Source organism: Lynx canadensis, chromosome B3, assembly GCF_007474595.2.
Source record: "Lynx canadensis isolate LIC74 chromosome B3, mLynCan4.pri.v2, whole genome shotgun sequence".
Taxonomy (NCBI): domain Eukaryota; kingdom Metazoa; phylum Chordata; class Mammalia; order Carnivora; family Felidae; genus Lynx; species Lynx canadensis.
The window spans coordinates 73912030-74014099 of record NC_044308.2 but is presented as its reverse complement, the minus strand read 5'-3'; the positions used below and the strand labels follow the sequence as shown (position 1 = coordinate 74014099).

Here is a 102070-nt window from a genome sequence, read left to right as displayed (position 1 = left end):
TGCCTGAGATTCTGTCTCTGCCCCTGTCTCTGCTCCTCCCTCACTTGTGTGCTCTCTCTCCCTCTCTCAAAATAAATAAATAAACTTAAAAAAAATTTTTGTAAGCAAAACAAAATGAAAAAACAGTGACAAAGGAGGCAGAGGTCAGGATCTGAGGAGGTGTTCCCTACACAGAGAAATTTGGCTCTCATCCTGAGGCTGATGGAAAGCTATCTCCACCACAGGACTTATTCCATACCCCTCTGTGTAGCCCCTCATCATTGTAAAAGCTGTAGCTCCTGCATCAACGATGATATCCCCGACTATCTTAGAAGTGAAGGGAGAATGGAAAGCAACCAGCAAACCTCTCTGCCAATAAAGTTTGGGCCTCTGCTTAAAACATGGCCAGCCATGAGCCCTTTCTTCCTCTTCTTCTACTTACTGAAAAATCGTCCACTCAGTATCCTGAGTCACCTTTATAATTCCACAGAGAAAGTTCATAGCACTGCTGTGGAGTCCCAGGTGCAATAAATATTGGGTGGACAGGTGGATGAAAGGAAGGCCAAACAGTGGTAATAACGATAGATGAGATGAGCACTGAAACTGATAAATACACATATGGGCTTGTACGTGCCCAGACTGTCTTTGGGAACAGCGATGGCCTGCGGGGAAGGGAAGCAGATTCTAGAGTTCAAGTGTGGTAAGGGAGACTCACCTTCCACTTCTCACCCTTTTGAAGTACTTCAATTTGTTACCATGTTCATTTAAAATACTTCTTAAAGGTGTGCCTGGGTGGCTTAGTCGGTTAAATGTCCGACTTTGGCTCAGGTCATGATCTCACAGTTCGTGGGTTCAAGCCCCGCATCAGGCTCTGTGCTGACAGCTCAGACCCTGGAGCCTGTTTCGGATTCTGTGTCTCCCTCTCTCACGGCCCCTCCCCACTCGCACTCTGTCTCCCTCTGTCTCAAAAATAAACAAACATTAAAAAAAAATAATAATAATAAATAAATAAGTAAATAAGTAAATAAATAAATAAATAAAATACTTCTTAAAAATAAATGCATGTACTGTCAATACCCTCCAACCAAAGACCACCACCAATACAACCGTAGTCAAATAAAATTGGGTTTATTGACTCTTAGCAAATGAGGGAGAACATACCCTGTGGGGACGTGGAGTGTCTCACTAACAGAATGTTAGAAAGGACTTAATCAGGGGCGCCTGGGTGGCGCAGTCGGTTAAGCGTCCGACTTCAGCCAGGTCACGATCTCGCGGTCCGTGAGTTCGAGCCCCGCGTCAGGCTCTGGGCTGATGGCTCAGAGCCTGGAGCCTGTTTCTGATTCTGTGTTTCTGTCTCTCTCTGCCCCTCCCCCGTTCATGCTCTGTCTCTCTCTGTCCCAAAAAAATAAATAAACGTTTAAAAAAAAAAAAAAAAAAAAGAAAGGACTTAATCAGATCAGGCTTATTTCAGGTGATTTTGAGGATTCAAAGAAGCAAGTCTTTGCTCTGGATTGGATACTGGGATAACTCTATGACTAGAATCTTAATCATAAGTATCTTAATTTGTACATAGAAGGAGAGAAGAAAAGAGCAAAGTTATGGGAGCTGTTGACAAAGCAGCAGCTGTCACTCATTATTCAGGATGGAGGATGGATGTTCAGATTTTTGTAGTTTGGACAATAATTTGTCTGTGTTCAGGGGCTCCTGGGTAGCTCAAACGGTTGAGCATCTGACTTGATTTTGGCTCAGGTTGTGATCTCACAGTTTGTGAGTTTGAGCCCCACATCAGGCTCTGTGCTGACAGTATGGAGCCTGCTTGGGATTCTCTCTCCCTCTCTCTCTCTCTCTCTCTGTCCCTTCCCTGCTAACTCTCTCCCACACTCTCTCAAAATAAATAAGTAAACTAGGGGCGCCTGGGTAGCGCAGTCGGTTAAGCGTCCGACTTCAGCCAGGTCACGATCTCGCGGTCTGCGAGTTCGAGCCCCGCGTCAGGCTCTGGGCTGATGGCTCAGAGCCTGGAGCCTGCTTCCGATTCTGTGTCTCCCTCTCTCTCTGCCCCTCCCCCGTTCATGCTCTGTCTCTCTCTGTCCCAAAAATAAATAAACGTTGAAAAAAAAATTAAAAAAAAAATAAATAAGTAAACTATAAAAAAAATCTCCCTTAAAAAAATAATTTGTCTGTGTTCAGACATGATAACAGAGTGATCTTGTTTTTGTCTTCATTCATCAAGTGAACAGAGTGGGCTTGTCTGGTGGTGGTATCCCCCAGAATTGCTTATGTCTAACTGAACACCCTCACCTAGCTGGGAGGCCAGGCCATCGGCACCAAGGCCTGGCTAATTGTGTCAAGTCAGCTCCAGGCTAGCAGCGGCTGCTCCTCTCTTTCTAGGCACCCTTCAAACTAAAGAGTACAGATATTAATTCAATTAGTTGTTTTTACTATACTGCCTGAGTAGTATAGAAATCGAGCCAATTTTTTTTTTTTTTTTTAATATAGACTCAACACTAAGTAAGGATCACTTTAGCAACTTTTTATGAGATACCAGCAAGCTTTAATACAGTATGTTCTAAAGCCTGAGCTGGGGCAGGTCCCTGAAATTGGGACCACTGGTGGCTGGCACAGATGGCCAGGCTCTCTGACCCGTCAACACCATAGCGAAGTCACGTGGGCAGGGGTTAGTGTCAGCTCCACAGTCTTAGCTTGGGCTGCTATGACAAAATACCATAGATGGGCTGGCTTAACACAGACATTTATTTCTCACAGTTCCGGAGGCTCAGAATCTGAAATCAGGGTGCCTCCCTAGTCAGGATCTAGTGAGAGCACTTTTTAATTTGTTGTTAACATTTATTTTAGAGAGAGAGAAAGAAAGAGTGCAAGCACAAGTAGGAGACAGGCAGAGAGAAGGAGACAGGATCCGAAGCAGGCTCCATGCTGTCAGAACAGAGCCTGATGTGGGACCCAAACTCACGAACCATGAGATCATGACCTGACCCAAAATCAAGAGTGAGCCACTTAACCGACTGAGCCATCCAGGCGCCCCTCATGTCCCTTTTATAAGAGCACTCACTCCATCATGAAGGCTACACTCTCATGACCTCATCTAACCCAAATTACAAAGGCCCCATCTCCTGGGGCACCCAGGTGGCTCAGTCGATGAAGCCTCCAACTCTTGATTTCAGCTCAGGTCACGACCTCATGGTTCTTGAGTTGGAGCCCCGTATTAAGCTCTGTGCTGATCATGTGGTGCCTCCTTGAGATTCGGTCTCCCTCTCTATCTGCCCCTCCCCTGCTCACTCTCTATCTCTGTCTCAAAATAAATAAAAATAAACTTTAAAAAAAAAAGGCCCATCTTCAAATACCATCATATTAGGGATTAGGATTTCAATATATGAATTTTAGGGGTAGATAGACTTTCAGTCCACAGCACTCCCTGTTCAAATGCAGAAACTCCTGCCCTGGGAAAGAGAACTTCTTAGGGGATCATCAGTTGGACAGGTAATGGGCAAAGTGAACCAGGCACAGAACTTTCTCATGGCAAGCCCAGACTGAGGATCAGGGAATCTAGTCTCTGGGTCAGTTTTCCCACCAGCCCACCACTTGGCCAAGCTCCTTCCCCTCCATGGGCTTCAGTCTCTTCATCTGTAAAATGGCAGGGCGAGGGAAGGGGGAAGTAAACCAGATCATTTGTATGACCTTTTCTGTGATTCTGGGGCACAACTGTTCCAAAGGCAGGTGATGAGCCCATTTCAACTTCTTCTGGTAAAAGCAAGAGACCAGGTGCACTGGAGAGAAGCCAGTGTTTATCTGGCAGGAAAAACATAGCCTCCATGACAAGCGAGTGGGCTTAGATCTCATGGACTCAGAGAGCTACACCTCCCCACACCTGCGTCAGTTCTTTTTTTTTTATTTTTATTTAAAAAAAATTTTTTTTAACGTTTATTTATTTTTGAGACAGAGAGAGACAAAGCATGAACAGGGGAGGGTCAGAGAGAGGGAGACACAGAATCTGAAACAGGCTCCAGGCTCTGAGCTGTCAGCACAGAGCCCAACGCGGGGCTCCAACTCACGGACCGTGAGATCATGACCTGGGCCGAAGTCGGCCGCTTAACCGACTGAGCCACCCAGGCGCCCCAACCTGTGTCAGTTCTTAACCCCCAGCAAATGAAGCAAGACAGGAGGAGCACTGAGCGTCCCCTAAAGGATTGGCATGGAGTTAGTTAGCTGATAAACTTCAGGACAGGGAAGAGAAGAAAGGAGGTAGAAGAGAATTCTGGAAATGGCTGCATCTGAGGTGGGCTATTCTGAAGTTGGGGGTTGGGTAATAGCTTCTTTTGCTTGGCATTCCATACTCCATCCTTCTGCCAGTTGAAAGACACTCTCTAGATGTGAGCTAACAGTGCTGTCTGTAAGCTGTTTAATTGGCCAAGGGAGCCACTTGCTTTGGATGGAAGACCGTCATCTTCTTGGTAGAATCTGATGCAGGACATTCAAGACCCAAAATGCCTGGTGTTCGGGTTGGGCTGGCCACTGAGTTATCCATTCATTAAACTCCAAGGCCCCACATCTCATCCCCACACCTGTGGTGTTTCAGGTCACCAAGGACCCATCTTTACCACCAGCATCTTTTGTCAATTGCCTCCAGAAGCTGGGTTGCCAGAAATGGGACAAAGGTGACCCTGGATTCCTTCCCTCCCAGGACCTCACATTCTAAAACCATCCTGATTTTTTACTTAGGGAGAAGTAAAGAGAGTTTTTAAATTGGTATGTAAATTTAATGACATTGAGTGTTACATTTTAAATTTTCATTTTTTAACAAGTAGAACATCCAGTTGTTGAGAGACCGAAGCTCTTTGTGTGTGTGATTAGTTTATTAAGAGTTTCCTCTCTGATCTTCCTTTCCTGCCTTCCTCTCTCTTCAGTCTTCTGGGAACCCTGCGGAATAGTCACGTGCACCACTCAAACCAGTAACTGGAGATTTAAGATCTGGCAGCTTGAAAGCCTCAGTGAAAATTTCTGATGGACGTCCCTTGGGGGAAGTGGATTAATTGTTATTTTGGGAAGAGGAGAGACTGTTTCTCCCTGGGGCTTCACAAGAGCAAAAGGGTTGAGAGTTTTGTTTTGTTTTCAGTGTTTATTTTTTTGGGGGGGGGGGCAGGCAGAGAGAGAGAGACGGAAACACAGAATCCGAAGCAGGCTCCAGGCTCTGAGCTGTCAGCACAGAACCTGACACAGGGCTCAAACCCACAAACCTTGAGATCCTGACCTGAGCCAAAGTCAGACGCTTAGCCGAGTGAGCCACCTAGGCACCCTGAGAGTTTTGGTTCTTAAACAAATTTGAGACCTGGGGTGCTTACATCCTAAAGACCTTGTATCAGACACTTTCGGTGTCCTGACTCAGGCCCTCTTGCTGTCACCTGCATGACTTCTGACATGGCTGGGGTGAGCCATTTCTTGTAGGCCTGACTCACTGCACTTTGGACAGCACCTTCCTCTTTGACTGGAAGTGTGGCCCAGTTAATAGTCCCCAGAGGCAGCCCTCAGTCGATAGGAGGTGAGAGCACATGGATAAATGCTCCACCTGCCATCTTTAGGGTGGACATACTCTAAAGTATGTTTGTGAGGGAGTCTATGCTCTTCTTGGGAGATGGAGAGAACTTATGGCATGCAGTGGCATCCTCCCTAGCTGACCCCTTATTTCCCTGCTCACCCCCATGCTTCTGCTCCCGCAAATCTCCTGTCTGAAAGCTCTTGTCTTAGGCTCTACTTACAAGAGAAACCAAACTAAGACAGATATGCCAGAGAGAATTAGGCTGACAGAGCCTTGGCCATCATTTTGTCATGGAAAGTGGTTGAGAGACAGACTCGGATTCAAATCTCAGCAATGCCTTCCTACAAGATGCACATATCTACACAAACTAACCTCTCTGGAGCAGGTAGCGATTAGGAAATGTCAAAGGTCCCCGTTAAAATGATCAGCATATGGAGTCATTTTACCACTGGGATTCATGAGGACCCTTCCTACATGGAGGAACACATCTTTGGGCCTTCAAGGGCTAAAGGAACAGAAACTGTAAACTTGAGTCCAGCCACTGAGGGTACACACAGCAGCCCAGCCTTGCATAGCAACTTCAGTGCCCCCTCACCCCTGCTCCCAGGGTCCCAGCCCCACAGGTGAGGAAACCCAAGGGCACTTGTGTCATCTGATTGCTCTTTTCCTCCATTTCCATCCTACTCTCAATCTTTCGTTTATTCTGGTAATGTTTACCCCATTGTTTAATTGGCCAAGGGGACTTTTTGCTTTAGATGGAAAGAGTTCATCTCCTTGGTAAAATCTAATGCAAGACCTTCACTGATGGAGTCAGCGGTGAACAAGCATAGCCTTGGCCATTCACCCATTTTTTTGTCCTCACCTCACCCCACAAAACCCAGCCTCCACAAAACCTCCGCTTAGCTCCACTGCTTCGGGCCACTCTGGAACCACCCCTTCTTCTCCAATGCAGCACCAGGACCCTCTGCCCTGGCATTGCCCTTCAAACTGCCCTCCCACCTGTGAGCCCAGCCCACAGGTGAGGCCTGGACAGACACAGCCTGGATGTTCATTGCAGGAGTGAGTGATATACAGTGTGGTAGGACAAGAGACCCACTACAGTGTGGTCTGGAAAATAAATAAGAAAAAACCAGGCCAGGGACTGCAGCTTTTTATTCCCCTGGGGCCACAGCATCCAATCAAGGTTGGGTACCCTCGAGAGTCGTAAGACACAGAACCCTCAGACTGGATTGCCATCACTCTGTTTATCATAATCCTTACCTATGGCCATCCCTGGATACCCTAGAATTCCCCAGTACCCTGATACTTTTTTCCTCCAGATCTTTCCTGAAGAATCAGAGATGAAGGGGTTAACTTGAAATGTATAAATACAGACAAAATGCTCCCAGGTGGAGAGTCAGATATTACAAGTCCCCACTCACCCGGCTCCATTTCCTCCTCTCCCTCCTTCCCCGTCCCTCAAGCACACAAGTACTCCAAGCCAGCAGAAACCCTCTAATGAGCCAAGCTTGGCTGCTGTTGTTTTGTTTTTCATTTATTAGCCCAGGTGAAAGTATCTCAGTGCCACCCAAGGGCTGTTGGGAACCCAGTAAATACTGAGGTTATTTATCCCAAGGAAGAACTTATGTTCGGGTGTCTGTGACCTGCTGTCTCCTGGCTGGAAACAGCCTGAGGAGACAGGAGGGGGAGACTCAGTCTGGCCCTGGTCCTTACTCAACCTAGTCCGGAGCCCCCATCCACTTGTGTGGCTGTAAGGCAAGAACAGCATGGGAGCAGAGCAACGGGCCTGTCCTTCTCTCCATCCTTGCACCCTCCCATTCCTGGCATGCCTTGGGCAACGTGGGCCCAGAGTGGGCTTTTCCAGACACTTCTCAACAGAAGAAAGGGCAAGAGCCATAAACTGAGTGCCAACCATCCTTTCACTCCCCAATATGTTCACCTGCTCTCTCTCCCAGCCCCTTCTCCTTGCTGAGGTCAGTCTCACTCTACCAGGGACACACACTCGCTATAACAAACACACAGCATGTATCACTGGGACACCAAATCCCCTCTCTGAGCACTGCTCCATTGCAAGCAAAGTTCTCTTCTCCCTCAGCCTCAATGCCCTGCCTCCAGCACTGGGTCCAGAACTAGGGCCTTCCTTCCCAGTAACATACCCTCACCTTCTTCCACTGCTTTCATCCTGGGAGGGAGAGGGCTCAGCAGCCCCTGCCCCACCCTCAGGCTGCTCTCTCCCCTTGGGGGTCCCTGTCATCCTCTGCACCACTCTGAGTGTCCTCCCTGCCGGCCTAAAGAGCACTGTCCCTGCTTGCCTGGCCACTTCCCTGTCTTTCTCTAACTCTGCCCCCACAGAGTGTAGAGGGGGTCATGGGGCTGGAGAACCCATAACAAGCTTCTGCCCTCTGCCGTGGCTATTCTAGAGCTGTGGGAACCTCCAGAGTCTCCCCTCTGGGGCCTGGCTTTCTCACCTGTAGAATCCTGTCCTGCTCTGCCTGTCTGCATCTGCCCACTACACCTTGATGCCCAAGCCCCCCACCTTCCCAACCAAGGCCTTCAGCCTGAGCTTTATGCTCTTGCTTTACTGTTGTATTCTGATTCCCCACCTCAGACGCCTCATTCAAGACACTTCTGGTGGCACCTTAGCCCTGCACCTGTGGCCTGGACAAGTGCCAACCCTAGGGAGACCTCACTGTCCCCGTTTCTGCCACAGAATTCCTAAAACCCTTGGAATTTCATAAGTGATGAGAGTAATAAAGGTGTCTCAATATTCATAACAACCTCCTCGCAACTATACCTCAGTTTATGTTAATGAGGTAACTTTTGGAAAACACCTAAGGATGGGCTGGTTGCCAGGGAAACCAACCATATGATTGGAGGGTTGAAACTTTCAGTCCCACTCCCCTGACCTCTGTGGGGGGGAGAGGGGCTGGAGGTTGAATCAGTTGCCAAGTGTGCCTAATGAAGCCTCCATAAAACCCTAAAGGGCAGGGTTCAGAGAGCTTTTGGGTTGGGGACAGTGGCAACAGACATGGAAGCTCCATACCTTTCCCCATACCGTGCCGGATGGAACTTCCCCATCTGGCTGTTTCTGAGCGATAAGCTTTTATAATAAACTGGTAATCTAGCAAGAAAAATGTTCCTCCGAGTCCTGTGGGCCACTCCAGCAAACTAATCAAACTCAAGGAGGAGGCTGTTGGAATCTCCAAGCTATAGTCAGAGCACAGGTGACAACAGGGACTTGTGATTGGCTAGTGGGGTGAGGGCTGGTCTTGTAGAACTGAACCCTTGACCTATGGGATCTCATCCTATCTCCAGGTAGATAGTGTCAGAATTAAGTTGAATTGTGAGACATGCAGCTGGTGTTAGAGAACTGCTTGGTATGGGAGAAGAGCCCACACATTAGAATTAGGTACAAGGGGGGGTGCTTGGGTGGCTCAGTCAGTTAAGTGGCTGACTTAGGCTCAGGTCACAATCTCGCAGTTCATGAGTTCAAGCCCCATGTCGGGCTCCGTGCTGACAGCTCAGAGCCTGGAACGTGCTTCAGATTCTGTGTCTCCCTCTCTCTCTGCTCCTCTCCAACTCATGCTCTGTCTGTCTGTCTGTCTCTCTCTCTCTCTAAAAAAATAAATAAACATTAAAAAAAAAAAAGAATTAGGTACAAGGGCACCTGGGTGGCTCGATTGGTTAGGCGTCCGACTCTTGGTTTCAGCTCAGGTCACTATCTCACAGTTTCATGAATTTGAGCCCCAAGTTGGGCTCTGCACTGGCAGCTCAGAACCTGCTTGGGAGTCTCTCTCTTCCTCTCTCTCCCCCTCCCAAACTTACACTGTCTCTGTCTCTCTCAAAAAATAAATAAAATAAACAAACTAAAAAAACTAACGAAAAGCACAAAAATTTACAGATTAAAAAAGAAAAAAAGAATTGGCTACAGAATTGTACCCCTACCCTACTCTTAGTCTTTTTCTTCTGTACCTACTAAGACACTATATAATTTATTTTTTAACATGTTTGTTGCTTATTGTACCCCTCCGCCACGAGAGTGTAAGCTCTGTAGGGAAATGATCCTTGTTTTGTTCACAGTCACCCCCTGAGTTCCTAGAACGGTGCCTGGTAGGGAGTGGTGCTTTGGCACTAAATTCATTGAATGAATGAATGAATGAATACATTCTGCCTTATTTTAAACCCCTGTTTTCCTACCACAATGAAGGAACTTGAGGGAGGTTGGGTCTTTTTTATATTTATGTTCTCCAGGTTGTGTGGTCCAATGTACAAGGTAGGGATAAATAAAGCTTTTAATAGAATCAGTCTCAAGACAAAGACCCATGCCCAAGAGGTCCAGAGAGGGGGCGGTGGTGAGGGGCTTCGGTGAGGTGAAGGCTGGTGGGCAGGGTGGAAGCCTTGTCTCAGGCCCTCGCTTAGGCACCCCTTATGGATGGCAAGAGAGGAAGAGAGGCGTTCTCAGTGCCACTGTTCCTCCCCAACTCTGCTGAGCCTTGGACATGTACACAAAGTAGGATGGTGCCCATGAACATGACTCAGGACAATAAAAAGAACCTTTGCCAAGAGGAGACAACCTTAAGAAGAACTTCACACTGACTTCTCTCTTTTGTCTAAATTAGAAGTTCTCAACCTGGAATCGTACGCAAGATTTGGTGGGACTTTTTTCTTCGGGTCTCAAAGGCCTGTATGGCCCAGAAAACATTAAGAACCACTAGCCTGGAGAATCCAGACGGGAGTTCCAGAATTCTCCCACTCCCTCCCGCCACTCCCACTACTCCCACCAGCCTGCTCAGAGAACGGAGCAGAGCCTGCTGTGAACACTCACTGACCACCACCATGGGTCTGTGAACGCGCTCAGGCAGAAGTCAGGAGACAGGAGAGGCCTGTCCTCAGCCTCATTCCCCTTGGCTCTGCCCTTACCAGGAGTTTCCAGGCTCGAGGATAAATTTGAGTTTATTCTGGGGAAAAAAAATGTTTAAAGCACAAGAGGCAGAGAGAAGAAGCCAGCATACATCAGGGGCCTGCTGCCAGAGGAGTCTCTGTTCCTTTCCCTTACGGTTCCTCTGAAGTGCCAGCCCCATGAACTCAGTCAGCTCCACAGCCCCACACCAAGAACCCACATGTTGGTCGAATCACAGCAGCTAAATCAACAATAGTCACGCAGATGAGAATACTGGGGGTCCTTCCTTGAGCCTGGCACAAACAAGCCCCCAGCTTTATTGTCTGGCAGAGCTTCAGACCTTCATGAGCCCCAGGCTCCTAGGCCCAGACCCCCTTAGCTCCATCAGAGACGAGAGGAGAAGCCGGCCACCGCGATGTTCTCGCCGGTGATGTAGCTGGCGTCTGGAGAGCACAGGAAGGACACAAGTCCTGCGCAGTCCTCAGGCTGCCCAATCCTGGACAGAAGGAGGACAGAACACATGTCAATGATCTCAGACTCTGGTTTTGCTGCTCTGGTGGGAGTGGACTCCAAGAGGGGACAGGGTGGACCCGGCAGGCTACTTGCATCCTCCAGGGCTCTGCAGAAACCAGACTTCAGCTAAAGGAATGACCAGTGCCCAGGGAGGGGTCAGCTAGTGAGATAGTCCAGCCCCTCCTCCCCAACTGTACCCAGATTACTGAAGTTCCAAACCCAACTTGCCTCTGCACTTTGTGATCTTCCTTGAAGTTGTTCCAGAAAACCTCATTCTTGTACACCTGGGCAAAGAGAAAACATGAAAGAGTCAGTGCTAGCTAAAACAAGGAGATGAGCAAGGACCAAGGTGATCCCATAGCAGATTTGCCTTTCTCAGGGGAGAGGGACTGAGTCATGGCTGAATTCAGAGGACAGCAAGGACCTCAGCTGTTAAGGATGCTGATCTGAGGCTCCAGTCACTCCTTCATCACTTAGTCATTGGGGAGGTTTCGCCAAGCCAGGCTGAGAAATGGAGGACATGCCCCAGTCCTCACCACTTTGCTGAAGTCAGTCTTGATTACTCCTGGAACCAGGCAGTTCACCCGGATGCCCTTGGGGGCCAGCTCCAATGACAGTGTCCTGGTGAGGCCCAGCAGGGCCGTCTTACTGATGTTGTAGGGACCCAGCTCCTGGGAAGGGAATCAAGATAGTGATTAGGATATTGGGAAGCAGGGGCACCTGGGCAGCTCAGTCGGTTAAGTGTCCGACTCTTGGCTTCGGCCCAGGTCATGATCTCATGGTTCATGGGTTTGAGCCCCACATTGGGGCCTGTGCTGACAGTGCAGAACCTGCTTGGGATTCTCTCTCTCTTCCCCTCCCACACTGTCTCTCTCAAAATGAATAAGTAAACTTAAAAAAAATTTTTTTTAAAGGATATAGGGAAGCAGAGGAACACATCAGTTGGATTTCTCTCCTACAGATGATCCCACCCTGGCCCAAGCACAGAACTCAGACACACTCTCCCCAGCCTGGTCTGAGAACAGAAGCTGGATCTGAGGGACCCAGCAGCCACATGGGCATCAGCTCAGCCTAGGGCAGCAGGAGTAAAGTGTGGGTCTATCCCAAACGTTGTCCCTGTGGCGTTGTGGGGACCCCTTCCCCTAATCCTACCAGGAGCACATAAGCAACAACTCACCACATGTGGTACATATGCTGAAATGGAGGAGACCAGGATGACCGCCCCACTCCTGAGAGGAAACAGACACAGGGGAGACAGGAAACCAATAACTTACCACGGACTTAGGTGCCACTATTATTTTTAAAAGATAAAAATTTATAATTATAACATTTTAATGATTATAGTCATTGAATAATGCAGTCCTCACAACAGCCATACAGTTCCTATTATTATCCCCATTTTCCAGCTGAGCAAACAGAGGCTCAGCAGGGCTTAGCAACAGAGCCAATAAGTGGCAGAGCTGGGACTCCAACCCTATCTCTCTCTGACCCAATGTCTCTACTTCAAACCATTACACTCTTCTGCCTATCCCTGGGGTAGTGAAGAACAGACAGCCAGGTGCTTGGGAAAGGGGGCAGAGTGGCCTTGGTGACAGTGAATGCCTATCAATGGGCGGCCTCTGACAAGTAGATGGGGCCGGAAGAGACAAGAAATGAGAGTCAGGAATTTTTCCTTCTATCCAAGACAGTCCCCAGGCCAGTTCCTGAAGGGTATGTCTGCATGGAGGACATACTGGAGGAGTAGCTACATGCTGAGGGAGGTGGTGGCCCAAGTCCCGAACCTCAGACCCCTGAGACTATGTGTGGAGTGCAGTCAGATATGCAGGACCTAGAACAGGTCCTGCCTAGAACAGCAGGCTCCCTGGAGACTGAGAAGCAGGGAGTGAGGAGGGGCGTGGGATGGACCTCTCCCTGCTGGGAGCAAAGGGGCAGACCCTGTCCCAGACTGTAAGCTGGTGAAAAGGCATTGTCCAGCTGTGAGAGAATCAGAGTAGGTGAGGGTGAAAATGACCTGCCCAAGGCTAAGGAGCTAAAAGCACAGCCCTTTCCCAAACATGGTGATGTCAAGGCCAACGAGAGCATGCCTGAGCCCCTGGACATCACCCTCATCATACAGCCACTAGAATTAGAAACCATAGCTGTACAAAAGGTGAGGCAGAACAGAGGGAGGGGGATGTGGAGGCCTCAGGGACACCTCCTTTGTCCTCCCCTCCCGGCTATGGCCTCATGTTCTCTAGACTCAATTCATGCCCTGGCTCCCCACCAGTCCCCACCCCCACCCTGCAACCTACCCCCTCTTCTCCATGTGGGGCAGCAGCTGGCTCAGCATCAGGGCCGGGGCCTTCACATTCACTTCCAGGATCTGAAGTCAGAGCAGAGGCATGGTGGAGGGCAGAGACACATAGTCAGCCCTCAGCCCAGGACCTGTTCTCATAAGACACATGGGGTCCCAGAATTTGTGCGGTAAACCCAGATATGTGCAGATCTGAGATCAGTTCCCCTTCTGATCAGGACAAGAGGTGCTTCCCACTTGCTAATGGTTTAACAGGCAGGCAGGCTAAGTGACAGGCCTGTGAGCAGAGCCCTGAAAATGTGAATTGTTCAGGACTGGGGTGAAGGAAGGCAACGTTCAGGCCTTTTAAAGAAACTGGACTATGTTCTGGTTGTGCAGACAGAAGCTATAAGCAGAGGCCACTGGAAAAAGACTGAAAGTAGAACAGATGGAGGGAATGTAGGTGCTGGGAGCAAAGGAGATTTCTGGAAGAGTTGTCTTTGTCTGTGTTTTTACTTGTTTATGTCCTTGTCTTGTCCCAATAGAATTAAAGGCGTACTCACAATGCAACAGCATAAAACAAATCAAATAGGTATTATGTGTGAAGAAATGGAGAACAGTAAAAAATAAGTGTAGAAAAATAAGAAAAAGCAAGAGTAAGGTTGGTGCCCACAGTTCACAGCATGTGGTAAGGACTGAACATTAGTCTATTATTCGTTCACAAAAATGCAAGCTGTGAGGGCCTACATGCATGCCAGTTTATTGCAAACTTGGCTCCAAGCTTTCCTGCGGCCACCACAAAGAGGGAGACACAACAGAGAATTGCCATTCTGGGAGGTGGGTGCCCACGCTGGGCCTGCCTGCAGCTAAAACCTGGATCTGGGCTCAGACTTAAGGGTCCCTGACCCTCTGTCTGGGAACTCTGTCTGGTGGCACTGGGGACAGAGGAAAAGTATGAGAGGAGCCGACAGGGAAAGATGCAGAAACTGGGCTGGGGGCTAGGCCAGAGTACCAGTTGGGACTAACATGGGAGCAGGATCCCTCCTGTGGGGCACCACCTCGAGTGAGGTCAGTGCGTCTATGTCTCTAGGGAGTGAGGCTGCACATCTGCAATTCCTTCCCACGTTTTCATCCCACACCCAACCACCCCATTGGATGTGGGCAGGAGAAATGCTTCAATGGAGAGCTGCTGAGGCCAGTGTGATGACAAGTTGCCAGTGTTGGGGATGACCCCCAAGACTGTAAGAAGTGGCTCAGATGTCTAAAGGGGGGACCAGCATGAAATCCCCAATAAGAAGGAATTGAGGGTTAGACTAAGGGTATTCCTGGTCATTCTCTGTTCGAAACAGACCCCCGCCACTCCACCGATGTCTGCCCTAAGCTCCATGTATGTCAGGCTGGGTGATGGGCTCAGACAAGGCCACTCCTAGACTTGGCAACCAAACATGAGCCAAGGAAAAGTTACAGCCCCTCCCGGGCTGAAGAGGACTGCTGTCTTAGAAAATCGGGTAGAGTATCTCTGAGTGCCTCGAAGTCCTGAGTATAGACTGTGGGCCTGAGAAGGATGGGTGCTGGAGAGTCCTCAGGCAGGAGAAGGGTGGAGGAGAGGCGGTGGAATGGGAGATGAGAGATTTCCCAACCAGCTGGAGAAAACGGGGGTCTGCCTGGGGAGACGCTCAAACCGGCCCAGGGATAAGGTGAACAAGAAGGAACTCCCAGGACACCTGCTGAAAACCGCATGCAGATAGAGCAGCAGGTCAATGTCACACTCGTTTTGTAACCATTTCACCTCTGAGGTGGTGGCGGATGTGACTGGAGATGACTCCTGCCCAGTGGGGCAGACGGCTTGTGGACTAGCAAGACCTTGGAAAACAGGGTAGCGGCAGAGAAAGTAAGGCTGGGCGGTGGGCAAGTGCGCTCGGCTTCAGGAGAGAAGATTTGAAACGGGTTCTGAGAAAAAGAGAGTCATGATCCCATGACCTAAGACACTATAAGGGAGTATGACTCAGGAGGGTTAGGAGATGGTCAGCCATGCAGTCCCAGCCACCTAATCACAAATGGTCGTTCGGCAGCATCAGGAATCTGAGGAGCCTGGGGAGGCTGCTAGCAGCGGCTGCAGGGAGCTCAGATTTCAGGCCATCTCTGAGGATGGAGGAAAGGGCAAGCCACCAAGGGCAGATGCACAGGAGAGGTGGCTCGAGAACGATGTCTACAGAGCGCGGATTGCTGGGGAAGGCAGAAGGGAATGCTCTGGCCAGTGCTTGGTAGGGAGGGGGGTGCTAACAAGGTGATTTCATTGCAGTTCGTCTTGTCTGACAGACTCAGGAACCAAAGACAGGAGTGAATGGAACAGAAGTCATAGGATAACAAGGCCCAAAATGGACCTCAAGACATTTTGCAAGGCCTCTTCTGGACCCTGTGGCTCAGGTGGCAGGATCATTAGGTGGACGCGGTGGGTTGGAATGTCTGAGCTCATAGGAAGCCAGTGGCCAGGCCCAGGCCTGACAGGTGTAGCAGGTTCATCTGAGGGACAGTAAGGAAGCCTCATCTAGGAAGGGTGAAGAAAGAATCTCAGCGGCAGGTACAGGTCACCAAAAAGGAGCAAAATCACCAAAAAAAAAAAAGGAAAATATATCTGCTGTTGACAAAGAGCAGAGACCTTACTATTCTTGACTCTTACCAAAAGCAGAGACCTACCCCCACAGCTGTAAAGCTAGAGCCTGGAACCGTGCCTGGCACATAGCAAACCCTCAGTAAATATTTGCTAAATGAATAAATGCAAAAAGGATGGGAAGAGAAAAGATGGCAGAAAGAATGTAGGAAGCCACTTTAAAAACACACAGATTGGAAAGGAGCACCACAGCACACTCCAGGGGACAAGTGGTCAGTGTCTGTTTTTACAGTAACTTTGGGAGGGGGGGCTCAACCAGGGAGCACTTCAGACCCTCTGCCAGCTCCCCCCAGCGGCCTCTCACCTTGTCCCACACCTGCTCACTGGCCCCCAGGGTGCTTCCCACCAGCGGGTTGACACCTGCACTGCACACCAGGAAGTCGAGACCCCCACAGTGCTCCACGACCTGGGGGAAAGAGTGACATGAAGGGCATAAGTGTGGAGATGGCCCGAGGAAGCCTCACCCGCCCGGCACTGCTGCCAGGTGCACAGGGCATTGAGACAACACTTGCTAATTAGATACTGTCTCAACCAGGAATGGTCACAAAGCCAGTGTGAGAACCAAACACTGGTGAAGGCAATGCCCTAGGTAGGCCCAAGGACGGGCTCTGCAGAGCTGAGGGCCTCAGGAGAGGAAGGTCTGTCTTCTCCAGGAATCCGTCTATATACCCGGGATGGGGAATCCCTTTAGATTCCTCCTCAACCACAGTTCTCCAGGTGGGGGTGGGGGTGAGGGTCCTTTCACGAACGAGCCACTTTCCAGAAAGCCAGCGTGAACAATGAGGCCTACCCGCTTAGACCATGAACAATCCTGGTTTCAAGACTGTTGCAGGGCCTCCCAACCCCGATCCGGGTGTCTGCCCCACCCAGGGCTGAGCAAAGTGGGAAAGGCTCTGTGCACTCTCCTCCCTATGTCCTTCCACCCCTGTGGCCCCTCACCGTGGCCACCAGTCGCTCCCGGTCCTCGGCCTTCCCCACGCGGCACACGGTGCCCACCACGCTCAGCCCCTCCCCCTGCAGCGCCGCCACTGCCCGGTCTACGTTCTGCTGCTTCCGGCTGCTGACCACCACGTGGGCCCCGTCCCGGGCCAGGCGCCTGGCAATGGCAAAGCCGATCCTGTGGCAGAAATGGAGGGAACAAGACAGCCTCAGCCTCTTGCCACCGTGGTCCCTCGACCCACGGAAACCAATAAGGCTGTGTCCTAATCTACAACCCTGAGGTCTCTCTGTGGAAGCGAAAATCCTTGTGAGGGGTCAAGACCCATAGGGCAATCAGGGCACTTACCCATCAGTGGACCCCGTGACCACGGCCACCCGATTGGCCAGGATGCCCTTTTGGCCTATCCCCCTGCTGGTCATGCGCACAGAGAGTCCAGCACAGGAAGGGAACAAGCCTCTGTGGATGCAGGCCACTGTTGGGAGCATGGAGGCCAGTTCCTGTCTCTGCTTCCTGCTGAACTTGGCCCTGGAGGAGAGAATCAACTTCAACTATCACTGATGCCATTAGTGAGCGTGATGGCAATCTACCTCCAGCTCCTTCAGACAGACAAGGCCAGCAGCAGAGAGCCAGAGAGAGTCGAGCTAGTCAGGGTGAATTTCAAACACGTGAGCCTCAGGTCAGGCAAACTCTGTGAAAATTCTCTATTTATAAAACAGGCAAATTAGAGTGTGAGACCCACCATTCAGCAGACAGGGTTATCTTCCCATTCATTCCACGACCAAGCACTGAGCACTTGCAACATGCCAGAGAAAGTAGACCAAGGTTCTGAGCGCCTGCATAACGTCCTCACCAGGCTGTGCTGAAGTGAAGCTAATTGCATAGAGGCTGTGAGGAGCCTGAGACAGACAAGGCAGCCCCACACCAGGCTGCAGGGTGCAGACCCATGCCCTCATGACACCCTCAGGAAGGAAAGGGGTAGGCCTTTCGAAAGTGTGGGTAGGGGTAGGTCTGCACAAGTGTGAAGGCAGGGTGAGGACCTGGCGTGGGAGACTCACATATGCAGACACTGTCTATGAACTGGAAATACAGGAGAGATGCTTGTGTAGGGGATCCTCTTTCGCCAAGACCCCAAATTTCCCAGCTCCACATCAATGTGAGCCCAGAGGCCCCTGCCTCCCCCCAGTGTGAGATTCCCATTTGCCTGCCCAGGAGCCCTGTGGGGTCCCGAATCTAGGAGTGTGATCTGTTTCCTGCAGAGGCGGGAGGGAAGGAATGGTTGGAGAAAAGGGTCACTGAGGATACACAGCGACTCGGGATGTACTTTTCATGTAAGATAGTGCCAGGAAGCTGAAGAGATGCAGTCTCTGGCAGCTTGGACTGCAGGGGCCATCAGACACGCACTTTCAGGAGATTCTGGTGTGGGCTGACCGTCTGCAGACCCTCATCTGTTCCAGACCTGCCTTGGCCACTCTAACACCAAGGGACTCCTTGTTACTAAGCAACCCCTGCCATACCTACTGCATCTCCCTTGTTCCTTAGCAACCAACCTTTACATAACCCAGTTCCCTCCAGTTAGGGGTCCTTATCTACAATAACAAATGAATGGGTGCTGCTCAGGAATTAGGGAGAAATTTCAGATTAAATATCAGTCTGTATCAGTGCCATAATGAAGGTAACCAAATGCTCTGCTTTAAGAGAGACAGCCTTGGTTTCAAATTTATGTCTCTTCGGATACCGTATTTCCAAAGACACCCTTTGCAGGTCCTTGACCTCCTCTCCTTTTTGTCCTGGCTGCTGTCATTCTCTTCTCTCTCACATGCTCTCTCTTTTCTGCAAGGTCATACCTACAGCCTTTCCATTCCAGAGGATGAGGGGTTTCAGCTTCTGATTATTCTACTTTTCCTAAACAGGACACCAGATTCTGAACACTGTTATGACCCCTGGGGGACTTCTCTACCCCCAGCTGTGAGCACAGATTAACCCCACCAAGTGTCAAGGGAATTGGTCTCCTTGGCTGGGAGGGCAGCAGGAAAAAGAGGGACTAGAATTTTGTCAGGACGGGCCGCCCCCTGCTGGAAGACCAGAGTTATGGCACATCTGAGATGCTGTTCCCATACCAGCAAGTCCGTGGCTGTCCCCCCTGTTCTACAACAGTCCTTACCAAGCCCTGCTCCTTTCTAAACTTGCCACGAGACGGTTTGCAGGAAAGCTTCCCTACTTGTAGGGAAAAGCAGCTGTGGCCTATTGCAGGTAGAGCATGGAGAAACTGATCAGGCCCCATCTGTCTGTCTTGGTTCCCCTTCCCATTCCATGTCCTTCTTTCCCTGAGACTGAGCAGCTTCCAAGGGTCCAGGCTCCCACTCACTCTGCCCTCATCCCCACTTCTGCTTTCCTCTGGAGCAGTCAGCTGGGCCAGCTAGGCCAGAGTCAACCACAGGTCCCGGGAGCTTAGAGTGGTCTCTGAGCCTGGCACTGCCCACTCTGATGCCCCTTACCATGCTGATCAGTTCAGTTGCCCAGAAGTGGAGGTGGGGAAGCCAAGTGGACACACCCTCAACTCAGTCCCATCTTGGAGATGGATGGCCCTCACCAAAGAGAAAAGGAAAGGGAAAAGCAAAGAAAAGATTAGGGGAGAGCTAGTAGTTAGAAACATTGACAATCAGGAAAGAGAGAGATGAGGGAGATTTCAACAGAAGGTGCATGATTTGGGCAAGTCTGTTCCCCACTCTGGCTCCATCTGCACCTGGGTAAGATGAGGTGCTGAGTTGGGTGGCCCTAAGGGCTCTGATAGCCCCCAAGAGCTTTATTATGAGAATCAAAGAAGAAATAAAGACAGCTGCAGACAGAGCCAGGGAGAAGGAAGCATCAGCACAAAAAATAAAAAAAAGGGTGAAGCTGGGCAGTAGTGGTGACAGGGACCCCAGCCCAGCCAGCCTTACATTGGGCCACATTGTCCCTGCTCTGGTCTTACCTGGCGATGCTCTCGTCGTCGTTCCTGAGTGCAGGTCAGGAGCCCTTCTGCTGTGGAGCCTGCAGCTGACTGAGTGTGAAGATGTGAGGAAACAACAGGCTGAGTTTCAGGCACTGTTACTCCATCTGAAAAACTCAAGGATTCTTGGAATCTACCTTCCTAGAATTATGAAAAGCGGTGATGAGAAAAGTCCTCCCCCACAGCTGGCGAGGAAGCTCCTTGGGAGTGGCTTGAGGGAAAATGCAGGACTTGAATGCCCCTCACGCCATTCTCCAGGAAGCCAATCCTATCAGTCCACCTGTCCCCAGACACTCACACAATAGAAGCAGACAGACCCCAACCTGTGGGGCCTACAGGCTTAGCCGGCTGGGGAGGCAGCACTGGGTACAAAGCCACGAAGATATTTCTACAAGCACAGAGAAGAGACTGCAGGCCTCAGCCCCAAAGCCATGAAACAGGCCCTACTGGCCAGATCAGGGGATCAGGCCCCAGGCACTATACAGGACTGATGGCTGTAGAGTTCTAGATGTACTTTTGTATTCAGGTGTCCACCCACCACCCCAGGCTGTCACCTAGGCCCAAATATTTGAATGAGCACCTACTTCCTGCCAGGCACTGCATTAAGTACTGTGAACACCAAAATAATGAAGGAACAGTCCACCTTGAGAAGCTTACAGTCTAATGGAGAAATTAAACAAATGTAGCGCAGAGTGCTACATGCTAAAATAGAAGTAGGTTGGGAATGCAAACTGGTGTAGCCACTCTGGAAAACAGTATGGAGTTTCCTCAAAAAGTTAAAAATAGAACTACCCTATAACCCAGTAATTGCACTACTAGGTATTTATCCAAGGGATATAGGTGTGCTGTTTTGAAGGGGCACATGCACCCCCATGTTTATAGCAGCACTATCAACAATAGTCAAAGTTTGGAAAGAGCCCAACTGTCCATCGACAGATGAATGGATAAAGATGTGGTATATATATACAATGGAGTATTACCCAGCAATCAAAAAGAATGAAATCTTGCCATTTGCAACTACATGGCTGGAACTAGAGGGTATTATGCTAAGCAAAATTAGTCAGAAAAAGACAAATATCATACGACTTCACTCACGTGAGGAATTTAAGAAACAAAACAGATGAATATAAGGGAAGGGAAGCAAAAATAATATAAAAACAAGGAGGGGGACAAAACATAAGAGACTTTTTTTTAAAAATGTTTATTTATTTTTGAGAGACAGAGAGAGACAGCATGAGCAGGGGAGGGGTAGAGAGAGAGGGAGACATAGAACATGAAGCAGGCTCCAGGCTCTGAGCTGTCAGCATAGAGCCCAACACGGGGCTTAAACTCACAAGCCGTGAGATCATGACCTGAGCCGAAGACGGATGCTTAACCGACTGAGCCACCCAGGCACTCCAAGACACTCTTAAATACAGAGAACAAACTGAGGGTTGCTGGAGGGGTTGTGGGTAGGGGGGATGGGCTAAATGGGCAAGGGGCATTAAGGAGGGCACTTGCTGGGATGGGCACTGGGTGTTATACATAGGGAATGAATCACTGGAATCTACTCCTGAAATCATTATTGCACTGTATGCTAACTAACTTGGATGTAATTTAAAAAAATAAACACAGGGGCCTCTGGCTGGCTCAGTTGGTTAAGCATCCGACTTTAGCTCAGGTCATGATCTCATGGTTTGTGAGTTGGAGCCCCACGTTGGGCTCTGTGCTGACAGCTCAGAGCCTGGAGCCTGCTTCGGATTCTGTGTCTCCCTCTCTTTGCCCCTCCCCTGCTCACACTCTGTCTCTCTCTGTCTCTCAAAAAATAAAACATTAAAAATTTTTAAAATAGACACATGGTAACATTAAATGTAGAAGCAACTATGAGATTCCAGCTGTTTTCTATTAAACCAGACATCAAAGATATTTTTTTGAAGTACAACAATGCCACTTTTCTCATTAATTTTTCTTATTTTATTTTCATATTTTAGAAAATATGGCCATTTTTCATTTAAAATAATGTTTATGCAGGAATGTAAACTGATACAGCCACCATGGAAAACAGCATGGAAGTTCCTCAAGAAATTAAAAATAGAACTACCACATGATCCAGCACTCCCACATCTGGATAGATATCCAAAGGAAATAAAACCATTATCTTGAAGAGATGCCTATACTTCTGTGTTCATCGCAGTATATGATCACTCTAGTCAAGGGATGGAAACAACCTAAGTGTCTATCAGTGGGTGAATGGGGCAATACACATGATATTTCAGCCTTAAAAATGAAGGAAATATTGTCATTTGCAACAACATGAAGTGAAATAAGCCAGACAGAAAGACAAATGCTATACAGTAGCACTTATATGTGGAACCTAAAAAAAAAGCCAAACTCAAAGAAACAGAGAGTAAAAAAGTGGTTTCCAGAGGCTGGGGTGGGGGAAATAGAAGTTGCTAAAAAGGTATCGCTTTCAGTTATAAGATGAGTAAGTTTTGAGGATCTAAGATACAACATGATGACTATAGCTGATAACACTGTATTGTATAATTGAAGTCTACTAAAAGAGTAGAACCTAAATATTCTCACACACAAAAAAAGAAAACTATGTGAAGTGATAGGTGTGTTAATTAACTCGATGGGACAAGCCCTCTCATAATGTATACATAACTCTCATAGTGTATACATGTATCAAATCACCATACTGCACACCTTAAATATCTTACAATTTTATTTGTCAATTATACCTCAGTAAAGCTGGAAAATGTTATTTATGTGACCATACAATGGGTTTATTATTATTATTATTTTAATGTGTATTTATTTTTTTTAATTTTTTTTTTAACATTTATTTATTTTTGAGACAGAGAGAGACAGAGCATGAACGGGGGAGGGTCAGAGAGAGGGAGACACAGAATCTGAAACAGGCTCCAGGCTCTGAGCTGTCAGCACAGAGCCCGATGCGGGGCTCGAACCCACGGACCGCGAGATCATGACCTGAACTGAAGTCAGCCGCTTAATGGACTGAGCCACCCAGGCACCCCATAATGTGTATTTATTTTTGAGAGAGACAGAGACAGAGTGTGAGGAGGGGAGGGGCAGAGAGAAAGGGAGACAGAATCCGGAGCAGCCTCCAGGCTCTGAGCAAGCTGTCAGCACAGAGCCTGACACAGGGCTTGAACTCACAAACTGTGAGATCATGACCTGAGCCAAAGTCGGACGCTTAACCAACTGAGCCACACAGGTGCCCCTTGGTTTATTGTTTTTAATTAATAATACATATTTTTAAATTTCTTAGTTTTAATTTCTATTATAGTAAAGATTGACAGATATAACTCACATAAACAAAAGCTCTTCAGAGTCCTCAATAATTTTTAAGACCATAGGGGATCTGGGGTGCCTGGCTGACTCAGTCGGTTGAGCTTCTCACTTGATTTCAGCTCAGGTCATGACCTCCAGATCATGGGATCAAACCTCATGTTGGGCTCAATGCTGACCTTGGAGCTTGCTTAAGATTCTCTCTCTCTCTCTGTCTCTCTCTCCCTCTGCCCCCCTCCCCTGCTCTTACCCTTTCTCAAATAAATAAATAAATAAATAAATAAATAAATAAATAAAACTTAAAAAAAAAGAAAAAGAAAAAGAAAAGAACATGTAGGGACCCTGAGACAGAAAAGTTTGAGAATGCTGCTTACCCTAGTTTATATAACTATTCCCCTATTGATGGGCATTTTGTTTATTCCCTTATTTTCCTACAAGCAATGCTGTAATAAGCATCTTTGTACATATCTCTTTGTATACAATACAAGAAAATCTTTTTAATCAAGAAAAGCATTCTAAATCAAAGTAATTAGTGGTTATCATAGGTCTTTGTGATTCGTGGGTAAGAGTGAAAGGCCAGGGTAACAGTGCCCTTCGGATGGTGGATGTGGATAAATCAGGAACTTCCTGGGATTGTCACCATCAATAGAAAGCGTGGTCAGAAAGGCTATGCTGGACCCACTCTGACAAGGCTTGCAGAATCAGACACAGTGATGTTGGCACAGGCAAACAGAACACACTGCTGATAAAATGAACATATTCACTCTTAGCACATCGATTTCTTGCAAATGGAGGTGAAGATGTCATCTAGGACTACTGCAGTGAGTTAGATGTCATCTAGGACTACTGCAGTGAGTTCATCAGGTAATATCTGCGAAGTGCCAAGCAGCATGCTTGCAGGCATCCCAGGCATTGATCAGGTGCCAATTCCCTTTCCCCTGCTTTCCCCTTCATTGTGTGGCCTGCCTCAATACTTCGGGACACCTAATGCTGGAGCACAGAGAAGGCCCAGTCCCCAACTCCCTGCAGGGGAGTAGCAATGACAGGAAGATGCAGTCTCTTGCCTTACAAAAGATCTGAGAAGGGAATCTGGTGCCATTACCCCAAACTTCCTGAGGCCTATTTGGGGGGTCTCCATTTTCACTCAGGCTTTATCCTATTTGCCAGCCTGTACCCGCCTGAAACTTCCTGAAGCCATGCCCCCGCCAGCCTTCCCACCCTGTCTCTCAGATCTGAGAGGTCCACTCTGCCACCTGAGGGGCAGAGGAGTAAGGCCCCTTGACAAGAACTCTCCACAGATCCTGACCACCCAGGTCCTGTACAAGGGAAATTACTCAGAGAACAGGCTCCCCACACATCTACCCGTTCCTACCAACCCCCACAGGCAAGAAGGTCCAACTTCCTCCTCTAGGAGACTCTACCCTAACTGAAGGTCTATCAAAGCCTATTTACCCCAGGACCTTTCCCAGTTGAATACAGGCCAGGCTCCTGGAGATTACGGTCACTAGGGAAATGACTGAGGACATGCCCTAAATACCAATGACCTTTAGGAGATTTTATCTCCACCCTCCTTTTTCCTGAGGGTATAATCTCCCTGTTAATTCTAGGTATTGACTCAACAAATAGTTGCTGAGTCATAAATTATTCTCTAGGAATCAGTGAAGTGTTTAATTTACAATGTAATATATGGAATGTCCTGGGACTCTGCTCACCCTTGGTGCTCCCCACCCCTCCTGGGTTTCCAGCTCCAGGTACATCTAGTAAGTCAGCCTCCTCCAAAATCTCATATATACACAAAAGTTCACTGAAAATGGAGCGCAGATTTAAAGGTAAAACATAAAACTATAAAACTTTTAGAAGAAAACATAGAAGAATCTTCCTTAGCCTGTTAATACAGTAAATTACATGGGTTTTATTTTGAATATTGAAAGAACCCTTGCATCCCTGGTTGGTTATGATGTATAATAATTTTTATATATTGCTGAATTCTATTTGGTAATATTTGGTTAAGGGTTTTTGTGTGTATATTCAGGGATATTGGGCTGTAGTTTTCTTTTTCCTTTTTTTAATATTGTCTTTTTCTGATTTTAGTATCAAGATCATACTAGCTTCATAAAATAAGTTGGAGAACTTTCCCCTCCTTTTCTATTTCTACAAGAGATTATGTCGAACTGGTTGAATTTATATACCATGCTTCAGAGGAACAGGTCCATCTGTCCCTCTCCTTCCCTTCATTCCTTCCTTCTCTCCTTCCTTCCTTCCTTCCACATAGTTAATGATTATCTTGAGGAGGCAAACCACTTATCTAATACAAGGCTCGATTCTGCCCTATTTGTTTTTTTTTATTTCCATAATACTGGTATTGCTTTTACTATGTGTCAGAAACTATTCTAAGCACTTTGTAAACATTAATTCTTTTCATCCTTATACAACCATTATTTGAAGTAAGTGCTATCTATTGATTATCCCTATTTTACAAATGATAAAATAACTTACACAAGGCCACAGAGCTAATAAATGGCAGGCTCAGGATTTCACCCCAGGTATCTGTTCTTTTAACCACAATACCCTTCTTTATGGGGACATTAGTATTCTTTTCATACTCTAAATAACAGACAGCTTAAGTGATTTGCCCAACTGAATGCAGCCAAAGTAGAACTCTTGATTCCCATCCACCCTAAAATCTGTCTTTCCACATCTTCCTATCCCAGGAAGGTGTTCCAATCAAAACTTTGAGAATTGCCTTTGAGTTTTCTCTTCACCTTAAGTCCCACATTCAATACATCAGCAACTCCTGTTGATTTCGCCCCCAAAACATGTGTCAAATCCTCTCTGTTCTCTATCATCCATACTACCATTGCAGGAGCAGCTAAAATTATCTTTTTAAAAAGAACTCTCTTCTGTTTAAAACTCTCCAATGTCTTCCCACTGCACTTAGAACCAAAACTTAAATTTTTTACCATCTTGAAAAGCCCTGAAGAATCTGGTTCCCAAGTATCTCTGAGACCATCTCTTCTGCTCTCCCCTTGGCCCGCATGCTCTGGCCCACAGGCTTTTTTTCTACCCCAGGCCTGCCTTCATAGCTTCTGCGTTTGCTATTTCCTGAAAACTCTCACCACCTACATTTCATGGTCCCTAAATGTCACCTCCTTGTAGAGACTTTCCCTGATCGTCCGGCACAAGGTAGACCCTCAGAAGCACTTCTCCTACCATTCTCTTTTCTTTCTTTCTTTCTCTTTCTTTCTTTCTTTCTTTAGTTTTTCTAAATGTTTATTTATTTTTAAGAGAGAGAAAGACAGAGTGCGAGCAGGGGATGGGGCAGAGAGAGAATCCAAAGCAGGCTCCAGGCTCTGAGCTGTCATAACAAAGCCTGATGTTGGGTTCAACCTCACGAACCATGAGATCATGACCTGAAGTTGGATACTTAACTGACTGAGACACCCAGGCTCTCCACTTTTCTTTTCCTTTCTTTTCTTCTTTTCTTTTCTTTTCTTTTCTTTTCTTTTCTTTTCTTTTCTTTTTTCTTTTTTTAGGTATAATTAACATCCAGTGTTATATTAGTTTCAGGTGTACAATATAATACTCAATAATTCTATACATTACTCAATGTTCCTGGTGATAATTGATTGTTCTCTTAATCCCCTTCACCTATTCCACCCTCCACCCACCTTCCCTCTGGCACTCACCGGTTTGTCCTCTGTATTTAAGTCTGCTTTTTTGTTTGTCTCTTTTTTTCCTTTGGTTGTTCATTTGTTTGGTTTCTTCAATTCCACATAAGTGAAATCATATGGTATTTGTCTTTCTCTGACTGACTTGTTTCACTTCATATTAATACTCTCTAGCTCCAGCCACATCATTGCAAATGGCAAGATTTCATTCTTTTTATGGCTGAGTAATATCCTATTGTGTATATATACCACATCTTCTTTATCCATTCATCTGTTGGTGGACACTTGGGCTCCTTCCATATCTTGGCTACTGTAAATAATGCTGCCATAAAATAAGGGTGTATATATCTTTTTGAATTAGGGTTTTCATTTTCTTTGGGGAAATACCCAGTAGTGGAATTACTAGATCATATGGTATTTCTATTTTTAATTTTTTAAGAAACCTCACACGGTTTTCCACAGTGGCTGCACCAATTTTCTTTCCCACCAACAGCACATGAGGATTCCTTTTCTCCACGTCCTTGCAAATCTTTTATTTTCTTCATAGCACTTATCACTGCCTAATATTTCTTCTTCTTTATTACCTCCCCTACTAGGACACAAGCTCTGCAAAACTCATAATAATAAGTAATGCTTATGTAGCAATTATTTTTGCACCAGGCACTGTTGTAAGCTCTTTACACATGTACATTCACTTAATCCTCACCGTAACCCTGAATAGCTGCACTATGAACATTTTCATGTTTCAGAGGATGTATCTCAGGTACAGAGAGGCAAGGTAACTTGCCCAGGGGTTACACAGCTTGTAAGCAGTGAAGTTAGGATACAAGCCCAAGTAATCTGGCTGTGAAGTGTGTGCTTTTAACCCTCCTGCTTTATGACCGTCAAGAGAGTGGGGCCCTTATTTGTATTGTCCTCTGCCATGTCTATAGCAGCTTTAACAGAGCCTGGCAGAGAAAAAGCACCAATTAATCTCCCTAGGATACACAAATGAATGCTGCAAAACAAGCCTGTTTTTGAGCCAGAGTGGTCTGGACTCCAAACCCTCGTTTCCAGAGTATAGGAACTGGAGAATTACTAGGTTCAAACCAGAAATTCATTGAAATTTGCCGTCTCCCCTAAAGATGTTTACAATCTCCTGGGAAATGCATATGCAAAAAACAAAGAAGCAAAGTAGCAAAATATAAGCACCACAAGTGAGGGACACTCAAAGTGCCATGAGGTTCTGCTCAGGGGTTGATAACTTTTCACTGAAGTTCAGGGAACTGTTAGAAAGAAAACCTCAGGTCCCAAATGGCATCACTTGGGCCGAGTCCCCAAACCAGGGCTTAATACCTGACCTAACTGGAGTTTTAACCTCTTCCAGAAATGTAGTCTTAACAGATCAGTCAGGGATTTTCTGATCAGTATCAGTGAATCTGCCTCGTGGGCTCTCTCCTTCTCTGCCCCTTCCAAATTGAGGTAATCTGCATGATAAGACCCCCTGCTGGTCCCCCTATGGGGAGGCTATCAGGCCTGAAACAATTCTTTTATTTTGCTAGCAACATTCTTGCCCCACCCTGCTTCCTATAAAAACCTTCCATTTTGTACTTGTCCTCAGAGCCCCCTCTACGTGCTAGATGGGATGCTGTCCATTTGTGAATCATCTAACAAAGCTAATAAGGTCTTCAAATTCACTCAGCTGAATTTTATATTTTATTTTATTTATTTTTAATGTTTATTTTTGAGCAAGAGAGAGCGGGGGGGGGGGGGGGAAGAGAGAGAGAGAGACAGAATCCGAAGCAGGCTCTAGGCTCTGAGCTGCCAGCACAGAGCCTGATGAGGGGCTAGAACTCACAAGTCGTGAGATCATGACCTGAGCCGAAGTCGGACACTCAACCGACTGAGCCACCCAGGCACCCCTGAATTTTGTATTTTAACAGATTGGCGGCAGCATTGAGATCTAATGCAAACTTGTGACAGCGTTTGAGGACAATGAGAAACACAGGGGTGGTGCCCCAGGAAACATTTTGAGTTGAGTCTTTCTCCCCATGAGGCCGTTGGTAAGTCCTCTGGGTTTCAAATCCTCTTGTTGTGTTTGGGCTACCGATCTCATTGGCTTTCCAGCCCAGGATTAACGGGTCAGTGTAGACTGACAGGAGCCTCTAACAGAGTGTCATTCCTTAACCCTTGGTTCAGTCCATAATTCCACGTTGGAACCCTGTCCTAGTTCCAGCCCAGAGTTACACTTTACTGGGGTTTGCTGCATTAGCCCTTTCCCCATTTCCTGTCTGTAGTCTTCATAATGGAGTCAGCTGGGTTAGTCTACGTTCACAATTGCATGGTCTTCTCTTGGACAGTCTGACATGTTTTGGTGACTGAGGTGAGTTAAGATTTGTTTGCACATGTTTGCTTCTCTTGTGTAAATAAAAGCCACTGCTAGTGGGGATCTCAGAGGCCAAAAGCTGCAAAATTTGGTGGGCTCAGGTTGGGCATTTAAGAGCTATTAGAACACTTGTCACCTAACTCAGACTCCCATGTTAGGATAAGCTGATTAAACGGGTTAGATTGACACTAGGTCATCTGCCAATCTCAAGAAAGTTTCCATGTAATGAGGCACACTGTAAACACCCCACAAATCCCAACGCCCCTCCACGGCCAGCTCCTATCTGGCACACCTGCTTATTTTGTGTCTAAGGACCAGCATTTTAGAATCTGTGGATGTCTAGCAAGATGGAAATTTTTACTAAAAATAACATGGAATTATAATGGCCTTTATGGGGAATGTTTCAATTCCATCATTTAAGACATGCACTTGAAAGCAAGGGTTCCCAAATTAAACAGAATGGAATACCCATTTAAATTGGCAAGCACACTCCTCCAAAGACTTCAAAATTCCAAAGCAGTTTTATTGAAAGATTCATTGCAAAAGGCTAAAGAAAAAGTAAAGATATAAAAGGCACATAAGGGAAAAGACTGCTCCCCTCTTCCTTCCTTCAAGTATTCATTGTCTGATTTGTTTTTCCACTCTGAAAAGACTACACAACCATAAACAAAAATCTGCCAAGTTCATGGCTTTACAACAAAAATCCCCCATATCTACCTTCAAGGGAGGCCTCATTTGAACACCTTCTAGTGTTGTCCAAACTGAAGGATTTCCTGGTAAACTGCTATATTATTCCTTTAAACAGCCAAGGGGAAATGCTGGTAGATACCAGATCTTGCAGAGGGGATCTTGGAAAAACTGGCAAAGGCCAGCCAAAGGTAAAAATGCTTACCAGAATCAATTCTTCTAAATTTCTGTCTGGAGCACCCAGTCCAGAGAGGAAAATAAAATGTCACATCCCTCCCTTTGCAAATCCAAACCCATTATTTATTCTTTCTCTCCCAACAATAGTTATTGCCTTCTTGTTTGCATAACTGGACTTGGCTTTCTGCTGGCTTGGAATTTGCAGATTGTTGGTTCTTTCTTTTGGCTATCCTTGGAAATGACTCCGAGTTTTGAGAAGTTAATATCCTTTGCACCGTCTTTTTGGATCCAAGCAGGGTTATTCAATATTGCCTGAAATATTTAAAATTAAAATTAGGTACCCAGAGGGAAAGAAGCAAATTGAAGATAATGTCATTGGATATGATAGCATTTAAATTACAACCCGATTCTTTGAGTATGTGAGAGCAACAAATCTTTGAGAAAACAAAAATCAGCTCTAGGAGGCAATTCAAAATTCACCTACTTCTTTACAAATCCCAAAACTTACCTTGTTGAATGCAAAAGACTTGGAAATCATTGGCCTTAGCAAACCAAAGTCATTCTTGAAGAACTTCTATTCTTTCTCTATCCATTATCACGTCTTTGAAATGTAAACACAAGGGCGCCTGGGTGGCTCAGTCAGTTGAGCATCCGACTTTGGCTCAGGTCGTGATCGCACAGTTCTTGAGTTTTAGCCCCGTGTCAGGCTCTGTGCTGGCAGCTCGGAGCCTGGAGCCTACTTCAGATTCTGTGTCTCCCTCTCTCTCTGCCCCTAACCCACTCGCATTGTTAACCCACTCGTATTCTGTCTCTGTCTCTCTCAAAAATAAATAAACATTTTAAAAAAAGGTTTTAAAAAAAAAGGATATGTAAACACAGCCCACAATCACCTGAGACCGAAGGAGAAAAGAGGGAAAAGGCCTTTTTAAAACACAAACTTCTAAAAGGGCTGTGGTCTGCAAATGCTAGCACAGCCTCCTTAAGATTCATTGTCCAAAGACACATACAATCTTCAAAAATCTTATCCACAAATATTAGTAACTATAAGGTCTTTATATCCGTCTATGTGTTTGTGTGTTTGTCTATATACATATGTTGTACATGTGAGGTCTTGTTCTACCTCCGGATGGCATTACTAAAATTAATTTCTAAAGAGCTCTAGTTGGTTTGAAAGTAAGCGCTTGTAAGACTTGAAGGTTCTAAAATTCTCAAAAAGGGGCACCTGGGTGGTTCAGTTAGTTGAGCATCCGACTTCGATTCAGGTCATGATCTCGTGGTTCATGAGTTCAAGCCCCACGCCAGGCTCTGTGCTGATGGTTCAGAGCCTGGAGCCTGCTTCGGATTCTGTGTCTCCTTCCCTCTCTGCTCCTCCCCCACCTGTGCTCTGTCTCTCAAAATTAAATGAATGTTAAAAAAAATTTTTAAACATAAAATAAAATAAAATTCTCAAAAAGATAGAAACTAATCCAAATGTCTTTCAAGTTCACGTTGAAAGGACGGGCCTACGCCGGCGGACTCCATCTTGTTCTGTGTCCTTCACCTAGACCAAGCCTCCTCCCCTTGAGTAACCTCCCACTCACCCGTTCAAACTTCCTGATCAAAACAGCCAGCAACCTGCGTAACAGGACTCCGACCCTTCCCCAGCCAATCAGCTGAGGCCACAGCCTTTACCTCACCAACTGCCCCTAGACCCCTATAAAACCTTTGTGCTTTTGAAACTCGCTCTCTCTCTCCGGTATCTCACCACTGCGTCGGTGCAGGTAGGGGACTGAGCTGGAGCTAGCTCGAATAAAGACTCTTTTGCTTTTGCATCGGACTCGGCTCCCTAGTGGTCTTTGGGGATCACGAATTCTGGGCATAACAACGCGATCTAGGATAATCTTCAGTAAATTAAAGTTTAAACTCATTGGTTTAATTAAAACAGACTGTCTTTATTTTTATTTATTTATTTTTTTAACATTTTTTATTTATTTTTGAGACAGAGAGAGACAGAGCATGAACAGGGGAGGGTCAGTGAGAGGGAGACACAGAATCCGAAACAGGCTCCAGGCTCTGAGCTGTCAGCACAGAGCCCGACGCGGGGCTCGAACTCACGGACCGCGAGATCATGACCTGAGCCGAAGTGGGCCACCTAACCGACTGAGCCACCCAGGCGCCCCATAAACAGGCATGTCTTTAGAGTTAACATCAAATATAAAACTTCTTTTCCACTTGAGTTTACTAGCCAAATAAGTTCATGTTATCTCTTATAAGATCTGCCAAAAAAATAGCTTGGGATAATGACTGATTTTGTCTAATGTTTAATAAAGCTTTTGTGTGTAATCTAAACAATTCTCTCTTTTTCAATGTTTATTTATTTTTGAGAGCGAGAGAGTGCAAGCAGGGCAGGGGCAGAAAGAGGGGGACAGCAGCGAGCCCGATGTGTGGCTTGAACTCGTGAACTGCAAGATCATGACCTGAGCTGAAGTTGGATGTTCAACCAACTGAGACACCCAGGTGCCCTAAACAATTCTTTTTTTTTTATTTTTTTATGTTTATTTATTTTGGGAGAGAGAGAGGCATGTGTGTGCATGTAGGGGAGAGGCAGAAAAAGAGAGAGAGAGAGAATCCCAAGCAGGCTCCACAGTTGTCAGAGCAGACCCCGACTGGGAGTGTGGGGGGCCCAATACCACAACCATGAGATCATGACCTGAGCCAAAATCAAGCATCAGACGCTTAGCCGACTGAGCCACCCAGGCACCACAGTAACCTAAACAATTCTTAAAAACAAGTGAATTAAATAGATGTAAGCAATATAAAAGTTTATCAATGAACTTTTCAGCAATATTTATGTCTACTTAAATAGTTTCCCCAAATCTTTTTAGTAACCTAAAATCTTTGCTAACCTAAAACTTAAAAGTTAAGTGGTGAGTTCATTAACATCATTGAATATCCCCATCTCAGGACCATTTCCCAAGAAGATAAAATAATAAATCATTAATTGATGTAGGAGCATGAGGCAAGCTGAGGGCAAAATACAGGCTGGCACCCCATCCCCCCACCCCCAGGTGGAATCCGTGTGATATTCCTCTGACACTCCTAGCTACCCAAGAACAAAGGAAAGGGGTTTAAGTGCTTGCCATGGTGATGTGGGCAACTAAGGCAAATGAAAAATTAAATTCCCTTACTGCCTATAGTCCATTGACAAGTCCTTGAGACCAACAGAGTGACTGACCTCCCTCTAGGAGCTCTGCTGCCTCAAAGATGACACTTTGCTAGGGGCAAAAGAGAATCTTGGCTTAATATTGTTCCAACCTTGAGAATCCTGTAAATCTACTTCCTTTATCTCAACTGCCCCAGGATATATGCTGGCAATCAAGCTCCAAGTTTATGCCCCATGTCCCCTATGCATCTGAGGGGTCTCATGACTGGGGTTTTATTAAATGGTGATAAATGGTGTTTCCCTAGCAACAGCTAGCCCCTCAAGGTCCAGGAAACCTTGCTTCCAAAATACCTTAGAGATTTACTTAATCCCTGACCCCCTCCCAACCTGAGGGTATATAATGAGTTACCCTTCACGACCCCAGTGCAGCTCTTCCTGCCCATGGGTCCTGTCTCCATGGTTTAATAAATCACCATTTTTGCACCAAAGATGTCTTCAAGAATTCTTTCTTGACCATCAGCTCTGGACCCCATGAAAGCACCCCCCCCCCGCCCCGCCCCGCCATCACACCAAAACTTCATCATAATTACTGAACATAGGCTATCTACTTTTGACTTCTTATTACAGGGAAACTAAAAGATATTGGGATGTGTTAGTGCTATATTAGGAAATTTTTAAAAGACAAATGCTTCTAAAAATTATGAAAGGTATTTATACATTTGCAAATTTAAAGAATGCTGGTATTGGTGAGGGAGCATAAGGCGGGCTGAGGACAAAGTACAAGCTAGCACACCACTCTCTCTCCCCCCAGGTAGAATATGTATGATATTCCTCAGGCACTCCTGGCTGCCCAAAACAAAGGAAAAGAAAGAAAACAAATGGTTAAACTGACAGAGTCTCCATCAGTCTACAAATGTCTTGGTAAATTACAAGAAAAAGGCAATCTTATCAATAGCCTAATCTCCAGAAACCTATAGACTCAGTTTCCTGGAACCCCAACATCACCCTCCCCTCCATAGTGATGTGGGGAACAGAGGCAAGAAGGAAATGGCAGATAAAATTAAATTTCCTTATAACCTGCAGCCCATTGACAAATACTTGAGGCAGGCAGAGTAAAACATTTCTCCAGGAACTCCCTACTGTCTTAATGTTAATGCTTTGCTAGAGGGAAAAACAACCTTAGCTTGACAATAGTTAGGCCTCCAATAATCTGTGAGTCTTTAGCATATGAAAGTTTCTTTGGAAACTTCCTCTTGTCTTTGCCTCCCCCAGCCCCATAGTATATAATGAGCCACTCTCCACAACCCCAGGGCAACTCTTGTTCCCCTCCCACTCCCCCCATTCCCACTTCAATAAAATCTTTGCACCAAAGACATCAAGAATTTTTTCTTGGTCAATAGCTCCAAACCCCACCATCACCCCAAAACCTCATCAGTATAACAGGCAGTTCACAATTACTTCTTTAGTGGTTGTTGTTATTATTTATTTGTTTGTTTTAAGTAGGCTCCATGCCCAGCGTGCACAACCCTGAGATCAAGAGTCTCATGTTCTACCGACTGAGCCAGCCAGGTGTCCCACTTACTTATTAGTTTTCACTTAGAAAATCTTTTCATTAAGACAAGGTATGACAGATGCACTTTTTTTTTTTAAGTAGCTTCCATGCCCTACATGGGGCTTGAACTCACAATCCTGAGATTAAGAGTCACATGCTCTATCAACTGAGCCAGCTAGCCACCCCCCAGAGATGCACTTTTGTTGAGGGAAAAAAGAGTAATTTTATCCTCAAGTAGGGCTACGTTAAAAAGAAAACCACAGGGGCACCTGGGTGGTTCAGTTGGTTAAGCATCCAACTTCAACTCAGGTCATGATCTCATGGTTACTGAGTTCCAGCCCCACGTTGGGCAGTGTGAAGCCTGCTTGGGATTCTCTGTCTCCCTCTCTCTCTCTCTCTGCCCCTCCCCTGCTTGCACTCTCTCTTCCTCTCTCTCTCTCAAAAATAAATAAACATTAAAAAACAAAACAAAACACAGGACCCAAATGGCATCAATCAGGTTAAGGCCCCAAGTCAGTAAGCCAAGACTTAAAGCCTAACCTAACTGCACTTCTAACCCTCCAGGAATGTAATGTTTAACCAATCAACAAAGAATTTCCTGGCCAATACTAGAAAATTTCCTGATGGCTCCCTTCCCCTCCCTTTAGGAGGGCAACATTGCCTAAACAATGCACTCCTTGCTAATAAATTCCTTTCTTCTTTTTTTTCTTATGCCTTTGAAAACCCTTCTTTTGTTTAGCTCAGTGGAGCTCTCCTCTACTTGCTAGATGAGATGCTGCCTGATTCATGAATCCTTCAATAAGCCAATTCGATCTTCAAATTTACTCAGTTGAATTTTGTTTCTTAACAGAAGAATCCATGAAGAAAATGGCATTTGTACTGACTTTTGAACAATCTGGACAGGCAGAGATAAGAAGGAGGGGGTAACTGAGATGATTCGTTGTCCCCTAATATCTGTTCCATCAGTAATCATGCCCCCAAAATTTTAGCTGTGCAACTGGACACCCAGAATAAAGGTTACATTTCCCAGCCTCCCTTTCAGCCAGGCATGGCCACATGACCAAATTCTGGATAAAAGGATATAGCAGAAGTGAGGTATTCAATTTCTAGGAAGTATTCTTCAAAGCAGGGGGCATGCTCTTCCTTTCTTTCTCTCCCTCCTGCTGGCTAGAATGTGAACTTAATAATGAGCCGGAGCAGCTACCTTTGACCTAAGAGGAAGCTACACATTGAGAATGCTGCACTATAGGGTTGAATCAGTCCGGGTCCATGAAAATCATAAAGACCATATGAGACCTACCGTGGTCTTGTTTAAGCTGCTGTTGTGTTTATGTCTTAGGGTGGGCTGCCTGAAACAGATCCTGAGACCAGGCTTCACTTGCAAGTGAACTATTAAATGTTCCCAGGAGGAACAAGTAAGGGAGTGTGGGAAGCAAGACAGGAAAGGGGAAAGTAAGGGTGTGCTTTCAAGCAAAGTGCCAGCCTCAGGCTCATCCTGAAAGGGAGCTCCGGAGCACAAATTACACCTCAGAGTTTGTCTTAATTTGAGACAAGGGACTGGGCTTTTGTCCTTCCTCACTAGTTCAAGCTAAAGGTTGCTCCCAGGCTCTCTGCATATGCAGAAGCTGTGGGAAATGATAAACAGGTCCAAGGGGATCCAGTACAATCTCAACAGGCCCCTTACACTGGGTTTTCGGTCACTCATAGCTGAACTAATTTTCATGGGTACCAAATCCATTCCCACAGAGGGGAGAGTGTAAAGGGCACAGAACCTGGGGTGGGGGGGGGAATGGTGTATATCAAAGTATAGGAAAGGAAGAAATAAAAAACAAAGTTGGGAAACCAAATTGTAGTCATTTGGACTATATGGAAAGCTGTAAATGCCTGGCCAACCCATACGAAAGGAAGCTAGGAGGACCTTTGAACATGATGATTCAAAAGATGAACTTGGTGACTACGAGGGGGTGAACTAGACTGAAACTCACGTGGAGTAGTGTCCATAATTAGGCCATATTTTTAGCCTAGGCAAAAGGTAATGGTGGCTCAACCCCAGATGATGGTTCTGGGAAGGGAAAGCGGAGGAAAATGATCACAAATCTTATAAAGACTCAGTCTTGGGGCACCTGGCTGGCTCTGTCGGTAGAGCATGTGACTCTGGATCTTGGGGTCCTGAGTTCAAGCCCCATGTTGGGTATAGAGCTTACTTAAAAAAATTTTTTTTTAAATAAAAGTGTAAAAAAAAAAGATTCTCACGGGTCATAGAGAAATAGGTGGCAGCCAGACTTGGCCTAGGAGCTGTAGCTCGCCCTGCTCTGGCTCCCAATTTAGGCGTTAACAGCCACTGAAGGGCACCTCCTTAGAGACACCAGCACGGTCACCAAGTGCATGCCACCAAAGACCCACACAGGAGTCACAGCGCCTCCTTGTTCTGTGGTTTGGGAGGCTGCTCCTGCTCCCAGGGGTTCTGGTGACACCACCTCTTCTCTCTGTTCCTCCAGCCCGGGGTAATAGTGCTTCCTGTAGTCACCACATCTGGTCACCACAGTGCCTCCCTTTGCTCTTCCAGCCCTCCAATACTGGACTAGCCATTCCCTGCACACACAGCCTATATGGAGTGCCTTGTGTGGGCTCATTTTCCTGGATGGGTCCAGACTGACACAGAAATCCTTCTGTTTTAGGGGTGGGAAGAGGAAAAGAAAGCTGAAAAGGAGCCAGAGAGGCAAGAGGCAAAGTAAGTGTGTCTCGAAACTGAAGGGAGGAGGCGCCTGAGTGGCTCAGGTGGTGATCTCACGGTTGGTGTGTTCGGGGCTCTGAACTGACAGTGTGGAGCCCACTTCAGATTCTCTGTCTCCCTCTTTCTGATACTCCCCCTCTCATGTGCACTCTCTTTCTCTCAAAAATAAATACACATTAAAAAAAAGGAATGAAAGGGAAAAAAATGTTTGGGAATGGTGAGCAGGAGTCACTGACCCTGAGAGAGGAGGAAGCATGAGAAGAGGCTGATGATTAGAGGAGCAGGAAGAATGGCCAGACCTTCCAGAAGCAGCCTCTGGGGATGGCGGGGGTAGGAACAAGCTAGAGAAAGACTCGGCCTCCTCTTGGGAGACTGTGAAGGGCGCGCAGCTTGAGGGAAGTGTCTGATGTGGTGCCACAAAATCCGTGTGGGTGTTTGGCTTACTGGGCATTGGGCAATGGCCCCTTGTCCGGTAACACCCTTATGGATAGGCAAACACAAGCAGATTGCCAATGGCCACCTCTCAGCCCCTGCAGAGGACTAACCGTAGTATGGCAGCCAGGAACACCCTGCAAGAGGGGTGTTTTCAAAGTCTTCATGACTTATTAATTCAGCAAATGTTTATTCAGCACCTCTTATGTGCCAAGTGCTACTCTAGGTGCTAAGGATATAGTAGTGAGTTATTTCTTTTTAATGTTTATCTTATTTTTGAGAGAAAGACAGAGAGAGCGAGTGAGCGAGCGAGCAGGTGTGGGGGAGGGGCAGAGAGAGGGGGGGGTGGGGGGGCGGGGGGAGGGGAGAGAGAATCCCAAGCAGGCTCTGCACTGTCAGTGCAGAGCCAGATGCAGAGCTGGAACTGACAAACCACAAGATCATGACCTGACCAGAAACCAAGAGTCAGATGCTCGAACGACTAAGCCACCCAGGCACCCACAACAGTGAGTTTTTAAAAACTTATTCCTCTGGGCACCTGGCTGGCTCAGTCAGTAGAATGTACAACTCTTGATCTCTGGGTTGTAAGTTTGAGCACCACACTGGGTGCAAAGATTACTTAAAAATAAAATCTGTTTAAAAATTAAATTAGGGGTGGCTTAGTCGGTTAAGCGTCCGACTCTTGATTTCAGCTCAGGTCATGCTCTCATGGTTTGTGGGCCCAAGCCCTCTGTCAGGCTCCATGCTGACAGTGTGGAGCCTGCTTGAGATTCTTTCTCTTTTCCTCTCTCTCAAAATAAATAAATAAATAAATAAATAAATAAATAAATAAACTTTTAAAAAATAAAAAAAAATAAAAACTAAACTAAAAAGTCTATTCCTTCAAGGAGGAGCTTACATTCCTGTGGAGGGAGACAGGTAATCAAGAAAGAAACACAAAAGGGCAGATGCTGACAAGTGCTCTGGAAAACAAAACAAAACAAAACAAGGTGAGGAGGCTGGGGAATGTGGGATGGGGTGTTTCATATCAGGCCAGGTCAGGCAAAAGATGATAAAGCAGTAAGTGAGCAAAGGCCTGAAGGAAGTGGGAGAGCACAGAATGTTCTGGACAGCAGGAAACACTAAGGCAGAGTCAGGTGCGTGGTATCATTCACGAAACAGCAAGGAAGCCAGTGTAGCTAGAGTGGATGGACTGAAGGGGAGGATAAGAATAGGGTTTGAGCAGAGAAGTGATGTATCTGATATTCACTGTAAAAGGTTGACAGTGACTAGTGTGTGGAAAAGACACTATAGGGGGTTGAGATGATCCCTCCATTCTTAGAACAATATTACTATAGATAGGAATAAAAGTCAAACCCCACAAATACAGGCTGGTGCTCAACTGGCTGGGTACCAAGAATAATAGAAGAAAAGCTATAGGTCAGAGTTGTCTACACCCCAACCATGAGACAGTAGTGTGGTAAACCAGGCAATCCTGCAATATGTGACATCTGACCCATGAAGACTAGGACACTGACTCTGTGCCACGTTTGGCCTACACAGGGCCCCCTAGCACACAGTTGCCTTATGCTTGCAATGCTTCCCACCTGTCCCACGGCCCAGGCTGCACACAGGCCTGTTCTCTCCATAAGTGTTTTGTCCCACTGTTTTCCCTTCTCTTCTGGCTGTGCCTCTAATGCTGTCATTCATTCAGCAACTACCATGTGTAAAACTTAATGAAGAACGCCACAGGAGAGTCTCTGATAAGGACTTGGAGCTTGAATCTTTTGTTAATTGCGCCTAGAGAGCTCTGTCTGCTGTTGGCACAAATCTCTCTTGTTAGCCCCTTCTGGTTTGCCCTCTAACTGAGGGCTTTTTCTCCACCTCTCACAGATGCACTCTTGGAATGTCTGCCCTGCCAGACAAAGGACTTCTCTACAGCCCAAAATCACTGGCTTCAGTTTGGGTCAGGACTGGCAACCTAGTCTCAGTCTCAGGTGAAGAAAAACAGGGCCAGGGTTGGCAGAATGGTGCAAGGAGTCGAGGGCTCTTTAACTTCTCCCCGTCCCACCTCCAAACGGGGCCTTTTTTCCTGGCAAGCTCAGGTCCTACATGGTCAGAGCAGGACCAGGGTCACAGCCAATCACTATCTCCTTCCCTCTTAGGTAACAGAGAAGAGAGGCCCAGTCTAGCCTTGGGTCCAATGAGAATGAAACCTTGAAGTGGCTTATTTGGACCAGAGACTGGAGCTAGTTTCTACCCTGCCAAGAGGCAGGGAAAGGTTCCTTCTCCAGAGCTTGGAGATGCCAGCCTTGTGGATTCCCAAAGGTCTGTGGCTCTGTGTCCAGCCTCCTGCTCCAGAGCCCCAGGCAGAGTCCTGGAGACTAGACACAACCAGCCAAAGGCTCTGGGAGACCACAGGGGCTGGGGACGAAGCTCCTGGCCCAGAAGCTGTGGCAGACAGCTGTGTATTAGCTGCATGGCCTCTAAGTGGCAGGAGCGAGAGTCCAGGAAGGAAGGGGAGGTCCGGAGCAAGGACTGCTGGACCAGGCTTGTGGCAACCACTCTGCCACGCTCTTCCCCGGGCCGTGCAGCTTAACTCTCTTCATACTCGTGAGGCAGGACTATGTCCAACTTAATAGATAATAAATCTGAGTCTCAGAGAGGTCACACAACTTTGCCCAAAACACACGATCTACAGACTCCAGAGCCTGTTCAGACACCGAGGCTGCTGGGAAGAGGCCCCTGCAGCCTTGTCAAGGGCCCCAGCTACCTGTGTGGAGCCTGTGGTCAAGCTCACGCCTAACATCCAAGTCGTGTCTATCATGAGGAGTTACTGGACAGTTGAATGTCAAGTGACTTCACCCCTTACCCTCACTCCACCCCTGTCTCCTACAGGGACCCCCACCCTTCTGCCCTTCTCACCCTAAGCTGGCCACATCCCAAACCCATCGGATAATGGGTTTTACTAGTACGAATGCATTCCAAAGGGAGGGGGGTCCAGCCCAGTCGTAGCTACCACAGCTGCTAGAGGTTTGTCCCAACCTTTAGTGCTTTGGGCTTCTTTGTCTGCCTCCCACCAACATTCCCTCTCCTTTCTGCAGCATATTCCCACGCCATTGGAGCCTAGCATAAGGAACAGTCCCCAGCTCGTCACAGCTTTGCTGCGCCCCCACACCTCATCTCCCCTCTCCCTGACTGCCTCCTCCTCACCAGCGTGGGGATTTGGCTGGAGTAGCTTGAGCTTTGAATTTTAGAACAAATCCAGAGAACCCAGTAGCCCAGGGGGACCTGGGAAGGGGCTAACAACACCGGAAGTCATGTGACTGCCTTTGGCTTCTTATTGCTCCTCAGGCTTTGCTTAGCACTGAATTGGGGCCCCTGCCCTCCAGAGCCAAGGGGTAGGGGGTGGAGGGCAGCACAACCACAAATAATACCACATAAGAAACTCTAGAGCTGACCTAGGCATACAGCCCCATATTTTGCTTGGCGAGTGATCCACACCACGGAACAGGGACATGCTGGCTGCTTAGTCCGCACTGAAGGGTGAAATCGCCTTCAACTTCTCCGTGCCTCACATGATGATCAGCCTGCACCATCTCGACCTATTCCAGGGTGGTTGGAAAGCTATGAATCAAACAACAGATGGGACAGGTAAATGTGCTCGTGTAAACAGAGATTCATTAGGGAGGTATGTGGGGGGGGGGGGTGACCTCCTGGTGTGAAAGCCCTTGTTCTCTTCCACCTAACACTCAGTGCAGGGGCACTTCCTGGTCTCTATGGTTACCAAGAGCAGCCTTGCCACGGAGAACCTGGAGTGTAAACAGCAGGAACCGGGTCTGCGGCTGCCATGTCTGGAAGGAGGCCTCACACAAGGGCAAAGGAGGAAAGGGTGGGGCCCCTGCAGGCTCCCCAGGCCAGAAGGAGGAACTTCTGTACCTGAAAACAAATTTCCCAGGTGTGGAAATCTCCCCGCACTTATTCTTGGCACACAGCATTTTGAACAGTCGTTCCCAGTTTACTTCGAAGACGTCACTTTTAAAATATTTTTTCAATTTCTCTATTTTCATCATAGAGAAAGAGTCAACTAGATGTGAATGTGCCTTTCACATGTGGTCGTTCCCCATTTAATAAGGAAGTTCTGTGAGAAGAAGCAGTTGCAGCCTCGAGAGGTGAAATTCTGCCCTGGAAAATAAGACGGATGAACTGCTAAGTCCAGAATGAAGACCAGACACCAGGAAGCCTGAAGCCAAATGTCCTGTATGCACATAAGTATGATCATTGTAGTTTAAATGGTTGCCTCCTTCCCTTCCCATGGCTGCCAAACAGGGATGTGGGTAATAATCACAATTTGCTGTATCTTCAGCTTATCTTTACATACAAATTGAAACCATTATTATGAAATAAAATGGAGTACTAACGTGGGATTTAGGAATGCTCATGAATTTTCCTTCATATCTGATGTGCTGGATAACTCTGGCCTTGACTCTCAGCCTCTCCAAGACCCCAGCTGCACCCATGGGGCCAGCCAGCACCGGTCTGAGAATCCCAGGGGGCCCTAACCCCACCTTGCAGACGCACAGGTGCAGGGGCTGTGAGAGCCAGCAGTGCTGAGGTAAGACTCAGAGCAGTGCCCTGGCAGATAGTAACCTGACTGGTTTATCTCCCCCTTGGACATCTTGTCCCTGTTGCCACCCATGGCTCAGAGGTACAGATTCCAAGATCCACTGGCCACCACTGGCCACCACTGGCCTGGGATCAGCCTTCCTTCCCCTGATCCTCTGCTCACCATGCCAGTCATTTAACACACATAAACACAGTGTGAGGCAGGGTACGTCGGTGTGTACCCAAATCTAGTGCAGCCCCGTTGACTGCTCAGATGGTTAGAGTGTCCACCTCCCTTCTCCCACCCCACCCCACCCTAGGAAAAATTCAGCTCCCCCCTCCCCATTTTGAAAGAGAGGGGTGGGCAGATGGGGAGAGAGAAAGAGAGAGAGAGAGAGATCAAGAATCTCAAGCAGGCTTCATGCTCAATGTGGGTCCTGATGTGGGGCTCAATCCCACGACCCTGGGATCATGACCTGAGCCAAAATCAAGAGTCGAATGCTTGGGGCACCTCGGTGGCTCAGTTGGTTAAGCATTTGACTCTTGATTTCAGCTTGGGTCATGATCTTGCAGTTCATTAGTTTGAGCCCCACATTGCTCTCCGCACTGACAGTGCAAAGCCTACTTAGGATTCTCTCTCTCTCTCTGCCCCTCTCCGGCTCTCACTCTCTTGCTCTCTCTTTCAAAAAAAAAAAAAAAAAAGAGTTTGACGCTCAGTTGAGCCACCCAGGCTCCCCCAGACTCTTATCTCTCAGCTCCACTGCATAATACAGAAGGTTCAACCCCTTAGCATAACCTCCAAGACCACCCCTGTTTTCAACACTAACCTGCTCCCTTCACAGCACCCACAGGAAGCAAATGGGCTTAGGAGGCATGTGGGGGTACCAGAAAATGCTGGACTTAGAGCGGCATGGATCCCCCTTTCAGAATCTCACAAAACAAATATTGTCCTCTCCCCAAGGGAGGGGTGGGGAATGGATATTCATGCCCCACTTGCCCATTTTATTTGAGTCCCTTAGTCTATGGCCCTCCTGTTAAAAAGCCCTGCTCCTGGTGAACTTGGTCTCACAGTGTGTAGAGAGAGAAACAGAATAGAATTCTCAAACATCCTTTCTCTTTTTAGCAAGCCAAACCTTGGAGCAGCCAGAGGCAGGAGCGATCAGGCAGGGGACAGCCATCCAGAACATTCTGGAATCACCATCTGAGGAGCAGAGGGGATCTGTGTGTGCAGCCAGCCGTGGTCAGACAGAGGAAATGCAGGGTCTGGCTGCTGGCCATTCTTACCCTCGCTCCCACCATCAGGATCTCTGGCCCCATCCTGACCCCTGGTGGCTGCCCATGGGATGAGGTGAGCATTCTTCCCGAGCTCTTCCCTGCCCTGGTCCCAGCATAGCAGGAAAAATGAATCCCCCACCCCACAGGTCCTGGCTAGGGTCCCCAGGAAGTACAAGTGTGTTTCCTAGGGGTTTTTCAGGAGGGTTTACTCCACTGTGGTCACCAGGTGCCTTCTCAATGTAAGTCCAGAGACCAATTAAACAAATGTATATAAAGAAAGCCCCTTCATCTGCCAAGTTGGCAAAAGGTGTGTTAAAAAAGAGGTGTGTGTCTGTGTGAATGTGTGTGTGTGTGTGTGTTATAACTAAAAGTTAATGCAGGCCGGGGTGCAATTAGACCAGCACTCTCATGCACAATTCGTGAGAGTACAAATTTGTATAACCCTTCTGCAAGTGATCCGAGCAAAATAAATCCAAAATCTTACTAAGCATTCTATCCTCTGACCCAGTAATTCTGTTAGGAATCCAGCTTCAAAAAAATCAATACTCAAATAACATGAAACCCAAAATTTGAAATAAATGGGAGAGGAAAAAACAAGATAAGCCAAGCGTGATCATCACTGAGGCTGGATGATGATTACATGACAGTTCTTTATTCTGTTTTGTTTTGTTTTGTTTTTGTCTGCTTTGCTATATGCTGTGAATTTGCCATGATATTTTTAGAAGAAAGCATCAGAGATGCAAAGATTTGTATAAAAGATGTTAATTTTTAATAGCAAAAACTGTGCAAATGGCAAAAAAAAAAAAAAGTGCTATGCTGGGATGGTTAAACAAATTATGCTGCATCCAAATAGTGGGATATTATGCAGCCATTAAAAATGCAAGAGTGTTTTCATGATGTGGAAAAATGCTTATGTGATGCAAAGCAAATAAGTAGGAATCAAAATTGCATATGTAGTATTTAACTGAGTATGTTAAATGAAAAGTGCATAGGGGTGCCTGGGTGGCTCAGTTGGTTGAGTGTCTGACTCTTGGTTTTGGCTCAGGTCATGATCCCAAAATTGTGACATCAAGGCATGTGGCAGGGTGGAGAATGCTTAAGATTCTCTCTGCCTCTGCTTCTGCCCCTCCCCACTCACGCTGGCTCTCTCTCTAAAAAAATAAAAATAAAAAATAAAAAGTGCATAGAAGGAAACTATATGAAAATACACTAACATGTTTGTTATACAGTGAGACTAGGGATGATTTCTATTCTTGATATTGTCCCTTATTTTCTTAATTCTACAATAAGCATGTCTTTTATAAATAGGTCCCCAAATTGCCTTTGTGGAAGTATACCAACTTGGGGGTCTGAGATACATTCAGCTCCAAGGACTGCCATGTATTAGCCGTGCAACATTGAGAAATTCACATCTGGGTCCCAGATTTCTCACCTATAAAACTGGCATAACACCAACCTATTTTTCAAGCACCATTTACTGGGTCTTCACTATGTCCTAGGCAGTATGCTTGGGGGGGTTTCTGCATATACAATCACACACACCATTCATACATGGTCATTTCAATCCTTACAATAAGCTCTGGAGTAGATTAGGGCACTGCCATCTTAAGAACTACACGAACTGTGGCTCAGGAAAATTAGGGAATGTGCTCAGTTTTACCCATCTAATAAACAGTACAGGTGGGATTCAGACATAGATCTGACCATCTTTGAAAGCCCTGTTCTCAGACCCTTCAGCCTGGTCTGCTTATGGTTACAGTTCTTTTCGCTTTCTTTCTTTTTTATATATATTTATTTTTGACAGAGAAAGCATGAGCATGGGAGGGGCAGAGAAAGAGGGAGACATAGAATCTGAAGCAGGCTCCAGGCTTTGAGCCGTCAGCACAGAGCCCAACTCGGGGCTCAAATTCACGGACCACAAGATCATGACCTGAACCGAAGTCGGATGCCCAACCAACTGAGCCACCCAGGCGCCCCTACAGTTACATTTCCATTGGACTGAATGCAGGTAAAGTGCCACACACAGTGCCCGGCTCCAAGCACAGAGCTGCTCTACTGGTTGGTTCCCTTTTCTATGACCTCAGCATAATGGTACATTGTGGCAAAACAAACCAGTGCACCCTCCAAAAAAAAGCATCTCTGATTTAAAAGAAGGGATTATTGGATCTGCAGGGACAAACCAGACTGGGGCTGGAAGACTGCCTCACTCAGGGAGATATGGGGGCTGGGACAGTGTGCCAAGTTCCAGGGTAGTTCTGCCAGTGACTTCTTCAGGGCTTCATCAGCTCTACACATTACTTTGCAGCCTGGAATTCCGTCCAGAGTCACTTCACCGAGCAGGCATCAATTCCTACCTTCCACTTACCCCTCCCACCCTTTCTCCCTAAAGAACAGGGCACAGGTCTCACCAGTCCTGTAGATTTCTTATTCTTCCCTTTTCTTGGAGAACAGGAAAATCTTAGGGGCTGAGTAGGAAGAGGCCCTGTGTGGAGAAGGAAGTCCTGAATATCTGAGGGTGAGGAATGCGAGGGTGGTTGGCCTGCTCCAGAATCCTTTCTGGATTCATCCTTTAAGATACCTCTTTCCCTAGGGAGCCAGCCTAACTTAGTTTCCATCTCTACTCTACTTCTACCCCTCGAAACTGTTATAGCACTAACTACACTAGAGTTACTTGTTAGTTTACTAGTGAGTTGGTTAGTTTTTTGCTAGTAAGCTCCATGAGGATGATACTCGATCTCTAGCACCTAGCAATGTGCCTGGTACACAGTAAACTATGTAAATGTCTGCTAAATGGCAAAATGGAGGGAGGAAAGAAGGAAGGAAGGAAGGAAGAGAGGGAGGGACGGAGGGAGGGAGGGAGGGAGGGAGGGAGGGAGGAAGGAAGGAAGGAAGGAAGGGAGGAAGGGAGGAAGGAAAGAAGAGAGGGAGGCAGGAAGGGAGGGAGGGAGGAAGGGAGGAAGGAAGGGAGGGAGGGAGGAAGGGAGGGAGGAAGGAAAGAAGAGAGGGAGGCAGGGAGGGAGGGAGGAAAGTCCTCTCTACCAAGTAGACTTGGTAGTCTTGGCCCAAGTAGACTCACAGCTGCCCTGTTCTGTGCAAAGCACTTAGAAGATGCGATCCCTGCCCTGGAGACTTAAAATATACACATTTCTCCAACTTTGTATCCATCTTTGGGAAAATACATTGCAAGGGTAATTCCTGTTTATTCCAAACCTCATGTTCTTTATTTTACTAAAGTACTCAAAACGGAGCTCCTGAGTCTGAGGGAGGTTCCCAAGTACATGGAATCCTGGGAAGAATTATAGGGCTCAGAGGTCTGAAGTCTAGCGTTCTAATCCTAGCTCTGCCACCTCAGCTGTGTAACCTCCAGTGAATGACTTTCCCCTCTGGGCCTCAGTTCTCTTTGTAAAATGGATGGGCCTGACTTTGTATGAAAATAAAAGCAGTTGGGTATATCTGACTATTTACCCCATTGTGTGTAATTGGACAGTATCTTCCCTCCTAAATGCTTAGGTGCAGGATAGATGCATCAGTAAGCCGAGGGGCAGGAAGACAGCATGTGCCTATTTCAGTCTGTAAAAAGGAAGGCCCAGGATGTGCTGCCCCTCTAGTGAGTGGTTGGAGTGGTGGTCGACCAAAGGGGGGCTTACCACAATAAGGGCCCACCCAAACATGTCTATGTGTCTTAGCCCCTAGGTTTACAAAAGGCTCCAAAGCCCCAGAGTCTTCATGGCACTACCAAGGACGAACCCTTGTTCACCCTTCAAAAACAATACACCCCTCATACCACCCTTCCCCCTTCGGAGAGACAACCCAGGGAGAAATAGTCAGCAGAGATGGAAGATGGTGAGATCTGGAAAAGCACTGGTGAAGCCAGGCTTCCTGCAGGGCCCCATCTCAGGCTTCCCCAGAAAGTGCAAGCAGGGGAGCTTTCTGGCCCCCTGCAGCAGTTACTTCTGGAGGACAGTGGGTTTGGTGGACACAGGCATCCATGCCCAAAGGCTTCCTGGCTTCAGTCCAAGCGGCTGGCAGGTTCATCCTTCTCCCTAGAGCCCCACGAACACCACTTCCGGCCCTCCTGTCTCTGCTTGGGCTCTAGCTGCCTGGATTTCTATGCCCATGCCAGGCCTTCCCTGTGCAGAGCTTTCTCGCTCTCCCTTACAACCCTTATTCACTCGCACTCTCCCTATCTATTTCTTTCTCCCTCCTCCTCCTCCCCTGCTTCTCTCCTCCTTGCCAACCCTCAGCAGTCCCAGAATGGGTCCCCCCTCCCTCCCCCACAGCATCTCCCCCTCCTTAGCTCTCACCCCTGCACCTTTCTTTGTATTCCTCTCGCCCTCTCCCGGCCTCGCCTGTATCTCTCCTCCCCCGCCTGCCTTCAGCCTCCCCCAGCCTCCCCATCTTCAGCTCAGTCTCCTCCCTCTCGCTGTGCTCCCCTCCCCCTCTCCCCCAACCCTCGGTCTCACCCCACTCCCCGCCGGCATCCCTGGGTTTCTTTCCACCCTAGGGGGGGGGGTCTCTGTGCCCCTCATTCTCCTCTCTACCTGCCTCTACTTTCACCTCAGATTTAGCCGGCACCCATCCTTTCCTGCCTGGGTCCCCCACACACACTGCTAACATCGCCACTGTGTCTTCTTCCTCTCCTTCTCTCCCCACCCTCTCCTCTTCTCTCTTCTCCCTGCCCCTTTAAATCTGCCTGGCCCAGCCTCCCCCGTGATGCTGGGATGGAGCAAACATTGATTTGTGCTGGGATGGAATCGGAATTTTGATTTTTTTTTTCCTTTCCCAACCATAAGAAGGGAAAAAAATAATAAAAAACACCTCCTTTTGATAGCCCCCTCTCCTTTCCCATCTAGTTCCCAGCTCCTCTTCCCTATCTCCATCCAAGGCAAAATTTTTCCCCTCCACTATTCTCATTCCCCCCCCCCCACCCCTGCCACTACCTCGCCCCCCACCCCCATCGCCTGCTCCTCCAGCTGGGTAGAGAGGGGACTCTCTCTTGCGGCTCCCCCACCTTCGCTCTCTGGGTAGGAGCAGTCTCTCCGGAAGGGGAGGGGGCTTTGACTTGCCGGGACGAGGTGGGAGTGGAGGTATCCTGCCATGGATGCTGTGCCTGGGAGGCAGCCTGAGCCCCAGCCCACATGGTGAGTAACCTGCCCCCTCCCTTCCGCCTGTCTGCCCATCCCCACCCTCGTCTTTTCCCTGCGGAGCCTCCTCCATCCCCATCTTTCCCCCCACCAAACCCACTGCCCACCTTGGTCCGATCTTCCCCCCCCCCCCCTACATTTTCATCCTCCACCCCTTGCCTGGGAAGCCAGAGAATCGGGGCAGAAGGGTCCTGACAGCAGCCAGAGGAGCGGACGGCCTACGACTCTGCCCAACCCCCTCTCAGGACCACCCCCCCCCCCCCCCGCCCGCCCCAGCAACTGCCATCCACACCCGACACTTTGGGGTTCCAGGCTGGAGAAACGGGACTCCTGCTTGGGGTTGGGGGCCCCAAGTCCTGGGAGGGGCTCTCAATAGGAGGGAGGGGTGGGGGAGCCCCCATGCCCCCAAAGCTTAAGAGCTGCTGGAAGATGCTGCCGAAGGGTGGGGGGTTGGGGGGCGGTGCTGATGCCCCAGAGCCTCTGGGCCAGGGAGCGGCGGGCAAAGAGGAGGGGCCTCGCTCGCCACTTCCCCCCTCTTTCTCCGCAGCCACTCAGGATGAGGGTCCGGCCCTGCCAGCCCGCGCTGGGGCCCCCCCGCCCGGCCCCGGTCTAACTGCCCCCGCCCCCAGGCCTCGCCCCGCTCGCAGGCCCCCAGCCGGCTCTCCAGCCCCAGGATGCGCTGAGCCGCCGGGGGGCTGAGGCCGCGCCAACTACATGCATGTCCCCCGGGGGCAAGTTCGACTTTGACGACGGGGGCTGCTACGTGGGGGGCTGGGAGGCGGGGCGGGCACATGGCTACGGCGTGTGCACGGGGCCCGGCGCCCAGGGCGAGTACAGCGGCTGCTGGGCGCACGGCTTCGAGTCACTGGGCGTCTTCACGGGGCCCGGCGGACACAGCTACCAGGGCCACTGGCAGCAGGGCAAGCGCGAAGGGCTGGGCGTGGAGCGCAAGAGCCGCTGGACGTACCGCGGCGAGTGGCTGGGCGGGCTGAAGGGGCGCAGCGGCGTGTGGGAGAGCGTGTCGGGCCTGCGCTACGCCGGGCTCTGGAAGGACGGCTTCCAGGACGGCTACGGCACCGAGACCTACTCCGACGGAGGTGCGGGGCCCGGCCCACTACTGTCTGTCTGCTCGTCCGCGTGCGCCTTCCCGTCGGCCTGTCCCGCGTACGCCTTCCCCACCATCTGCACCCGTGCCCCGCTGTCCTCCTGTATGCCTTCCCCATTCATATGCGCCCCGTGCTCCCATCTTGTTGCCCTCTCCTCCCATCGCACACGTCTCTCTCATTTGTCTGGCCCCTGCCTGCTTCTCCCTCTACCCAGTCTGCAGTCTGCCTGCCCTCACCTCTTCCCTGTCTGCCTGTCCCTCACACCCCCCCCCATCTACCTGACTCTCACACCCTCCCATCTGCTTGCCCCTTCCACCCCTGCTGCCTGTCCCACACCTCCCCTCTCCACCTGCCTGTCCATAACACCTCTGCTCCGCCTGTCCCCTCACATTTCCTCAGTCAGCTTGCTCCTCATAGTCCTGTCTGCCTGTCACATGACTATCTTAAACACCCCGTCAGCCTGTCCCTCACACCCTCTGGACTATCTGTCCTTCATACACCCCAGCCTGCCCGTCCCTACCCCTTTCCCTTGTCTACCTGCACGCCCCAAATCCACAGATCTCCTACTACCTGTCGGTCTTCACCGTGTTCTCCCACACCTTCTGACCCAACCTGGCCTGTCCCAGCTCCTAGTGCTTTTCCCCGACCTCCACGCTAGCTGTCCCCACCACTCCCTCCCTACACTTGGGCCTTCGGGGGCGCTTGGGGCCTAAGGTGCAGGAAGCAGCGGGTCCTGACCCTTTCTCCCCGTCCTACCCCGCCCACAGGCACCTACCAGGGCCAGTGGCAGGCCGGGAAGCGCCACGGCTACGGGGTGCGCCAGAGTGTGCCCTACCATCAGGCGGCGCTGCTGCGCTCGCCCCGCCGCACCTCCCTGGACTCCGGCCACAGCGACCCCCCGACACCGCCCCCACCCCTGCCCCTGCCGGGCGACGAGGGAGGCAGCCCGGCCTCAGGCTCCCGGGGCGGCTTCGTGCTGGCCGGGCCAGGGGACGCTGAAGGCGCGTCCACCCGCAAGCGCACTCCCGCGGCCGGCGGGTTCTTCCGCCGCTCGCTGCTGCTCAGCGGGCTCCGGGCTGGCGGGCGCCGCAGCTCCTTGGGCAGCAAGCGGGGCTCCCTGCGCAGCGAGGTGAGCAGTGAGGTGGGCAGCACAGGACCCCCGGGCTCCGAAGCCAGCGGGCCCCCGGCCCCAGCTCCGCCCGCCCTCATCGAGGGCTCTGCCACTGAGGTGTATGCGGGCGAATGGCGCGCCGACCGGCGCAGCGGCTATGGTGTGAGCCAGCGCTCCAACGGGCTGCGCTACGAGGGCGAGTGGCTGGGCAACCGGCGGCACGGCTACGGACGAACCACCCGCCCGGACGGCTCCCGCGAGGAGGGCAAGTACAAGCGCAACCGGCTGGTGCACGGGGGGCGCGTGCGCAGCCTCCTGCCTCTGGCCCTTCGGCGGGGCAAAGTCAAGGAGAAGGTGGACAGGGCTGTCGAAGGCGCCCGTCGAGCCGTGAGCGCTGCCCGCCAGCGTCAGGAGATCGCTGCTGCCAGGTGGGCATCTGCTGCAGAGGCCAAAGCTGGGCTAAGTGGAGAAGGTACCCTGGGGACAGTTGGGTGGGGGATGGGTAGTTAGTGCCTAAAGGAGGGCCATGACCAAAGGCCTAGGGCTTGGTGGGGAAGAACAGGCCTAGGGCCAAGCAGTTGTAGCCCTGGGTACCGGGAGTGTTTATATCTGAGGCTACAGGTGGATGTGGGTGTAACTGTGGGTGGCTGGGTATTTGAGGGAAGCCGTGTTAGACTATAAGTGTGTCTTAGTGTCTTTTGTGGGGATGTGTGTCATTGTTGTGTGTGGGAGTAGCAATGAGCACTGGCTTATACAGGCTCAGAAACCTCTTGGAAGTCAGACATGTCCCTAGTCTTCCTCTTGCAGCTGGGGGCAGCAGCCTGGGGCAGGGAGACGGAGTGTGCATTCCTAGCCACCTCCTAGCGTGCCCACCAGACTGATAGAATTCCAGCCTTGGGCCTTGAGGAGATCTAGTTTGTACAGCTGATCTATCCACATGAAAAGATAGTTCCTGTCAGCTTTGCCTCCTCTGCCTTCCTTTACCCAACTGATAAAGGTTTGAGGGGAGGAGGCTTGCCTGTAAATGAAATTTTCTTTCTGTAATTCAGATTACATTTCCATGCATATAGAGGACCTTATTATCTAAAGTAGCACTGTGCAGTAGGAATATAATGTAAGCCAAATATATAACTTTAAATCTTCTAGTAGCCATGTGAAAAGATAAAAAGAAACAGGTAAATTGAATTTAAATAGTACTTTTTTTTTTTTAAGTAAGTCTTAGGCCCAACACGGGGCTTGAACCCAAATGACCCTGAGATCAAGAATCGCACATTCTGCGGAGTGAGCCAGCCAGGTGCCCCCTAAATAGTACATTTTTATTTAAACCAGTATAGCCAAATTTTGATGATTTAAACATATAATCAACATAAAATTACTAATGAGGGATTTTACATTACTTTTTTTACTAAGCCTTTGAAATCTAGTATATATATTTTATATGTATAGCACATAATTTCAAATCAGACTAGCTACATTTTAAATGCTGGATTCGATAGCACAGATCTAAAGAAAGCCAAAAACCCATTTGTAATGCGATTCACAGGCCCCTAATTTATATAACTCATACATGTAAATTTTCATATGTTGGATTTTCTTTAAAGGGGAGTGTACAGTTGAAGGATTTTGTTTAAATTTGAGACTGTTACAGAGGATCAGAGGCCAAGATATGTCCAAATATGCTTCAGTGAGTTTGTATAATGGGTGATCAAGTTATGTGTAGGAACGTGTCATTTCCAAAGTAGATGCCTGAGCCAGAGATGTCTATCTGTAGATACATCTCAGTGTCTGGGTGGTTAGAGTCCAGAGCCTTAAGCCAGGGAAGGGGGAGGGCAGGGCACCAGGGAGCACTTTAGCCTAGATGAGGAACAGGCATGGGCAGGAAAAACTGATCCCAGGAGCTGAGAGATCAGTCAGTGGGAGGAGGCTGGTTATTCTCCCCAGCAACAGGCCTGGCAAACCTGATTGGTTGCCAGCTACCATGGAAACAGCAGAGCCTCAGCAGCAGGTGCCTCTGCCAGGTAGCCTGATGACTGATTCTGCTGCCTAGGACTTGCTCATCGACACCCTCCAAACTCAGAAACAAGCTCGAGTTGTCAGTGTTGCAGTTTTTTGGCCGCCGATAGAATTCCATGCAACCCAAGACTGTGATCATCATCCCCTGCCCTAAACCCTGAGACCAGCTTACTTTCAGGAAGGGACTAGCCATATAGAGTCTAACAGTGCAAACACAGAAGAACATGGTTATCTGAGGTCCCTCCAAACAGGCTCTAAAAGTCCTTAACCCAGCAGATTTGAGGGGAGGAGGCTGACCATATCTCCTGAGGTACATCAAGAGGGGATAGACTTAAGACTATCACCACCACACTTCTCCCTACCCCCATACCCAGCCTTCCTAAGCCAGATGAAACAAGCCTGGGGCCAGAGGGGTCTTGATCCATTTAAGCCCAAGTATATCTGATTACCTTTATCTCTGTTCCTTTGTGCCCCACCTTCAGTCAGGATTACAGAACTAATTTAATGATCACAGGGCATCTGTGATTAACAGCAGAAGTTGAAAGGGAAGGTAAATTGAGGAAGCATCTGACATCAGAGGGAGAACTGGGAAACAACCATGGGGAAAGGACTGATAATGCTTCCATGGTGGCCTGTACCCACAGAGCAGGGCACAATGGGAGACACATGTGAAAGGGAAGGAAACTAAGAGCTTCCTCAGAAGATGTAAACACCATAGTGAGAAAGCATGCATGGTAGCTGGGAGAAGAAGTAGGAAAAACAGAAAGGGGAGACCCATGCTTATCCCAGTTCCAGAACTCAGAAAGGAGGTGATGGTGCAGGGAGACAGAGGCAATGACCAAGAGGCAAGAACAGTGTGATAACAGAAGAGGCTGAAGAAAAGCAACCTGTGAAATTCTCATGTCAGGAAGTCTGCAATGAAGAGGCAGGGTTAGTAGCAGTAAGGGGAAAGGAGGCAAAGGCTCCTAGCACAGGGAGCAGATGGCCCAGAACAAGGGGCAATGCAGGGAAAGCTGCTGGGAAGTACCAAGCAGGTGCAACTACAGAGAGATGTGCTAAGAGCATGAGGTCTCCTCTGTCCCTGGGAAGGGAGCAGGATGGGGCTGGGATAACAGAGTTGAGGGCAGCCAGGGAGGGCCTGGCCCCTGTTGCTGGAAGAAGGAAGGTGTTACTACAGGACATGATGGTGGCAGGTATGAAAGGAGCAAGAAAGTGTGATGAGAGCAGTCACAGCCCAGGTCTAGGAGAGGAAACCAGAAGCCAGGTGCCCTGCCAGGCCAGGGAAGGGAGCAGCCAGCAGTGTGTGAGCAAGAGTGAGGACTCCAGAGGTGAGCTCAAATCCAGAGCACATGATGTGGCAGGGACATGGGCCAGGGGGCTGGAGCATCGGAGCAGGTCTGCTAAGTCCCTGCCCCTGGAACCCGACAGGGCGGCAGATGCCCTTCTAAAGGCAGTGGCAGCCAGCAGCGTCGCTGAGAAGGCTGTGGAGGCAGCTCGAATGGCCAAACTGATAGCCCAGGACCTGCAACCCATGTTAGAGGCCCCAGGTGAGGCGTGGGCAGCCTGGGGAGCTGGAGGGGCTCAGGTGTGGGGAAAGGGAAGGAAGTCCCTACAGAGGACTGGGGATGAAAAAGCCAAGGTATGAGGGTCCAAGGGGATGAAGAGGGGGGCCAGACCCAGTTGTTTGGAGAGTGCAACCGGGAACTTATGAAATTTAGTAATAAGGACTAGGGGCTTGGGGTCTGGCTATGAGAGGCTGTAAGCCTGGGGATGCAAAGTCCTGGGAGGTGCCCAGAGAGAGGGATAAAGCTATAGCTCTTGCTTCCAAAGGCCAGTTAGGCCCCTCTGATTCTCAGCTATCCCTGCTGCAGGCCGCAGACCCCGGCAAGACTCAGAAGGTTCCGACACAGAACCCTTGGATGAGGACAGCCCTGGGGTATACGAGAATGGACTGACCCCCTCAGAGGGCTCCCCTGAACTGCCCAGCAGTCCTGCCTCCTCCCGCCAACCCTGGCGACCCCCTGCCCGCCGGAGCCCACTGCCTCCTGGAGGGGACCGGGGTCCCTTCTCCAGCCCCAAAGCTTGGCCTGAGGAGTGGGGGGGGCCAGGTGAGCAGGCAGAGGAACTAGCTGGCTATGAGGCCGAGGATGAGGCTGGGATGCAGGGGCCAGGGCCCAGAGACGGTTCCCCACTCCTCGGAGGCTGCAGTGACAGCTCTGGAAGTCTTCGAGAGGAGGAAGGGGAAGACGAAGAGCCCTTGCCCCAGCTGAGAACCCCTGGGCGCTTGGAGCCTGAGCCCATGGCCACGCCAGTCCTGAGGGGCCCATTCTCAAGGGGTCCTGAAGCCGGGTGCCTGATGGAAGAGTTTGAGGAGCCTGCTGCAACGGAGAGGCCCGTCCAGCCGGTGAGATGCCCTCCATTCCCGCTTTGTGGCCCCTTTTCTCCTCCAAGCCTTGCCTCTCATCCTTTCCAGACATCTCTCTGATCCCTTTAGGGGCTCCGATTTGGACTCCGATTCCTTTCTGCCTGCCCAGTCTTGGACCATATCCCACCTTAAAAAAAAAAAAAAAAAAAAAAAAAAAAGGGAACTTGTGAACTGCAAGCAACCTTAGAAACCTTCATCTCCAGCTCCCTCGTTTGACAGATGGGGAAACTGAGGCCCAGAGCACTTAAAGTAATTTGCCGAAGGTTACCAATAAGTAATGGTAGAGCCAAAACATCTTTCCCTGTTCTCCTTCCATATCATTTCCAGCTCCTCGTTTCCTACTCCACCCCCACCCCCACCTCCACAGTTTCTCTCTTTGGTGCCCAGAAATAAAAAAGGAAAAGCTTGTTCCCTCCCTACCCTGAGTCTCCCTCCCTCTCCTGGGAAGAAGGGAAATGGGAAAGGAGGCAGAAAACTGGGAGGGGTGGAGTTTCCCCAGAACCCTCTACTCTGATTGGATGCCAGGCCTCTCCTGTTTCCTAGCAACTACATCCTCACCCCTTCATCCCTCTCTGCTTTACTGCAGTACTGGCTGCTGCTGCCAGCGTCTGCTACTAAGGCCAGGCACCTTCTGCCTGGGCCACGTGACATGCTGCTAGTGGGAGGGGAGTGGAGGGAGGAGGGAGGAAGGGCTGTTCCCGACTTGAGGGAGCCTGAGAGAAGGCGGGGCCCTGCCTGGGAGAAGAGAGGTGTTTCTGCAATCTAAAACAAAGGTTGGACACGCCCCTGCTCTGACCTCTGAGGAGAGGTGCCTGGGACCCTTCAGCTTTGCCACTTGCCAGGGCAGGAATTTGGGACCTGTCGCTGGACACGGTCCTTAGGGACTGAGACTGAATTTCCTTCCCCTTATCTCTCTAGGGAGCTGCCAACCCCCTGGTGGTGGGAGCCGTGGCCCTCCTGGACCTCAGCCTGGCGTTCCTGTTCTCCCAGCTCCTCACCTGAGGCTCCTGCCCAGCCTAGTTCTGGCTTCGGTTGCTGCCTCTTCACTTCTTTGACCTGCCTTTTTCTCTTTTCCTCCTCCTGGTTGTTTTTTTCTCCTCTCTTTCTTTCTCTTCTCCCTTCCCATTCTTTTCTGTTCCCCCTTTGTTTTTGTCTTTTGCTTTTTCTTTCCAGCTGTCCTTTCAGATTCTCTCATTTATTCTGGACCTGTCTCTGTCTTCCTCACTCTCCTCCCCACCCTGCCCCACCTCTCTCTCTAGATTGTTTACATATGAAGGGCTTTTCTCACTCAGAGTTGCTCTCTTCTCTGAGACACACAAATCTAAGTCAGACCATTGCCCCATGTCCTCCCCGCCTTTTCTTTAGACCTGAACTTCGGTGAGGGTGGGGGTTTGGTATCCTGAGGGGTCTCCTGGAAGCTGAGTGGGAAGGAAGAAGAAAATGGAGAAGGGATGACTGTATACTGGGCAAGGCACTGGCTGAGCTGCTGTGGCTCCCTGACCCAAGGGGCCTGGTGTCCCTCTGAGGCCTAGTGGAAGAGCTGGAGGAGGTATGGCCTCCATCTCTGACCTTGGAGGATCCGATCTCACCTCCAAGCACTGAACTAGGTTCTTGCCTAACTCCATCCTTCCCTGAAGGAGATAGGGGAGATGAAAAGTAGAATGACTCCCTAGGATCTCCCTCTTCCTTTCCTCAACAGCCAGCCTCTCGTCCAACCCCCCTAGGGTGGCATGCCTTGTCAAGAGCAATGTGTAAAGGAAAGAAAATGTCTAACGCAGTCACGTCTACCCACTGACCTCTCCCACCCTCTTCTCCCCCCCTAAAATTTATTTGGTTGGTCTGGACTCACTTGTGGCCTTTGATTAGACTTCTAAGGGGCCTGAAGAAGACATTTCTATTGCCGAGGGTTAGAGGCACTTGAGCTAGGACCCCACTCCCCAACTCTGGCAGTTGTGGTGTGCGGGTTGCAGGGAGGCATTTTGGGGAACACAACCAGCCTAGATAAGAGGAACTCACAGAGCAGCAGAAGCTGTGACAAGTTTAGTAGTCTAAATGGGTTATATCCCTTCCCCCCATCACATCAGGATCTTGTGAAATGGGAAAACAACAGAAAGAGGGATCAAAGGAAGCCAATCTCTCACACACTTTCCAGGCAGGGCAGAGGTGGCAGTCAAACCAGGGTGAGAGGTGGGTGGAGAGCCCTGTTTGAGATTGTGGCTGATCCCTGTTAATAGCTTTCCCCTGGGGGCAGGAAGCCCTAGGAAGAGGGGGACCCCTCTGTAGGGTCCCCAGGGGATCTTTCCTCCCTCCCCTGCATGAGGCAGACGCAAGCTGCCTGCCAACCCCCTCCCTCAAGGAATGGCCTTGCCTGGGAATGCCCACCATACATACCCTCTTCTTTTTTTCTAGTCAAACTCTGTTTACTCCTTGGCCTGCCTCCCTCCCTCCCCTCTAAACCTTTACTTCTGATTTCTATTTCATGGAATTTGGGATTGAAGTTAAACTACAACAGTGCCGCCAACACCAAGTCTTGCAGGAAAAAAATACAAAGAAATTTAACAAAAAATATATTAATAAAAAAGTTCAAAAAAGGGGGGGGACTGTCATCTCCTTTGGGGTGCGATGGCTTCAAATCCAAGCTCTCTGAGGCTCTCTGGGTGATGAGAATGTACAAAGAGCCCTCTTGGGGAACCCCAGGCCTACCATGCAGTCTTGCTGCCAGAAGAGCTCCTTCCCCCCACTCCAAAGCCTGAGGCCTGAGGTCAGAGTACTCTATACTCTAGACGGCTCAGTGGGGCTGCCCGGGAGGGGCGGGGTCCCGTGAAGAGGGCGGGAAGACGGAAGGACCAGTCGAAGGACCAACCCCTGTCGGGCCCTGTACCCGGAAGCGCTGGGGGGAAAGGAGCGGAGTTGAGACCAGGCAGGTGAGGCTGTCTTTAGGGCTGGCGCCCTGGTGTGAAGCTGAGGCCGCCTGAGGTGTGACCCTGGGGAAGAATACCACGAAAGAGGTAGCTCGAGGCCCTGAAAGGAAATGAATGGCCGAGCTAGGGATGGGAAACCAGGTGGGGCTGGAGGCTGGGTTGGGGGGGTGGGGGCGGGAAATAGGCGGGGCTCTGGCGCATGCTCAGTACGAGCGGGAGCAGAGGTGGGGCGGGCACGCATGCGTGGTGTGGAATCTCCTCCCGCCGTGTGGAAGGGGTGGGATGTGGAGACCCACGTGGGCAAAGGTAAATATGGGCTCGGTTTTAGGGTAGCTTCGGGGCCCGGTCCCTCAGGATGGCACAGGGCAAGCCTGGACTAGAAGGCCAGGTATTCGGCCCGAGGGGTTTAAAGCCCTCTCCATTTCCGGGCTCTGCCCCTTCAGGATGGTGGTACCTTCACTGAAGCTTCAAGATCTAATCGAGGAGATACGTGGGGCCAAGACCCAGGCACAGGAGCGGGAGGTGATCCAAAAGGAGTGCGCCCACATCCGCGCCTCCTTCCGCGATGGGGACCCTCTGCACAGGCACCGCCAGCTGGCCAAACTGCTCTACGTCCACATGTTGGGCTACCCCGCCCACTTTGGACAGGTATTGGGCAGGCCCTCCTCCCTTCTGAGTTTGATGAGGAAGACTAATAGAGCAGGGTCTTGGACACCCTCACCTAGTTGTGCCCTGGTTGTTGTGGGTTTTTTTTGTTTTTTTAATTCTACAAAGATTCTGAGCCCTCCCTCACAGCATGCACTGCTGACCCCCGTCCTTATTACAACCCCTATGGGTCATAAGCTGGACTAAACACTTCATTCTCTGGTCAGCCCCATTCAAGTCACCTCCTTCTCCCATCCTCCTTGACTCCTGGTTCCTCGAAACTACCCACGAACTCTGAATTTCCTAAGCCTTTCCTCTTGTTGAAGGGAGGGTGATGGGAAATGGTGCTACCATAAATTAATCTGGTGGTAAAGAAGATAGAAAAGGGATGTTAGTGCCGCCCAGTTTCACCCCTGCCCCTTCCTGTTCTGCCTCCTTCCCTGTAGATGGAGTGCCTGAAACTGATTGCCTCCCCCAGATTCACAGACAAGAGGGTGGGCTACCTGGGGGCCATGCTTCTACTGGATGAGAGGCAGGATGCCCACCTGCTCATTACCAACAGCATCAAGAAGTGAGAGGGTTCTGGGAACCACTTGGAATCAGGGAGATGGGAAGAGTGGGGAACTGGGAAATCCCAGGGGGCTGCCTAATGTAGGTACTGGGCAGGGTAGATTTCTCAGAGCTTGACTGACCACCCTCCCCAACTCTGCAGTGACCTGAGCCAGGGGATTCAGGCAGTACAAGGCCTGGCCCTGTGCACTCTGAGCACTATGGGCTCTGCTGAAATGTGCCGGGACCTGGCCACTGAGGTGGAGAAACTGCTCCTGCAGCCTAGCTCCTATGTGCGCAAGAAGGTGAGATGGCAGGACTGCAGGCCCTTGCCCCACCAGAAACTGTCCTGTTGGCCATGTGTTAAAGGTGGGAGGTCCATCCTGGCAGACCCCTGCCCTCTTCTGAGCCCCCTGATCTCTGCAGGCTGTTCTGACTGCAGTGCACATGATCCGGAAGGTCCCTGAGCTCTCCAACATCTTCCTCCCACCCTGTGCCCAACTGCTTCATGAACGCCACCATGGTAAGGCCACAGGGCTCCCTGTCCCCTGCCTTACCTCTGGCTATGGACAGAAGTGAAAAATGGGACAGGAACACCAGCCCATAGGAGAAGGGGTAGCATGTGCACACAAACACACACGCGCAGTAGGCTCTCCTGTGCCCCTGGCCCACCATTCACTCCCTACCCCCACACCAGGCATCCTGCTGGGCACCATCACGCTGATCACGGAGCTCTGTGAACGAAGCCCTGCAGCCCTCAAGCATTTTCGAAAGGTGGGCTGGTGAAAGGGGCAGGCCCTGGTCCAGGAAAAGAGGGGCAATGGGGTTGGAATGGGGCTGAAGGTTGAAAGGCTGAGAAAGAATGCCCAGTAAGGCTGTGCCCTTCCTCCAGGTGGTGCCCCAGCTGGTGAAGATCCTCCGGACTCTGGTGACAACGGGATATTCCACAGAACACAGTATATCTGGAGTCAGCGACCCCTTCCTGCAGGTGGGCTGATCCTTTCCTGCTGTATCCCTGGAACAGAGAGCTTAGCAGTAAGCCCATGGCTATCGGTCACCTCCCAGAGAACCCTTTGGGTCAGTCAGTGTCTTGGGAAGATGGCAGACACAGGATTGCACAGGTCATCCCGAGACCAGTGCTGGAATGGGGATACCTAAAGGTCAGAAAATCCAGTTTGGTAACAATGACAACAAAAAAGCCTGTCTCCAAATCCCTGAGCCTCACACACGTCTGATCTCCTAGGACCCAAGGGACGCAGGGGCAGGGAAGCTCTAGGAAACCAGCCAGACCCCTCATGATACTTTCTTCAGTGTTGGATTTTTCTCAGCCCGACTTCTCACCCTCTGAACCCCTCCACCTTTCAACCTTTAACCCAACTTCAGGTCCGGATACTTCATCTCCTTCGGATTCTGGGCCGGAACCACGAAGAGAGCAGTGAGACCATGAATGACTTGCTGGCTCAGGTTGGGGCTGGAGTGGGGCACCGGCTAGGTGTGTTGCTCTGAGATCCCACCAGCCCCAGGCATCCCTCACGTGACCACCCATTCTGTGGTGGCCGTATAGTCACATCTCCATTTCCCTCTAGACTGGGATCTCCATGAGGACAGGGACACAGTCTGTCTCAGTGTGGTAGTCCCTGACACATCGTGGGGGCTCAGGGAACTTCGTTAGATGATGGAGGGATGACACGGTGGATACCCTCCAGAGACCTGAGGAGAGGACAGAGCCCCTTCTAGTTGCACCTTCTCTCCCACCCACTCAGGTGGCCACTAACACAGATACCAGCCGAAATGCAGGCAGTGCAGTCCTGTTTGAGACAGTGCTGACCATCATGGACATCCGCTCTGCACCTGGCCTTCGGGTATCCTCCCATATGCCTCTCCCACTGGGACCCCACTCACCAGCCCCAGCCAGGCAGATGGGTCCTATTCACCAGTTTCTCCTCCCCACCCATCATCCTGTGCCACGAAGTTCCCCACTCCTTAACAAGGACACTTGCTCCTTCCCTGACTGTCCTCAACCTTTGCCTCCCATAGGTTCTAGCCGTCAACATTCTTGGCCGCTTCCTGCTCAACAATGACAAGAACATTAGGTGATAGTCCCAGGGGTCTGGCTGGGCTGTGCCACTGAGCACCTGGCCCTCGCCCCTGCTTCTTCCAGGGCCTCCTGATTCACCTACCTCTTATTCCAATACTCAGGGCAGGATGGGGCAGGGAGGGGGCTGATGGCCATGGTGTGATAGGGCCTCTCCCACTCTGGCCAGGTATGTAGCCCTGACGTCATTGCTGCGTATGGTGCAGTCTGATCACAGCGCTGTGCAGCGGCACCGGCCCACTGTGGTCGAATGTCTGCGGGAGCCTGATGCCTCCCTCAGCCGGTGAGTGGGACAGACGAAAGAGAAGATGGGGCAGAGGGCCCAGCACCTGGTAGCCAAGACCTGGATGGGATCAGACAGCTGAAGTAGGGGGATTAAGGAGACAGGTGCCGCTCCAGTGCCTGGAGAAGGGAGGGCCTGAGATATGTCTTGGGGTGACCTGGCTACTCCGTATAGACAGACCTCTTTCTCTTGATAGGCGGGCCCTGGAACTGAGCCTGGCTCTGGTGAATAGCTCCAACGTGCGAGCTATGACACAAGAGCTGCAGAGCTTTCTGGAATCCTGCCCCCCAGATCTACGGGCCGACTGTGCCTCAGGCATCCTGCTGGCAGCAGAGAGGTGAGGTGACAGGTGCCCAGTAGGCAAAGACCAGGAGGCAAAGATGGTAAAATCTGGGGAGGGTCAGCACCAGGGCTAAAGAGCCATGTGTCCCCTAGGTTTGCCCCAACCAAGCGGTGGCACATAGATACCATCCTGCGCGTGCTGACAACGGTGAGGCAGGGACTGGACTAAGAGAGCTGGGAGGGAGTGGGCAGGGCTCACCACCCTGACTTGGCCCCATTCACCTCTTCCAGGCAGGCATCTATGTACGGGATGATGCAGTGGCCAACCTGACCCAGCTGATTGGGGGGGCCCAGGAGCTACATGCCTATTCTGTGCGCCGCCTGTACAGCGCCCTGGCAGAGGACATCTCCCAAGTACTGTTCCCGCCACCCAGACCCAGGGCCGCCCAACCCTCTTAGCCCTTCCTGGGCCACCTACTCCCTCCACCGGAGTCCTAACTGTTTCTCCCTGGAAGTCACAGCTACCTACTTCGCAGAGACACTCAAGGACACAGCCCTGTTTTTAGTTAGAGCACCTAGACTTTTGAACTGGCTCTGGTATCTACTGGCTGTGTAACTACAGATGACTTATTTAAGTCTCCTTATGCTCAGTGTACTCAGCTGTCTACCTCCCAGAGCAGTCTTGAGTGTCAAATGAGATAGAGTTCTTTCTTCATGTATCAGGCTTTATTATCTTGAATTCCGAGTGGATTAACAGAAGCCAGCCACTATCTGTAGTCATTTCTCCATATTATCCAAATAGAATGGGCAGAAACCATGGTACCCCTTCGAGGGAAGGACCCTCTTGCTTCCCTCTCGCTGAGCCCCTTTTGATGAAGCCATGTAGTTCTCATGCGTGGCCACCAGAGGGCAGAAGTTGTCCAAGAGCCAGGACAGAGCCAGCGGGGAAACAAACTTACATAACTGTTCCAGGGCAAGACTTTTCCCTTTCCCCACCCCTCCAAACCCCATTACCTCTGTGCTGCATAAAGGGAGGTCACAGGTGTTGGAAGCTGAGGAGGGGACCCAGAACCTGGCCTACCATGTTTCTTATCCCATGCAGCCACCACTGGTGCAAGTGGCAGCCTGGTGCATTGGAGAATACGGGGACCTCCTGCTGGAAGGGAGCTGTGAGGAAACAGAGCCCCTTCAGGTAAGACCTCCATTGGGAGTACACCAAGGAGGGACTCAGCAGGAGAGGCAAGATGCCCCAGGGCTACTACCTTTGTCCCTGCTGAAGGTGGAGGAAGAGGAGGTGTTGGCACTGCTGGAAAAGGTGCTGCAGTCCCACATGTCCCAGCCAGCCACCCGAGGATATGCCCTGACAGCCCTCATGAAGCTCAGCACCCGGCTCCGTGGAGACAGCAAGTAAGAAAGGGTCCCAGCCCGGGGCGCCTGGGTGGCTCAGTCGGTTAAGCGTCCGACTTCAGCTCAGGTCGCGATCTCGCGGTCCGTGAGTTCGAGCCCCGCGTCAGGCTCTGGGCTGATGGCTCGGAGCCTGGAGCCTGCTTCCGATTCTGTGTGTCTCCCTCTCTCTCTGCCCCTCCCCCATTCATGCTCTGTCTCTCTCTGTCCCAAAAATAAATAAACATTAAAAAAAAATTAAAAAAAAAAAAAAAAAAAAAAAAAAAAAAAGGGTCCCAGCCCCTCCAGAGACCTTCTTCTTGGTGTCTCCAGGGACAGATGTCCCTTCACTGTGCCCACCGGCTTCTGAGTTTCTCTCCATACACACATCCCAGTCCCCCCAATCCTTAGGTTCTTCTTTTTGAGCCAAGTATTGTGGGCATCCCCCTGCTCCGTGGGGCCTTTCCCTTCCCTGCCATATCCTGGAGTTGAAGGGCGGGGCAGGTTGCATCCCCACTCACACACCACCCTGTGGCCCAGCCGCATCCGCCAGGTGGTGTCCATCTACGGGAGCTGCCTGGACGTGGAGCTGCAGCAGCGGGCTGTGGAGTACAACACGCTCTTCCAGAAGTATGACCACATGAGGTGCGATTGGCGTAGGACCCACACCCCTGCCCCCTCCTCACCTGTCCTCTCCCCAGTGCCCCTCTCTGGGCACAAGGGTCTCATCCTCACCTGCGTCCTTACTCCTTCACAGTCAGAGCCTCCTGCCTGTGGTTCACTGAAGCTAAGTTGGCTTCCAACCCTCCTTGCTCATCTGAAAACTGGCAACCGTGTGCCCTCTTAGGAAATCAGAAAGGCACTCTGACCCACCATGTGCCCAGGGTTCTGCATGGTCTCACCCTTCCCTCCCCCATGCTTGTTATGAAAAGCCCAGGGTCCACTCAGAGGGACACACCTGTATTCCATTCTCTCAGGGCCGCCATCCTGGAAAAGATGCCTCTTGTGGAGAGAGGCGGGTCTCAGGTAGATGGGGAAGCAAAGGAAAGCAAAGAAGCCCAGCTTTCGGAAACAGCCCTTGTGTCCACAGAGCCCCAGGTGAGGAGGCCGGAAGCCGCAGGGGGATGAGGACTTGGTCGGGCTTCCACACCCAGCCCTGCTCCTTCTGCCCTTTCCCCTAGGCCTCCAAGCTTTTGGATCTGTTAGACCTCCTGGATGGCACTTCTGGGGATGCCCAGCCCCCACCCCCTCTGGATCCCTCCCCAGGAGGCGCTTTAGTACACCTCCTCGACCTTCCCGGTGCACCTCCACCCCCACGTAAGCCTCAGCAAAGGGGAGATGGGAGGGGCACCTGGGTGGCTCAGTCAGTTAAGCGTCCCACTCTTTTTTAAAAGTGTTTATGTATTTATTTTGAGAGAGAGAGAGAGAGACAGAATCCCCAAGCAGTCTCTGCACTGTCAGCACAGAGCCCGATGCGGGGCTCACGTAGGGTTCCATCCCATGAATCGTGAGATGACCCGAGTGGAAATCAAGAGTTGGTTGCTTAACTGATTGAGCCACCCAATGCCCCAAGTGTCCAACTCCTGATTTCGGCTCAGGTCATTCATGATCTCGAGGTTCACAGGATGGAGTCCCATGTCAGGCTCTGACAGTGGAGCCTGCTTGGGATTCTCTCTCTCTCTCTACCCCTCCTGCACATGCACGCACACACGCTCTCTCTCAAAATAAATACATAAACTTTAAAAAAAGAAAGCAGGGGGAGATGGGAGACGACTTAAGAAAAGGAGGGGTGGAAATGTGCTGGTTCTCCTTCTTTGCCAAAATCACATCTCCTCTTGATAGGTAAGTGTTCATTAGCTTGTGCCCGTTCCCTCTCACATACCCCTCAATGCCTTCCCTTTGTTCCAGACTTCTTACCCTCACCTGTGGGGCCCGGCTTCCTCCCAGCGCATCTCATCTTCTTTCCCCGCTACCCCCTCCACTGGCCCGTCAGCATCTCAGACCCTCTCATCTGAAGCCCTTGGCAGTTTGTGTTCCTTTTACATGAATGTTCTTGCCCAGCACACCAAACAACTGGCTCATTCTCATTTCTCAGGCCTCAGCTACAATGTCAGATGCCTTCCCCCACCACTCCTATTTAAGTTAGTTCTCCCCAGTTATTCTGACATCATTTATTTTCTTCACAGCACAAATTGGTCTGTGATTATCTTGGTTGTTTTCTTGTTTATTGTTTTTTTCTGCCCACTGGACTATGAGTTTCATCTTCTTGTCCACTTTGTCTCTAGCATCTCAAGCACTGCCCTGCACCCAGTGGGTGTTCACTTCATTTCTGTTGAATGAATGAATGAGCTTGTTATCTTCGCCCATACACTGAGCTGCTTCTCTCTCCATATTCCAGCTTCCATCCCAAATCTCAGAGTGTTTGAGCGGGAAGGACTACAGCTGAATCTGTCTTTTGTTCGACCCTCTGGAACTCCTGCTTTGCTCTTAATCATGGTCACTGCTACCAACACCTCAGGAGCTGATGTCACCCACTTCATCTGCCAGGCTGCTGTGCCCAAGGTTTGTGGAAGACCAGGATTTGAGGTGGCCTGGGCACTTGAGGAGAAAAGGCTAAGTAGAGGGGGTGGGTGGGAGGAAGAACGAGAAGGAAATGACAATGCAGGGACAAGCACTTGGGAAGTTATGGGAAGAGGGTTTGAGACTCTCGGGTTTGGAGGGGTTGCCTGAGCCCAGCTAGCTGCCTTACTGTGCTCTGCCCAATCTCCTGTGTTCAGAGTTTCCAGCTGCAGCTACAGGCCCCCAGTGGGGACACACTTCCAGCTCAGGGTGGCCTTCCAGTGACCCAGCTCCTCAGAGTCCTCAATCCTAACAAGGTGAGCTCAAGAGCACCCACCCACAACCCCTTCCTGTTGATAAGGCCCAGGGACAGGACAAATCACAGGTGCTAACCTTGGTCTCCACTCTCATACTCCTAGGCCCCCTTGAGGCTAAAGCTGCGCCTCACCTACAACCACTTTGGCCAGTCGGTGCAGGAGATCTTTGAGGTGAACAACTTGCCTGTGGAGACATGGCAGTAACTCAGCCTCCACTCACGGTCTGAAATCCTCCTGTGTCCTGAACCCCCCCAGGGTCCCAGCCGCTTGGAGCCTGGTAATTGGCTACCAGCAGGTGGTGCTCTGGGCCTGTGCTTGCCTCTGCAAAAACTGTGGGGGCCTGCCTTCCCAATAATGAAAGCCCAATAAAGCCTGAGGGGCAAAAGCCATATTTGGGTATATTTGAGATAGAAAGTGTTTATGAATCATAGAAGGGAAGAGTTTTCTTATCCAAAAACTAAAGTATGTATCTTTCTTTGAGCCTTAGGAACCTGTTTGAACAACTGAGGACTTTTCTTTCTACCCCTTCCAGGATGGGGAGCAAATTTGCCCCTAAACCTCCGTAGGAGACACTCTACCATCTGGGCCAGAGTAGGGCACAGGAGCGAAAAGTAAAACCAGAACTTCTAGATTTCTGACAGATTCTCACCCACTTCCCCAACCTGCTGCTATTTCCCACACCCCAAGGCAGGGAAATCCCTCCCCTCATCTCTAACTCAGCTGTAAGGAGGTTTAGGAGCCGCTGGCAGAATCAATGGCATCGACCAAGGGAGGGGGGTGGCAAGGGATTTTCCTGTGCTTAACTACTGATCACAGCTAAGTGGAAATCCTATAAACACGAGCGGAAATCAATGGAGGCTGCTTAGCGGCCAGGGGAGAGGGGCGGCCCACAGATTGCATCTGACGGATGAGGGAAAGGAGGCAGCCAGGGAGGGCTCAAGGAAGGATAGCTGAGGGTAAGGTGAAAGAACAGGAAGGTCTGGAGAGAGGGGAGTCAGTGTGAAAAGGAGGCCAGGGGAAGAGGCATAGTGAGCCCAGGAGGGAACCCTGTTAGACTCAGACTCTTCCCTGTTGAGGAAGTGACACCCTAGCCCAAGTTGCCTTCAGGATCTTTAGTCCCCTGTGGCTTCTCTCTGAGTCTGTGTACTTGTAGCAGGCGCTGATAGTCCTGAGGCTGGAAACGCTGTAGGTATACCATCAGCTTGGCAGGTGCTGTCTCCTGTACAGGCACACCTACAGGCAAAAGAGGAAGGAGGAGAGAACCAGACAGAGCTTCAAATGCATTGACTCTGCTCCCTGTCCAGATAGCCAGACCCCAGAGTTCTTACCAAGGCAGCACTGGGATTCTGAATGCCACCCAACCAGCTTCTATAACCCACCAGCCCTCACCCTGACTGGCCTGTGGAAGTGGGGCCTACAAGGACCACTTCAGGTAGGAGTGGGGCTGGGAAGCCAAGCGTGAGCCTCTCCTCCAGCAAGGAGAAATGGTGAGGAGGCGTTCAGGTGCCATGAAGACAAGAGGGTGCCTCAATATCCACTCATTTCAGTTATTGCTCCATCCCTCAATTGAGATTAAAGCCCGTCTAGGCAGGCCAAAGCTCATTGCGTTGGTAATGAAGCACATGCAGAGGTACACACAGAGAACCCAAGGGATATAGAAGAAATGACAGAAGTAGCTATAGCTGTGGGGTGGGACTCACATAGAATTCTAGCATCTAGAATGGTGGTATGGAACCATAATAAGTCAGTATCTTATTGTTAGTGCCTGGCAGCATGCTGGGCATATAGTGGTGAACTCCGCGTATGTTTGTTGAGATAGCGAGAACAGCATTCCACAGCTTTAAGGCTTCATGGGATGCACAAACTCATACTTCTGTGGATGAACTGTCTCCAGAAAAAGAAATCAGCCAACACTTGTCTTGCTGCCTGTCACATAAATACACTGTTCTCGCCTTTTAGTCAAAGTCAACAGGACAAATTAAATGAGGGCTCCAGGTAGTTGTAAAAATAAGAGGACGGGATTTGGGGGAGAGAAGGATGGGTGGATGGATTAAAGCAGAGAACTGATGCAAACTTGGAGTGGCTGGAGGTGTGTGAACTAAATGAGGCAAGGACTGAGAGAGATTAGAGACCTGGAAGGACTTGACTCAGGTTAGGCAGCTACTATAAAAGCAAACTGGGTCTTCCAAAAAACTGCTCAAACAATCCCCAGTACAGAAATAACCCCAAGACCCTCCCCACGAACCCTCCCCATGAACCCATTCAGTGGGTACACCCAGAAGACAGATAATGAAGGCAAAGAATGCACACAAGGGCCTGTCTCCCTCACCAAGCATGCTGCTGAGACTGTGGATCTTCTCCAGGGCAACTGGGACTTCAGCCTCCTCGTGCACCAGGGCCTCTACCTCACCCACGGTGTAGCCAAAGTCCGCTGTATCCAGGTCCACCCTGAGCAGAGGCTCCTCTTCATCAGTTCCAGAGAGCACCAACTTCCAGGCACTACGCTTAGTCACAAAACTAGCTACTTCCTGCAGCCCCAGTGGGCCCAGCACAGCTGCCACACCTCCTGCCCCCAGGACCTCAGTCCCCAGCACCTCACAGAGCTGGGCCACAACTGCAGGCTCAACTGTGAGTTCCACATACTCCTGGTGGGGTCCTGAGACACCTGCTGTTCCAGGACATTTGAGCTCCCATCCACTACCCTCTCGCTGCCGCAGCCAGTAGTCAGCCCGCATGAGGCTCAGCTCAGGCGTGTCATAGTATCTGTCCCAGAAGGTGACCTGGTGCTCTAAGGTGCCCCCCAACTCCTGCAGCCGCTTCTCTGTGCCAGGCCCAGGAATGAACCTTCGCTCCACCTCAATCAAGGCGTGGGCCATGATACCTGCAATCAGTCAATAACAATTTGCTGAGCTCCCAAGGATGCTTGGCCTTGCAGGGGGACAATTCAGTAACCACCCCCTCCCCCACCCCGGGGAAGAACTTACGAGGGACACACTGTCACAGGGCTCTCTGTTGGGGCTACAGCCCTTTCTCCCTGCCTAGTGATGGATGGTCCCCTCTGTCTCTGATGTTCTAAAGCCCTGCCACAGTGACAGATCTCCAGGTAATCCCTTACACCGTTCATGATGTCAATTCAAAGGGCTTCCTAGAGAACTGTAGTGGGTGTCCTCCTTTCAGTACTTGTCTTCTATACCTTGCTACCCCGGGTGGCCGGTGGCTCACTTCCCGGAACAACCCCGCCCTTCGCCACAGCACCGGGTAGCGGAGCCCCGGGTCTCACCTCAAAGCCCGAGGGCCTCCCTCCCCGGGGACCTGGAGATGGAGAGGGGACCCCACACCACGCCAGCGAGGAATGCAGGGAGCAGTACCTGGCCTCGGACCTCGGCCCGGCTCTCTGTGCACCGGGCCGGTCCCAGCACGAGCGGCCATATTAGGCGTGATGTGGCGGTGCCGAGGACAGGCCGGGGCCTGAGAGGCTAGGTACGTGATAGGGGTGCCGCGACCTCGGCGGTCGGCTGGGAGCGCAGAGGTTCTCCCCGCGCTCTGCTCCTCGTGTCCGACCCCTCCCGGCTCCCGTGGGTGGGCCCGGGTCTCAGGCCTCAGGCTGAGCCCGGCACCCTGGGGGGTCCAGGTGCATGATGGGAGGTGTAGTTCCAAAGGGAGATTTTGCTTTCTTGCCTCATTCGTCGCTATGGTGACAGGAAAGCTGTGATTAGTGCCCCAACACTGTCTAAAGTTGAGAAGGGGCGGTATGGACAGTCGGATGGAAGGAGCTGAGCCCAAGTCCTGTCTCCCTCCCCCTCACTCCCTAGGCAGATGGGCCTTAAATCCAGGTAACTCACTCAGACGCTGCTGTCCCAACAGATATTTTATTGACTATTATGGCGGCCCACAAGTACAGGCCAGTGGCAATGGGTTGAAAAAGGGGATAACTCAGGCCAGTTTAACTACTCTGGAGGTTTAGAGGGGATAATACATCCTAGAATGAAAGTTTAGGGTAAGGGTGGAAAACGTTCTGTCAGAGGAGGAACTGGTATTTTGGATAGGAACTAAAGACACTGTGGGATTTCAACAGTTAGAGACATGGATGGAGACAGGAACAGCAAGAGCAAAGACCAAGAAGCTGGAGAACACCTGGCCAGTGTGTAAGGCGAAGGACATGAGGCTAGAAATACAGTTGAAGAGTAGGTTGGAAATGGCCTCGAGTGCCAGCCAGACTGAGGAATTTGTCACTGAGTTGCCAGTGGCCCCTGAGCAGGCTTGGTCTGGAGTGGGAGAAATATACTCATGTTCGCTTAAAATACAGGAAGACATTGGGGTGACCCTTTGACTGCTTTGGGAGACAAAATAGAGAAGGCTCCTTCTCCTTACTCCCTCTGAGGACTGTGATAACCTGGAGATGTCACTGTGTGTCTGATACTCTGGGTCAGGTACCTTGCTGAGGAACAGTGGCTCTTGTCAACTCCTACGATGGGTGAGAAGTGCCAGGTTCTCAACATTGGACATCTTCCCAGTATCTTTTTGGAAACAAATGACCTGTGGGAAGTACTATGGGGAAGGCACTGATTCACAGACATGACATCTTGAACTTGGGATGTGTTGGTTGCATCCCTCCTCCACCCCATAACAGGCACCAATAGTCAGGGAGGGGAGGGCCTCCAGCCCCTAGCTCCAATCATTGGCCTACTTTTCATGCATCCTTTGCTTTGCAGTTTTCTTCCCTGGGGAAAAAGACCTCTTCCCCTGAATTATAAGGTCCTCTTCCCTGGGTTACAATGTCCAGTCCAGTCGGGCAGAGGCAGCAGTTTAACTGAAAGACTAGACTCAGGAACCAGACAGACCTGAGGTTGACTCCCAGCTTGGATTTCCAGGTGTTTTGTCTTGGGCAAGCTACTCCACCTCCCTAAACGTCTCATTTCTCCATGGTAAAATGTGAACTGCCACAGTTATGTGTGAGGATCCAATGATAAACTGTCACAACCTAGAGATTCAAAATGTTACTTTCTTTCTACTTCCTTTTTTCCTGTGAACTCAAGGATTCTTTTCTTTTCCCTTCTCTCCTTTCTTTCCTTCCTTCCTGTTCTTTTTATTTTTTTTATTTTTAAGAGGAGTAGGTTATAGCAGCAATTGTGAGCTCTAGAGTCAGACTATTGAGGTTTGAATCCTGGAGCCATCACTTAATGGCCATGTGACCTTGGGCCACCTAATTAATTTGTTTGTGTCCTGGTTTCCTCAACCGTAAAATGGGACTAGTTGTGAGGATTAAGTAAGTTAATACACATAAAAGGTCTTGGAAACTGTTTCTGTGCACTCAATAAACCTTAGCAGTTATTATTATTACAATATAAAATAGCTTATAAACTGAAGATGAGGACCAGGAGCCAGAACCTCCCCTTCCCCCATCCAGCTCTCTGTGGAGACAAGCTCTCAGAGACTTAAGAGTAACTGCTGTGGAAGAGAAGTTTCTAATACCCAACTGGAAAGGAGGGGGACTAATAAGGCAGGAAGAAGGGAGTGGAAAAAAAAAAAGAGAGAGATAGGCCTGGGGTGGCTTTGGGAGGCTGGTAAAAGCCGGGGCTTGCTCTAGAGCTGATTTAAAACAAAACAACAACAAAACACATGTATGGTTTCTGTAGGCAGGATAAAAAAAAGAGAAAAACACCAGAAAGAGTTTAAAGGCTCCGGCCCCCTTTGCAAGCACTGGCTTGGACCTGGCGCCACAATCTTGCAAAGTGGCCCCGCCCGCTGGCTGGCCTGCCCTTGGGTATCAGGTCCAGCGCAGGCACTCAGCGCTCGCTGGCAGCTGGGTGGGAGCGGGGACGGATGGACTACAACTACCGGCATTCACTGCGGCGGGTGGGCCGCTGCACCTGCTCAGTGGGGCCGCCCCGGGCGCCTGGGTATTGATTATTCCATTGTGTGGGACGCCTCGGCTCCAGCCAGTGAATGAGGCGGAGGAGTGAGGGCGAGGAGGAGGAGGAGGAGGAGGAGGGCGAGGAGGAGGAGGAGGAGGGCGAGGAGGAGGAGGAGGAGGAGGAGGAGGGCGAGGAGGAGGAGGAGGCAGGGAGCGAGCGAGTGCCCAGGGTGAATCAATGGAAACCCCCTCACGAAGCCGGGAAAACACTTCAGCCGCAGCCAAATAGCATTGATTATTTTCCTTCACTTCCCTCACCGCCGTGAATTTATTTATTTATTTTTTTCCATCTCCGTCCCCGACGCCCCGGAGTGAGCGCTGGAGGGAGGGAGGAGGAGGGGAAAAAAAAAAGGAATCAACACATCGGAGAAGTCCCTTCCAAGAGCCGCCCCCTCCCCTCCCCGCCTCGCGCTGCTCGGCGGCCGCGGTTCGACTCCCGTCCCTGCTTCCAGCTGAGGTGTAAGTGCATCGATTTCCGATGCTGCTGGGTTGGTTTTTTTCTCCTCTCCCTCTCTCTCTTCTTCCTTTCCTTGCTCTTTGGAAGCTGAAGACGGAGGGGAGAGGAGGCACTCGGAGACTGCCGCTGGAGGGCACGGAGAGGGACGGGAAGGGGCTGGGGGAGGGGACACGGACGGACGGACAGACAGACCGAGAGCCTGAGGAGGAGGGGCACGGGTAGGGGGGAGGGGGCGTGCGAGCGAGGATGGTGGTGGGTGGGTGATAGAGATGCAGGGGTGGAGGGAGAGACGGCGAAGGGAAAGGCATCGAGGCTGGTCCAGGAGCCAGCAGGACAGACGGAGGGTAACGAGAGCCTAGACGGACCGCGCCGAGGTGTGCGGGTAGCGGGGGTCCCGGAGGGAAGGGGAGGCCGGGTGAGTGAGGGCTCGGAACTGTCAGCCCGGAGGGGCCTGGGTCTCGGCCGCCCCCCGCCGGCTGCGGGATCGGGAACCGCGGCAGGCGGACGGGCTGATGGATGGGCTAGCGTGCTGGGGGTGGGGTGGGGGTGGGGGTGGGGGTGGGGGTGGGGGTGGGTGGGAGGGGATATGGATACTCTTAATCTTCGATCTTCGTTTTTGCCTGAAGTTGAGCTGGGTTTTTTTTTTGTTTGTTTGTTTGCCTTTTTTTTTTGGAAAGGTGCGAGTAGGTGAGGGGAGGCCACTGCTCCATTCAAGGTGAAGTGTGTCTCTCCTGGCCCCCCAACTCTCCATGCGCTCTTGTCTGCCCCCCTCTCAGAGTAACCCTATCATTTTTGAGCGCTGGACCACGCGTGGTCTCGATGTGCCTGTAGCCCCACTGATCTCTGTCCATGTATCCCTGCCTCTTGATTTTGTCATTTTTTCACCTCATTCATTCTCCCCACCCATCCATCCCTGGGTCTGTGTGTCACTGTCTCCGCATGTGACTCTTCCTATCCGAGTGATCCTCTTGCTGTGTGTCCCTGTCACTGTCATGCCTTGGCTCCCTGACTTGTCTGTCTAGGACCATCTAGGACTCCATGCCCTCTCTTTTGGGGTCCTTATGATATCTCTGGCCTTCTCAGGCTACTTTTTTCATGCTTATGGTTGTGGTAGTCACTGGTCAGGGGCCTGCAAAGAGTCTGAGGGATGGAGCAGATGTATCTCTCCCAAGGACTCAGGTACCCTTTCAAGCACAGCCAGGACTGACTCCTCTTCCACCTTCACCCGGGAAGCTTTGGAACTTCTAGCATTGTTGACTGTCTCCTTTGCCATGTGCCTGTCTCACCCACCAGGACCTTTGGTCTCCTGTGTGTCATCTGCCTCTCCAGGAGCTTCCCACCGCAAACCTCTTCCTTGCTGACTTGATTTCCTCCCTTCCCTCACTTGGCCATTGTATATTTTTTCATTTCCCCATTTTGTTTCACCCCTTTTTTTGCATTCCTATCTCCCGTGGTCTCCCTTGCCTATTCTTTACCTTTGTTCCCATAACCTGCCCTCTGCCTACCTTTTCTCCTTGATCACCCTAATTCCCTCTTATCCCTTATCCTCTCACTGAGCATTTTAACCTCAGCAGCAAAAGGTACCAGAGAGGAAGGGGCTGGGAGAGGTAGGGAGTATGGTTTGTGAAGCCACATAAACAGGCCAAGAAATCAATTTAATGGGCTTCCAGGGGCATATAACCCCTTCATCAGTCAGGGCCATTATGTCCATTAACTGTCAACTTTGATTTTGTAAGGGGACATTCTCTAGGACTCTGAACTCCACCCTGCTTGGTTGCCTCTCATCCTTCAGGTCATTCTAGATATCAGTGGCTTTTTCTTCACTTTCTAGTTCATCTTCTTCCTGGCCCCCCTGTTATTATCATATTTGGATTCAGCACGATCCTTTATGTGGCCGTTTTCATTCATATGACAGAAGCTATCTTGTGCAAGAGGCCAGGTTCATTCAGCCTAAAGAATGGGAAAGGTGGATAAAGAGTCTGGGGAGTTTACCTTGTGTTAAGCCCATCATTGTTTTCCAGCCCTTAGAGCTTGGAAGGGTAAAAGGAGGAGGTAGATAGGGGCAGAAGATGGAAGATTTCCGAGGTGAACAGTGTTCCAGAAAGGAAGGAGAGGCCGGGTGCAATAAATGTATGGGGTAGAGAAATGCATGACGTGAGGGATGTGCAAAAGGAAGGGAAGAAAATCCATGCGGAATGGGGGCAGGGAAGGAACCGAGGGGTGATTGGGAGAATGAAATAAAACATGACTTGATAGCGATACAGAAGATGGAGAGAAATGATAGAGTATTCCTCAAGAGGAGGTCAACAGAAAAGGCAATATGCAATGAATACAATTGTAAAGTGGGGGAAGGGAGGAACTGAAGAATAATATGAGGTGGAAAAAGAGTATGGTACAAAGAAGGTAAATGGAAGGCAAGCGGAGGAGTGCTGAAGCAGATCAGAGCTGCACAGAGCTTGGTAGGGGGAAAAAAGGAGAGGATGAGGTATCATAGGAAACAAATGCCTCTGGTGTGAGGGGGACACAGCGTGACCGGTGCAAAGAGAGCGCCGCAGGAGGGGTGATTTGGAAAAAGGCATAGCAGAAATACCACTGGGTGAAGCCCCACAAGAGAGAGATGCCAAAGGAGAGGCAGAGAGCCCTCAGAGATACTGGTGAAGAGAGACAGAAAGAGAAGCTTCTGAGCATTCATTCCATTGGGCACATCCCTCACTACCCCACCAGAGGCCTTTGCATTTCATTCCCAAGCCAGGGAGACCCAAGCAAAGAGATGAAAAAAGTAGAAATCCCATTTACTTTACCTGACAGGAACTTGAATCTTTCTAGCCCCCTGAGAACCAAAGATCTCAAGCCTCTGATGTCATAAATTGCTGGTGTTGCCTTGGCAACCTGACAGGGTCCCTCCCTCCATGATGTCAGAGCAGCTGGTGTTACCTTGAAACACATAGAGGAAGAACTTGCTGCTTTGCTGGAGCTGTACACGTATGGGGCCAGGGCCTGAGTCTGATCTGTAGGATTCCTGGGTCTTAGCTCAGAGTGAGATCTTGTATTTGATTGCCCAAGGTTCACTAGATACTGCAGGAGCAAGAGAAGGGAACTTGGGAGACAGGGGGCATTGAAGACTGGGTGGTAGGACTGAAAGACAGGCAAAAAAGGAAGAAAACTGGAAATGGCAGTTACAGAACATGAGACGGGCATTATGAGCAGGGAGGAGAGTTATTGAAAATGTAAGATGAACCTAGCTCTGGGTTTAGGAGTGGAGACTGAAGCTGTAAATGCAAAGAGAAGAGATCAGAGCTGTGTGAATGTAACCTGATGCAGGGATAAAGAGGAGGGTTCTGAAATGGCAGCGGGCACAGTGGAATTTGGCTGGGGCTGCTTTAAGTTGGAGAGATGAAGCTGTTGGGTGAGAGACCCAGGGTGAGTCATGATGGTCTTATGAGCAGGGGCCTTGTCCATCTACTTTCCGACTGTTTTCCAAGCACCTCGCCCAGCGTCTGTCACATAGAAGATGCTTCATATCTGTTGATCGAATGTTGAATAATAGAGAAAAGCTAGGGAAAAGAGTTTCCCACCTCCCTCTTACCCCAACCTTCAGGCCTAAGTCTGCATAAGTGGGCAAGTCGGGAAAGTAGAAACTGAAGGAAAGGTCTGGAGGGGAGTTTTCTGATCAACACTGAGATCTCAGGTAGAGAGAGGAGAGACTAGGTCAGGGGCACACCCGGAGTCAGCTCAGGGCAGCCACACTTGGAGGGTTGACTCCAGGGTCTGATCCGGGGAATCTTTGTAGAGATAATAGGAAGAAAACATGAATGAACAATCTTAGGAGCCCAAGAGGAAGATGTGGAGGAGGGTGGAGAAAGGAGGTGGTTTCCAGAAAAGGTTGGGAGCTGTTTCCAAAGACAGAGTGGGTGGATTTGAATTGGAAGTGGCATCCCGGGCCAACTGCATTCCCAATCATGAAACCACAATTGAACCCATCATACCCCTGCCCTTCCCGCCATGTGACAAAGAGTTCATAAAGCAACACCAGGGCCATCCTAAACACCTTGTCCCAATCCAGGCAACTCCAAGGAAGTCAGCATTGGCCAAGTAGGCCAACAAGCAGGAGGCACAGACCTGGATGTAAGAACCCGGTGAGGGATGGCCTTGATGCCTGATTGCTCACTGTTGAAAGAGTCCAGAGGTATCTGGAAGGTGGGGAGGGAGGCAAGTGATGCAGAGCTCACCACAACTCTGAATGAAATCTGCAGAGAGGTCTCAATACACAGAAGGTTTAGAGAAAGATGCACTAGTCAGGGATTATAACCTGTCCCGTTTCTGTGGTGAAGAGTCAGAAGGACTCTGAATGGATTGGGACTCTAGGAAAGAAGACCTGGAAGGGAGCAAGCAACCTGGGAGCCCTGGGGGAGAGAATCTGGCTATAATAAGAAAGGCCAGGGTGACTGGAGAGTCCTGGGGAGGGGGGCACCCCGAAGGGAGGGCAGTGGCGGCTGGATGCACTGTCAGCCGCCACCATGGACTTGGGCAGCTCATATTTTGCAGCAGGCGACAGGCTGTCGACACGGCGGTCCTTTACCTCACCGTTAGAAACTCATTTCATTGATTTTTCCATCTTTCTTCTCTGGCTTCTCAGTCATCCCACCACTCACTTTCCCAGAGCCCCTTGCCTCTCTGGGGAATGCCCCAGGGGACTGCCTGCCCACCCCTCCTCCACCCCAGGCTCATGTGACAGGGGTTAAAGATTTAGAGGGCCTTCCAGCACCCCCACTCCCCCCCACCACCACCGAGGTAATCCCATTGGTTCTCAGTAGCCCCCTCTTGTAGGAACTAGTCCAGAGACCAGGGCCTCTGTTAGGTCGTTCAGGATGCCCAGTTAAGAGGGGACAGGGCTGAGATCCACCTGTTCTGTCACCAAGCTATACCACTGAAGTGCAGGCTGCATGTCCCTGGAAGGAGACATCTTTTTCTAATTCCTCCTGACACAGCTTGGTATCCCTTAAAATTTTTCTTTCAAAGTCAAGTGAGAGAACAGGAGCGGCCTCTGTGTTTGGACAGGAATAAGGGATTACATTAAAGCTAAGCTTCTAGCCTTGGAGTCACATCAGGGCCATCCACTGGAACGGTGCTTGCACAGGCGCCTGTGCAATTAGGAGGACATAGTAGCAAGAGCTCTCTTCTCAGAGAAGAAGGTAAATGTATGCAGTGTCTAGTTCAGTGTAGTGTGTTGACCTGCAGGCAGTGGGGCAGGATGGGTGTGGGTCAGAAATTTTTACTTCATGTGTGGACATTTCCCTAGTGCCTCCTCCAGTCACAGCCAGCTACCCTCAGCCTCTCCCTCTGGGGCTGGGATCGGACAAAAGGTTAAGAGTCAATTGCCAGTCATTTGGCTTCTCAGTGAAGGAAGGCAGAGGGTGGGACAGAAGTGTTAGATGGGGTTTCCCTGAGGAACGAATGGGATACATGCCCTTTCTATCCTCAAAATTTTCAGTCCTTGTTTTGCCAGTGACCACCCCCCCAACTCAGTCTTATGGCTCTGTCCTCCTTTTTCTCTCTGGTCTCTGGGAGGTTGTTTCTCTGGGGCCCAGTGTGCCTTGGGTGTGGGATGTCTGAATCCAGATTCTGCTACCTCCTCTGACTCATGGGCCTGTCCGCCCCCCTGGCAACTGTCTTCCTTTCTGTCCAGCCACTTCCAGGTCCTGGACCACTGGCCTACTTGGGCCGGAATGCCTTCTTCCATCTTGTTTCTCCCGGCTACCCGATTTTCAAAACCCAGAGGTAAATCCTGGTGCTTCGGGAGAGGAGTGCACTTGAGGTTAGGAAGAGAGACCGGGGCAGGCCAAGAAAGGAGTGTGGGACGGATAAGGGCAGGGAGGAGTGGGAGAAGTGGGGGCAGGCTGAATATGACCGAGGAAGGGAGTCCGAGGTAAAAACCATGTGACTTGGAGCCGACGTGAAGGCCACAATTTGAATGAAAAAGAAAGGAGGGCGGTAGACTGCGCGGCCGGGTAAAGAAATGGGAAGAGCAAAACCGGGAGCCTGACCCCCTGCCGGGAAACGAAGGCTGTGGTGAGGAGGGAGGGAGGGAGAGTGGCTGGGGAGAGGCTTCAGGCGGAAAAGGCAGCTCTGGCTCAGCCTCTGTGGCAGTCCTGAGTTCAAGCCGTGCTGGCTTTGACCCTTGTGGGAGGAACTGAAGTGGCAAATTAACGACGATAATGAAGTCACTGCTCCTTGTTTGTCTTTGCTGGTTTCCCCTTGAGATTTGTCCTCTGGCCAGACGGGGCAACGTGGGGGAGGGGAGGGCCATCGGCGGGGAAGGGCGGGGGAGGGGCGCGGAGGAGAGGACCGGGAAGTGGAGACGCGGGGGCCGAGCGGACCCGAGCGAGGAGGAGGAACTCAGGCAGGGAGGAGGCCGAGGGAAGGGGACGCGCCAAGAGTAGGGGAGAGGAGAGAGCGGCGGCAAGACGGGAGGGAAAAGAACAATGGAGAACAGGGCAGGGAAGCCTGGAAGGAGGAGCAGAAGACCGGGCGGGAGAAGGAGAGCTGGCACCGGGAAATGGCGAGCCGGAGGGAAAGAACGTGGCCGGGGCTGCGGGAGCTGCAGCTGGCGGGGCCAGTGGGCGGGGCCTCATCTCCATCTCTAATGGCTGTGAAATGAGGTTAGCTCCATTAGAGGCGGCGAGAGTGTAACGGGATCACACTCATTAGGGCTGGGCCATCCCAGTAATTACCACCACCCCAAACACGCCCGCGCCAGCCGGGCCGCCGAGCACAAACAGGCACGCGGCAACACACCCGCACCGGGCAGCCCCGCCGCCCGCGGCCCAACGAGCAGCCCCGGGCCCACGCGGGCAAGAACTAGGGCCTGGGGAGACCCAGCCCCAGCTGGAGGTCTGACAGCTAGCGCCTTCACGAACCCCGAAGATGTGCCGGGACAGACACCTACGCCCTCAGCCACGCACGCAATCAGAAAGCAGTGAACACACACGTAAACCCCAACTCAGGAAATAAGGCACGTGAGTGAATAATTATCGTTTCTATTTATTGATCCTAAAGTGCTGGCCTGGATAATGATCATCTCAACGGACACAACTCCATGAGGAACTATTCCCCATTCTGTATACGAAGAAACAGTTTTTAAGCAACCCACCTGAGGTCATTTACATAATGCAGACAACTAAAATTTGATTCCAAGTCTGTCTGACCCTAAAGGCCAAGTTCTACAAGAATGCTCTGCTGCTTGTCTTGAAGCTCATATGTTATTATGGATGCATATGTGTAGACCTCCAGCTTTAAGAGACATTATCACAAATTAATACGCATATCCCCTACCTTTTGATTTCTATCTCCAGCCACCCCCCAAACACAAACACACAAAAGGAATGGCCAGAGCTCCTCATTGACTGCAATGTGAATAGCACCCCCTGGAGTTGCACAAAGCAGTGGTCCTGTTCTGGCTCATCTTTTACTAAGAAACAGAGCAGCCATCTAACACCTTCAAGCTCAAAGAGGAGCCTGACAGCTTATATGCTCAAGGGGACACACATAGGACAGAGTAACACACAAAAACCTCAAAGACCTTATTCAAAATGCACAGCAGCCAGAGTTCAGAAGCTAACAAATTAACCCAAGAGCCGAGTGCTGGGGTCAGGCTATGGGAGTCCAGTCTAGACTCCACATCTTTCCAGGTGTGAGACCTTGAAAATTCCTTTCCCCATCAATGTCTGTTTCCATGTTTGTAAAATGGGAATGAATGGCTGTATCTGTTTCATCAGATTGTAGTGGAGAATTAGGGGATGCAATTTCCAGGGCTTGGCACAGTGCTGGCACATGGTAAACATTTAAGGATACTATTATTATTAGTTGTCTTGTTGTAACACTATTTAAATGGAGCCATTACTATGACAAGGTTCACGTAGACTCCAAGAATCAGAAGGTTTTATTTATATTACAATGGTATTCTTTCTATTAATTCTAAAGAATTGTGTGTAATTCCTTTCAAGTGCAGGGACCTTCTACAGAGGTCCTCTATGCCAGGAGCAGATAGGTTCCTGAATCTGAACTCAAGAACACTACTCCCTGCCCTCATATAAAAGGGTTCAGAGCTGGCTTTGTGGAGTTGTCCGAGCCTGAGTCTCCCAGGGGCACCTACAAGATCACACAGCTCCACACGGCTGTCCTAATCCTTGTGGTGTCATTAAAGGAGATGCATGGGCAAGAGGGTCCACTCCTCTCCAGCACGTCCACCCCTCCAGCAGCAGACACCCTGCAGCCCACTCAACAAAGTCATGCAAATGTGGATGGATGTTCCACTGGCTGGTTGTGGTTTTAGTCCACGGCTTCCCTTTGACCCATCTGCTCCCAGCCTATCCCCATCTTCCTCCTCTCTGCCTCTGCTTTCTCCTCACATCTCACCTAGTTCCATTATGCCCACCCGAAGCATCTTGCAAGGTGTAAGACACAGTTCCCGGGCTCCATCCCTCTCACTGGGGACAGGCCACCTGCCCAATCTGATGCCAAAGCCGGGAGGCCTCCATGAGATTCAATAATCACACTTGTGGATCAAGATTTGGCCCCATCCCCCAACTTCCCTGCCTCTCCCTTTCCCTCCCTTCTTCTTCCCTCCCTCTCTACCTTAGCTGTCTCTTTCTTTACCCTCTATGACACACCTTCTCCTGCCTAAGTGCTTCATTCCCTGCCAACTCTCATTTTCTGTCTTTTGGACAAACATATTTCACAAAGTAAACACTCCCAAATATTTGGGGTGGGGGGAGATGGAGAGGTCTAGGAGAGGTAGGTAGGATTGAAATGGAGGAATAGGTACTGCTGAAACTAATATTACAATATGTTATTTACTAGAATTTATTTTTTTTAATTTTTTATGTTTATTTTTTTATTTTTGAGAGAGACAGAGCATGAGTGGGGGAAGAGCAGAGAGAGAGAGAGAGAGAGAGAGAGACAGAATCCGAAGCAGGTTCCAGGCTCTGAGCTGTCAGCACAGAGCCTGACATGGGGCTTGAACCCACAAACTGTGGGATCATGACCTGAGCTGATCGGACGCCCAACCGATGGAGCCACCCAGGCGCCTCTGTTATTTACTAGAATTTAAATAAAAACTTGAAATATGAAAAAAAAGAATGGAGGAATAGGAGTACCTCTTGTTTCCTTTTGAATAGGAAGGGAAGATTTAGAGATAGAAAATGATAGTGTTTTTCGGTTTTGGGGGGGGGAGTGTGAGGGGGAAAATGATAGTTTATTTGTTTATTTTGAGAGAACGAGAGAGAGCAGGGGAGGGGGCAGAGAGAGAGAATCCCGAGCAGGCATCACACTGTCAGCAAGGAACCCACAAATTCAAGAGTTGGACATTTAATCGACTGAACCATCCAGGCGCCCTGAGAAAATGATAGTTTTAAATGAAGGGAGTGGCCATATAGTTTTGGTCCAGGTATTAACCGCTTTTGCACCCAGTCCAACTGTGAGCCTGGGCAAGGCTTCCATTCTCTGCTCTCGGATGATGGGGTGTCTCGAGGCCTGGCAATCAAGAGGGCCAAGTGAGAAATGAACTCTGCTGCTGGGCAGACTTAGCTTTAAATCCTGGCCACTGAAGACTCTCCCCTCCGTTTTTGAAAAGGGCAGAAATTAGAGGATGAGTCCTGGTCAAGAAGGAGCGAAGCAGAAGGAAAGTTGTCACCCACCTGGGAACACCTCACTCTGCTCTGTGGGAGGAGCTAACCAAGAGAGAAGGAAAAGAACCAGCCTGACTGATCACCCAGAAGGCCAGGAAGGAAGGGATCATTCTTCCCATTTTCCCAGGTTGCAAGTAACTTACCAAGGTTGCATAGCTGGTGAGTGGGGGAAGCAGCCCAGCACTGAACCTGGGGCTGCATGAATCCATAGCCCATGTTCTTACACTGCTTTAAAAATCAAGCTCATCAAGTTAGAGTTTATTGTCTATACCAAACAATCCCTGTTAGGCAGGGCACTCTATATTTCCTTTTTCTTTTCCCCTCTTCTCCAAGGCTTCTGCCTCTTAAAAGCAACAGGTTGAGACAAAAAGGGGCAAGAGGCAAAATGAGTGTGGAAGAGGGCAGTGCCCTAGGCAAGAATTTCAGAGAGAGGAAGAAGAAGAGGAAAGGTCCTAAAAATGGACTCTTCAGTAAGGGAGAGGGGATAGATCCAACAGTTGGAAAAGTGAAAGGCAAAACTGTTTGGAAGGCTCTGATGTGGAAATCATTGTATGCAAATTTTAAGCAAATGTGCTGGTGGCATCTGGTAGACTTTCTGGGAAGGTCTTTGCCATGTCCTTGCGTCTGGAGAAAAGAAGGGAGTGGGATTTTGCTTTAAGTGGGATTCTGGTTTAAGGAGGGGAGCGGGGAAGAGAAAGGCAATCTGTTCGCCCGGCCTGGCATGTTTTCTCCTTGGTGATGTTCCTTCCATAACCACTAGGGAGCAGTAGTGTTTCTTCTCCTCTCGGTGGCCTGCTTGGGGCGGAAGGGGGCGCCATCCAAGGGTAGCCCTGGTCTTGCCGGGCTCCAGACGGGAGCTCCCGTCGCTGGCTTTGCCTCCATTTGCTGCACCTGTGCCCAAGTTCCTCCTCGGGGAGGGATAGAGTCTCTCTGTCCTCTGGCCGCGTTTCTTCGGTCCTTCCTTTGCCCTTGCTCCTTTGGCTCTTGTGCCTCACTGTGTTCTCCCTGCCTTGTGCGGTCTCAGAGCCCACCTTTTCAGACGCCCGTAACTTCATATCCAAGCCTTTCAGTCCATCTCTTAACATCTTTCTCTCTCTCGGTAGCTTTCTGGGTCTACTGTCCGTCTTGGAGCCTCCCAGCTCCCCGGCTTCTTCCTGTTTTAAGCACGGTGTATCTGCCCCCCGAATAGGGAGCATTTATCAAGAAGAAGGAATTCTTGTCCCGCTATTTACTGGGTGCATTTCTGCACACCTCCCATGGAGCAATGTTTGCAGTTCAGTGATTATGTTTGGGGGGGCAACTCCTCCCTAGCTGAGCTTTGAAAGTAGCACTTCCAGCCTTCCCTTCTCATCCTGAGCAATAACCATGGACCCGGCTCTGGAAAGAGGAAGAGGGCAATAGTAAAACAAAACAAAACAACACACACACACACACACACACACACACACACACACAAACTCTTCTATTCCTCCATAGCTTTCTCTCCATCTTCCCCTTACTCCTCTCCTCCCCCTGTGAGGGAAGGAAACATTAGGGATGGAAATGGAATGAAGGGGCAGCAGGGGAGCTCTGGAGACTGAGCCATTTTGGAGCTGGAAGATTCATCTCAGGGGATGACTACACCCTCAGAACTCTCCACCCTCCCTTGGCTCCAGGCCTGCCTCCTCCCATCCCCCTCGGTGGCAGCAGCCTTGTAATTTAAAGCTCTCTCTGTCGCCTCTAATGTGATCCTCTCGTTTTATTGACTCTCTCTGCCGTCTGTGGCGCCCCTTCACATCAATCTCCGCTCTAATCACACCGCCGCCACTGCCTGCTGTCTCCCCTAACCCCTCTCCTCCTGGGCCCCAGCCCTTGCAGCCACCTCTCCTTTGACTGTCCCCCCACGTCCACCCTACACCTGGACCGCCCTCTTCCTCCCTCCCTTCCCCAGAGGCGGGAGTGCCAGGGCCCTTGAGGGTGGCCTTCTCCCCTTCCCCACCTCTAAGATGTGCCCCAAGGGAGAGGAGACGCCCTTAAGGAAAGCCCGGAACTACAGGAGGAATGGCAGTGGTCTGAGGGTGAACAGGACTCTTGGCCTGGAGGTGGTAGGTGGAGGGTGACTTGGTCTGTCATCCGGCTCTGCATCATCTCCAGAAAGAGCTGAAAACTGAGTTCAAGGTAGGAAGGGCAAAGAGAGGGACACAGAGATTCAGAGAGGGAAGGAGGAAAAGATTGAGGAGGGAAATGGAAGGAGGAAAGAAAAGGTGAAAAAAAAAATCATTGCTGCAGTTAAAGGTTTGTAATAAATAGAGGGTGATGGGAGAAGCGTGGAGAAGAAAAGGGGGGGGGGAGCTGGGGGGGGTGCACTGAGGCAGAGATAAATTTGCAATTGAAATTCTTTCCTGTAGAGGAGGAGGAGGGAGGTGGGGAAGAGATTTGCAATTTTAAACAGCTGCCGACCTACCCTTGGCGGTCTGGGTCTCACCCACGAGCTAGCCCAGAGCTAAACTCCTTTGGTTTCTAACTAAGAATCAGCTGGGTCTTTTTCCAGTCCTGGGAAGTAGAAGCTTTGGAGAGAGGATTTGGGGCTTAGGTCGTTCTAGCACCTTCTCTGAAGTTAGATCTGGAGTTGTGAATCAGGAGCCAGGAGGAAGCAGCTGATCGATGTGATGTAGGCGCGGTGGCCCAGCGGGGATGAAGCACCACCCGGGTCAGGCCTCGGTGGCAGGGCCCGGGAGAAGCCCGGCTTGCCCAGCCTCACTTCTTCCCACCAGGTGGGGCAGCAAAAGGGTGGTGGGCCCCCACTGTGAGGGGTAACAGTGGACTGTCAGACCCTCGTGATCCAGCGCTTTTACCCCCTACCCCCAAGGATTCCGTAGGAGAGACACCTTTCTCCCAGTTTCGGGCTTCTGCTTTCTGGTTATCTAGGATAACCCCTCCATCTAATACCTTTACTTCCCTCCCGGTTCTCCAGCTACCACCCCCCAGCCCTCCACCCCTTGCCCAGGTGCTGATTTGCATTTTCATTAGCATGCTGATCCAGCCCCACGCGGAGCTACTTAATGGCTCTGACTTCACGCCTGGCTAGCCCCCTAGGAGGAGGGGGGGGAGTGGGAAAGGGGGCCTGCAGGCTGGGTGGGGCCAGGCCGAAGACCCATTCCTAATCAAAGAATCTGAAGGTGAGCGTTAGCGGTGGCCCAGGGAAGGGAGGAGAGACCACATCCCTTCTGGAAGCATGGGCTTGAACGCTAAAGGTTTAATCATTAGAGATTGGCTGATAATTAAGACCTGGAGTGGACGCAAACCACTTGGGACATTGGGAAAAGTATGGGATGGTGAAGCATGGGGAACTGGTGAGTTTGGTGGGGACGGGAAGCGGGGTGGGGGGGGTTGCGGAGGGGGAGGAAGGTGTGGTAATCAAGGTAAAAAGGCTGGGAACAGCGTGGGAGGCCTGGCGTTTCTCGTAGCTGGAGGGAGCCCCGGAATTCTGACTGCTAGACCTCTGGAGGCTCATTTGGCCTTTCCTGGGTCTGAGAGACGATCCAGGTAGATGGAGGGCCCAGGTCTCTGTGCCCCGCCAGTCCTCTGGTTTCCCCTCCTTGGAGTTGTGTTACAGTTAGCAGCTCACTCAACCTGTTTCTTGGCTGCCTCATCTGCAAAATAAGATTAAATGAAATAATTGATGAAAGCATTTAGCACAGTGCCAGGACCATGGCATATGTACCTTAATAGCTTTTAGTAATATTACTGTTATTATTTTTTTTAATCTCTTTGTGGGGGAGGAAGCTAATCACATAGAATCGGTTGTCTTCCAACTGGCCAGGGAAGCCTCCGCCTATTTCACATGCTTGTGACCAGAGATGGCTCTGGAGGGCATCTGTGAGAGCAGCACCGGGCCTGCAGGCCAGCAGAAATTCACTGTGGCCTCTCTGGCTCGAGGACCTTGACTTAGGGAAACTACCCCTTTAGTGAGTGGAAAATCTGAGGGTCTTTCCTAGAGTTCATTCATTCAACACACATGTACTGACTGTGTGGCGGGCATTTTTCTTGGTGCTAATGATAGAGAAAGTAGGGTTCCTACTCTCATGGAACTTACTGTCTAGAAGGGAGAAGTAAGTAAACCAGGAAATATTAGCTTCCATAGGAAGGGAAAGCCTGTTGGAAGAGGTGATATTTAAGCAGACACCTGAATGAGAATTTGCCACCGTGCAGAGGTCTGGGGAAGAGTCTTCCTGGCTGACGGAGTAAGCTGTTTAGCTTAGGCAAGGCCCTAAGGTGGGAATGGACTTGGTGTGTTTGAAGAAAAGGCGGCCAGTGGGCTGGAGGCAGCCAGCCAGGCAGGGTGGAGAGTATTAAGATGTGTCAGAAGTAGGCCGGCATCAGATCAGATAGATCCTTTTGTAGATCAGAATCCTTTTGGATCTTATTCATTGTACAGTGAGAAATCACGGATGGGTTCTTAAGGATATAGTACAATTGACTTTTTTTTTTTTTTTTTGGTTTATTTATTTATGAGAGAGCGAGGGGAGGGATAGAGAGAGAATCCCAAGCAGGCTCCGCAATGTCAGCACAGAGCCTGATGTGGGGCTTGATCTCAACAAACCACGAAATCCTGATCTGAGCTGAAATCAAGAGTCAGACACCTAAACGACTAAGTCACCCAGGCACCTACAGTTTACCTTTTTTTTTAAAGAATTTTTTTAATGTTTATTTATTTTTGAGAGAGACAGAGAGAGAGCATGAGAGGCAGAGAGAGAAGGAGACACAGAGCCCAAAGCAGGCTCCAGGCTCCGAGCTGTCAGCACAGAGCCCGATGCGGGGCTCAAACTCACGGACCGTGAGATCATGACCTGAGTCACGGACGCTTAAGCGACTGAGCCACCCAGGCGCCCCACAATTTACCTTTTAAAAGATGTTTAAGATACCTGAAATTTGCTTTAAAACAATACAGGAAAAGGGAAAGTGGGTAAAGATATGGATGAACCAAGATCGGCCATGTGTTGGTGGCTGTTGAAACTGAGTCATGAGTACAAAGGGGTACCTTATGTTATTTGGTCTACTTTTATATAGGTCTGGCATTTTTCATAATTGAGAATTAAATGAAAGGTCATTCTGGCGGCTGGATGGAAGGAGACTGGGCTGTAGGGGCAGCAGTGGAAACGGAAGCCGCCGTGGAGCTCGGCACACTGGTTCAGGAAAGACCATGGCTGGGGCGACGCTGATGCTACTGGAGACGATGCTAGCAGAGGGATAGGACGCCTGTCTGTCTGAGAGGTTGCTGTCCCGTTGTATGTGGGGAGCGGGCAAGAGGAAGCTTCTAGGTTTTTAGCCTAGCAACCAGATAAATGGTGGTCCCAAGTTTTGAGATAGGGAAGATGGGAAGAACGAGTTCGGGGGGAGAAATAGAGAGTTCTGATTTTGGACATGTTATGTTTGAAGTGTGTTAGCACTAAGGTGAAGCTTCAGGTTGGCAGGTGGGTAGCTGAGTCTGGTGCTCAGGGAAGAGAATGGGGCTGGAGTACCTGGAGAGTCAAGGGCCTGTCTGGGTGTCTCCTGCCACCTCACAGCCCCGCTCTCTCCATGTTTCCCCCCAGGGTACTTGCCGTCACGCTGAAATGAACCCCCGGCGCTCCTCCGTCTGCCATGGCCACCCTTAACTCATCCTCTACCACTGGCACCACCCCCACCCCTGGACACAATGCCCCGTCTCCGCCTCCGGACACCTCCCCACCTGGCACCCCCGCTGATCCTGTCACCAAAGATCCCCCTGCTGCCCCCTCCACCTCTGAGAGCATGAGGCCCTCAGAGCCAGGGGGACAGGCCCTGGAGTCGGGCTGTGGCCTCGTCCCACCAAAGGAGACTGGGGAGCCCCGAGAAGAGGCTGGCTGTGGTGGGCTCTCACCAAAGGACCTAGGAGTGCAAGAGGACAAGGAGCAGGAGGAGGAAGGAGGAGGGCTCCCTCCCGTGGACCTAAGCAACCATTTATTCTTCACAGCTGGTGGTGAGGCCTACCTAGTAGCCAAGCTGTCCCTGTCAGGTGGCAGTGAACTGTTACCAAAGGGCTTCCCCTGGGGTGAGGTGGGAATCAAGGAGGAGCCCAGCTTGCCCCTCCTTGCCCACCTACCCTCTGCACACCTTACTGCCCTTCACATCCAACATGGCTTTGACCCAATCCAAGGCTTTAGCTCTTCTGACCAAATTCTGTCCCATGATACCTCAGCGCCATCTCCGGCCACCTGTGAGGGAAGGGATGGAGCCTTCTGGAGCTACCAGCTGGCTCCAAACCCACCCGGAGATCCCAAAGATGGCCCTATGGGGAGCAGGGGAGGAGACCACAGGGCACTCTTCTGGCTCTGCCTCCTGTGCCGCCTGGGTTTCAGCAGGGCCCAGGCCTTTATGGGTCACACACAGTCTCATGGGGTGAAGCTAACCCCTGCTCAACATCTGGGCCTGCCCAGTAATGCAGCTGTGCTTCAGGTGGGAGATGAGGGCCGCATGGCCCTCCTAAGCTTTCTGGAACCAAAACCACCTGCTCGCCCCCCTTTAGAAATGCCCCTTGATAATAGCAGCATGGTGAACACAGAGGCCAATGTAGCCCAGACTGAGGATGGTCCCCCTGAGGCAGAAGCTCCTGTCCTGCCTGCGGAAGAAGTCAGGGCACTTAGCCCACCCTCCCCCGCAACAACTCCCGCCACCTGGGACCCCAGCCCAACCCAAGCCAAAGAATCGCCAATGGCAGCTGGCGAGGCAGGGCCAGATTGGTTCCCGGAGGGGCAAGAAGAGGAGGGAGGGCTCTGCCCCCCACTGAACCAAAGCTCACCTGCCTCTAAGGAGGGGGGCACTCTCTCTGCCCCAGTCGGCTCCCCTGAAGACCCCAGCGACCCACCCCAGCCCTACCGCCTAGCTGAAGACTACACCCCAGCCCCTGCGGCCTTCCAGGGCCTCAGCCTGTCCAGCCACATGTCTCTGTTACACTCTCGCAACTCCTGCAAGACGCTCAAGTGTCCCAAGTGCAACTGGCACTACAAGTACCAGCAGACCCTGGACGTGCACATGCGGGAAAAGCACCCGGAGAGCAATAGCCACTGCAGCTACTGCAGCGCCGGGGGTGCCCACCCCCGCCTTGCCCGTGGAGAGAGCTACAACTGTGGCTACAAGCCCTACCGCTGCGATGTCTGCAACTACTCCACCACCACCAAGGGCAACCTCAGCATCCACATGCAGTCTGACAAGCACCTGGCCAACCTGCAGGGCTTCCAGGCAGGCCCCGGTGGGCAGGGCAGCCCCCCGGAGGCGCCACTCCCATCCTCTGCCGGGGACAAGGAGCCCAAGACCAAATCATCCTGGCAGTGCAAGGTGTGCAGCTATGAGACCAACATCTCCCGCAACCTGCGCATCCACATGACCTCTGAGAAGCACATGCAGAATGTCCTCATGCTGCACCAGGGGCTGCCGCTGGGCCTGCCGCCTGGACTGGTAGGGCCGGGGCCCCCTCCCCCGGCAGGAGCTGCCCCTGCCACCCCCCCTGAGCTCTTCCAGTACTTCGGACCGCAGGCCCTGGGGCAGCCTCAGGCTCCCTTGCCTGGCCCCGGGCTGAGGCCAGACAAGCCCCTGGAAGCCCAGCTGCTTCTCAACGGCTTCCACCACCTCGGAGCGCCTGCTCGCAAGTTCCCCCCACCAGGTAAGCAGCCTGGGGTCTGCACCGGTTTCCCCTTCTCCCTTCCCCAGGGCCAGACTTGAGCCTCTGCTCCCTCCTAAGGGCCAGCCCCCCACTGGGTAACCCCAGCTCCCTCGGCACTATCCCCATTTACCCAACTGCTCCATTCCTTCCTTGGGCCTCTAACCTGCTTCTGTCCCCCAGCCCCTGGCAGCCTCTCCCCGGACACCCACCTGCCTCCAAGTCAGCTCCTGGGCTCCTTGTCTGACAGCCTGCCCACCTCACCACCCCCAGATGACAGCCCGTCCCTGAAGGTGTTCCGCTGCCTAGTGTGCCAGGCCTTCAGCACAGACAACCTGGAGCTGCTGCTCTACCACTGCAGCGTGGGCCGAAGCCTCCCGGAGGCTGAATGGAAGGAGGTGGCCGGTGACACCCACCGCTGCAAGCTCTGCTGCTATGGCACTCAGCTCAAGGCCAACTTTCAACTCCACCTCAAGACTGACAAACATGCTCAAAAGTACCAGCTGGCAGCCCACCTGAGGGAGGGGGGTGGGGCCGTGGGTACCCTCTCCCCAGTGCCCCTGGGAGATGGGGCTCCTTATGGCTCCGTTCCCCCCGTGCACCTGCGCTGCAACATCTGTGACTTTGAGTCCAACAGCAAGGAGAAGATGCAGCTGCACGCCCGGGGCGCAGCCCATGAAGAAAATAGCCAGATCTATAAGGTGAGAGTGGGGCAGGGAGCCTCTGGGACTTGAGGGGAGCAGCACAGAGCCTCTGGGGGGAGAGAAGAGAAGGGCATGGGGACGGATCAAAGAGATACCGAGTGGGAGAGCGATGGGAAGACCCAGGACTGGATACAGTGGCAAGTATGTACTGGGATAATCAACTTTTTGGAGATAGTCGTGGAGGGGAGGCCAAAGGATGGTGGACTCTGATAAAATGAATCCAGTACTTTATTCGGCTTTTCTGATGTTCGGGACTGGAGGGGAGTGTCTGCTCAGGCCATCTTGTCATCTGTTCAAGAGGTTGGAACCAGATTCCATTCACCTACTAGGGTGGAGTCCAGGATTGGTAGGAGGAAGAGAAGGAGACAGGGGAGAAAAGGCAGTAATATTCAGGTGGCCACAGGAGGGAAAGGGGAGGGGGCTGAAGAGGGTGGAAGGGATGGGTAGGGAGGGGCTGCTGCTGGTCAGGCTCCCTTGGGGGAGATGAGATCTCAAGGTGTCTGTCCCTTCTGGGCCTGAGCATCCTCTTTCTGTGCTTCCAGTTTTTGCTGGAGATGGAGGGGGCCGCGGCAGGGGCTGAGCTGGGGCTGTTCCGCTGCCTGCTGTGTGCATGGGAGACCCCCTCCCGCCTGGCTGTGCTGCAGCACCTACGTGCACCGGCCCACCGTGACGCCCAGGCCCAGCGGCGTCTGCAGCTGCTGCAGAGTGGCCCCGCAGCCGAGGAAGGGCTCTCGGCTCTTCAGAGCATCCTGAGCTTCAGCCATGGGCAGCTCCGGACTCCCGGTGAGGAAGAGGGGACGGGGCAGGGCGGGCAGCAGGTGTGGGAGCTGGGGGTGGTGAGGTGATACCAGTGAGGAGAAACGGGTCTGTGGGCAGTCAAGAGCAAGTGGGAAGGGGCCAGCTGTGAAGGGGAGATAAAACCGGACTTGGGGAAGAGTGAGGCTGCCCAGTGAAGCAAGGAGCAAGAGGCTGCTGGAGGGAGGAGGCAGTGAAGGGCAAGGGCTTTGCTGGGTGGAAAGCAGAGAACAGGAAAGCAGATGAGGAGGAATCACCCGCTGATTCCGAATCGTGACCAGCGTCCCAGCAACACTGGGTGTGGGGAGCGGCAGGAGCTGGTCAGGAAGGAGAGAACTAGAAAAGCAGAAGAATGGAATCCACTTCGTGCTGGGTCAGGGTATGTCAGAAGAAGATGGGAGCTGTGGGCCTGGCCCGAAGGTTGCAGGGATAGGAAGCCCTTGACAAGTTCCCCAGCCTCTTCCTGTCTCCTAGGAGGTCTTCAGCCCGAAGGCTGGGCTTAGGGTCCCCCTTAGGCAGCTGAGGTTGTACCAGCAGAGACCAGGAACAGCCCGCCAGGCGTCATTGATCCAGAGGGTGCAGGAGAAGAGCCTGGAAGGGGCTGTCAGAGGTGGGCATGGGCATCGGGGCTTTGTAGGGGCTGGCGGTGGGCGAGGGTGAGGGTACGGGCAGCAGGAACCAGGAACAGGCAGCATTGACTGGTGCTAATTGAATTGCCAATATGCTGGCTGGAGTTAAGTGCCGGAGGGGCCCAGATCAATAGCTAATGATCCTGGCGCAGGGCTGAATGGAGTTAAGGAACTTTAACACTTTAATTAGGCTGCCACCGAAAATAAATTCCTACACATCTGTCAATTCTTACTTGAGTGGTAATCTCCTCTCCCAGCTAGACCTGCTGCCTCCTGCTTGCCGCACCTGCCTCCACTCAACTTCACTTTCCTTCTTCAGTGCCCCTCCCTTTATGTCTTTGGGCTCCCTGTTTCTGGGACCAGTAGGCAGGGAGCCCAGTTGGCCTGTCTCTGCTGTCTATGGCCAGACTTGTTTCCTCATCTTTAAATGATGGGGGCTGGGTACTTAGAGTTAATCTCTTAGGCTCTCCCAGCTCCAACCCTGTCACTTCTTCATCATCCGTTTCTTTTTGGCAGCTTTTTGACTCATCCATCCATTTTCTCCTTCTCCTGGCTGCGTGTCCTGCTTCCTCTGCCCTATGTCCTCCCTTTCCTGATGCTTCACTCTTTTAAGTTGGCTCTCCCCTCATCCCACACAGGGAAGCCTCCTGTCACCCCCTTGGCTGAGCTGCCCACCCCTGAAAAAGACGCTCAGAACAAGACAGAGCAATTGGGTGAGTTGCTCATCTGGTCCATTTTCCCTCTATCCCTGCCCCTTGTCCCCCACCCTCCGCCCCATCCTCATACATTCTGAGGTGTACATGGGATTCTGCAGTAATCCAGCTGCCCAGCGAGGCCTCCTAGGTGCATGGAGCTAAACTGATACAAGAAAGGACTCATCAGAGGGAAAGGAGGGGGAGCCACAAAAGGCTTAAATCTGGCCATCCCGCGAACCTGGGATCAGCCCTGCTGGGCCTCCTTTCCCTGTACTGTGTACAGCTTTGTGCTTTCCTGCCCTTTCCCCCCAGCCCAGCCCCCTACCCTGGAGGCTCTTTGCTACAAGTCAGGTAATCTTAAGGGCTGGGGGTCTGGAAAGAAAGAGGGAAGGCTGTCAGAGTCTCTTAATCTCTTCTCCTTTCAGCTTCTGAAGAGGTCGAGAACAAGTCTGGCTCTCGAGGAGACAATGCCAACCAGACCAAGGTCAGAACTGGGGTAATTGGGAATGGGTGGGGGGGGGGGGTAGGGCCTGGTTTTACTGAAATTTGTTCATATTCTAAAGCCTGAAATTCTTATCAGTAGAGCTTTACAGCCAGATTTCAGACTAATGGCAGACCTAGTTTTGTCATGCTTGTGACTTGTCTCAAAACACATTAAGAGATGCCACCTAGGGCCAGTTATATGTTTAGCACCATACAGGGAGCAGAGCTGGCCCCAGGGGTGGAGCACAGAGGGAGAAGACCAGAAGGGAGGGCAGGACTTGAGGGAGAAGTGAAGACAGAAGCTGTCCCAAGGTAGGAAAAGCTGGAAGCAGGTGGAGGAAGGAGGGGAGGAGGGAAGACAAAAGTGAAGAAATGAAAAGAGAAAGCCCAAACCAAAAGGCTAGCCTGCTGCCCAGCTCTCTATTCCTGTCAGGAGCAGAAAGACAACTAGACACGGATGGTCATCTCCTGCAGAAGGCCCCAAGCTTGCATGGAACCATCTGGGCACCTCCTTCCTGAGGGTAGAGGCCCCAGCCCAGATGACTGACCCAGATAGCAAACCCTGAAGCTCTCCAAGTTTCCCAGCCTTGGGCCTCTGCCTGGCCTAGGCAGGACCTGTGTGTTTTAGCTTTGTGGCCTGAGAGTGTGGATTCTGAGGGGACTCCCAGACTGGGTCCCTGAGGCTCCATGCTGCCCCTCCCTCACAGCTCTCCAAATGGGACCTCAACAGGCAGGATTACTACATTCCCACAGACTGAAGCAGTGCTGGCCAGACCCTCCTCACTCCTGTTTTCTCCTGCACACCGATTCCAGATGTCCTTTCCGAGGGCCAAGTGCATTAAAATGAGCATCTGGATGCCCTTCCTTTATGGCCATCCTGTCCCAGTATGCAGGCCTGGACCAGTGGCACAGGGGGCAGGAGAGGAACTGAGCCAGGGAGATGAAGATAGGCTGGAGGTCAGGCAGTCAGGTGACGAAGGTGGAGACCGGGCCTTCCCTTGGCCCCACCCCTCTAGAGGTGTGGGCAAGAATGTGCCTGCAGAGCAGGACAGAATTTTCCTGGGCCGCTGGGGGAGCTGTGGCGTTTGTTTACATTAAGAAGGGGAAAAGGAAAAGAAAGTGGGAGCTGCTGAGCCGCTGGGAGATGAGCCGGCTTCTGAGCAGACAGGTAGGGAGGGCCCCTCTTCAGGAGACACTCAGGTTAGGGACCTTGGGGAGGCAGAGTGGGCAGGGATAAAGGAGCCTCTGGGTCCAGATATGCCAGAGGGCAGGGGCGCCATCTCACGGGGAAGACACGGGCAGGGTGTGGGTGGGTAAGAAAACTAAATCCCGGGGAGATAGGTACAGGGTCATACTGTAGCTGGAGTACTAAGCAAGGCAGCAGAGAGAGGCAAAGACCAAGGAAAGACAGGCCAGGATGGAGGGAAAGGGCCGGACAAAGAAGGCAGGCAAGGGGAAAGTCTAGCCTAGGCCTTTGTCCCAGTGGAAGGGAAATGAGGGAGGAGCCAGCTTCTGGCTGGATCCGTGGTGATGCCTTGATGCCTCTGAATGCGGCTCACTCCTAAATTGGGAGTGGGGGATCATGCTGTGTCCAAGAACACAAAGGGCTGGGTGATGGTGGGCCCCATCCTTCTCTGACACCTCCTCCCCAACCCATGTGCCCCCAGGTATTCTGCTGTCCATACTGCAGCTTCCTGAGCCCTGAGCCCGAACAGGTGAGGGCTCACACCCTCTCCCAGCATGCAGTGCAGCCCAAGTACAGGTGTCCGCTGTGCCAGGAGCAGCTGGTGGGCCGACCTGCCTTGCACTTCCACCTTAGCCACCTTCACAATGTGGTGCCCGAGTGCGTTGAGAAGCTGCTGCTTGTGGTGAGTACTGGCTGGGTGAGGACCCATCCAGGAGGCCCTGTTTGGGCCAGGAGGGGAAGAAGCGGCAGGGGCGTCCAGGCAAGTATTGGTTTAGCGGGGACAATGTTGGTGAGGAAGCCAAGCATTTCCTTCATTTCCATTAGGTCCTGATAAGAGCTGTTCAATGGGAGGCATGGTCTTTGGTGCAGGAGAGGCAGCAGCCCAGGCCCTCCCCTCTGGGGAAAAGCCAAAGTTCTGGGAGTGTTTCCAGGAGGAGACTGGGGCCCTGGACAGGAGCTGGGCACAAGCCCAGGTGCAGAGCAGGGCATGAGGAGTAGCAGGGTGGGTCAGCACAGGGGAATCACTGGGCTTTCTTCTATTGCAGGCAACAACTGTAGAGATGACCTTTACGACCAAAGTGCTGCCTGGGCCCACTCTATGCCCACTGGGGGATGCCCCAGACCCCCCTGCTCCGGGGCCAGAGCCTGAACCCAGCAGAGAACAAGGAGCAGGTAAGAAAGGGGACGTGAGCTTCATGGACCAAGAGGGTCTGAAGACAACTGAGGCAGGGATCAGTTGTCCTTGATATGGGGTGGGTGGGGTCTGACTTCAGACAGTTACCTTCTCATGGCACCCTTCTCTTTCCTTCAGAAGGCCCTCAGCTGACCCCAGAAGCCAGTCCTGATCCTCTTCCTGAGCCTCCCCCGCCCTTAGCTGAGGCCCCAGACAAGCCCCCAGGAAGCCCCGATCAACCCCCTTCTCCAGCCCCATCGCCAGCCTCTCGGCCTGATGTCCTGGCGGAAGAATTGGCCCCTCCACCCACCATGGCTGAGGAGGAAGAGGGGCGTGTGGGGGAGCCCCGCCCTGCAGAGCCAGCTCCATCTGACTCTCGCCACCCTCTGACCTATCGGAAGACCACCAACTTTGCCCTGGACAAGTTTCTTGACCCTGCCCGGCCCTATAAGTGCACTGTGTGTAAGGAGTCCTTCACACAGAAGAATATCCTTCTGGTCCATTACAACTCTGTCTCCCACCTGCACAAGATGAAGAAGGCTGCCATTGACCCGTCTGGCCCTGCCCGAGGAGAGGCAGGTGCTGCGCCTCCCACTGCTGCTGCCACAGACAAGCCCTTTAAGTGCACTGTCTGCCGAGTCTCCTACAACCAGAGCTCCACCCTAGAGATCCATATGCGCTCAGTTCTGCACCAGACTCGCTCTCGGGGGACCAAGACTGACGCCAAGGCCGAGGGGCCAGAGCGTGGCCAAGAAGAGCCCAAGGAGGGTGAGACTGAGGGGGAGACTGGCACAGAGAAGAAGGGCCCTGACCCTGGAGGCTTCGTATCTGGGTTGCCCTTCCTGTCGCCTCCCCCACCCCCCTTGGACCTACACCGATTCCCAGCACCCCTCTTCACCCCACCAGTCTTGCCCCCCTTCCCTCTGGTGCCGGAATCACTGCTTAAGCTCCAGCAGCAACAGCTGCTCCTGCCCTTCTACCTCCATGACCTCAAGGTGGGGCCCAAGCTGGCATTGGCTGGGCCCACACCCCTGCTGTCTCTGCCAGCTGCCACTCCTCCTCCCCCGCCCTCTAAGGCTGAGCTGGCTGAGCGGGAGTGGGAGCGGCCCCCCATGGCGGAAGAGGGGAATGAGGCGGGGCCCGCCTCGCCCCCCAACTCCACGCCCAATGAAGCAGCCCGCACTGCAGCCAAAGCCCTTCTAGAAAACTTTGGCTTTGAGCTGGTGATCCAGTACAATGAGGGGAAGCAGGCTGTGCCCCCTCCCCCGACCCCACCCCCACCAGAGGCCCTGGGGGGTGGAGACAAGCTGGCCTGTGGGGCCTGTGGGAAACTCTTCTCCAATATGCTTATCCTCAAGACACATGAGGAGCATGTCCACCGCCGATTTCTGCCCTTTGAGGCCCTGAGCCGTTATGCTGCTCAGTTTCGAAAGAGCTACGATAGCCTATACCCACCCCCTGCAGAGCCCCCCAAACCTCCTGATGGGTCCCTGGATTCACCAGCTCCTCAACTGGGCCCTCCCTTCCTGGTCCCAGAGTCTGAGGCAGGGGGGGCCCGTCCCTCTGAGGAGCGAAGCCGGGCAGGAGGACGCTGGCCACCAGAGGAGGAAGAAAGCTCCAGAGGGAATCTGCCTCCCCTACTGCCTGCAGGCCGCAGGTTCTCCAGAACCAAGTTCACAGAGTTCCAGACCCAAGCCCTGCAGTCTTTCTTCGAGACCAGTGCCTACCCTAAGGACGGAGAAGTGGAGCGGCTTGCAAGTCTCTTGGGCCTGGCTACCCGTGTGGTGGTAGTGTGGTTCCAGAATGCCCGCCAGAAAGCACGCAAAAATGCCATCGAGGGGGGGCCTGTGCCGACCGGAGGGGGCAGCGGGGGAGCCTCTGGCTGCAGGCGCTGCCATGCCACCTTCTCTTGTGTTTTTGAGTTGGTGCGGCACCTCAAGAAATGTTATGATGACCAGCCCCCTGAAGAGGAGGAGGAAGAGGCAGAGAGGGGGGAAGAAGAAGAAGAGGTAGAGGAGGAGGATGCAGAGGAGGAACAGAGCCTGGAACCCCCCGCACGGCCCGGGGACCCGTCACCTGAACCTGCAGACAGGGAAGAGCTGAGCCAAGCAGAGGCAACAAACCCAGGAGGCAAAGAGCCTGAAGGGAGGGCCCCTCCCTCGCCTTCCCCAGTCCACGCTTGTGACCAGTGCACCATGTCTTTCCCCAGCCAAGACCTCCTGACCAGTCACCGCCGGCTACACTTCATGCCATCCCTGCAGCCCGGTGCTGCACCTCACCTCCTAGATCTGCCATTGCTGGTGTTTGGGGAGCGAAGCCCCCTGGTGGCAGGTGCTCCACAGGCCCCAGGGCCACTGCTGAAACGGAAGCATGAGGAGGGCAGCCTGTCCCCAACGGGCAGTGAGGCAGGGGGTGGAGGGGAGGGCGAGCCCCCCAGGGACAAGCGCCTACGTACCACCATCCTGCCCGAGCAGCTGGAGATCCTGTACCGTTGGTACATGCAAGACTCCAACCCAACGCGCAAGATGCTCGACTGCATCTCCGAGGAGGTGGGACTCAAAAAGCGGGTGGTGCAGGTCTGGTTCCAGAACACCAGGGCCCGGGAGAGGAAAGGCCAGTTTCGAAGCACCCCTGGTGGGGTGCCCAATCCGGCAGTCAAGCCCCCCATCACTCCTGCCCCTGCAGCCTTCCCCAAGTTCAACCTCTTGTTGGGCAAGGTAGATGATGGATCTGGGAGGGAAGCCCCAAAGCGGGAAGCACCTGCTTTTCCCTACCCACCAGTTACTCCTGCTGCCGGGCCCCTGGCTTTCCTACCACCTGGGAAGGAGGCCACCACCCCAACACCAGAGCCACCTCTACCTCTCCCACCTCCCCCTCCACCCAGTGAGGAAGAGGCTACAGAGGAACCTTCTAAAGCTTCACCAGAGAGCGAGGCTTGCAGTCCATCTGCAGGGGATCTCAGTGATTCGTCTGCTTCCAGTCTGGCCGAACCAGAGTCTCCTGGGGCTGGGGGAAGCAGTGGAGGAACAGGAAGTGGGGTCGGGGTTCCAGATGGAATGGGGCAGCGGCGCTACAGGACCCAGATGAGCAGCCTGCAGTTGAAGATCATGAAAGCCTGTTATGAAGCCTACCGTACCCCAACCATGCAGGAGTGCGAGGTGCTGGGGGAGGAGATTGGGCTGCCCAAGAGAGTCATCCAGGTCTGGTTCCAGAATGCTCGTGCCAAGGAAAAGAAGGCCAAACTGCAGGGGGCGGCAGTTGGTGGGGCTGGGGGCAACAGTGAGGGCCCCTTGGGAGCCCAGCGCACTGACTGCCCCTACTGTGACGTCAAGTATGATTTCTATGTCTCCTGCCGAGGCCATCTCTTTTCCCGCCAGCACCTGGCCAAGCTCAAAGAGGCAGTCCGAGCCCAGCTGAAGAGTGAAAGCAAGTGCTACGAGTTGGCCCCAGCACCTGAGGCACCCCCGGCTCCCAAGGCCCCACCGGCCACCACACCTGCCTCTGTGCCCCTTGGAGCTGGCCCGGCCCTGCCTCGCCTGGCCCCGGTCCTCTTGTCTGGTCCAGCTCTGGCCCAACCCCCGCTGGGCAGCCTAGCTCCTTTCAATTCAGGTGAGTGGGCAGTTGGGAGGGGTTGGACTTCAGAAAGCATCTCTCTCTAATGACATGCCCCTCTTTTTTCTCCTGGACTCTTCCACCTCCACTCTCCTGTTGCCTCCTTAGTTTCAAGTTCTTGGGGGAGAGAAGGGAGGGAAGGGAGCAAGGCAGCTAGGTGGTGGGAATGGGTGAGGGTGGGGCTAGAGGTGGCAGGATGGACACCAGGCCAGTAGGTGGCTAACCCTTCATCCCTCGTTTCGTCTTCCTAGGCCCTGCAGCCTCCTCGGGCTTCCTGGGCCTCGCCACTTCAGTCCTGCCTGCTACCACAGTGGTCCAGACTGCTGGCCCAGGCTGCCCCTTACCTCAGAGACCTGTGCCCGAACAAACTAACAACTCCACAGCAGGCACCACTGACCCTGCCCCAGACCCCCCTACTGAGCCCTCCGGGGACAAGGTCTCTGGTGAGCGCAAGCCAGTTGCAGCGCCCACCAACTCCTCCACTGATGCCCTCAAGAACCTCAAAGCACTGAAGGCTACAGTCCCAGCCCTGTTGGGGGGCCAATTTCTGCCCTTCCCATTGCCCCCCGCAGGGGGGGCAACACCACCAGCTGTCTTTGGCCCCCAGTTACAGGGGGCCTACTTCCAACAGCTCTATGGCATGAAGAAGGGGCTATTTCCCATGAACCCCGTGATACCTCAGACCCTCATCGGACTGCTCCCCAACGCCCTCCTCCAGCCACCACCCCAGCCCCCTGAGCCCACAGCCACAGCGCCTCCAAAGCCGCCCGAACTGCCTGCTCCAGGGGAGGGGGAGGCCGGGGAGGCGGATGAGCTGCTGTCAGGCAGTACCGGCATCTCCACCGTGGATGTGACCCACCGCTATCTGTGCCGCCAGTGCAAGATGGCATTTGATGGGGAGGCCCCGGCCACGGCTCATCAGAGATCCTTCTGCTTCTTTGGGCGGGGCTCGGGGGGTTCTGTGCCCCCCCCGCTGCGGGTGCCCATCTGCACCTACCATTGCCTGGCATGTGAGGTGCTGCTGAGTGGGCACGAAGCCCTGGCCTCCCACCTGCGCTCCTCGGCCCACAGGCGCAAGGCGGCCCCACCCCCAGGGGGCCCACCCATCACCGTCACCAACGCCGCCACTGCCGCCACGGCTGCCGTGGCTTTTGCCAAAGAGGAAGCAAGATTACCTCACACGGACTCCAACCCAAAAACTACTACTACCTCTACACTTCTAGCTTTATAAACAGATAAACCAAGATGGGGGGAGAGGGGAAGGCCTCAGGGCTCCCTCCCTTACTCCAAGGGGTGTTCGGTGGGAGCTCAAATCCCTCACCCCAACCCTCGGCTCCGCCCACCTCACGGGAATATTTAAATTCCCACCCTCAGTGGGCTTCACACACCCCACCTCCAGCAGAGTCCTGCCTCCTCCCCTGCCCCCAGACACACACTGATCCTCTGCGGCTCATTGCCCTATCTTCACAGACACCCACTTTGTCATGCTGATAGTCCACTCATCTCTGCCCTGCCCACCACACACGAGATCTATCCTTGAGTCCATCTTCCTACAACCTTTTCCCCACTGGATTCCCAGTCACCCCCCCCCCCCCCACAAAACACAGTCAACCCCCGCGAACACACAAGTACATGTTATCCCATGCTGTTCTACTGACTGAGAAAACACCAAAAAAAAAAAAAAAAGGAAAAAAATAAAAAAGAAAACCCAAGGCAAAGAAGGGGTAAGGAAAACAAACATTGCTACTCCCCCTTCTCCTTACCCCCTTGTCTAGAGCGCCACACAGCTCACAAACTTTCCAAATACCCAGTTGGCTCCCAAGGTTGAAGCCTGGGACGGGCAGGGAGCCCACAAAACTCGAACCAAACTGGAGGCTGGCAGGGGGAGAAGTGCTTGCAGCTCACTCTCCCCACACCCCTCCCTCCTAACCCTCTCCTCGCCTGACAGGGGAGCCCCTGCGGCCTGGACTCTAGGGGAAGCCGCCGCCAGGAACCCCTCTGCCAACCCCCACCCTGCATCCTGGGAACTGCAGTAGCATATTCTCAAAGGCTTTAAACACAGAGATCCTCTCAGCAGCCGTGGGCCTGCCCCTTGTCCCATCCCTGCCACGTGGGGGTCCAGCCTCCGGGACCGGCGCTGCCCACCAACGGCAAATCCAAAGTTCTTTTATTTAAAAAAAAAAAAAAAACTGAAACACAGACACGACCAAAAAAAAAAAAAAAAAAAACAGCGAGAGAGAGCACGCGCGCACATGTGCACGGGAGAGAGATGGAGACAGAGGAATGAACTAAAGTAAAACACAAACTTGGAAAATACAGAAAAAAAAAAAAAAACTGAAAAGTCTCCCATCAAACAAGTGTTTTTTTCCTGTTTGTGTTACCTTCCCCTCCATGTTGAGGGTTTCTTTAAACCACTGGTCTTTGGAAGATCTAATGGCTTTAAGTCCTTGTGTGGGTTTGGTGATCCTCAAGATGGAAAGCCATGCAGCCTGGCCTTGGCCATGCCCAGCCTCAGGTGGGGGC

At 51.3% G+C, this 102070-nt stretch overlaps 5 protein-coding genes and 2 long non-coding RNA genes across 20 annotated transcripts; 4 read left to right on the top strand and 3 right to left on the bottom strand.

Annotated features, from left to right (window-relative positions):
* Positions 1–10528: 10528 nt before the first annotated feature.
* LOC115516277 (dehydrogenase/reductase SDR family member 2, mitochondrial-like) lies at positions 10529–17342 on the bottom strand. Of its 8 annotated transcripts, none has more exons than XM_032593483.1 (8): positions 17169–17342; positions 16823–17000; positions 16188–16289; positions 13232–13302; positions 12118–12169; positions 11477–11611; positions 11169–11224; positions 10529–10923 (listed from the first exon to the last, which is right to left on the bottom strand). In XM_032593483.1, exons 1-8 carry the CDS (start codon positions 17306–17308, stop codon positions 10812–10814), a joined length of 846 nt encoding a protein of 281 aa, XP_032449374.1. In that variant the 5' UTR covers positions 17309–17342; the 3' UTR covers positions 10529–10811. The 8 variants fall into 8 exon arrangements, with proteins under 8 accessions (XP_032449374.1, XP_032449371.1, XP_032449375.1 ...); XM_032593480.1 differs by having other exon boundaries at positions 11169–11209; positions 11436–11611; positions 12118–12166; XM_032593484.1 differs by having other exon boundaries at positions 12118–12166.
* Positions 17343–41601: 24259 nt separating this feature from the next.
* On the top strand, positions 41602–43789 carry LOC116738116. Its single transcript, XR_004343727.1, has 3 exons — positions 41602–41800; positions 41918–42102; positions 43571–43789. It is a non-coding gene; the product is annotated as an uncharacterized LOC116738116 (long non-coding RNA).
* Positions 43790–49489: 5700 nt separating this feature from the next.
* On the top strand, positions 49490–56553 carry JPH4 (junctophilin 4). Its single transcript, XM_030318749.1, has 5 exons — positions 49490–49963; positions 50740–51511; positions 54525–54643; positions 54968–55500; positions 56440–56553. The coding sequence occupies exons 1-5, from the start codon at positions 49585–49587 to the stop codon at positions 56521–56523; spliced, it is 1887 nt and encodes a 628-aa protein (XP_030174609.1). The 5' UTR covers positions 49490–49584; the 3' UTR covers positions 56524–56553.
* Positions 56554–58368: 1815 nt separating this feature from the next.
* AP1G2 (adaptor related protein complex 1 subunit gamma 2) lies at positions 58369–66961 on the top strand. Of its 5 annotated transcripts, none has more exons than XM_032593688.1 (22): positions 58369–58445; positions 58886–59090; positions 59534–59658; positions 59800–59941; positions 60063–60159; positions 60334–60410; positions 60529–60624; positions 61020–61100; positions 61400–61498; positions 61674–61729; positions 61901–62014; positions 62211–62351; positions 62450–62504; positions 62588–62710; positions 63399–63488; positions 63576–63703; positions 64220–64324; positions 64657–64777; positions 64861–64996; positions 66078–66241; positions 66457–66555; positions 66658–66961. In XM_032593688.1, exons 2-22 carry the CDS (start codon positions 58887–58889, stop codon positions 66757–66759), a joined length of 2355 nt encoding a protein of 784 aa, XP_032449579.1. In that variant the 5' UTR covers positions 58369–58445; position 58886; the 3' UTR covers positions 66760–66961. The 5 variants fall into 5 exon arrangements, with proteins under 5 accessions (XP_032449579.1, XP_030174602.1, XP_032449578.1 ...); XM_030318742.2 differs by having other exon boundaries at positions 58399–58583; XM_032593687.1 differs by having other exon boundaries at positions 58405–58529.
* Positions 65850–70169, bottom strand: THTPA (thiamine triphosphatase). Of its 3 annotated transcripts, XM_030318746.1 has the most exons (4): positions 69924–70000; positions 69540–69635; positions 68885–69436; positions 65850–67788 (listed from the first exon to the last, which is right to left on the bottom strand). In XM_030318746.1, the coding sequence occupies exons 3-4, from the start codon at positions 69429–69431 to the stop codon at positions 67643–67645; spliced, it is 693 nt and encodes a 230-aa protein (XP_030174606.1). In that variant the 5' UTR covers positions 69432–69436; positions 69540–69635; positions 69924–70000; the 3' UTR covers positions 65850–67642. The 3 variants fall into 3 exon arrangements, with proteins under 3 accessions (XP_030174606.1, XP_030174605.1, XP_030174607.1); XM_030318745.2 differs by lacking the exon at positions 69540–69635 and having other exon boundaries at positions 69924–70169; XM_030318747.1 differs by lacking the exons at positions 69540–69635; positions 69924–70000 and adding an exon at positions 69836–69905.
* ZFHX2 (zinc finger homeobox 2) lies at positions 69966–101749 on the top strand. The gene is made up of 10 exons (XM_030318741.1): positions 69966–70035; positions 88186–90272; positions 90453–90970; positions 91516–91756; positions 93036–93110; positions 93518–93576; positions 95243–95443; positions 95808–95934; positions 96074–99544; positions 99799–101749. Exons 2-10 carry the CDS (start codon positions 88235–88237, stop codon positions 100776–100778), a joined length of 7710 nt encoding a protein of 2569 aa, XP_030174601.1. The 5' UTR covers positions 69966–70035; positions 88186–88234; the 3' UTR covers positions 100779–101749.
* Positions 85823–98460, bottom strand: LOC116738157. The gene is made up of 2 exons (XR_004343800.1): positions 98391–98460; positions 85823–86244 (listed from the first exon to the last, which is right to left on the bottom strand). It is a non-coding gene; the product is annotated as an uncharacterized LOC116738157 (long non-coding RNA).
* Positions 101750–102070: the final 321 nt, after the last annotated feature.

Coding starts and splice junctions, on each gene's coding strand:
- THTPA (XM_030318745.2), bottom strand. CDS start 69,984: ATGGCCGCTCGTGCTGGGACCGGCCCGGTGCACAGAGAGCCGGGCCGA. Junction 69,437..69,923: donor GGGCCGAGGTCCGAGGCCAG/GTACTGCTCCCT, acceptor GACTGATTGCAG/GTATCATGGCCCACGCCTTG. Junction 67,789..68,884: donor CAGTCTCAGCAGCATGCTTG/GTGAGGGAGACA, acceptor TTTTGCCTGTAG/GTGTGCCTGTACAGGAGACA.
- ZFHX2 (XM_030318741.1), top strand. CDS start 88,235: ATGGCCACCCTTAACTCATCCTCTACCACTGGCACCACCCCCACCCCT. Junction 90,971..91,515: donor AAAATAGCCAGATCTATAAG/GTGAGAGTGGGG, acceptor CTGTGCTTCCAG/TTTTTGCTGGAGATGGAGGG. Junction 93,577..95,242: donor ACAATGCCAACCAGACCAAG/GTCAGAACTGGG, acceptor ATGTGCCCCCAG/GTATTCTGCTGTCCATACTG.
- JPH4 (XM_030318749.1), top strand. CDS start 49,585: ATGTCCCCCGGGGGCAAGTTCGACTTTGACGACGGGGGCTGCTACGTG. Junction 51,512..54,524: donor CAGGAGATCGCTGCTGCCAG/GTGGGCATCTGC, acceptor GGAACCCGACAG/GGCGGCAGATGCCCTTCTAA. Junction 55,501..56,439: donor CGGAGAGGCCCGTCCAGCCG/GTGAGATGCCCT, acceptor TTATCTCTCTAG/GGAGCTGCCAACCCCCTGGT.
- LOC115516277 (XM_032593480.1), bottom strand. CDS start 17,308: ATGCTCCCAACAGTGGCCTGCATCCACAGAGGCTTGTTCCCTTCCTGT. Junction 13,303..16,187: donor GTGAGCAGGTGTGGGACAAG/GTGAGAGGCCGC, acceptor CTCTGACTTCAG/ATCCTGGAAGTGAATGTGAA. Junction 10,924..11,168: donor GAAGATCACAAAGTGCAGAG/GCAAGTTGGGTT, acceptor CCTTCTGTCCAG/GATTGGGCAGCCTGAGGACT.
- AP1G2 (XM_032593688.1), top strand. CDS start 58,887: ATGGTGGTACCTTCACTGAAGCTTCAAGATCTAATCGAGGAGATACGT. Junction 59,659..59,799: donor ATTACCAACAGCATCAAGAA/GTGAGAGGGTTC, acceptor CCAACTCTGCAG/TGACCTGAGCCAGGGGATTC. Junction 60,625..61,019: donor TCAGCGACCCCTTCCTGCAG/GTGGGCTGATCC, acceptor ACCCAACTTCAG/GTCCGGATACTTCATCTCCT.